Source organism: Henckelia pumila, chromosome 2 (assembly GCF_033568475.1).
Source record: "Henckelia pumila isolate YLH828 chromosome 2, ASM3356847v2, whole genome shotgun sequence".
NCBI lineage: Eukaryota > Viridiplantae > Streptophyta > Magnoliopsida > Lamiales > Gesneriaceae > Henckelia > Henckelia pumila.
Window position 1 is genome coordinate 108,965,436 of NC_133121.1, and position 139,931 is coordinate 109,105,366.

A 139,931-nucleotide genomic window follows, 5' to 3' on the forward strand; every position below is an offset into this window, starting at 1 on the left:
GGCACGTTTTGGTAAACTTGCTTATTTGCATATATAATCATTAAAAAAATCAAGTTGTTTCGTAGATCACTTGACTTCACCATCGTGGAATTTTATAATTTGAGGGTACGTTATTGGTGATCTTCGTGCCTCACAAAGTAAGGACAAATTGATAGGATCGTATAAAATTAATATTATGTGTCACTATGGACATTTTTTCGTGCATGTATCTTTCAATTCACTTCATTCATTTTCTCTTTTTACCAACCAAAAGATCATAAAATACTTACCGGCACTTGAAAATTTGCCTCTAACATATCGAACATATGAGGAATTTAACTCTATTTGGGTTAATATTTTATCGAATCTTTGTCTTTTGATTAAGAGGTAAGTTAGATCCTACCTATACAAACATTGCACGTAATATTTGATTCTTTTGACCGAAAAAAACTTTACCTTTGAAATAATAATAATTAAAATTTAAAAATTTCTGTGTCTTAACTATTGAGAGTGATGATAAATTAATGTCAGAATCTTCATACTTAATTGGTGGCCCATTTTTCCAAGTGACGAAGCCTGTTTCTTAAAAGAAGATCAGCTTCAGAATATTGAATTTTCAAATAATATTTACGGAAAAATATACACGTGGTTTTGAAAATCAATATTGAAAAAAAAATAATTTCATTATGTTTTCTTCATGTGAATCGATAGATGGATATTGAAACACATATAAAGACATTAATTGGAATTAACTAATATCCAAATATATATGTATATATAATTTTGTCCATCACTGCCACCGGTAACATTGAACTTCGGCCATGAAAAACTCATTTGACGTTTCATTGAATCTCATAAATGACACACATTAGACCAGCTGTGATGATATTAACCAAACACTATCATTATTTTTTGAAGGGAGTTTGCTACCAAACTTCTTAATTTGGGTATGTGATTTTATTTTTAGAAGTTGCAAACTCTTCATAATCACTTATTTTTAGAAGTTGCAAACACTACCTAACTGATAGTAGTGGGCCTGTGATCGGTTGACCATTTCCACAACGGGAAATTACCAATGAAAATAAAAATTAAGATAGTGTTTGGAAAAACTTATAAAAAACAATTGTCAGATTTTTATTTCTAAAAATTCTCCCAAACATTACTTAAATACCAAGTTTATGCATCTATTCACCAATACTATTGTAAATAAGACATACATATTTTTTTTAGATCATCGATATTTTGGGCTGGAATTTGATTGTTGCCAATCTGGGCCGGCCCAAAGTATTTAACATTATATGAAACTCCCGCCTGCTATCATTTTGGCGGGGAAACAATCAAAACTCAAAATTGGCGCATTTGTTGGGACTACGGTAGGATGTAAATGAGATGGACAGTTCGCGAATTATTTGGGTCTTGACTCGTTAAAAACTCGTTCAAGCTCATTTAATGAGGCCCGTTAAGTAAAATGAACCAAGATCGAATTTTACAATATTCGGCTCGTTAGCTCGTGAACATGCTCGTTAACAAGCTCGTAAATCATTTCTTAGACGAAAAAATAATAATATTGATATTTAATTTATAAATTTACACTTTACTTATGAAAAAAAATTGAAAAATTTATAAAAAGTAATTTATTAGAATAAAATTAAAAATTTTAATAATAATATTATATTTTTTAAATATATAATTTAGTTTTTAATTAATTTAATGAATATTTAAATTTATATTTTAAATATATTAAGCTCGTTTAGCTTCGATAAAAGAACGAATAAGCTCGTGAGCCATAAATATATTCGTTAAATAAGGTGTGAATAAATAAACTGAGGGTCTGGGCTGGTTTACAATCCCTAGACTACAGTTCTCTGAAATCTCAATTCTCAATCATCGACAAATCAAACGAGGGGAGAAAATTGGAGAGAAATCAGAGGGATGCAATCGAAGATCAGCACCTTCTTCAAATCCTCTCCTTCTCTCCGCCAGAAATCTCCCGACCGAGCTTCCCGTTCCGATCATTTAGTTAGCTTCGGCGCCGAAAATTTGTTCAAAGAGCCTGATATCACTGTCACATTCAAACGAAAGAACCCAGAGTCCAATGGGTACGTAATCAACATTGATATTTGTTGGGATCTAGTTAATGTGATGCAATGCATTTCGCAGTTTGATTCCTTTTGGATCTTGTTGGTTTGCTTGAATTATTTGAGTTACTGCGTTTTTGGGTTCATTTGTTGATTCATTATGATATGTTGGGGGAAAATTTGTTGGTATTTGAAGTAATTTTCGCCATTTTTTTCATATAGAAAAGCGCAATCGATTACTATCAGCAACTGTGAGTTGATTCCCTTGAAAAATGATGTGGCACGTAGGCCTTTCAGTTATTCTTGTGCTTATGAAGAAGTCTTATCCGCTTCAACTTCTTTATTATTACGCTATCATTAGTTATACCCTATTTTTGATACTGGTTGGCTATGCCAAATAATCCCTATGTAGCCTGTACTTAGTGGTATCTAATAAGGTATACCCATATAATAAAGCACGTGTGATCTTTAGCTAAATATATCTATATATACTAAACTATAAAGTTCACTGAGCTTGTTAGTATTTTCTTGGATTTGTAGTGAGAATAACCATGCATCGAATCTGAAGGCATCGAAGGAATGCGATTCCGAGGGGAAAATGAAAAAAATTGGGCTTGTGAAGTGTAAAAATGTCTTGAACAACAAGAGAAATTATGCTCAGCTATACTTGGAGATCGGGCAGTCTGATTTTCTGCTACATACATGCAAAATCTGTGGGTTCAGGTATTCTACTGGGGATGAAGGTGATGAGAAGGTTCACAAGACATTTCACAAGAATTACACTCATGGGATCCCTTTCAAGGTTGCAAGAAACTGTTTGCATGATCAATTATGTATCTACAATTCACATTAATGGTTTTATGGCTTGATTTAAATTATGTCATTTTTCATCATTTCAAGGGTTGGCGCAGTGAAAGGATTATTGATTCGCTTGAGAAAGGACGTGTAATTTTGGTGCAAGAGGGTGATCCTGTCGCACAGCAAAACAAGGTTGTCCAAGGCTAAACTTTTCGCTGATTGCATGACTTGTATTCGGTACAGTTTGATGTATATCAATATTCCACTTTTCAGGTTCAGGATGTTGTGCACATGATGGAGATGGAGCTTGGAGAGGGGTGGATACTTCATAAGCAGTGTAAGGTTGCAAGCTGATATCATACTCTTGATATATTTATCCCCATTATTTGTTTAGATTTTAGATTCTTTATCATTCCTGTATCTTACAGTTTTATTAGCTCCAAGTGTCAACTTTTCTGACTTACTCTCCTTATCAGTTATCAGGGATTGTTGGTTTGATTGTTTTGTATATCTGGTCCTTTGTCATTATAATTATATAACCGAAACCTGCTGTTAGTTTCTCTACACGATCTGTATAAAGTATATTGTTTCCTGTTGATTGAACTGGCAAAATTTGCGGAATTCACTTGTTTGCTGCAAGTTGCAACTGGGGAGATATTTTATGCATTGTTTGTGATAGCAGGTATATATGTTTGTTTCATCCCAACGTATATCAGGATGTCTAGTAGCTGAACCAATAAAGAAAGCTCACAAGATTGTCCCAAGCGCAGTAGATGAAAAGTACAATAACGTGCCTGCAAAAGAAGAAAGAAGTTCAGTTTCACTTCTGTTTGGAGGTGTTAATCTTCAGAGGGAAATCATGAGAAAATCTTCTGCTAAACGTTCTGAAGAAGGGAGCCTTGATGGAGTGATTGTATGTGAGAAGGATGCCGTGCCTGCTGCTTGTGGGATTAGAGCCATTTGGGTTGCTCCCTGTAACAGAAGAAAGCACATAGCCTCTTATCTGATTGATGCTGCAAGGTATGTCAGGACTGGTATATTTGAAAAAAAAAATGCTGGCTTTTAATTCTTTCCATCAAATGTTATCAGAGTTGGAGGCAAATGAAACAATCTGTTTGAGGTTTTGGAGCTGGTTTGTACTTGGGATCAAATTGAGTCAAAATATAGCTTGGAACAAAGCTCCAAAACAACAGTTCCACCCCAAACCCAATCTGTAATGATCACGGGAGTCAAATTCCCGTTCAAAATAGTTCTTTTCTCAAACTGAGCTCGAACAAATCAGATGAAATGTCAGCTGAAACACGAATAGAAAAATTGAAGTTATATTCAATTTGATTCATGCTGCCAAAATGACTCCAACAGTTGAAGCAGTGTAGGGTTGCGCCATTGATGTGCATACCATGAGAAATGTGGCAATGACGCTAGAATTCTTGTCTAAGTGAATCTATAGACATTTTATAAGTAAAATTTTGTTTGTTTGTTTGTTTTCTTTCTTGATTATTTCTAACAATGCCTCTCCCATCTGTATATCCTGCTTTCAGGAAAAGTTTCTGCACCGGCGTATATCTCGAGCAAATGCAATTGGCATTTTCTCAACCCACCTCACTTGGGAAAGCTTTCATATCCAGTTATACCAGGACCACTTCTTTCTTGGTGTATACGACAAGTAACAGCGAATAAGAGACGATTAAACAAGTGTAGAACTGTAGAAGTAGTAACGCCACACTCCGAATATATGATCTGTCCTATGCTTTCAGAAAGTTGCATCGTTTCATGATTCGTATAATTTGAAATAATTTCGATCTCTGAAGGGGTTAGAAGCATCCTACTGACTCTATCTATTTCACAGCAATATTATGAACGCGATCTGTTTGTTTTGTGGTAGTTTGAGAAGAGTATACGGTATAACCTTCTTGTTCCACTGCCGTCTTGCTACACTGCTAATTCCCAGGCCTTGAAGGGTCCCTTCATGTTATGAGTTATGAAGATAATTTTATTGGAAGTACTAATAAGAGTAACTGTAACTAAACGTAGTTAAGTTGCACATTTTTGTTTGAATATACACATCAGATATGCGTATATTTGTAATTAGAGGAGACGATTTCACAAACCTTCGTTTGTGAGATGAATCGATTTTACTCATATTTAAAATAATGTGTCTTAGAAGAGTTTGTCTTTTCGAAAATGAATATGATCATCTACAAATGTAAGGTGGTATGGTGAATCATTTGGTCTCGTCCAGTGTTCTAAAAAACTTGATTAAACTTCGTTTAAGCTTGAAACTTTTTCAAAACGATGCGATCGTGGATGGCTCACATGTTGATCAAGTGGCCAAGGATCCGTTGGAGTTGCCAAGAGAACCAGTTACGAGAAGTCGAGCTCAGAAGTTCAAGAAAGCACTTCAATCTTTGATGTTGAAGATACAAGTGGGAGTTGGATTTCTTGACAGTCAATTTGGAGGATGTTATAATCTTATTGAGGTCAAAGGAGGTCAAGAAAGTGAAGAAATTGAAGACCACACTCGAAGCCAAGGCGCGCCCGCGCCATTATTTTTCAAAGAAGCAGCGCGCCCGCGCTTACGAATGCCAAATTGACGAAGTTTTGCGAACTCTCGGCGCGCCCGCGCTGCCTTATCGCGCGCCCGCGTCGTTTCCTGCGCAACTGTGGTGCGCCCGCGCTACACCCTAGCGCGCCCGCCCCGACGTATTTTACACACACCGAAGGTGTTTGTGTGTGTGCGAGATATTATGCATATTTTGATATTTTATGTTATTTTTAAAGTCTTTTATTCCTACTAGAAAATTTTAGGAGATATCTTTTTGATTTATTGTGCGTTATCTTTCAATATTTTGGGTTGTAATATAAATACTACAATATTCATTATTAATAAATGGTTAAGATTTCTGATTATTGATTATTCAATACAAAATTCTTTCTAGAATTTTATCAAAGCTTTTGTTTTACCCAAAATCAAACTTATCAAACTTTTATAGCTTTGTGGCGTTTGTCAATCGATTTTCAATTGGGTTGTCAAAGACAGGTTTCTTTGAAGGTCTAATTGAATCTTTGGTTGTTTTCTATCGTGAATTCTCTGTTGCTAGTTACAGGTTCAACTAGAGGTTGAGATTCCAAAATCTGTTACTTGTTTCAAAGTCGGGACAAAATCTTTGAATTCTTTTGTTATAGAATTGAGATGCGATTCTGAAAGGCCCGTGTCCTGATTTAATATTTAATGATCAAACAACCAGGATTAATTAATGTACACAGCAAAAACGAGTTAAAAATTTGCGTTTTGGGCCTACAGAAAATTCGGCATGACCTATTCGTAAATAGGACCAAAAAAAACTGTACAATACAACCAATAATATATACTCGAAAATAGAGACACAACCCCAATTTACACACTTATAGCCGCACTGGCCTGGACTAAACACATGCAGAGCCGGCAAGGCTCGATCACACAAATAACAATCCAAAACAAAGTCCAAAAATATCGATACAGATACACAGGGCATCACCCCGGCAAATATAAAACTTGCCAAACTGATATATACATATATTTGGGAACTCGACTCCACGTTTGTCTCACTGGGTACCACTAGATGACGCTCCACCAGATGCATCAAATCCCCCTGGATAACCTGCTATGGAATCACAAACAACCACAACATAAAAAGAAAACAAGGGTCGGATCCCAGTACGATGAACTAGAAAAATTACGACAAATATAACTGACATGAATAAAATCAAGTACAATGCAATGAAATGTAATGTAATGCGTGACAGGTATCAATGGAATAAGGGATACCAAATGGAGTCCAAATAATCGTATCACAATAATCTCAGTGGCCACCCATGCCAGGAACGCAGCAGACCTCGAATCATCACTGCTAATCCATACACGTAGCATCGGAGGGTGACAGGAGCGACCCGTCCAGCCTCATGCTGTCATCAGGAGTGTCGTACATAGCATTGGAGGGCGACAGGAGCTACCTGTCCATGCCTCATGCTATCTCAAGAGTGCACTAAACAATGTCACTCGCTCCATGATGACTCAATACATCTCAAAAGATCAATATCAATAGCAATCAAAGGAGTCAAGACTCAACGTGCTATGTAAAATTGTAAATGAGTGAATGCAATCATATAATCCACATAAGCACATAAAGCATGTTATCACTCATTACAAAATACTTAATATCATTACATGCCATTATAGGCGTCGTAATTAAACAGCTCATGCGTACCTCAACCAACACTTAATTTACCACAGAAATATCTCAAGTATTTCTCGAATAATCCAATCCTGTGGAAAAATCATTTACTGAAACTAAGTCTAAAAATCAAACTAACATTTCCAAATATTCATATTTCATATTAAATCATCCTATCAATGTCTAAATCTCGATAAATGACTCTAAAATGTCGCAATACCCAAAGGTAAATAATCTGAAATTTTCCAGAAAATTGCTCATACATACTAAAAATCATATATACTAGTTCTAACACAACTAAGCAACCGTATAATGATTAAAACAACTATAAACGTCAAAAATCCCAACTTATATAAATCTGAATTTTCCAAAATTCTACAATTAAGTCTGGAAATTTCGTTCAATACCTCAAATCCACAAAAATGTTGTTCCTACATCCAAAACACAACAATTATCAATTATTTAAATCAAAATTCAACCAAAAATCATATAAGTTGAACTAAAAATCGGCTCACCCCAAAACAATCTCTGAAGTTGCGATTAAGGACTCAAAACTAAACTCAAATCGTCTCTAAAGCAAACACCACGAAGACTGGCGATGATGGCGACGGAAATCGGCCGGAAAACGTGAACAGGGGGCGGCGGGTTTCCGAGTATTGCGAGGAAATATTACAAAAGCGGTATCAAAAGATAGGTCTCGTCACGAGGATTCCGGAACTATATTTACTTTTGAAATCCGGCCAAAAACGAAGGAGATACGAGCATTTAAAGCGACGGAAAAAGTTTTGAAAAATAAAGGAAAAAGGCGACGCAGAGAGGAATCTGGAGGAGAGAGAAACGGTCTGACTATATATATCCATATCTATTTAATTAGATATGTATTGCTTTAATGTGTGTCTTATTTTTATTTATTCGGGATTAAATCTTGACCCGGTTCGAGTTATTTCAACTCATGTATGCTCGATAAATAAAATATGTAATTTAATATCGTCTAACCGATATTTATACATACATATTTTAACACACAAATTAATTAACATATTAAAATTGGGTCCTTACATTTCCCCCCCTCTAAAAAGAAGATTTCGTCCTCGAAATCAAACACATATCAAACTTATATACATAGTGTTCAAGCATCTACCACTGAGAGTACATAGGAAAATCAGAGTACATGGCATAAGTCACCACATTGTCAAACAAATGAGGTCATTCTTGACGCATTCTAGACTCCAATTCCCGCGTAGCTTCTTCTCTCCCATGTCTACTCCATTCCACCATAACCAAATGAATCGTCTTGTTCCTAAGTTGCTTTTCTTTACGATCAAGAACTTGCACTGGATATTCAACATAGCTAAGGGAACTATCCAACTCCACATCATCAACCCTCAAGATATGAGAAGGATCTGGTTCATACTTCCGCAACATAGATACGTGAAATACATCATGTATCGCAGACAAACTCCGCGGCAAGTTCAAACGATACGCCAAAATACCAATCTTCTCAACAATCTCGTACGGACCGATATAACGAGGATCTAATTTCCCTTTACGCCCAAATCTCATAGTACCACGAAATGGTGATACTTTCAAGAAAACAAAATCGCCAACCTGAAATTCTAAAGGTCTATGCCTGTTATTAGCATAGTTGGCTTGACGATCCTGGGCTGTTTTCATTCTTTTCCTGATCAGTTCAACTTTTTCTTTCATCTCTTGGATAAATTCTGGTCCCGACAATTGTCGTTCTCCTACTTCTTTCCAACATATCGGAGATCTACATTTTCTGCCATACAAGGCTTCAAATGGTGTCATCCCGATAGATACTTGATAACTATTATTGTAAGAGAATTCCACCAAAGCTAATGATTCTTGCCAACCACCACTGAAATCCATCACAACAGCTCGTAATAAATCTTCGAATGTCTGAATAGTTCTTTCAGATTGACCATCTGTCTGTGGATGATAGGCAGTACTCATGGCCAATTTAGAACCCAAAGCTGATTGCAAACTAGACCAAAACTTAGAAGTAAATCTGGGATCACGGTCTGATACTATAGTAACTGGAACACCATGCAATCGCACTATCTGATCAATGTACATTTTCGCCATTTTTGTATATGTCCAAGTACGATCATATGGAATAAAATGAGCAGATTTAGACAATCTATCCACAATAACCCAAATGGCATCACAACCACGATTAGATCTAGGTAGGTGTGTCACGAAATCCATAGTAATGTGTTCTCAATTCCACTGTGGTACTTCAAGACTAAGTAACATATCACCTGGTCTCATTCTTTCAGTTTTCACTTGTTGACACGTCAGGCACTTAGCCACAAAGTCAGAAATATCTTTCTTCATACCTTCCCACCACTAATGGGCTTTCAAAATATGATACATCTTTCTAATTCCATGATGTACACTATGTCGACTACAATGAGCTCCTCGTAGTATCTCTTCTTTTAAATCTATCAAATTCGGAACCACAAGTCTACCATTATAACGTAAACATCCATCAGAAGCAACAATGAATCTATCTGACTGACCGGATGGAGTTAATTCTTTCAAATTATGAATGTATGGATCAATCTTCTGCGCTGCTTTGATTCTCAAAATTATTCGTGGTTCAACTTGAATAGATGAAACTATGAAATGATTACCTTTAGCTCGATAAGTCCATCCTGAAGTTCCCAAATACTCATGAAGTTTAGAAATAGTTAAAGATGCCAACATCTTAGTATGAACTTTTCTGCTCAAAGCATCTGCAATTTGATTCACATTTCCTGGCTGGTATTGAATATCACAGTCAAAATCCTTAAGCAGTTCCAACCATCGACGTTGTCTCATATTCAAATCAGACTGTGTGAATAAATATTTCAGACTCTTATGATCGGAATAAATCACAAACTGTTCACCGTACAGATAATGATGCCATATTTTCAATGCATGCACAATGGCAGCCAATTCTAAATCATGAACTGGATAACGAGTCTCATGTGGTTTCAATTGACGAGATGCATACGCAATCACGCGTCCATTTTGCATCAAAGCACAACCCAGTCCATTCAAAGAATCATCTGTACAGACAACAAATCCACCTGAGCCTGAAGGTAATGCTAGTACTGGAGCCGTAGTCAATTTTTCTTTCAAAGTCTGAAAACTAGCTTCACATTCTTCAGTCCACACAAAACGTCGATCTTTTTGAGTCAATATCGTCATAGGTCTTTCTATGCCAGAAAATCCCTTAATAAAACGCCTGTAATATCCAGCCAAGCCCAAAAAGCTACGAATCTCAGAGACATTGGTTGGTCTATACCAATTAAGAACAGCTTTAACTTTACTAGGATCGACAGATACCCCTTGTGCTGATATCACATGTCCTAGAAATAATACTCTATCCAACCAAAACTCGCACTTAGAAAACTTAGCATATGTGATGTTCTGAGTGTCTGAAGTACTAAGGTCAAATGTTCTTTATGCTCCTTCCTTGACTTAGAATAAATCAAAATGTCATCAATAAACACGATAGCAAATCGATCTATGAATTCTCGAAACACGCGATTCATTAAATCCATGAAAACCGCTGGAGCATTAGTCAACCCGAAAGGCACAACTAAGAATTCATAATGTCCGTAACGCATTCGAAATGCTGTCTTGAGAACATCTTCCTCTCTAACTCTAAGTTGATGATATCCGGAACAAAGATCAATTTTAGAATACACAGATGTACCCTGCAACTGATCAAACAAGTCATCAATTTGTGGCAAAGGATACTTATTCTTCATAGTAGCCTGGTTCAATTGCCGATAATCGATGCACATTCTCATCGTTCCGTCTTTCTTTTTCACAAATAAAACTGGAGCACCCCAAGGTGACACACTTGGTCTAATATAACCTTTTTCCAGCAAATCTTGCAATTGCGTCTTAAGTTCTTTCAATTCTGCTGGAGCTAAATGATATGGGGCTCGAGAAATCGGACTTGTCCCCGGCATCAACTCAATGCTAAGATATATTTCCCTTTGAGGCGGAAAACCCGGAATCTCCTCAGGAAATACATTAGGAAAATCCTTGACGACAGGGATATCTGAAACTTTCAATATCTCCTCCTTCGTCGCATCAAGAGCATAAATCATAAATCCTTCATTTCCTATCGACAATAATCTAAACATTTCCATTGCCGATACTAATGGAATGCGAGATTGTGAATCAGTACCGTAAAAATTCCACTTATTGCCATAATACGGTCTAAATCTCACAATTCCATGAAAACAATCAACAGTAGCTCTATAATTCATCAGTGTATCCATACCCAAGATACAGTCAAAATCAGACATAGCTAGTTTGATTAGATTGGTTATCATGATCTTATACTCAAATCTAATCACACAACTCAAAACTATCTCATTAGACATCAAGAAAACACCAGCAAGAGTAGTAACAGACACAGTATCCAATAATGGCGTAAAAGAAATCTCATGCTCATCAGCAAATGTAACAGATAAAAATGAATGAGATGCTCCTGTTTCTATCAAGATACGTGCAGGATACTCAAAAATATAACAAATACCTGCAATAACTCCCCCAGGTGCATCTTGTGCCTGATCCTGAGTCATGGCATGCACTTGAACCTGCTGTGGACCTGGAAAACGCTGCTGACTCTGAGGAGATGGATACCTAGGCTGATGCGTTGGCTGTACCGGAACATAAGGCTGTGTAGGAGCAAATTGCGGTACATGAGTATATGGCCTGAATGAGGGTCTTCCAGGAAACTGGCCAAACTGTTGTGGCTGAAATTGTTGTCTTCCAGCATTTGGACATACTCTAGACGAATGTCCAGCCTGCCCACAAGTATAACAAGTTCCTGGAAATCCTGTACAATGTGCACTCAAATTATTACCACCACATCTATCACAGTACACCCTACCAGACGATCCAACTGAACTTCCACTACGACTACCACTAGAACTGGAGGAACTGGACTGTGGCTTCTTTTTAAATGGCTTCCCCTAGCTTTAAACCAAGGTCTTTTCGCTTGCTGAGAAGATTGAATAGGCTGATATGAAGGTAAACCCATTGGTGTCTGCGAACTGCTTCCAGCTCCTTGAGGAACAGATACTGGGATTGGTTATGGTTCACCCCTGAGTAAACTCGCTTCAATCTTCTTTGCCTTTTCTACTGCTTTCATATAAGTCGATGGAGTTACAGTAGTCACCAAAGTATGGATCGTTCGTGTAAGCCCCTTCAAAAAATGTGAAGGCTTTGTCCGATCATTCTTTGCAACATGTGGGACATAAGGCAAAAGAGCAGAAAACTGAGAAGCATAGTCAGCAACAGATTTATTGCCTTGCACCAACAGATTAAATTCATCTTCTTTAGCAGAATAGTATGATGGTGGTGCATATTCCTGTGCAAATTGAGTACGAAATACTTCCCATGTGATCTTTTCGCCAGAAGCAGAAAGTGTTTCTACTGTCGTTTCCCACCATAGTTGCGCTCGGTCTTTAAGTTGAAAAGGAACTAACTTCAATCGAATTTCATCAGGATACTCTAGTCCATTAAACATATTGTTGAGACTTTTCAACCAACTAGCAGCTTTCTCACTTCCTTCATTGCCAAAGAACTTTTGAGGACGTAACTCCTGAAATTGAGAAATTATTAATCGTATTCCTCCCATTTTCTCAGTCAATTGGGCTACTGGATCAGCCTCAGCCTGAATCGATTTTCCTTTGTCAGGATTTACCCGTGGCTGTTGTTCCACCTCTAATTCCACATCTCTCGGAGGCTGAACAGCTGGTCGACCACGTCTTTCCCTGACAATATCATCACGATTTCTAATATTTTCTGCTGCAGACTCTTCTACAACTTCCTTTCCTTTTCTACCACTTCCTCCTGGTGCCATTCTACAGGACACAAGGATTTAAATATAGGCAGAAAGATCTTAACAAATACAGTACTATTATACGAACTCAGAGTTCTAATAAGAATTCATAAACTAAGTTCTAAAGCCAAGAACTACTGGTTCTATCAGATAAATTCAAATAATCAACACAACAAGTAAGTCACGTAAGAACAAGTAGTCACACACATACGCAACCATGTTGTTAGTGTCTAAACTCGAGTGTCCTAGACTCTAATTCGAGCATATCCCAGTTTATGCTCTGATACCAAATGAAAGGGCCCGTATCCTGATTTAATATTTAATGATCAAACAACCTTGATTAATTAATGTACACAGCGAAAACGAGTTAAAATTTTCGTTTTGGGCCTACAGAAAATTCGACATGACCTATTCATAAATAGGACATCCCAAAAAAAAACTGTACAATACAACCAACAATATATACTCGAAAATAGAGACACAACCCCAATTTACACACTTATAGCCGCACTGGCCAGGACTAAACACATGCAGAGCCGACAAGGCTCGATCACACAAATAACAATCCAAAACAAAGTCCAAAACTATCGATACAGATACACAATGCATCACCCCGACAAATATAAAACTTTCCAAACTGATATATACATATATTTGGAAACTCAACTCCACGCTCGTCTCACTGGGTACAACTAGATGACGCTCCATCAGATGCGTCAAATCCCCATTGGATAACCTGCTATGGAATCACAAACAACCACAATATAAAAGAAAACAGGGGTCGGACCCCAGTACGACGAACTAGAAAAATTACGACAAATATAACTGACATGAATAAAATCAAGTACAATGCAATGAAATGCAATGTAATGCGTGACAGGTATCAATGGAATAAGGGATACCAAATGGAGTCCAAATAATTGTATCACAATAATCTCAGTGGCCACCCGTGCCAGTAACGCAGCAAACCTCGAATCATCACTGCTAATCCATACACGTAGCATCGGAGGGTGACAGGAGCGACCCGTTCAGCCTCATGCTGTCATCAGGAGTGTCGTACGTAGTATCGGAGGGCGACAGGAGCTACCTGTCCATGCCTCATGCTATCTCAGGAGTGCACTAAACAATGTCACTCGCTCCATGATGACTCAATAATCCACATAAGCACATAAAGTATGTTATCACTCATTACAAAATACTTAATATCATTATATGCCATTATAGGCGTCGTAATTAAACAGCTCATGCGTACCTCAACCAACACTTAATTTACCACAGAAATATCTCAAGTATTTCTCGAATAATCCAATCCCGTGGAAAAATCATTTACTGAAACTAAGTCTAAAAATCAAACTAACATTTTCAAATATTCATATTTCATATTAAATCATCCTATCAATGTCTAAATCTCGATAAATGACTCTAAAATGTCGCAATACCCAAAGGTAAATAATCTAAAATTTTCCAGAAAATTGCTCATACATACTAAATCATATATACTAGTTCTAACACAACTAAGCAACCGTATAATGATTAAAACAACTATAAACGTCAAAAATCCCAACTTATATAAATCTGAACTTTCCAAAATTCTACAATTAAGTCTGGAAATTTCGTTCAATACCTCAAATCCACAAAATTGTTGTTCCTACATCCAAAACACAACAATTATCAATTCTTTAAATCAAAATTCAACCAAAAATCATATAAGTTGAACTAAAAATCGGCTCACCCCAAAACAGTCTCTGAAGTTGCGATTAAGGACTCAAAACTAAACTCAAATCGTCTCTAAAGCAAACACCACGAAGACTGGCGATGATGGCGACAGAAATCGGCCGGAAAACGTGAACAGGGGGGCGGCGGGTTTCCGAGTATTGCGAGGAAATATTACAAAAGCGGTATCAAAAGATAGGTCTCGTCACGAGGATTCCGGAACTATATTTACTTTTAAAATCCGGCCAAAAACGAAGGAGATACGAGCATTTAAAGCGACGGGAAAAGTTTTGAAAAATAAAGGAAGAAGACGACGCAGAGAGGAATCTGGAGGAGAGAGAAACGGTCTGACTATATATATCCATATCTATTTAATTAGATATGTATTGCTTTAATGTGTGTCTTATTTTTATTCATTCGGGATTAAATCTTGACCCAGTTCGAGTTATTTCAACTCATGTGTGCTCGATAAATAAAATATGCAATTTAATATCGTCTAACCGATATTTATACATACATATTTTAACACACAAATTAATTAACATATTAAAATCGGGTCCTTACAGATTCGTTGTAGTCGTGTTGCCTTTCATACATAATATTCATATAAAAAACGCCTCGTTTCGGCTAAAAACGGTAAAAAAAACTTGTTTCGGCTAGAAAACGGTAAAAAATGGTCAAACACATGTTGATCATATTAAGTGTCATTAAATACGCTTAAGTGCAATTTTGTAAAATATCAAAATTGATTAATAACACAAAGAAATAACATGAATTATTAAATTTATTAGTAAGTAATTCTAGCAATGTAAAAAATGTAAAATTTTGGATAGTTAAGTGTAGCAATGATGAGTATATGTAGTACATATTGAATAATATTAATACTAATATTTTAAAATAGTCTAGTTAAATTGAGTTTGTATTTTATAACAATTGATATAAAATGAATGATATAATAAATTGAATTAGACTTTGGCAAAAAAAATCAATGCGTTCCAGTTAAATTTATTATATTTAGGCATTATTTACTCCATTAATTTGCGTTGGATATTTAAAATTTTAAAGCTCGTATTAATACCACATACGTTTGCTTACTTTCAAACTTTAATGTGATTCGCGTTTTTTAAACATATTATTAATTGATAATGAGCTTATTTTTATTATATTATTTTTTAGATATGTAGGAAACTATTAATTAATATAATTTTAATACTTTATGTTTTTAAGAACTTGAAATTTATTCATTTAATATTAAATTTATGGTAATTTTATCATTTTATTTATTATTTGAATTAATATAATTAAAATTTTAATAAAAATTAAAAAAGTTTTTTTGCATTTAAACTCGTAGTAATCTCATTTAAACTTGAAAAATTTGAAACTTGACATTCACGTTTTGATGTCTTTCACGTTTTTTAGAACTTTGGTTTCGTTATATGTATTTTATTTACGTATTATTTCTCAAATAATAAATAACGTGGGTTCAACTCTCCCATCCCTTGTCATATGCCGACTCCTTGGTTTTCCGCTTTCATGTTTATGCATAAAAATATTTGTAAGCTACTAATTAATTATTCGTAAAAACGAAGTTTCTTTATTTAGTAACATTTTGGTTGGGGGAATTTTACTACATTATTAAAAGAACCCAATTTTGAAAAGAGTCCGAAATTGGAAATCTCTTATTACATAAACAAAAATAATAAAAAGATAAAATTTGTGAAGATAATAACAATCAACAGGCAACAGCCCACACGCGTGCCTTGTGGCGGAGTCGTTGCTTGAAAACCAAGTTATCTCCGGGAAGGAAGTAATGGGCGAGTTGGCACCTGGCTGGCAGCCTTCGGCTAATTGACATTGCTTTCGATTACTCTTATTAAAAAGTCTTAATTTTTACGCTTCACGTCTAAAAAAATAGAATTTGAAATTGGTTAAATCCATTGAACCAAAATTACATTTTGGTGTTCCAAAAAAAGTTAAAATATATTTTGGAATTTGATAATATAAAATTTAGATAGATAATATTTTGTAAAAAAAAATATTAAGAAAACTTAAAATTTATAAGAAAAGTATATACATTTATTATTAAAATTAATTTTATTGTTTTATAAACTCAAATCCCGTGAAATCCGACCAATTTTGTCAAGATTTCATTAACTAAGTGAAATCCTATGAAATCTCATCAAATACCAATCCTGTTTTGAAATCTCATCTTGCCAAACACTAAAACGGTATTTTTAATTATAAATCCCACAAAATCCTATTTAATTCCCCCAATCCAAACATAGTGTAGGAATTATGTATATTAATGAAAAAGGAAAAGAAAAATACAAGGCCACATTGTGGTAATTGGAAAGACCCTAAATTTCTCTCTAAATTGCTCCATTAAACGATAGTGACATAAATTTCAATTGTATATGCAATATCCAATATATTGGCTCTGCAAATAAATTTAAATTATCAATTAATATTGTATTAATTGATAATTTAAATTTATTTGCAGAGCCAATTAATTAATATTGTAAAAAACATGTAAAGCGTGAGCAGAAGAATACCATTAGGCACATCTTGATGCAGAATATATAACATTAATTGATATTTATTTTTTGTTTTATCTAATTTTGACTCAAATTTAACAAAAAAATTGATGTTATTAGTCATTATTTTATTAAAAAAAATATATTAAAATATGTCCTTTATATATTATACTATTAAAAAAAAAACATTAGAAGTGAGTAGTGTGACGCAGCAAGCAAGCAGTTAACAGAAAGCTATATAAAGCGCATATTAGCGCAGCCTCTCATTTCGACGATCCCACTTTTTCCCCCCAACGTGTTCCATTTTTTCGTTTCGCAATCAGAGGCTTCTTCGTTCCACCCCAGCAGAATGATCTATAAATCTGTTCGGAAACCTGCAAAAATGGCCACCCACGACGCAGCAATCGAAACCCTAAGCGAGCGAGCCGCTCAGATGAGAGAATCCATGGAGAAAACGCAGGCTATCACCGATAACATGGTCACCATTCTCGGCTCCTTCGACCACCGCCTCTCTGCCCTAGAGACCGCCATGCGCCCCACTCAGGCACTTCTCTCGTTTTTTTTCCCCAAATTATTAAGTTGATGGAGCATGGCATTCAGATAAATAATAGCAATATTTATTTATTATTTTTGGCACATGAATGCATGAACGTTTGCCGGTGGGTATTTGTGATGTAATTCAACTTTTTTGCTTCAATGTTTAGCTGAGAACTCATTCCATAAGGAGGGCGCACGAGAACATCGACAAAACGCTCAAGGCCGCTGAGATTATTCTCAGTCAGTTTGATCTCTCACGCAAGGTCCTTTTTTTTTTTTTTAAATGTTTTCGTTTTTGATCATTTTGTTCCATCCTTTTTCATAATTTCATTTCGAATTTTTTTTTATTCACTTCACTGCTTAATCTGTTGGTAATTTCATTCTTATACAATTTGGGTTTAATTTTTGAAGGATGCAATGCATTGTCATTGTTGTTATTATTTCAAGTCGTACCAAGCAGTATTATATTGCTGTTTTTCATTTTCGTGTGTAGATCAATTTCTTTTTTCTTGCTTTTTTTCTTTTCTAATTGAGAGTGATTTTATTGCTTGGGTGGCCGGTAATTATATATATTTTTATTGATTTTGGTAGGCAATGGCCGTACGAATAGCTTGGAAAATATGGGAAGAATCCAAGTCTCTAAGTAATGGCATAGCTCCCAGCTGAATTCAGTGTAGCTCCCAGCTGGAGCGAAAATATATTACAGAAGAAATAGTCGACTTATTATGCAATATTGAAACCTAGATCCTCACTGTTCTAAAAGAAGATACGCTAACGCTGCCGGGAAAAAAGTGTTGAGTGAATAATAGTATGAAATTTCAATAGTCGTATTAATTTAAAATAGAAGTGTTGATAGGGTAAAGTATGATCATGCAGGGTTGCACCGAAGAAATCAAAATACTTTGACTGTATCTGGCAACCCTTTTTATAGATCATGCCCTCGAACAACTGATTGTTTAGTGTTAACATTACATATTTTAGAGCAGTATGTATACATTATAGGTTCCTTTTTACATTAAATTAGCATATAAAATATAATCTGCTATGATGTACACTTTGTGTTTCAAGTCTTTTTGAACTTTGGGAACCAAAGTTCTACTTTTTAGGTGCTGCACATACATATTAGCCCTAAATATGTGTGTGGCTTTCCACTTCCTTATCTCCATGAGTATTAACTTTCAGGCCGAGGCTAAAATACTGAGGGGTCCGCATGAGGATTTAGAAAGTTACCTAGAAGCAGTCGATCAGCTGAGGAGTATTACCCGTTTCTTCAGTAGCAACAAAAACCTTAAAAGTAGCATTGGAGTGATCAACCAAGCCAACACCTTACTTGGAAAGGCAATCTTCAAACTGGAAGAAGAGTTTCGACAACTTCTCACATCATACAGGTTCTCAAACCCTAAGCAATTATCTAACCGTTTATCTCTCCATTTTTTTAAACAAGAACAAGAAAAAAACCATCTGCTTCACATGCTCCGTTACTACATAATGTCCAAATTCCCATATTGGAGCTCTATTTAGTATCAATATGACTTTCTCATATGGCCAAACGGTAGTGTGCTAATTGATCATGCATGAAACTGTTTTTGACTTTGTTTGAGAGTATTCATACGATCTTTCTCGGTGTATGACATACTTATTTTGGTCAGTGATTCAGTTCGTAAATGGTTATTTTAGAGCCTCTCATAAACATTTTCCTTGCAAACCAAATCCTGCTATTCGTTCATCTAGTTTAGTGACATTAGCAAAAGACTGTATAATAAAACTTAATAAGAGTGCTAAAATAGTTCTGAAAGGGTTGTTGATGCGGAATGTAACCTACTTGCTCATAATTTCTGATCAGGACTGTTTTCTGGAAACAAAATTTCCTTCCTAGTCTTGAATAGATCTTTTTTGAACACAAGATCTCCTTGTTTTTACCTATGGATACTGTTACGTGCTTTTTCCCACTCAAGAGGAAACTTCACTCATCAATCCTCAGCTTGCACAAATGATGAAATCTTTTATACGTTACTTTGTGTATATTGTTGGATGCAATGTGTAAAAGAGGCTGAGATGCCTGTGCCATTTGCGTCGTCTTATGAACCAAAAGCGTGCAATGCCAATTAACTGTTTGAAACTGTTGCTTGTAGCAGTAGAATCAAAGAAAAATTTGCACATAATGCCACCCATGGAAAAACATCGTATGTCCTCTATGAACAACCTAAACCATGAATATTTTGCTTCTCATGGGATTTGAAATGATTCTGATTCAAGTCTCTTGTTTTCAGACCCCCTCTATGATTCAACTTTGTATTTTTTTGGCTGTTGCTAACATGATTGTTAAGTCCTAGCCTCAGTATGAGCTAAAATTATTAGTAATTTTTGTGGTGATATACGGTCTTGTGCACTTTCAGCAAACCTGTGGAACCTGACCGCCTTACAGATTGCCTGCCCAACTCCACAAAGCCATCCTCAGCAGCACACGGGCATGATGATTCCATTGGACCGAAATCATCTCCAGAGCATCAAAATAAAAGTTTGGAAAATGTTGTCCGTCCCCCTCCAGCTCTAATTCCACCTAGAATTATTCCTTTGCTACATGATATTGCCCAGCAAATGATTCAAGCCGGCCACCAACAACAACTACTCAGTATATACAGGTAATATTCTAGATTTTTCATCTGATTTGATTTGTTTCCGAGGACTCTATAATGCCATCTGTAGTTCGAAAACAGTGTCTCTTCCCAAAATGATGAGGAAAGTACAGAATCTTTGTGAAATCCCAAAAGCCTGTAACATGAACTCATTAACAATAACACTTTGTTGTTTGCCAAAATTATCACTGGGAAGAAAGTATATGACTTCGAATATCAGGAAGTAATTGATCGATTTTATTTTGTTTATGCATAATTACAGAATACAATTATGAGCAAATATTCTTTGTGGACCATGAATAATCCTGTAAAAATAGTTAAATATAGTTGCTTTACTTTAACATCCACCTTCCCATGGACCTAACAAAAAAAATGCAAATTTTCTGTATTTGAAAAACAATTCATTCCTGCGAGCAAAGTCAAATTGATTCAAAATAACTAGCTTAAGTTTCTACTTGCTTCTAGTAGAACCTTCGGAATCTTGAAATGTAAATATGTAATTAATGCAAGTGTCAGAATCAAACAAGAGGTGTGTATCATCTCTTTGGAAAGCAACATTTTCCTTCTCATTTAAAACTACTCTCATATTGAATCATCTTGTGAAGTGATTAGTGAATGTGTACACTAGTGTAAATGTGGTTTTTGCGAGTGATATATGTCTTTGATGACATTTGAAATATCTCTTTCCTAATCCCTCCGTGTGTGTGTGCACGCTCAGCTGTACCTTGATCTAATTGTTGTCTTGATCATTCTGTTTAGGGAAGCTCGAGCTTCAGCTATAGAACTAACTCTCAGAAAACTGGGTGTGGAAAGATTGGGTAAAGAGGATGTGCAGAAGATGCAATGGGAAGTTCTGGAGGCAAAAATTGGAAGTTGGATTAATTTTATGAGAGTTGTTGTAAGAATTTATACACAAACACTTGGCCTTCTAAATGCTATTTTAACATTTCACAAAAGAGTTGTTTCTTTTTTTTAAAACAGGTCAAAGTTTTATTTGCTGGTGAAAAGAAAATATGTGATGAGATATTTGAGGGTCACGATTCTCTTAGGGATCAGTGCTTTTCGGAAGTTACAGCTAACAGTGTAACAGTGCTCCTTAGTTTTGGAGAAGCTATTGCGAAGAGCAAACGATCGCCCGAAAAACTGTTTGTCCTCCTAGATATGTATGAGATAATGCACGAACTTCAGTCAGAGGTAGGACTTTGGAGGCTATCAGTTTTGAAAAGAATTTTAATTATGTGTTGAACTACTTCTTGTTATTCTGATTAATTGAATTTCCATGATTTCTATATTTCCCTTTGGAAAGCGGCCTTACTGTATGTGAGGACACTCAACATGTGGTGATGGGAGAGGGTTTACCCCTAGGAAAAAAGTTCAATTTTTTACATGTTATTTTCCTAAACATGCAAGGTTCGTCCACATAAATCTATGAATCAACCCCTTGACTCAGCATTTGATGATGGGGGAGGGGTTACCTCAAGGAATAAATATTTCAATTTTTATCTGTTAATTTCCTAAAATAATATACAAGTTTTGCCCCATGTAAATCTTCGAAATACACTGTTTGCAGGTTCAGTCCCTCTGCTATATTACAACTCTAATCTGCTAGCATTTAAAGTTTGAACTGAAATGATCTTTAAGACTAGGAATGATGGGGTAATGGATTGGATTAAATCATTACTTTTCTTTCTTTATTTATCTTACAGTTCCCTGTTTGTTATGTATTTGGCGCATCTACTTGAACCACTTTTTCCACCTCTTTCATATTACATGTGAACCACATTAAGTTGAATTCTTTTCAACTCTTTGCAACTTATCCTTCTGACCAGTATTTAATTGCATTTTCTCAAGCTTACTCTAATTGATTCTGAACACTCTTGCTTTGGGATTTTTTTTATCATGTCTGTCTTGGTGATTTTCTCTTCAAAACTATCGTTGAGCAATGATGCTTTGTCTTTTGTCTCGTCTCTCAGGACAATGTTGCTAAAAGCAGGCTGTGTCAGAAATTTCAATATTTGTTTTCAAATATGCATGTAGATTAGACCTATCTATTTTCCTTGTTTTCTATGGTGATATGGATTGGGCTTTTTGTGGTTGACAGATGGGTGCCATATTCAAGAGTAAATATTGTGGTGAAATGCGAGAAGCTGCCACAGTATTGACAAAACGTCTGGCTCAGACGGCACGGGAAACCTTTAGCGATTTTGAGGAAGCAGTTGAAAAAGATGCCACAAAAACTGCTGTTCTAGATGGAACAGTTCATCCTCTGACCAGCTATGTAATTAACTATGTGAAGTTTCTGTTTGAGTAAGTTTTTAAAGACGATTTAAAAAAGAAAAAATCAGAACACAATATGATGTCTTTACTTTAGCCAACGTAAATTTAACTGACTATTATTAAAACTTCACACACTTGCTCAAATCCAGTACCCTGGTCTTAAATCCCAAACGGCTCCATCACTTGTATTCTTGTTCTCAGCTATCAATCAACTCTAAAGCAACTCTTCGGAGAGTTTGGTGATGGTGATGTGGAAGAGCAGTTGGCGTCTATAACTACACGCATAATGCAGGCCCTTCAAAGTAACCTCGATGGCAAATCCAAACTATATAAAGATCCATCTCTAACTCAATTATTTCTCATGAACAATATTCACTATATTGTAAGATCTGTGCGCAGGTATGGGTTAGTTCCCACAAGATCCAAATATTCAGACTTCATAGAAAATAATCCATCCTCGGTGAAATTTTGTCTCAGGTCAGAAGCAAAAGATCTGTTAGGTGATGACTGGGTGCAAATAAATAGAAGAGTTGTCCAGCAGCATGCAAATCAGTACAAGAGGATCTCTTGGTCTAAGGTTTTGTATTCCTAACGAAAGTTTTAATGGGAGTTGTTTAGGACGAACATACAGACTCTTGATGCACTCTAATGCTAATTGTTTATGAGTGTTATTCTGCCCTTGTTTAATTCCTGGAGTTCTTTTAATACTCTCAGCACCATCGTGATTATTTTAACTACCTAGGCAATATATTCCGTCATGTTTGTAGCATTTTCTGATCCCTAGAAGCCGATACCTGCAGATTCTACAGTGCCTCTCCATTCAGGGAATGCAGAGCGGTGGGAGTGGTTCCTTTGGAGACGGTGGCAGCACAAGCGGTGTTTCCCGCGCGATGGTGAAAGACAGATTCAAAACTTTCAATATGCTCTTTGAGGAGCTTCATCAAAGACAGTCTCAATGGACAGTACCAGACAGCGAATTACGCGAGTCTTTGAGGCTCGCAGTTGCTGAGGTCCTACTTCCTGCATATAGATCCTTCATAAAACGTTTTGGGTACGATATTTTCATCATCATCCACCACAAATCCTATTTTGCAACTTATTTAGAAGAAAAAAAATAGGAATTGGATTTGGCCCTTCAACTATGCGATTAGAATAACAATCCTTTGGAAAATTTTCTTTCCTCAGGCCTTTAATCGAGGGTGGAAAGAATCCACAGAAGTACATCAGATACAGTCCAGAAGATCTCGAAAGAATGCTGGCCGAGTTTTTCGAAGGGAAGACGTGGAACGAACCGAGGCGATAGATAGCACTCATCCTTCTAGCTTTAGGTGTTATTCACTATCAAACTGATGGATTGGATCATATAGATATTAAGCACCTAGTTCAAGCTTGTAACATTTACTGCTCCAATTTATCTCTTATAAATAAAAGATCATACGTCTAATCTCTTTCGTTTCTTGAATCTTTAATTGTATTTCATTCAACTCAATAATATAATCCTCCATAACAGTAGGAGAACAAACTAAAATCGATATCCTAAATCTTCCTGTTTGAATTCAGTTTTCATATCTTATTTCATTGTCAAAGAATGAAAAGAAAGATATCTTTACAATAAATTCAAAATGATCCAATACACGTGTCACTTATAAGCTATAGAATTGGATAACTTTGTTTTCGTCAATGGTTCAAATTAATGGTTCCATGCATCTCAAATTTGACTCACCCTAAAAACCAGGCCAAGCCATTTATATACAGCTGACTCTCAATCCTACCACACCAATTATTCCGTTGACCACTTTGTTTCATTACCACCTTTTATCTACCCAACACAAACACCTGAAACAACATATTTTTATACAATAACCAGATAATTAAATCATCCCAAAATCTTGAAATCCAACAATCCTTTTGATCCCATCTCACACCAAGCTTCTTCTGCCTGTCTCCTTTTTCCATCCCTGCTTTGATCGGAAAATAACAGGGAGAAGAATCTCCAAAAGATGGCAGCCTCAGCGTCGATCGACCCAAAACAGAAAACGGTGATCGGATACCCTTCCATGGACAGATACCATCTCTCTTCACCTTACCCTCAAATGAACTCTGGCTATCCCGTCCCATTCCAGCCTCAGACCTTCCCATCATCATCTTCTTTTCACAATCAGGGGAGATATCCCAATCACGCAGCACGACATTTGCAGTCGTCTAACGGTTACTATTACCAACAACCATATTTGCCCATGATGCCTGATCAGGACAATAAAGGTGTTTCCTTTGGCCGTCTTATGCTAGTCTTGATGGTTGTACTCGTTGCTGGAATGTGCATGATGAGCCTAATCATGTGGTATCTCTTCGGCACCTGCATCCCCGAGTTCGAGGTCTCTTCTCTAAATGTTTCAAACTTCAGTGCCACAAATGCTTCTTTAGCAGGCAAATGGGATGCCAGAGTAGTGGTTTCGAATGCTAATGAAAATCTTGAAATCCATTTCGATCAAATCAGGTCGTCGATTTTCTATAGGCAGGCTATGATAGGAATATCTATGTCGTCGCAGCCTTTTAAGCTGCAGAAGCAACAAAGTTTGGGGCTTAACGTGAGTGTACCTGCAGAACCAGTTGAGGGAGAAAATAACCTTCAAAGGCTACTGCTGCCAAGCCTTGCCCAAGATCAGAAAAATGGGGTCATAGTCTTTAGCCTGAGAATGGCTTTAAATGCAAATTTTACATCCACTAATATAGTATACAGAAAGGAGGATCTCAGGGTGTACTGTGAAAATTTGCAAGTTAACTTTTCCTCGTCCGGCGAAGGGACTCTGACGCAGGGATCCGAGAGCGAGTGCTTGATTCGTATACGTGGAGAAGGAGTAAGCACATGAACTCCTATGACATAAAAAAAAGTCCTGTCTAATTTTGTCTTCTATGACTTAATTTGTAGTAACGAGTGTATGCTACTTATGTCTCGTGGAAACAGAGTGTTTGCTTCTTTGTTATTTTGGTATGTTTTTGGAAAATGGGGTGGCGGATGCGTTCTAATCGGTGTTTGTTACTATGATATGCAGGACGACTAATGGTTGCGGATACGTATCTTGCTCGGATCCCCCTGAAGCACAGGGGAGTTTGTTGAAGGAATTAAGCATGCAAGAGTACTCTTCATCTGCGATTTGATTCAATGCATGCATGCATTTTAGGATTCTTGAAATTTTAATATTGTTAATGTTGAAAATGTGCATATTCTGAGTTTTTAGCATGGGATTTGTCTTAGAATAATTAGAGCGGTACTGAAGCCAAGGATTTGTTTTCTTCTAGTACTCTTGCAGCTAAATATTCTTGCGTAGCAAAACCTGACTTGTAAATTGTAAACAAATATTGAATTTGTACATGTAGAGTTCAAGAAATAATTGTGTGCTTTACTCATTCTCAAATTTGAAAAATATCTTCATTTCTTTCAACCATTATTTATGCTCAACAATCTAAATTTAATTCACATTCTATATTGAAGGTATAAGAGTTTTTTTATTTATTTTTTGTTGATTATGTTCATCTATAGAGAGCTCTTTAATCCAACTTTTCTCTGATGTCATATCAACTATATCATAGTCCACACTTAGGCCCTGTTTGGATTTGGTAGACATTTTTTAAAAAAACACTTTATTAAATGAAAAGCACTTTAAAAAGTGCTTTTTTAGTCTGACTTTTGAAACCAAAGCGGGCCTTAGTTTTATGTGAATAGACAATTTGACCTTGAACTCTTTTTATATTCAAGGCCAATATCATCATGTTCTTATAGTTTTTGTCAATTTCATCTCATTTTTCCCTAATATTTGAAATTTATAATTTATAGATTCCACGCTTTCATTTAAAAGCTAATGACTTTTTGGAATTAATTAATATATCGGCCGTCTATGTCTTTTCTTAATAAAGTTTATTCCATAACCTAATTAACTACCCAAGATTCCTTATATATATATATATATATATATATATATATATATATATATATGAGCTTACAGAGTGTGATTAAAATAATATTTTCTTTAAAAAAATGGTAGGTAAAAGTTGAGAACATGGCCAAGTAAAATGTGAGCAATTATTACAATAATTTAATAAAAGTGGTTACAAATAAGACTTTAACTCTTTCCAATTATAGCATAATTATTATAGCTTGTTAAATGGGTCTTTAATATTGAAGAATTATTATTATGATGCATAATGTCGATTGCATTCAAGTCACTAACATTTTTTTAAAAAACATCAATCAAAGTTATATCGATCAATTTGTTAGCAAATTGTTGTTGCTTGTGTTTTACTTTCTACTATTCGACCAAGTAATCACTTAAAATTGGACATTCTCTACATATAAAAAGTAAAAACATTGGACCGTAAAGAAACATGTCACAAATTTGTTTCCTATCTCTCCTATTATTTTACCTTATTCAGAAATGTAAATTGAAAGATGCCTTTTTTTTTTAATACTAAAACAATTATATATACAAATACACAACACGTAATATCTAATAATACATGCTTGCTTGGTTCATCTTTACCAGTATCATCAGCCAATATATGGGGCAAAATAACATCATACAAAAAACACTCGATATATAATTAGGCTCCATTCATATAATATCGGCTTATATATATGTCAATTAACATCCCACACAACATTTATTCAAACACACCACAACCATGTCGCATAAAGTATGCCACTACCACCAAAAGAGCAAGTGGCGGAAACTCGCCGTCCGTTTTCTCTCCGGCCTCCTCATCTCCGCCTTCATAATCCTCGTCGTTGTCCTCATCGTTTGGGCCGTCCTCAAGCCCAAACCGCCGCGATTCGTCCTCCAAGACGCCACCATATTCGCCCTCAACGTCTCCGCCGCCCCGAACATCATCTCCACCAACATGCAGATCACCGTCCTCTCCCGCAACCCCAACTCGAAGATCGGCATCTACTACGACAGGATGGACGCGTACGCCGCTTACCGCGGCCAGCAGATCACTTTCTTCACGGCCATCCCGCCAGTGTATCAAGGCGGCAAGGACGTCGACGTCTGGTCCCCGTTCGTCTCCGGCAACGCCGTCCCGGTGGCGCCGTACAACGGCATCTCCCTCTGCCAGGACCAGGCCAACGGGTTGGTATCCGTGACGATCAAGCTCAACGGGCGGGTTCGATGGAGAGTGGGGAGTTTCGTTTCCGGAGGTTACCATTTGCATGTGAGCTGCCTCGCTTCTATCCCGCTCGGAAATAGCAATAACATTAATGGAGGAGCTTCCATGGCCATCAAGTACGAGCTTTCCCAGAGTTGCAGTGTTAGTGTTTGATCGAGTGAGTATATATATATTTCATTATGACATGCATCGATCTCTTTGTCAAAAAAAATTATATATTTATAAGGAATATCAAATCTGATTAATTAAATAGAATTATATTATCTTGACTCTTGAGAGTAATATTGTTTAATTAGAAGAGAAATTTTCATTTCTTCCTTCCTATTTCATTGTCACAGTGTTTATCTAACGGTTCATCCAAAGTGTGCAAATTTATCGATACATGTGAGTTTTATTGAATAAATATGGTCATATGGAGGATATCGTGTAGACGATCAAAGGGGTTATGCGGCGGAGCCACGTTAATGGCCGCCCCCCGACTACACGAATTTGTTTTAAAATTTTGTACATATAAATTTTTAATAATATTGTACTAATTTTATATTAGTTCGAATAGTTCAATTCAAAATATTAAAAAATTCAAAAGCCTAAACCTTTGGCCCAACATATAAAAAAATCATAACTCCGTTGTTGTGTTGTGAAAGTGACATTAATATTGGTAAATTATTGAGTAGAACGCAAAATGAATAAAATATATGAGAATGGAAGAAGTTAAATAATATTTGGAAAGCAACTATATGAAAGCAACTACCCTTACCTACCCTAATATATACATATAGTTTTTGGTGACGTTACACCATAAAACCTATTTGGGTTTATGTCACCGTTACCTAATATTTCTCCGTTCTAATTATATTGTTTATATTATTATTTTTTGTCTCAAATATATAGTCATATATTCTAATTATATTGTTTATATTATTTTTTTTTTGTCTCAAATATATAGTCATATACCATATTTAGTAATATTTTTTACATTTTTTTTTATTAATATAACCCTATTAATTACATCTTAAAAAGTGTACAATTATTTTTTAATATATTAAATAGGGATCACTGCTTTTGTTATTTCTTCCTTATCTCAATTTATTTGGAAGCCGGGAAATTTTTCTACTTGGCTGAATGACCTTGTATTAAATGACTTCTCTTTTCAAAAATTACAAGGGATTTGCTGTCAAAAAAAATTATGAATTATATATAAAATTTTCTTTTTACAATAACTTTTTTTTAATATTTATGGCCACACACGCCTTTGCTTGTTTCACTTCTCATTATACTTTATTGGGAATTGGATGAAAATGTAGCCTTGGGATGAGTAAGTCTAAAAAATAATGATAATTCTATAAAGTAATTGATGATTAGAAACAAGTACACCCGCTAAAATTAATTTAATCGGGATATCACCTGATGCAATACCGCAAATATTGGTGTGATAATTAATTAAGTACTGTGATTTTTTAAGGAAAACAATAACATAATAAATTATTCTTTTACGCGGAACACAAATACGTTTATTTTGTTTCCTTTTTTGAATATGAACACAAATATTTTAACACAAATAACTTTTTTCTTCTTCTTTTTTTGAATATGAACACAAATATTTTAAGTCGTATGAGAGAGGAGTTTGTTAGGAAATTTGAAAATTGTGGATAGGTAACGATTTCAGTGAGCAAGCTATGTTTTGGGGAAGGTGCTTCATATTTCACATGCCTCCTTGACTTTCTTTTTAATATATATACATGTAAATAAATTTGACCTAAACCATATATTATATATTCTAATGACTTGTTGCACGCCATGCTTACTCACATTGACTTTGTATTTTTTAATTAAAAATGATATCTATATCGTATAAATAGATAAGATAAATAAACGTTTTTATAAATTTAAAAGATGTTTTAAAGTAGATAAGGGTTTAGTACATTATACTAATTGGTCTAGTACCCCTCTTCCTTGGTATTGATAGATAGCGTGGACATTATATTTATATATATATATATATATATATATATATATATAAATTGGTTTATCAAATTATATTACTTGATAAAATTTTAAAAGTTCAAAATTTTTTGCTAAGAAAAGTTAAGATTTGTGATATTAGGAAACTACCAACCACTTTCGTGCTCAATTAATGATGAAACAACCGCGTCAACTTAAATTAAATTAAACTAATCTCTTATTTATAAATCAATCAAATCAAGCACGTAAATATTCCCTTATATTATCAATTTCATATGATTACAACTCTCTTAGATTACTTAATGAACAAAATATTTTTTGATGAGTTTCCAAAGCGATTAGCAGACTGACTGTATTTTCCTTAATCTAAATGGAAAAGCAATCAAATTTAATATTTACAAAATATTTATTTTAGGTAATTTAATTTGAATTTGTTCCCTTTGAGAAACGTGACCAATCAACTGTCGCGTTTTACCAATTCTCCCGTAGCCCAAGCCCACACGATCACCCCCCACGCGCAGATACATACACACACAATGCATATATAATATAGACGTTACAATGAAATCCCCCAATCCATCCACTGCATATTAAACTTCTTCCTTTTTCCCAAACCCTACAGATCTGTATCTCTTTGAATCCATCAAATGGGAGAAACCAAGCAGCCGCATCTCAATGGAGCATACTACGGCCCCTCGATTCCGCCGCCGTCGAAGTCCTACCACCGCCCCGGCCGCGGAGGTGGAGGCGGCGGGTGCTGCTGCAACCCCTTCAGTTGCTGCTGCAGCTGCATCATGAACTGTATATGCACCTGCATATTCCAGATCATATGCACGATTCTAGTAATCGTCGGCATTTTCATCTTCGTCTGCTGGCTGATTTTCCGGCCAAACACCGTCAAGTTCTACGCCACCGACGCCTCGCTCACGGAATTCAACCTCAACGGAAGCACGCTGCACTACAATCTCGCGCTTAACCTGACCATCCGTAACCCTAACAAGCGAATCGGGGTCTACTACGATCAGATCGAAGCACGCGCGTTCTACCAGGGGCAGAGATTCTCCACCGTGGAATTGACGCCTTTTTACCAGGATAAAAAGAGCACGAATTCTCTGAGCGCTGATTTCAAGGGGCAGAATCCGGTCACTCTCGGGAGTAAAGAGACCTCGAGTTACAACGACGACAAGGATTCCGGCGCATTCGGCATCGATGTGAAGCTTTACCTGAGGATCAGGTTGAAATTTTGGTTCGTGAAATCTACCAGGGTTAAGCCCAAGATTGACTGCGATTTGAGAATCCCTTTGAGCCCCAACGGAACAGCATCTGGGAATTACGCATCGAAGAGGTGTTCTTTTGATTGGCGCTGATTTCTTCAATAATTCAATTCGTTTGTTTTCATTTTTCATTCTCTGTATCATACATATTGTTCATGCGTGAATTCGTCAGTTTGTTCATCTTTCTCATGAAATTTTGCTATAATCTCTTACGAAATCTTTGCTGAATTTTAAAATTCATCATGTTTAATCGATAGATTAGATGGATATAGATATTATATTCGCAATCTACGCGTATCAACATTCAACTAACCTGTTGAAATGTGCCTACTAGATTGGCTTTGGTACTAAGCAAAGCTGTATCCTTCATTTAATTTCATAAGAATTATTTTAATATATTTTCTACATTTTAAAAATAGCTAAATGATTTGTTAATTTTAGTGTAATAACTTTAATGTTCTAAAAACATTATCCATAACTGATATATTTTTAAAAAGTAATACCTTGATTAGTAGTAAATTAATTTAGTAATCGTTATTATCCATTGCTTTGTCGCTTTTATTTGAACGTATATAGCAATTAGCATATAACCTCCGGCACTTCCCTCGCACGTGTGGAAATCTTTGAATCATCTTACATTTACTGAGTTTTATTTTATATTAGTTAAAGTTTATAAATTATCTTTAACTTTCAATGCAACATCTCATCCTTCGCTATAAAATCTATACAAAAAAAATGTTCCATTCAGAATTTCATTTTGTGATACATATCCGCAATGACTGATAAAAAATATTATTGTTTTATTTCTGAAGTATAATTTTTATTTTTTAATTCCAAAATATCACTTTTCTTTTAGTTATGTTAAGCAAAATATTAGTGCAAATAATGAGACATTGATTTATTATCCAATCATGTTTTGTTTAATTTTTGGCTCAAGTTTTAAAAAAAAATTTAGTGTTATGCATGATTATCTTAATTCTTATGTAAGTATATTGATTTATCGTCTTGATTATATATATTTTTCATTATCTCATAGACGAGCCAAGATCGTCGACCATATCAGAGACGATCTAGAGTTGAATTTACCTTTCCAAATTTATATTAGGAAAATCTTTCACTTTTTTTTTTTTTTTTTCCTTTTGCGGAATTCCCATCATATTAATCTTTCACTGGAAATATTGAATTCCATAAATCAGTCCAACCACAGAATTTACAACTAATTTTTTTTAAATTTTTGAACAAATTACACCACGGAGAACTAATTTTTTTTGAACAATTTATAACTAATTTTTTTGAACAATTTACAACTAATTTCAATCTAAAATGTCATGATCAGTAGTTAATCACCATTTGACTAATAAGATATTCACAAAAATACAAATAAAACTTTGTCACAAAAAATACAAAATAAAAGAAAATGATAAAAGAAATTACGCAAAAGACCCCACACGAGCGATGACTGCTCACCCGACGGATCACAAAATTGACGCCGTTTTACTCCCGCAGACCCCGCCGGTCTCCGTTGACCTACCGTTGACTGCCTCGTGAACAGGTGAAGCCGAGGGAGTGAAATACATGGGCGAATCATAGGGTGTCGAAAACGGCGTCGCATCAGTCCAATAGCGATCTTCGATCTCCGCCGCTTCCGCTGTCTCCTCCGCCGCCTCGAAACACTCCTGCAAGGTCACCCTGCTCCTACTGCCATCGTCGGCCTTCTTCACCTCCTCCGCGGAGGAACGGAGAGAAATCTCGGCGGTTGATTCCATATGTTCCCCCTCCTCTTCCTTGATGGTGAACAGAAACCTCGGCGGTCCAAACATGCCGTGAATCTTCAACAGGTCAACGTCGATGACCTCCATCTCCGGCCGCGGATTCGAACCGAGGCCATCGGCGGTATCTGGAGCGGTTATGGAGCTGGGGTGAGACCTTACGCAGAAAAAGTAGAGAAGCTCCTTGGAGGAGAAGGACGAGTCCGACGACGAATGCTGTGAGAAGTGGTCTCCGCCGCCACCGTGACGGCGGAATACTCGGCGTCGCCACAAGACGTAGATGAGCTGGGCGAGTAGCATCACCAGTGAGATCGCGAAGACTATAATCAGCACAATTCCCACCTTGCTCAGTCCGCCGCCGCCGCCGCTAGTCATTTTGCTGTGTGTTCTTGTTTAGCTATTGTTGACCAAATAATATATAGCGCAACTAATTAAACGGATAATTGGTGTGTCGTGGACTAAATAATGATTTTGTTTCAATATATTTTGTACGGTTAATTGCCACATTTAATTTTGATTGATAGTAGGATTTGGGGCTAATTCCATCAACCCGTGAAAAGTCGAAAAAGTATAAAACATTTTGTGTAAAATTAATAGAATATTAGATGCTGTGTTTTAAAAAAAATTAGCATAAAAATCTCTATCAAAAAATATAAATGTGTTCGAGTTTATATAACATATAATTGAAATGTGCTACATTTTTAGCCTATTAAAACTTCTTAGGGATTTTATGACTTTTAGATTTTTCACAGCGAAAATTAATGCAATTAGTCCTAAAATTTCGCATTGTATGAAAGTCGTAAGAGCGATGGATACATAAAATATCAAGTTATTTTTAGTATCTAATAGCAGTTAATATTTAATAATATATGTGTGATTGATTGAAAATTTTATGTATTAATTAATAAATGTTTATAGAGTTGAATACACTTTGAGGATTCGCTGATGTGAACATTTTGTAATATGGGCGATCACTAGATAAAAAATTTACATTGTGAAATCAAAGTTACCAAATTTTGTGATTGAAATGACATGAGATAATAGATGAATAAGATGCAAAGTGATTTGTAAAATATGAAATTGAGTGGTGAAAGATATTTATGGAATTATGAAAAGTTTCACCAACATGCCAAAAGATATTATTAGATGATTAATACATACGAAATTCAACTTTAAAACAGTGTTTACAAATTTTAAAAATAATTATGGATTTTTGTTTGCGGAAACTAGCTAATCAATAGTATTGATGTATATAAAATTTTGAATTTATATAGTAATGAAAGTCATTTTGAAATAAATAAAAATTAGGATTAAAACTATAAATTATAGCTATTATTTTACGGAGAAATGTCGCTTCCAAATAAGATTTTTGTGGGTATAGTTTGTCTAAAAGCCGATGAATTTTCATTTTTACTTTTAAATAAAGTAATTTTAAATACTACACTTGATATTTCAAGTTATATATATTATATATCGTAAGATATTTAAATATCACTTTAATTGTCATAAAGAAATAGATATCATTGTCAATGTCACACAATTTCATTTATATGGCATTCATCCTTCACTAATATCATGGGTTGAGAGGTATTTGTCATCAAACCTACATCTAATATCATATCGAGCCATTAGATATCATTGGGTTAACAAAAAATGAGAAAAACATGAGATGAGTAAAAATTTGTGTCTCATCCCATTTTCATCTCATGTACCAAACGGTAACTAAAACACCAACTTCGCTACTAAGAGTCAAAAACAATTACATCAGATAAAAGAGAAGGTGAGAGTAAGACGAAGCTCTCACGACTAGACATAGAACATGTCGCCCAATTTATCACATTTTTATTATTTTCACAATTGCATATTCTAGTAATATATACAAAATTGGATTAAAATTAAATAATTTCGAACCTTACATGAATTATCATATTCAGTCAATTAGAATTTCTTTTTAAAAGAAGCAAAATTTTACATGTAAATTAAGTTTTACAATTTGGAGTGGTTTCGAACGGTTGTGTCTGTTCGCAATAATAGAATGTGAAATCTTAGAACATATATTTAAATTAATTCGAAAACAATAACAATAGAGTGTTTTTTTTTTATATAAGAATAGAACTTGATAAAACAAGGGAACATTGCTTTTAAATTTCCAAACTCAAACTTTAATTGGTTTGACTTTTGAGCGTCTCTGTAGTGATAAAACGTTCCTATACTCAGGGATCCACGTTAAATTTTTTTGCACCATCTAGAATCACACGTCTTAGTAGAAAAATAGGTACAAATAATTGATATACATATATACTATAAATATATTAGTTTTTAGTACCAGCTATTTTATAATTGACACGAAAAAGTGTCATGTGTATAACAATATTTGACTTACATGTTACATTTCATATATCGAACGCTGATAGTTTAATCATGATTTTGTACTCAATTTGAGTCAATAGATATCATAAATACATAAATCAATTTGTTTATTAGGTAGTGTTTGAGAGAATTTTTAGAAAACATTTTCACTTTTTTTCAACAAAATTTTTAAATTTTGTTAAAAAAAAGCTGACAAGTGCTTTCTGGAAGTTTTCCAAATTAAATACTACCTTATTATCTTTGAATCTAAAGTTTATTAACTTAATACTCAAATTAGTATAGTAAGTGTTGGTGTTAATAAAGTACTATACTCAAAAACTTATTTTTTGAATTAATTCTGAAATAATCGGTACTTAAATGTCATATATTAGTACAATATTCTCAATTTTATACCAAATTTCATCCGTGAAAAGAACGTAGTTCTATATAATATAGATTTATAAATATTTACTCGAATAATAATCAAGATTTAAAATCAAAGTTAATAATTAGGGTACTCACAACAAAATAACATTTACACTGTGCATGGTATTCCAAATTTCAAAGAAAATTTGTATATTACAAAATTACAGTTATACAAATTATGTTGAGGCATCTAAATTAGCAAGCCAAATAACTCCATCACAATTCACAACCCCGTTTTAAAAATAATAATAATAAACTTTTTCACAGCATGTGAAATTAGGTCTTATCGATGCTTGAAATGTAGTTGGCCAATTTATAGTGAGAAGGACGTGAAAGCGTAAACCATGTGAGCAGTTGCATGTCAAGTTTGCAACTAAATCAATAGTAACCTAACATCATCCAAGCATTAATTACAGGGCACGAAACAACAAGAAACACCAGGTCTACCCTTAAATTGTCTAATAAATTCTAGAATTTTGTTCAATCCCCTTAGTTTCTTCAACGAATAAGCATATAAGTTCGAAATGATGACGGAACGCTTGTCGTTTTACCAAAAAATATACTTGCTGATAATTAATGATGCAACACAAATATTTTAAACCGTTAACCTAAATGTCATGCTTCAACCTTAACAATGATCCTCTCAACAATTATGGTCCTTGCAATAAATGAAAATCAAACATATGACTTATTATTTTGGGACCGAACACTTTTCGTTTTACCAAAATCTATAGCTTATGTTAACAATGCAATTCAGATATTTTAATTAACCACACATCAATCCAAATGTCATGGTTCGATCTATTTACCAGCAATGACATTTATCTATAGTTATTGTATTATTAAACATGAGAATATGTACTAACTAACTTTTGTATCATTGTATGTTAATTTATTTAATGTCAAATTTACCTTTATTTGATTTAATTTTTTATGAAATAAAATTTATATTTAGCATAAATTTATCAAAATCCTGTTTAATTCCTATATGAAACATATGTTTTACGTTTTTAAAATAAAGAAAATTTCGTTCCACTAACCCATGTAGAGCCTCTTTTTAAAATAATCGCATTTACTTGAAATTTTATAATATAGTATTGTATTATTTTAAAGTCCTAAAATATCCCTATTCTAGCATTTTCTCTATCTCAATATATCAATATGTGCCATTTTTGTGACAAAAGGAAACCGAAAAGTCTAGAAGTTTTCTAAACCCAAAAAAAAAAAAAAAGTTTAGAAAACTTGTGGAATTTGGGGTACATTACAAAATTTGTCTAGTTCGGGGCAGTGCATCGGGGGACACGAAGCATTAATCCTCGGGTATGAATCTCAATATTGATAACATGTTTAATTTAATAACTATTATATAACACGACACTTAAATCTTAATAATACGGTACCAGAAGATTGCATTTTTAATAATAATAATAATAGGATGTTGTTAAATTTATGCTAATATACTTTTTTTCCCCTTGAATATATAACAAATATTAAATCAAATAAAGGTAAATTTCACTTTGAATAAAAAACTGCTGAACCATGATATCAAAGTTTTAGTATATATTTTAAAGTTTAATAATACAATACGTCACCGTTTGGTTTGAAATATGATATAATTAATATATAGATAAGTAATATAATGTAATAAAAAATAAATAAGAAATGATAGTTAAAATAGTATTGGATTTGATTGATATATTATAGTTTGTGTGATTTGATTGATTAAATTTTATATAAAAATATTAAATGACTATTTTATCCTTTTAACAATAAATAAAATAAAAAATATATTATTTATAAGGGGTAATATAGTAATTTGAATTCAATGATTTGATTAATGTGAGATAAATAATTAATGATTTGATTGATGTAAAATAAATAGTTAATATATGTATAAATAATATGATGAAAAGAACGTAGGATGAGATGAGATGAGTTATACATATATTAGTAATATGGTGAATAGAACGGTGCCTAAGTCTAGATACATGGAAATTTTGTAGCAAACAAAAAACAACCAGAATAACTCAATTGGTAGGTTGGTATGTCCAAAAGTGATTTTATAATTATAACCATATTTCTACTAATTTAAATAACCCTGTATTTATTTATTTTCACTAATAAAAATTTAGATAAATAATAATTATTATTATTACATTTTACTAAAAAATAAATTTTAATTAAAATTTAATACATGAACAAGTCGCGTGTTAAAAATCGCTTGTACGTACTAATGATAGTTATCTTTATTATTCTGCAGGTTGTAATATAATATAATGAATTTACTGTTTTATGTTAAATTCATGGCCAAATATCACTCTAATTCAAAATAAACATTCATTATTTATTTATGTATTATTACTGACATTTTTAAATGTAATCAAAATATAGTCAGATTGAAAAAAAGCATCTGATGAAAAATATCTATATTAATTTTCTACACAAATATATTGGTTTTATAAAATTCTGAAATCGAAATAAATCAATAAACATTAGCTAGTAGTTATACAATTTTTTTTAAATAATCATTACTGGAAACTAATATTATATATATATATATATATATATATATATATATATATATATATATTTGAACATTAGTATACGAGTATATCGACTACACTTTTTGTGTAATAATCATAATCGAGTAGTTTAATACGTTGGAGTATAATATTTTATCATTAAACCCAACGGAATTCGGAGCCATTACATAAAGTTGCCTAATCTATAAATCAAACAGGGCCTCATATTTAAAATTCAACAACCACATCTTTTATCATGTAACATTATTTGATCTGCATAACAAGAAATTAAACTTTTTATAACATTTAAGAGCTTGAAGGCAACTATGAAAAACTCATCTTTATTGACGGCAATACCTGCTTATTTGACATGCCAATGTTTTGCTCACCCTCGATCACCACATTCACATGCGGGCCGTTTCATTATCCGTCGCGATATCTCGAGGGCACACCTTGGACAAGCCCTTTACTTGTTTGCCATATATATATATCCTCTTTACAATTGAAAGAATTATCCGATGTTGATTGGTATCATGTTTGGATTCACGTATAGTATATAGCTATATCCACCACTAGCTTTTGTGTTTTCGTGGGCGATTCTGTCATATCTTGGAAAGACCCAAGTCCCAAGCGACAAAGCACAGTCTCTTGTTCTTCCGCGGAAGCAGAGTATCGTGTCTTGGCTTCTAATATATAGCTAGTGAGCTTATAAGATTACGAGCATTACTCGAGCATCTTTCTCTTGATTCTTCGCAAACTTCTATCATCTATTGGGACAACCTTGCAGGGGTCGACGTTGCATATCTAATCCTATTTTTCATGAACGGACCAAGCACGTTGAAATCGACTGTCATTTTCTTTACAAGTATAAAATCAGTGATGTGACTATCAGATTAAGGTAGTGTTTGGGAGAGCTGCTTGTAGGAAGCACTTCTCAACTTTTTTTTTTTAACAAAAGTGCTTCCTACAAGCTTTCTCAAACACTACCTAAATCTCATTGGCTCTAAACAATAGCTCGCAAACATACGTACGTACCACAACGTTGCTCTTTCGACTTTATTTCCTATTTTGTCCAAGTTAGCAGTCAAGAACATTTACCCCCAACTTAAGGGGAAGTCTTAAGTTAATTATATATCATATCCAAGATATTCAAGTTACACGTAACAGAGTCGATAAGAATAAACGAGATATTTTTGGTTTTCCTCTGATCAAGAGCTTTCTGTTACCTTGTAATAGGTGTGGATGTTCTCGCAAGTTTTCATAGTTCGTATCGAAAAATATGAACAATTAATTATATATTTATATCGTTGTAATAAAATAAGATTGTAATATTGATAAATTATTATTATTAATTTTTTTAATGTGATATTTATGTCATGAGTGCCGACCCGGACCCTTGATGAATTATGAACTATTTCCAATTTGAAATTTATAAAATTTTCAACAAACCAATGATTCATATGCGCATTTATCATATTGACGTGGCATATACACGAGACCAAATCCCAACAACATATGTGACCTAAAGATTTTATTATATCGTCATCAAATAACTACAACAACAATAAATGAATATAATTATTTGAATATTCCAAAAGCAAATGGATTTATATAAATTGTTTTTTTCCCCCAACATATCAACATGTACATATCCATCATACATTAGGTCTATCAACGAAAATTGAAAAGAAAGAGAAGCACAAATTTAATACAAAAAACCATGACATAATTTTTTATGACGTAAAACTCGTAGATTGCTTTATTTATTTGGAAATTATGATGCAAAAAAAAGTTGAGAAATTAGGTGGAGTGGGTCAAATATATAATAAATCCGAAATCATGGGACTGAAGTGCAAAAGCGAGGAGAATTATTCATTTCATTTTCTCTCCACTTCCCTCCACACTATCCGAACCAAAAATTCCCTCCCTTTCCTAGTTTTCTACTTCCCCTAATACTTTCTTTCTCCCATAAAATTATCCAACATAAAACCCTCATTTCCCCTCTTCGCTCCAATTCCCAAAACCCTTCCAAAATCCCATCCACTCGTACTAATTCGTCCCATTTGATCGGACGAATATGGCCGGACCTGGAATTTCCACCCGTGACGCGGCGGCGACGCCTCCAGCCCCAGCCGCGGAGAACGGGCGGATCTTCCCGCTGCAGCAGACGCCGCCGACTGCGATCAGGAGACACCTCCCCTTCGCGTCTATGAAGCCTCCGTTCGCTCCGCCGGATGACTATCATCAATTCTCCACACCGGCGCGCGCCGCCGCCTCGGCAGGCTCTGCGGCTGATCAGCTACCGGATGCGGTTGTCGTCAAGTCTACCGTGGGTTTTCCATTTCCGTTGCTAATTTTTTCGTTTTAACTTTGTTCGTGTTGTCGGTTGTCAATTTTGGATGTTTTTTTCTGTGCTATTATTTTCTGAATATAATGTAATTAATTGAGCTTTATTGTTCGCGGGTTCTTTAAATAATTAAGGATGATGATAGCTTGATGAATTGTGAACTTCTGGGTGCTTAGATCTGTGAGTCTGACTCAAACAATAGTGAGTATTGATACTCTATTGATGAAATGGGAGTTCCCATTAATTTGAAAATCTCGTTGCTAAAATGTGTTAGCCGCTGTTGAATCCTATTGGATTGTTTTATCTTCCGTTATATGTTATGTATGCAAAAGTGAATCAATGAAAATATCCATTCCCGTCATTAACATGATTTACCACATCGTCGTAGTTGAGTCATCTTGATTATATGCCTTTTGAGGAGCTGATTCATAGTGTTCCATATTGGCGTTCAACAGCCTTTGAAGAGGAAGAATGTGAGTGGGAAAAACGAAGCGGAGTCTAATGAATGGACAACAAGTCCAGGATTTAGTGATATGACTAACAGTCCCTTCCGAACTCCTGTATCCGGTAAAGGAGGAAAGCCAAATGGTCGGTCAAAAGTTACCAAAAACAACAGATCTGTCCCTTCAACCCCCATTTCCAATGTTGGTGAGATACTTTTATAGTTTTGTGACAAATCAATTCAGAAGCATTATTATTGATTTCATCGTTCTTGAACAAAGCAAATTATCGACGTTGTTGATGTTCCAAATTTGTGTGCATATATCAATATATGGTCATTGCTCTGATGCCTTTACGTCTGCACCCCGCACAATTTGTTTGTTCATAATCCAAATAACAGTATTGTGACATCAATTTGCAGACGCTCCATCTCCTCTTACTCCTGCTAGCAGTTGCCGCTATGATAGCTCCTTGAGTAATTACATAACTCTGTATTGTGGTTTGAATATTGCACCATAGTTTCAAGAGATTAGTACTGACATCTGTGATGTTTCTTAGGTCTTCTGACAAAAAAGTTCATCAACTTAATAAAGCATGCAGAAGATGGTGAGCTTGATTTGAACAAAGCTGCTGACACTTTACAGGTGATCAAATGTTGATGTGTAAGACTGTAAGTATTCATGTTTTAGCGTGAATCAGATAATTCAAATGAAAATATGTGGTACAGGTTCAGAAGAGAAGGATATATGACATAACCAATGTCCTTGAAGGGATTGGTCTTATAGAAAAAAAGCTTAAAAACAGAATCCACTGGAAGTAAGGAAGAATTGCATCTAAAGATACATCTTGAGCTTTTAGATCTCGTATTATATCCTTGTAGGGAATGACACCGAGTAGTAGATCTGAATAAAAAATAAATATATTGCTTTCTAGGGGACTTGATAATTCGAAACCTGGAGAAGCGGAGGAGGACGCCGCTCTTTTGCAGGTATGTATATAAAGACTGGTTTTACGTAAAGTACTCTTGTTTGTTCTTTATGTCTTTCAAGTCTAAGCATTACCAAGCATGAACTAATTTGCACATGGTAATTTCATCTCATCAACATTTACTGGTGAGGCTTCTACTAGTTCTAGTAGATTCTTAGCATTAGCTATGTCATTTATCTTACTTACGTTTGCAGGCAGAAATTGAAAACCTTTCCATGGAAGAAAGAAGTTTGGATGAACGAACAAGGTAATGAAATCTGAATGTTGAGCAGCTATATGGCGCTGCTGTTGTCTATTATTATATGTGGCTTACTGCTCAATTTTCACAATGTTGCAGGCAAATGCAGGAAAAATTAAGATGCTTGAGCGAAGATGAACACAATCAAAAGTAATTGTCTGGATAGCTTTAAATTCTGTTATTCAACTTGACTTAAATGATTTCTAGTTTTCTAATGTTATTATTTCACTTTGGTTGTTTAGATGGCTTTTTGTAACCGAAGATGACATTAAAGGTTTACCCTGCTTCCAGGTTTCTCCTTTGTCCTCCCATGGTGCTTAGATGTTACTCTGTATATATAAATAAGATAACTTGGAAAATGATGGGTGCTAGATTTCTCTGTCAATGTTCTGAATTTGTTGAGTCGATTAAGTTTTTGTTTCTGTGGATTCCAGAGGGGTGACCAAATCTTTTTGATAACTGAGTTGTAAGTCGTTTGTCATCAATTGTCAACCATTGTCACAGAGAAAAGTTGTTTTCTCATTGTCGTTATTCGAGTTTAGTTTTTATTTCTTTGCTATTTTCTAGTTCCTTCTGTGAGTTTGGAGCATAAGATGTTCTTTGTTGTACTTTGATAGGAGTGTTGGTAATATATTTTTAATAGCATTTTGGTCTTGGTAGGTTCTTTGTACTAGGACAATTGAGTATGTCATTATTTTATGTCTCACTTTAAGTTCGAGTAAAATATAGAGGAATGTTCAGATACCTTTATTAACTGATGCATGTACTAGGATTGTTTCGGCATCTCTCCTGAATTTTAATTATAAAGTTTAATTGTGACAGAATGAAACCCTCATAGCAATCAAAGCTCCACATGGAACCACTTTGGAAGTTCCAGATCCTGATGAGGTATAGGTAGAATGGATCTTATACGAGCTTTGCTATGGTGCTTCTTGTCAATGGTTCAAACTATACCTTTGTCTTTAGGCTGTTGATTATCCCCAGAGAAGATATAGAATTATACTCAGAAGTACAATGGGTCCTATTGATGTTTACCTTGTCAGGTATCATCTTATGCTTAACTAGCCATGAAAATTAATGCAGTCTTCTACTTCTACCACCTCGTGTTACAAAACTTGTTCCTTTATCATTTGTCACTGTTCTGAAATATTTTCATTTTGGCTCAAGCCAATTCGAGGAAAAATTCGATGAGATGAATGGAGTTGAACAATCAACGAGCTTTCCTATTGCCTCTACTTCTGGCTCAAATGAAAATCTAGCAATGCAGAGGACCTGCTTGCCAAACAACTGCCAAGAAATTGAAGCCGCGGCACCAGAGAGTCAAGGATTTGATTCTATTTTTGCAGCTTCGCAAGAATTTGCTGGAGGAATGACAAAGATTGTCCCATCAAGCATCGGCGTAAGTGTTTCTTCGATGTTTAAATCTTACTTTGTTGAAGAAGTATGTACTTTACTAAATACCTGCCGGCAAATTAAACTTCAGGCACATCTTTTCTTACGTTCCTTTTTATTTGTTATTTTTTAATTCCGTGTTTGATGTTGACCTTATGTGTTGATTTGTAAGGTTTGTTCACTTTTACTCTGTTAGCCTCAGAAGTGACTGAAATCTGCCATCTACAATCAAAAATTTTGATGGATCTTTGTGGATTTTGATTGTTAGACCCCTGAGACTTGTGTATTTCCTATTTCGGTTAGATTTTTTTATATGTTACATGTTTCGGTAACTCATCTATCCTAATGTCATGTTCTTTTTTTTATAGGATGAAACAGACTATTGGCTTCTATCGGATGCAGATGTCAGCATCACAGACATGTGGAAGACAGATTGTATCGTTCTGTCCATGCTCTTTATAGTTTCCGTACTTATGATATCCAAACCACTTTTTTAATTCTTGATTTTCTGATACAGCGGGTATCGATTGGAATGGGATGGATATACTTCACGAGGAGTTGAATATAGATGCAACTGGTGCAACAACACAATTGAGCCAAGCATCATCATCTGGTACTGCGGATGTACCACCTGGGGTCAATTTGCCACCTAGATAGATGATTGGCTTTGTTTTATTCGTCCGGCCAACAGAATTGGGTCAAATTCAGATGATACAAGGCACATACCGTTTCATTCCGCATTGCTGATTCGCATCTACAGCCATTTGAAGGCATTTGGTCAATTGGCAATGGATTTTACTTGATGAACTGCAAAACAAGGAACAAATACATATTCCAGAGGCCTTTCTTATTATAGCTGAGAAGTTGCTTGCCCTTCTCTATGGTTCAGACAGCAAGGTGAATAAATTATTCATTTGTCAAGAATTCCATGTGACGTGGTAAATTGTTTGAAATGATACGCATTTACCATCTGGGTTCGAATTCTAGGAACCATAGGCCTCAGAAATAACATTTTTTTTGCAAAATGTTGGCACTTTTCTAAGCAGTCTATTGGTATATGATGATGCTGAATATCCCCAAGGATGGTTGAACAGTTTGAAACCAAATCAAAGCAAGGAAGTCTAGTGCTACATTCCTTACTCAGAATTTATATGTAAGTTCTTAAGATTCTAAGTTTTATTTCCCCCTTTTCTTCAATTTTAGGATTACATGTGTAATTTTGTGTAAGATCTTGTTCTGTTATCTCTCAACAAAATTAGTGCAAGCACCTAATTTTAAAAGATTTTTCATGCTATAGTTTCAATCATGGGTGAAAACAATTGAATCGAATATAGCATTTGCTATTTTTCGTATACGAATTGAGGTGGAGTCTTACTAGAAATGGCAATAATTTACTCAAAGCATCAAACTCGTACAAAAACAACTTGTTCATTCTCAGACATTACAAGATAACAAAAAGATACATCAAAGGCAACTCTATTATTATTATTATTAATATTATTTCATCAATAAGAATTTTTAAGCATGAAATTTTGAATCTCCTCCAAAACTTTGCAGCCCACTTCTGAAAAAGGCTCATTCACGAAGAACCCATGCTGCATCCCTTGATATTCTACGTAGTCAACTTCTTTTCCCATCTCTTTCAATTTCTTAGCGTAATTGTCTATTCTGTCCTTCATCACTTCTCCTCCTCCCACTAAAACCAATATTGGGTCGAGCTTTATGCAATCAAGGCTTGGGCTTTCTGGCCCAAATGGGTTGGCCCATGGATGGTCTGATGTGTTTCCTTCTGGCACCGACAGCCTCCAAAATCTAATCTTAGGAATTTTTAAACAATTATTATTGGACATCAAAAGTATCCAACTTCATCAATATAATATTTGATATGTCACGTAATAATAAAATAAAACATGGCAATTATTCAGTTAAGACCTTAAAATAACACCGTAAAAAAAGTTTAATTAAATATATATATTAAAAAGTAATTCAAATAAATTTTTTTCTCACACACCCCAGTGGTCCACATTCTAGTGATAGACATTAAAAAGTCCAACGTCAAATTGACTTTGCTTCCATACATTAATCTATAAAACTATGACACGAAAATAATTGACTAATTTAATTGAATCGAATTAGGATAAACTTTATCCAAATCCAATCAATTTAAAATAACATATCTTATCTCCTAATCTTTTTGGCTACTTGTCAACGGGTTAGCCACAACGGACAACACTACCTTTAACAATAAATGCCAAGAGTTTCAATTATTAAATTATTATTTTAACTTTTCATGCGTATATTAATTAACTCGATTAATTTTTGGCCCTTATATTGTGATGAACCTACATGATTCAAAATTATGATTTTAAGTATTATAAATTTTAATTATGTTTTCGTAAAAACACATTTAGAATGCCAAAGTCGATTCTATAAAGGTTTATTTTCTCTCGATCTAGTGTCGTGTAACAATATTTAAATAGATATACTATACAACGGCTTGATTAAATAAATTCCATTAGAAAATGTTATTTATTTATTTATATTTCTTTTATATAATATATATGGGTCTAATATTCAGAAGATGCATCAAATCTAGGGACAGCGAAACATAACGCCCCCATAAATGTGGAGTCATCCTTAGCAGTGGTGTCATTTGCATTTTGCGGTATAAAAGATTTTATGGATTGGGACTTTTCGAATTTTATTATTCAAACTTTAATTATACATTATTATATATATTATCTTACTATATTATTATCGGTGGACCTTTCCTTTTCAAAGTCTTTATCCTTTATTTTATCAAATGAAATAACAATAATATATAAAGGATCGACCACAAAGTCCATGTGTGGCTGTCAGCTAAAAACGTGCCACACAATTTTAATTTCTGTCTCCCTAATGTTTTTTAAGATTGTAATATCAGAACTTTGTTTCTACACATTAAAGCGTTCAAGATTAACATTTTTTTTAATGGAGAAGTATATTTTTTGTCTTGTTATTTGTATTTTTTTTATTTTTGGTTTTGTTAACTGTTAATTTATATTTTCAGTCATTTAACATGCATGTTTTTTTTTAATTTTTGGTCCTGTTACGGTGAATTTTCATTTGTATTTCTATAACTTGTATATTGTTTTAATTTTTGGTCTTTTAACTTGTAGTTCTTTTTATTTGTATTTTTAATGTTTTTTATCGGTCATGAAAAGATCGAAAATAAAAAAAAATACAAGTTAAATGATAAAAAATGAAAACAATATACAAGTTATAGGACTATAAATGAAATTCACATTAACATGATAAAAAATGGATAAAAAAAAGACCAAAAATCAAAGAAAATACAAGTTAAATGATAAAAAATGAAAAAAATATACAAGTTATAGGACTATAAATGAAATTCACATTAACATGATAAAAAATGAATAAAAAAAACATGTAAGTTACATGACTGAATATACAAATTCACCATTAACAGTATCAAAAATGAAAAAAAAAAAAAGCAAATTATTGAACTAAAAATGTTGTTATCTCTTTTTATTTTTATTTTAAATTTGGAAATTTTTTTTGTTATAATTGAGTTTTCGATCATAAGATTTTGGTGCAACAGATGAACTATAAACCATCGATTTCAAAATCAGAGTTTCATTATATTAAAAATACGATTTAATATGTGTCTATAAACTCGTACTAAAAATTCATTTGAGTTCACTAAGAAGCAAAAAACCTAGAACAAATACTTGCAAGGGTGTATGTATGTATGTATATTCCCAGAAGTGAGATTGTCCAATCAAATAAAAGCTAGATACTAAGATAAGATTGGAGGAAAAAGGTCACAATAACCTAATAGTGTGTACTGTGGAATATAATTCACAAACAGACTAAGCACATGTGTGATGTAACATGAGCCCTACACAATCAATTATATCAACAAAAATATCACAAATTTTATGTTACGTGTAATTAATTTGTTCAAAGTACACAACAAAATCCACCAACATATTCAAAAAATTAAAATATTTAGCCAGATTATATGTAATATAATATTAATGAATTATTTCGTGATATTTTATTATTTTAGCCATATTTATACACAAAATAATAATAATAATAAAATGGCATGCGCATGGATTCAGCTAACTTTCTCGATGGGATACCAATATCTGTCTTGAAGCTCAAATCCCTCAAACCTTTAGACTGTCTTTGTCATGATAAAGTTGATATCAAAAAAAGATTCTAAGATCCAAATTTCCATCACTTATAGTCCCCACCCACTTTGATCATCAGCCACCACACAAATTAAACTCACTATTGATTTTATGTATATATGTTGGACCAATATCCTTTTAAAATATGACTAAGATCTCTGTATATTCGTGAGATAAGTCGACGTGATCTATATTTTAGTGTCTTTGTATATTCGTGAGATAAGTCGACGTGATCTATATTTTAGTGTAAAATAATAATTTTAATATTTATCGGATCAAAGATCTATCTTACAAAATTGATTCATGAAACGATCTTATACGAGTTTTGTTCGTGAGATAAGTCGACGTGATCTATATTTTAGTGTAAAATAATAATTTTAATATTTATCGGATCAAAGATCTATCTTACAAAATTGATTCATGAAACGATCTTATACGAGTTTTGCGCAAAACTATTGCAGCAACAATACCATTTGCCAATTGTTCACATGAAAATTTTTAGATTTAGGGTTTATTTCTTAATTAATCCTTATGGTGGACATTTTTGACACAAACTATAAAAACTCATGTCAAATGGTTTCATAAATGAATTTTGTGAGTTGAATTTTTTTTATTTGATCCGATTCATAAAAAATATTATTTTTATAATCGGATTGATCTGTCTTAGTCTTAAGGATATAAATCATTGAGACTGAATAAAAAGAAACATATATACTCTTAATTAATTAATTAATTAAGCCCTTCTTTTATTCGAACGAGTTATGTCCAAGAATTTTGTTATGGATATATTGTAATTTTAATTTTTATGTATGATCTACGGTTAGGTAACAGGATAAAACTTTTAGGTGTACTAATATTATAATGTGTGGGGTAAGTGTGCACGTGCAATGCAATTGATCGAAAGGGGCACCAAAATGTTTCATAGTCTCTCATCATATATCATATCTATTGAATGTTATTTGACTTAAATTGCTCATGTGTACGTATTATATAAGGTATATAGTCCAATAATTAAGCAGTACTCTATATAATTACTTTTACAAGAAATTTATTTAATTTTTTAGTTGCATAAGGCCATCTCCAATCTATTACACTATTTTGGTGTAACACTAACTTTAAAATAGTATAATTCTTGCGCCAAATTCAAAACTCATCTCCAACCCATTAACTTTAAATTTTAAACTAAAAATAATATTATCAAAATATTCTTTATTATTTTATTCTCAACAACTAATTTATTTCACAAAATATATATTTTTAAACACAATAATTAAAATATCAATAATATCTAAAATAATATTTTCTACGTAGAATTTAATTAATTAAAAATTTTAATTACATATATTTTCAGAATAATTTTAAATTTTTTAAAATATTGTATTTTATTTATTTAAATATTTAAAATTATTATTTAATTTATTAATTTTAATTTTATTTATTCAAATAATCAAAGAAAAAATTAGAAAAAAAAAAAACAAAACAAAAAAACCAAAAAGAAAAAAAAGAAAAAGATAGTGTCAAAGCTACAGTGTTGCACCAATATGGTACAACAATGTATTTATGCTCCAACTTGACGTTGAAAATAGCGCTGGATGGAAGGAATACGCCAAAATGGTGTAGCATTGGAGATGTCCTAAGATTTCCGCGATTCAAATTATTATGAATTATTATTCGATTTCGAAATCATATAATTTTTTTTTTTAAAAAAATAAAAATTAAGGCGCAGTTTTAGCTTAGCTCATTCCCATGCAAATGAAATAACACGTAAAGCCTAATAAAATGACCTGTCGAGAATCTCCAAATTCAAGAATGCCTCCGGCGGCCCTTCGTCCTCCGACTTGGTTCTCACCGTACCTCCGAAGAACGGAGCCATCATAACGTATCCCCGAACCCGAACCGGAGCCAACTCCGGCGACCCGCGCCGGAGCTTCACCGCCACATGGTGGGCCAGGTTCCCACCCGACGAATCGCCCATCACGAAAACCCTATCGAAGTCAACCCCTCCATTCGCAAACCATTCATCCCCACCACCGCCGCCACCGTTCGATAGAACCGCCTGGTTCCGGAGCCACTCGACGGAGCTCAAAGCATCGTACACGGCGGCGGGGAGCCTGTGCTCCGGCGCCAACCTGTAGTCAGGAGCCACCACAAGAGCCTGCAGAACCGAGGAGAGGCGGAGGCAGCAGCTGTGGCAGTTGGGCCACGTCCTGGAGCAAACGCAAAATCCGCCGCCGTGGAAAAAGAAGACGACGGGTAGCTTGGCCGTGGAGGGTGACCGGGGTTTGTACAGGCGGAGATGGAGGTCATGTTTTTCGTCGAATAAACAGTCTTTCCAGACGGCGGAGCCGTCGTCTTGAACTTTCATCGGTAAGTTAACGTCCGACGAACGGGAAATGGAGCCGTCGCTGTATACCAGGACGATTCCAAGGCAGTCTTCGACTATACGAGGAAGAGACCCCATAATTTCTCTCTCTACTGTAATTTTTTCCTTTGCTTTGCATAAACAAAACTACCAGTTCAACCCATATAAATAGGCCGAAGAACTCATCATAATTTACTTTTATGTCATGAATAAGTTGGTTATTATCTTTAAGGTAAAATGTTTTTTTATGGTCAAATAAGTTGTTTATTTTTTCGTTTTGTTCATTAATATTTTAAAGTTTGGTTTTGATATATTGATTTTTAATTTTCAATGACTTTGGTCCAATTGCTTACGTGACATCTAGACATGTCGGCATTTTCTGGCGTCATGCCATCATTTTTCGATGTCACGTCAGTATTTTTCGGTGTCACGTTGGAGCAAAATATTCGAAAACTAAAATTTACTATACCAAAACCAAAATTTGAAAAGTTAATGAACCAAAACAAAAAAAAATGGATAAGTTAATAGACCAAAAAAAATATTTTATTTATTTTCAATCGTGATTTAATTTCGTTTTGCTGTTGATGTTACGTCAAATATTATAGCGAAAAATTATAATATCACGTTAAAAATATATGACATTATGATCAAAATCAATTTATTATACTAAGATCAAACTTGGATTATTGACGGGACCATTCATAACCTTATTTGGTCACACTGGTACACTACAAAGTTTGACGCGGTGATATTCATAGAATAAAAATTTTAAAAATATATATATGGTGAAGAGTGAAGAGTGAAGACTACTGTAATATAAGCGAAGAGAGAAATTAAATTTTCTTAGACTGCACAATCCTAATTTTTAGTATTTTAAAATAAGCACATATATATATATATATATATATATATATATATATATAATATGATAGAAAATGTTTATTTGTAAAATCAATTTTTATATTTTTTGCTATCGTTACAAAGTCTCATACTATGTATATTTACCAAATACATATCATAAATACTCTTTTGTTTTTTTTTTTAAAAAAAATATTAATCCATCATCAACCAAACCCTGATTTTTCGTTGACCAACATGGTTAACAATTAAATGCAATGACTACGAAAAAAGTATTGAATAGGATTATAGGAATACATTTTAAAAAAAATGATATTTTTATATAATTTAAAAAAATTACACAGAAATCAATTAATTAGACAGGTTGTACTTGTCCATTTCAATTTCTAGTTTGAATGGTGATTGAATAACAGTAACCAATAAAATAAAATTTGGACGTGCATGATACAACCCATGCTGCCTCGGTTAATATATATATTTTTTACCAAAAAAATATTTATATTTAATTAAAAAAAGAAAGTAAATTAAGGTCATTGCATGTTTCTTGAACACTATTTGCACTCAAAGCACATGCTTTTGCCACAAGAAGTTAATAACATAGATATGTTGGATTATAAATTTATATAAATAAATACATTAACCCTTAATTTAATTTAAAGCCATTTTGGCGTTTAGCTAGGGTTTTGAATAAGTCAAGTCAATTTGGGTCGCTCGCATTTCCTGTTTGATAAATGCATAAAAAATTTAATCCCTTGTCTTGTTCACAAGTTTCCAACGTAATGACACAATTTATTATAAACTAGACTGGTGAAATTATATGGAATTCATTAGATCAATTGATACATATACATAAATATATATACTTTGCTATTTGGAGTTTTGATTTGTTTTATATTATGAATTTATGAGTCCTATCGCTATAATTACAAAGATGCGAGATAAAAAAAAGGAAAAAAACTGATTTTTTGAGTTATCAAATTTCAGTCTTAATTCATTATTTTTGTTCTTTCTTGGAAATTTAGTCGTTTATCTACGTGACACTTATATATGTTGACGTGACATCGATATTGTTCTAAAAAATATGAAAATAAACTAAAATTATCAGAAATAAATTAAATTTGGTCATCGTTTCTTATTGTGTTTTGTCTGTTCTTATTGTTCTTGATGGAATGTTTGTTCTTATTGTTGGTAACATATATATTTCAATTTATTAGCTATTTTGACCAAATAACCGATATATTATGTAACATTCGCTTATTAGAAGCTTCACTTGAAATTCACGTATTGCTGCACCGTGCATATAAGTACAGTTTGCTGTTATTAATATTCGACCTCACATGCAAAATCATATTGTCAATATTGATGACTCTAGGATTGATATTTTGCTCTATATTAAATGGAAAATATATACATTATTATATTATTAGAGCTAAATTTGGGACATCAAATATAAAACTTAGCCGCCTTAATTGAAAATATATTGAGTAGATTTTGTAATCAACACGTCATTATCCAGATTTTAATGCAGATGGAATTCATCTTCGGTTTCTTCTCCCGTTTCAATCAATTTAGTGGCGGCTTCTTCTTATATATTTAGGTAATATTTGCAATCTCTAAATACAATGATTACAGATTTTTTGTTCACTCTACGACAGGATAATACCTCACAGTTAATCTAATGGTTTACATGAAGACATATAAGCTTTTAAGTGCCCTCAAGGGGGTGTCCAAGTTGGTGGAGTAGGTGAACTCTTGGTCATAGGTCAGGAATTCGATTCCCCCTGCCAACATCTTCTTGGACTAGCCTGTCACACAGAGCTTGCCTAGTGTGGTTTATCTGACTAGCATAGTTTGCATGCTATTATGTTAGTCCGGGGGTTTACCCAGAGCACACCAAAAGATAGCGACTACGGATTCCCACGTCACAAAAAAAAAAGAAGATAAGCTTTTACGCATAGTTCCACACGTTAGCTCACATAAAAATATATACATATATTTGGTTCAACTTGAACATTTTTAGACTAAAACTGGGGAAATAATCACACCCTATCATGAAATAAATCGTCCATTCGGAGAACTATGGTCTATGCATATCGGGGGAGGTATGACATAGTAACATACAACTATCACCCGACCCATATTGTTTATTTTTATTTATTTTTCTCTTTTAACTAAATAGGAAAAGGCTAAATTTATAAGAGAATTTAATTATTCTAGTCTCTAGACCAATCCATTGTTGTAATTTTAAAAATAGCCTTCTTTGCTATATGTTTTACAATATAGTCTTGTATATTTGTAAATTAAAATCCTAAAATGCATTTTTTTTCTACCCTTCTCTCAATCTAAATTCAATACTACTACGTGCTTCCAAAAACAAAAACAAATTCAATACTACTACGTCTTAAAATTTAAGATCTCATTTCAAAATTAAATAAAATTTTTCGAACTTAAAAATGACTGAATTTTATGTTACCATATCAAATGACAATGGTTCAATTATTATTGTGTCCATTAAAATTATATTTTGTTAACCAATAAATTATTATTAGGAGTACTATGAGTCAAAGTAAATCGCTATGATTTGTATTTTTTTTTGGGTTTTGTATTTTGCACACATTTGATAGTATATATATATATAGATATAATATCTGAAAAATAAATTTAGTTTATACTAGAGCTCCTAGATTCATTTAATTACAGTCTTATTTATTTGACAAATCAACTCAATCCATCTATTCAAAATATAATTTAATTTTTTTAAAAAAAAATTGAAGTGTAGTTTTTCGGGATTATGGTATTTTAGTTTAATGATAAAAATCAATCAATGCTAATTCTATCTAAGGTGGAAAAGATTTCCATTTCCCAGGAAAAAAACGATCATGTCTAAAATTTATTTTTCTAAAAATGAGATACAATATAATTGTACATGTCCTAAAAATGATATTATCAATTTCCAAAATGTGATGATGGAAAAACACGAAATTATTACAGACAAACATGGGGAGGAATGAGTTTTCCTGGATTCATTATATTGTTGGGATCTAAAGCAACTTTGATCTTCTTCATAGTCTGTAAAGCCTCCATTCCAAGTTCTTTTTCCAGATACTGACACAAGAATTGGCACTATTATTTACACGTAGTAAAAGAAGAGACAATCTTGGCTGTGTGTTCAAGAATTGGAGTAGAAGAAAGTTCGAATCATAATACCTTCATTTTCCCCGTGCCAACGCCATGTTCCCCGGTGCATGTTCCTGCTCACCATACAATTACAAGACATATTATCCTAGCTCATCATTGTCAATAACACCGGTATTGTAGGATAGCAAATTACTTGGATTTACTTTAATAATCCAATACCTTCCATGGCTAAAGCTGTATGAACCATGAAGTGGTTTAATCTCTCAGCTTCCCTTCGTTGTTCGTCGTTATCGGGATCAAATAACACCACAGTGTGGAAGTTCCCATCACCAGCATGAGCGATAACCGTGCTGTACTTGCAGAGATGTAGAGTTGGACTAAATCCTAAATAAATGATTAAATATCGCTAGCCATTAGCAAAAGGTGTCTGTGTTCACTCAGCAAGTACTTACCATACTAAAGAAGAAGAATCTAGCTCCTTTTTGGATGTTGATATTAATTCTGCAAGGTGTGACAGCGGAACACAAACATCCTGCAAGGGTGGGTGCCAGAACATAAAGTTTTAACTCCAAAACGAATTATGAAAAAGTTTGCAAGCTATTTCCTGTTTGTTTTATATAATCTGTAACAAATAGAGAGAGTATTTGCAAGATTTACGGAAAGTTTGCTTAGAAAAATATATATATATTTTTTAAGATGAAAAATATATTCTGATCTCCATTAAATGTAAACAGTGCAGCTGCCAGGTCATTACCTATGAAAAGCATAAGAGGGTCCATATGAACTACACAGGAACACAGCAAAATGAGAAATCAAACATGTTCTACCATGGGTTTTCACTCCACTGCACTTGCACAATCAGAGTGATATTCAGAGTGATATTCGAGGAGACTGATGAAAAATTGAGCTTGGTTTGAAGCACTTGATTTTAAGTCGAGATTTGAAAGTAAGTTTCAGACAACTAGAATTGCCATCAATCCTCGCATGTCTCGTATTCCATTCCCATGTTGAGAACCATAAGCAGACAATATTATCATGGCCAGGGCAGAAAAAAACTGAACAAGATTCAAAACTGACTCAACACATGGCTACAAACATCATAATTGCATCATGCCCATCAAAAAATTATTTCAAGGGAAATCTAAAATGGGTTTCAAAATTGGCTGACTAGTGCAAATAAGGAATCATGCACGTGATAAATTTCCAAACTAAGAAAAAATACTGACTGTTATCATTGCTTCAAAAGTTGGTTCCATGGCAAAGCAAGCCCAGAGTGCTTCCTTTCTTATCTGCATGGTAAAGATTGTGAACAGTAATAATAAATTACAAACGATATCAGTGTTCAATTCAAATCTAACTTCCAAAAGAATGGCATTTGGAGGCATACTGGCATACCGTATAGATTGACAACATAAAGAATGAAGGAAGATAAACCAAGAAATATTCCAGTACATCAATGCAACATATCTAACCACAAACCTTCCAAAGTTCCTTTTTGGCTTCAGGATCCTCTGCAAAAATAAAATCAGAACCATTGTGTTCTGAAGCTATCTTTTGAACTATTAGTGTTTGTTCACGAGAGTATGCTTCTGTCAGTAAGGACAACAAAAACTACATTAGCAATCACAGAGATAGACTGATTCAACAGCAGATATGCGAAGTCTGCACATGTAGACAAGAGGATGACCTTAGCAAGAAAAAAATGTGAGCCTAATTTTAAGCAATCTAATTGGTTGTTAGTTTCAGGGGAAATATTTTACATGACTGGCAAGGTTAACCTAACAAGCTTCACAGTTACTAAAATGCCCATGCGAGAGCAGGCAACAAGTTCACTCTAGTCCATTGCCAACACAGCAACTGGGCAGGGGGCAGGGGGCAGTGACCGGAGCAGCATATTTAAAATTTTCTCAAGGAAACATTTAAAAGTATGACAAATCCAAGTAAAACCAAAATTAATTGTACAATAAATGATATTTTACCAGTGCCAATAAATTCAAATAGCAGAGTTGGGACTTCAGGTAAAGTTTTTCCATTAGCAACATTGATTGCCCTCACTTGAACTTCATCCAAAAGCTCCACCCTTGATACCTAATGATAATACTTGGAAATGTTAGAGAAATCAAAAGTGTGAGGATCTTCCTTATTGTTTTAAATTTTAATTGTAGTTATCCTTACTGATTCGTGTTGAATAGCAAACATAAAACCTAACAATTTCCTCCTCCCATGAAAGTTTAAATAGATGATCAAATCCATCAATCAAAATATTTTATCAGTAAGAGATGTGGTTATCAAACCACAAAATGTGAGTATGCATTATGCTATTGTGTGCTGCAACTGTTCCATGCCCTAACCCTCTATAACTATCATCATAACATTTACATATAAAGCTGAGAGCACTAGATGGGCTGAAAGAAAAAAAAAACAATAATGGACAACATACAGTGCTAAGAGTACAGCACAGAATGAATTTGGTAGAAGAAATAAATTATCAAGCATAATTGGCATAAAAAATTAACGTAAAAATCATGGTTTAACTTGTGTATAGAAAAGATGGCATGGTGTAGATAGCAGATATTGTATAATATGCTTTCTTACCTGTATACCAGACAGCATGGTGGCAATAGCAACATCTGCTGCATCTTTAACGGTAGGAAAGTTACACATCGCAACCTACCCACGTTGTTGACAAAAAAAAAAATCAACGATCATGTAGATACCAAATGTAACTAGTTTCTGCCGATAATGTCTTTCTCGTCATAGATATAGTGATGAAGGTGTGCAAAATGAAGAATGGATCAAGAAAATCCAAGAGATAAGTGATGGAGCTGTAAAAGTCACAAACTCAAACTGACATAAAGGGGATCTGATAGTCCAAACAAAAGTATCAGACTAAAGCCTAAAGGTATCTTGGTCATACTAAGAACTCCTAAGTTTGCATAAATCCTACCTGCGGAACTGTTAACCCCGTGAATTTTCACCCCATGAGATTATCAACCTGGTAAACATCAATAATTACTATATTATCCAGTTATCTTTATGTCGAAACACGTTATATTCCCGAGTTTTCAACCGACATGCATGATTTTTCTTTAGAACCTAAGCCAAAATAAGGCATAAAGATATCACTAAATGACTAAATAATGCCATGATTATCACAAGAAGGGAACTAAAAGAATCATCATGCAATTAATAAGAGAGAAACGCCATCATGAAGGGCTACAGAACTACCACCGAGTGTTGAGGAATCTTCTGCAGGCGCAATGTAACTTCAGTTATAACACCCAAGGTTCCTTCACTCCCAATCATGAGACGAGTTAAATCATACCTATACAATAGAACACTGTAAGCTGAGAGCACTACAGAATCCACATAAAAGGCAAAATTTCTAAAGGGATGTGCCACATATAAAGTTCTCTTTCTTTCTTTCCTTCCGCACCCCCCCCCCCAAACAAGAGACCAATACAACATAAAGTCGCAGATTAAATTAATGGGACTAGGATTGTCACTTCGAAATGTCACTGCGCTTGGACAAGCAGAGGTATGTGCAGGCAGGAAGCATCGACCATCTAAAATAGAGAAACACAATAAAAGAAACTAAGCCTAAGAGCCAGGGCTGTCAAACAAAATTATTTGTTCCTCTCAGTTAAACACGAAAGAATTTGTCATAATAATTAGCTATATCTACGCCTTTCTATTCTAAAAGAAATTTAATAAAACATAAGTGTTACCCACTAAAGCTACAATAGGAAAAAAGAAGTAAAAATGTAAATGGGTCATGTGTGTGCTGACAACATTTGTCAGTTCACAAGGAATAGTGGATAGACAAGTACAGACTAGAAAAAAAAAAAAAAAAAAAGGAAACACACCCAGCAGCGCTCTTCCTGGCACGGGAACCTGTCTTGACAATATCTCCATTGGCTAGAACAACCTGCGAGGAAAGAAGCTTTAGGACAGTGATGTTGCTGACCATGATAAATTTATTAAGTTTGTCACTAACCTTAAGGTTGATGACATTATCACGCATAGTCCCATATCTACATGCTAGGAAAACCATGATAAGCTCAATTAAGCATGTAACAAAATTACAGTACCAATAAAACTTGGGTAAAAGCATTAACTAGATAACCATTCATAAAAAATTGCATACTTCACGTGGTGGTAACTCATGCATAAAACTGCCAAAAACATGCATATATTAGATAATTACAGTAATTGGTTAACATGCATTCAGATTTCAAGATTGTGAATATTAAACCCTCAGCAGGCATGGTGCCGGTGATAAATGATATCCGACTTAAGAGATTGAAATAGAGCAACTACCTCACAGCTAGAGAGCCAGAGCATCGTGTAGCACACATTCCCCCAATTGTTGCCCCTGGTCCTGCGAATCAAATGGTTTCAGTTACATAACATATCAACATGAAGAATGATAAATGTCATTCTAGACCAGAAAAAGCAAAGCTGAAAAATAATATCCTCTTAAACTCCATTGGGGAACTCAATCTTAATCAGTTATATGGTTGGCATGATAAGATGATGTGCACATGCAAAACATAGGAAATACCACACAGGTACAATTTTTCTTAGATTCAAAATGTATGGCTCATAAAGATCATCTATATATTAATGCATAACCCAAATTAAATAAAATATTTAGAACTGGTTCCTTAAAATTATTAGAGAGGAACGAAGCCGGCATAACAATGTGCATTATAATTGAAAGCCTTCACTATTTATGAGAAACATAAATACATAAGACTCTGGTTACTAAGCATTGCTCATTTCATTAAACACGGCTTATTCTATAGCGTAAAAAGCTCAACTAAACATGAAATTCTGTTAAAAACATAAAAAGCATAAGCATAGCAAGACAAAAACAAAAAGGAAACTCACCAGGATCCAGAGGAAAGAATAAACCATAAGGCTCCAAGTATTCATTAAGCTCCATCCAGCCAATCCCAGGTTCAACAACCACATCCATGTCCTTAACATTCAATGTTTTGACACGCTGCATACCAAATAGCTTGGGAGGTCACCAAAAGTGCAACTTCCAATAGTTGTTGCAGTTAATATTGAGACCAGTGGCAGGAAGAAGAAAGAAGCTATAATTGAAATTCAAATCTACTCATACTTTCATCAGGGACATGTCAATGCAGACACCACCATTAGGGGACAAGGTATGGCCCTCAATTGATGTTGCACCACCATAGGGCACAATGGGAACCTGCTAACAACATATTTTGCAGAGATCTGGTCATGACTTGTTCCAGTATCAATAAGTCCACTTCCAAATTTCAATTGTTCAAATTACAGTAAAATCTTCAGTGCAGTTTGAAAGCAAACCAATCACTCTAAAAACAAGGGTATTATGCCTGCAATATTGTCATATCATATAAAAAAAGCTCCAACCTTGTGCTTGTTGCAGGATTTAAGTATTTTAGACACCTCCTCTTCAGACCTGAATAATAAAAATTACAGATATAAACATAAACACCATGTATCCAAGTCCCCCACCTTGGAAAAGGAAACTGCAAACATTAGAAGTACAAAAAAATTCTGGGAGTAAACGAATCATCCTCACCTTGGAAAAACAACCACATCAGGGATATTCACTGCTTTGTGAAAGCTATTCTGTGGCTTCCCATGGAAATATCTCTCATCATAATCCAAACTCAAATTGTCCTGATCATGTTTGTCAGATAGCAAATTACTGGTCTCATAACAAAACTTTGCAAAAATATAGTTAACGGTTCACAGTGAGAATGCAAGACATGATTTTTAGAGTAAAAAGATAGAAATATATCAGAAATTTAAAAAAAGCACAAAACTTTAGTAGTGAAGTTAAGAGTGAGCACCAAACGATGCTACCACCTTACAAATGGCCTTCAATTCGTCGATAAGCTCTGGTGGTACCGTTTTATGCAAACCTTTCACCAAATATTCTGTGCTTTCTTTACCACCAAAGCTCTTACCTCTAAACCACAAAAGAAAAACTTCAACAACAAACACTAGCACAAAATTTCAAAGCACCAACCGTTGCCTTGCCCCTAACCGAAAAAAGATACATGAATATGCTTACGTTCGATCGAGATTGGGAGCATCAGAGAATGATGCACAGTCATTGTATTGTGATTGAAGAGCAAGAGAACCCGCAGAGACGGCGAGGGCCATTGGAAGCAAGGAGGTGATCCACGAGTTCGGTGCATCCGAGGTAACACTCTTGGCTAGAGTTGTGTGGATAAAGGAGTGCCTGAATTTGGTGAAAATTGGTCTAGACTGAGACCGCAGGCGACAGAACCACGAAGGGAACGCCATGGCACGTCGGTGCGGCGGCGGATATTGGCACGACACAGTGATGAGTGGGGTCAACTGAGAGACCGGAAGAGCCTTTGTTAGCTGAATTCAGTGTTAATTGCATTTTCCCCCCACAAAAAATGTAAATGTTGAGTAAACTCCCACTGACCCGACGATAACTATTTTGAAATAACTCCAAAAAATAAAAAATCCCTTTAGACTATTTTTTTAAAATTATATATAATCTTCTAATACTTGTATCTATCTTCCAAAATTTTATAGATTTTTATTTATTAAGATTTGTACTACGGCAATAGTATATACTTTTCTTTCTCATGAATCAGAAAAAAACATGTAATTATATGAGCTTTCAACAAAATATTTGTTAATATTTTTTGAGATTTCAAAACTTTTAAAATATATATGTGGAAATTGTGAATTTTGAAAAATCTTAGGAACAAAAAGGGTGCTTTCATTAATGGGCGGCACAAAATTTTTTGTGAAGATAACCTTAGTTTTTTGAAAATCTTAGACATAAATTATCATTAATAAAATATTAAAATTTATTTAAAACTCTATACCATTAACCAACAACCCATGTTTCAATTAAATTAGTTCATCTTTGTTGTTACTCCAACCAAAATCTTCATCAATCAATCAATCGAACAGAAAATGAATATTTGAATGATGGTGAAATTATTTATATTAAAAATATTACATGTTGTATCATGTCGAATATAGTTAGTACTAATTATTTTCAAAAAAATTTAAGTCGTAATAGACATTGTTAGTTAGATTTGAAATTAAAAATATTATTTATATTTTTTTTATTATATTTTAAATTTTGTTATCGATGATTATATATATATATAATGACGGGGCTACATGGTCCCGAAAGGGTGTGACCACTTTCCTCAAATTATAAAATTTGTTAGTATTATATATATGATAAATTTATTTGTGCGACCGCTCCTTTGATTTTTTTTTTTTAAAAAACTTAGTACTATATATATAATATATTTTAGAATGTTGATTTAATTTTATATTGATTATAAGGATGATCTTTGATGAATAAGATAAGAATAAATTTATTTTAGATTATAATAGATTTGACATTATGCTTTGTATTGGCTCAAATTTGTTTTTGGCAAACGAAATATCTTTTATGCTTGAATGTGACATGGAAAATTTGATTCAGTTTACTCATTTTTATCCACCTGATTTCTTCTTGATGGATTTAATGCATCTTGAGTATCAACTTCATAACTTTATTTTTTACATGCGAAGTAACAATCAGTTCTCTAAGGCTGCGGGAATTAGCGAGCATGCTAAAATGATGTTCCAATCGAATAAAGATCGATTATATCATTTGGTATATTTACTTTTAAAATCAACAGTGTTATTATTTGTTGCAAATAATCAAAGTATCACCTCGTAATCGGTTGGAAGATGATGTGTTAGATGATGGTTTGATACAATATATTGAGCGTGATGTGTTTGATACAGTTGATATTGAAACTATTATTCAATATTTTAAAACTATGAAATTTCGAAGTGTGTTATTGTAAAAACATATGAAGTTAATATATATGACTTTTTATTATACACTTTGTGTTGTAATAATTTTTTTAATTTATTGAATTCGCCCCTCCTGGTTGAAAATCCTAGATACGCCACTGCATGTATATATATACATATATTTGTGTGTTCTCCTTTTTATATTTTTGTCATCCCTCAATAAAATTCATAGATCCACCTCTACTTTCATTTGTGCATGCCTTAAATTTGTATTTTTAAGAAACGTGCAAACTATTTTTCTCTCTCTTTTTTACTAGCAAAATAGTTAATTTTGGCTCTTGCTATTATAAGAGAATGGATTAATGAAATACTGGTTGTAAATTTTTTTTTTTTTTTGGGCAGCTGGAATCTCGTAAAAAATAATCTCTATTAATAAGTATGGACTGTAATAATTGCTATATCATTATAATATATATAGTTTTTGTTTAAAATCATTATAATCTAGTTATCAACAATTTAATTGAACCAATGGTGTACATTGCATGCATTAACATGGATGCGACAATGAATGCAAGAAAACAGCTTTTTTTTTTTTTTTTTTTAATTTTAACTAATAAATAAAATAATGATAATAATTATGACATTACTTATATATATACGTACATTAAGATGCTGGAACTTGGAAGGTGTAAATAAATTAAATTTGGTGGATTTTGTGTCAATTTATTTAAATTGAATTACCCAAAATATGTCTACTGCAACAATTATTCTACCTATTGATAGTCAACAAAATAATAATACATTAATTAAAATTACCAAAATGTCAAGCTTTCAAATACTCACGTAACTCTATTACAAAAATTATTATATTATAATTAATAATAAATATTCACACTATAATACATATATACAAAAATAACCATATCATTCCGACTAGTTATAAACAATATTCTTACAATACCTTGAAAGCCCTTGTGATTCTAATGCATTCTCAACCATTTATAATAATTTAAATATTATTATCGATTTAATTTTTTTAAAAAAGAACTGATGAATAATTACGTGACATGTGCTGATGTGCTTTAAGACCTATATATATATATATATATATATATATTACTTAATATCATGCTATGTTATAAAAATGATCATATATATCACCTAGAACTTAAGAATATTTTTAAAAAAATTGTTATGAAAAACAAGACTAGTGCATGGCCGATCGCGATAAGTGGAGGGGGCAAATAAAAGGGCGAGCTGAGATGAGGTCGCGGTGAGATGGTGGCCATAGCCAAGGCTCAACTGCCGACGTTGAGGATTAGATTGAGCCGAGATGGTCATGACCAATCGAGGCGGAGTCGCTACGAGCAACGTTGTAGTCGAGAATGAATATAATTCGAAAGCCAACTGCCCATTGATTGAGATCAAGCTCATGAGGTGGTGATCCAGACCAAACTGATATTGAGGCTAATAACCTAAGTTGATAAGTTAGATCTTAACTATACAGTTATTGTCTTCACATACATTTAACAGTTGATATTTATCAATAAATATGGGGTTTGTTATTTTTTAGTGGAATTCGCGTGTATTGATAAATGATCATACTTAGATGTATAGTACAGGAAATCCTTGGTAAAGAGACTATCATAAATTTATATATATATATATATGTATCTATACAACAAAAATTTGCAGAAATATAATGGAAATTAATTAAGATCAACAAGCTTCAAATCAACTCATTAGCAGGTTTCATGCACCGCCAGCTAGCTGTTACGTACAGTCAACCAATAGGCCTGGTTGCCAATGGAGCCACCTCCGCCAACGGCGTCGACTGAGGCGTGGGAACCGGCGACGTACGGCAAACGGGGCAAGTAGGGTGGCGGCGCAGCCATGGATCGACGCACTTCAAATGGAAGAGGTGGCCGCACTCCGGCAGTATCCTAAGCATGTCCGTGTTCTTGTAATCCGCCAAACATATGGAGCAGCACGCCGCCGTCGTGTCCTTGTGGTTCACCTTCGCGTCGGAATACAGAACCTTCGGGTACCCATTCAGCGTGGCGTCGTCCAGCCCCATCTCCACCACCCAGTGCCGGAGATCATCGGACGGCGCCGCCGCTTCCTGAGGATCCCGAGACGACGTCGTTGGAAACGTCGAGGTCGTGTTGTTCCTGGTGCAGTAGTAGGAGGCCAAGGTTATGGTCGTGATGAGCAGGAGGATCCCGACGGAGACTCCGATGCCGTATCCGAAGCCGCCGATGCTATCGGAGCCCTGGAAGTCGCCGGAGGTGCTATTCATGGTGGATGTGATGAAGAGATTTGAAACGGTCGGCCATCACAGGAGGTGTTATGAGGGGGGCTGTAGCTGTAATATATAGAAAGTCAACAGATGTGACATATGAGATGGGATCGATTGCATACTTGGGGAAAACTTTATCGAGGGAAGTCGTATTTTATACTTGTACATGGCAACGTGCCATTGTTTGTTAAATGAGCAATGTCACATGTACAATAAATTTTGTACAATAAATCTTACAATATAATGCAAAAATTAAATATATTAAAATCTCATAATAAATTAAATATAAAATTTTGCGATAAAATAGCAAATCTCATGATATAATTGTTGTAAATATCATTGTACACGAATATTTGTTGTACGTTTAGCATTATCCTTGTTAAATTGTTTCAAAACATCCGGTGGTAATGTACACCGCAATCTTTTTTCGACGTGGATCGAGTAAACTTTTGAATTATGTAATACTTGTATAATACTCAATAGACTCATTTAAAGAGATGTTTGTGGGAGAAATCGATTTCTGATCATTGATCAAACAATCACATATTTTATCAATTTAAACTCTTATTAAAAACGTACGTGTCACTATTTCATATGCCTCTATATAAATTTTCTCTTCTTTTATTTAATTTTGAAGTAAATAAATGAATAAATACTATGATCACTTTTAATGTCTCGACATAGATATCATCGGCATGTAATAAAAAACATATATCATTCAATGGTGTAAAATAGTCGTGTCCGATGCAAAATTTATTTTAAACTAACATATTTTCATCAGAAAGCTAACATGTATACGCTTACGTTGACTTTTTTACATTGAAATGGAAATAATATTATATGTACCATAAAAATTCATTTTAATTAGAATCTTTCAACGCAATTTGTCTTATTCACCCGACCCCTTTTTTATATTATTATAATAATAATAAAATAATAAAAATAATAATAATAATAACAACAATATATATAATAAATAAACAAATATAAATACGTAATACCAATGGGAGAGTATTAAATACAACCCTCATTTTCAACTCTATGGGTCAAACTTGCATATAAATTGCACGATCTAGGTCGCAATTGTTTACAAAAGCATTTGAATACTACAATGAAACAACTAGTATGTAAGGTTTGGTTGATTTAATAATGTATACGCATTAATTAATTACAAAATGGTAGAGCCACTAGCTATTTATTTATTCTAAAATTTATTAATTACAAAATCTATCTGCTAAATTTTTTTTGCACGCTTAGCCAAATATTACATTGTTGCCGTCGCCCTTCCTATCATTTTTTTTAATTTTAAAATTTTTATTCGTGGATTGCAAATGGGAAAGAAAGACGTATAATTTTCCCCTGATTTCTTTTATTTTTATTTTTAAAACAACCTCAGACATATAATTTTATCATTTTTGCATATTTTTTTTGGTTTCGCTAAATATAAAATCTTCTCCACCTTATATATATATATATATATATATATTATTAATATATGCACACAAAAATTCACATGCATAAATAATTTAAATTATATCTAAAAATAAATTAATAAATTTTAAATTGACAAATAAATATGAATGATGATAGTTTTTTTTAAAAAAAGAATATGAAATATTAATAGTTATGAGTGATAAATAACATTTTTTTATAAAGATAAATAACAAATTTATTAAAATATGAAAATAGTTTTTCTCTATCTATTAAAATGATTAACTTAATTACTTTCAAGATTTAGTGTATTAAAAAATAATATATATTACTATCTTATTATATTAATTCTTTAGAATATAAAGATCATAAAGAAAAAAAAATGTATTCCAGCAAAAAAACAAGAAGAAGAGAAGAATTAAGGACTTTCCGGAATTAAATTGATTTAGAAGGTGTCAATTGAAATTTTGAAGAATTGAAGGGGCAAACAGGAATTAAACTAAAAAAAAAAAAGCAGCACAATTTTATTTTTTACAGCGAAGCTCTCCCTTGAACCCTCTTTCTCCGAGGGATTCAACCAAAAATGGCGATTTCAAGATCCTCGTGGAGCTTACTCGTAGCGATATTAAGCTTAATCTGGTTGGGAGAATCGAGAAGTGATACAAACAACGTGTACTCGCCTTGCGCCGACGCGTCGGTTCAGAGATCCGACGGGTTTACTTTTGGAATCGCGTTTGCGGACAGATCCGTCTTCTTTGTCAACGTCTCCGTTCAGCTTTCTCCGTGCGATCACCGCCTCTCGCTGTCTAACTCACAGCTCGCCGCCTTCCGTCCCAAAGTCGACGAGATCTCCCTCCTTACTATCAATACCTCCAACTTCATGCCGGTACGATTGCAGTTTCTGAAATAGAAAATGCATGCTTTATTGCTTTATTGATTGGCGGAGTGATGTAGTATGTGCAGGCTCTTGATCTTGTTCTGTTTGTGGATTTGGAGTGTGTCGTTTTGGCTTTAATTTCACTTTATTTGATTGTGAAAAGGTGTCAATTTTGTTACTGTGGAAGATGATAATGGTTTTTGATTATCTTTTTTTCAATTGAAACTGTCATTCACCAATTCTGCCTGGGAGATGTAATCTATCTGCAAGGTTCAGGGGAAATGGTGAGGCTGAATGCCTACAAATATGTCCTAGCTTGTGCTTGATTGAAAGCCAGAATACTTTGATCTTGTCAGTTACGACCAATTGGTCAGAAAAAAATTGGTCTTTTGGTCAGTGAAAGGATTTGAAGCGCAAAGAACACGGATTTAGAGCTTATATCAGAATTTTAGCTCTCGTTTGGGAGCTTATGAAATACCAACCTTTCATCTCTATCGCACAGACAGTTAGAAAAATGAAGAAGATGATATGGGAATAGTGAATACGAGAAGATTTCACTTCATCTTGAAACAAATAATTACTATCGTCCATGTTTATAGACTCCTAATTATTGATAGCTGACTAAGGATTTTTTACGAGGTTGTCACAGATTAAGAAACAAATATTCTCTTGTAAGGAACACAAATCTATCCATTAAATCTTGCTGAGCTGTGCGCCCGGTTGTTGTATGGACTGATTTCATGGACTGTGACTGAAGTTGTCTTGGGCTTGAGAATATTTTCTTAATTGGTATTGGATCTTTATCTCAGACTTCTCTTTCTTTATCTGATTATTTCGTTTTTCTTTTTTGAGAAAATTGCTTAGGAAGATGACAGCAATCAGGGGAGGTACTAGTGGTGATATTAGCTTAGAACTTTATGTATTTAATGATTATTGCTATCTAAGTTTGCAACAGCGCAAAGGAGTTTATACCTGATTGTATTTAGCCTTTAATGAAATACCAAGCTTTCATCTCTATTGCACAGATTTCTTTTTACCTTATTTCTTTCTTTCTTTCTCTATATTTTTTTTAAAGTAATTTTCCAAGAAAGATAACTGGGGTCAGAAAAGGTATTTGTGGTGATGGTAGCTTAGCACTTTAGATATTTAAGGATATCTAAGTTTACAGCTGTGCAAAGGAGTTTATGCCTGATCGTATCTTGCCTATAGGCTATAAGGGTGGGCTGCAGGCTGCAGGCTGCAGGCTGCTAGTGGTCAGTTTTCTCATAAAACTGAGTAGAGTACATGGGTTGAGTGTGTCCACTATGTCATACATCTGTATGTTATGAGGCACTGATGGACCATGCTATTTCAAAACTAGTTATTGACAGCCATTCATATATTATCAATATTTAACCAGGACGTACTTTTTGCTTTGAGTTCGCTGTACGATATTCCGTGTTATATATAGGTAATGAAGAGAGCGAACACAGACATTACAATTTCACACTCACGTCTTTTTGGCATACAAGAAGGAACATGCATACTCTAACTCCTGTCTTGTTTATGATAATGGTTTTAAAACATAGCCAAGAAGAAGGCTTTTGAAGCTGTTTGAGTATTTCCTTTTTTTCTTATTTGGCCTCATTCCTATGTGGGATGTGCATGTCTGTGTTTTCCTCAAGATGTTTAACCATGAAACTGGTATATTCTGTCAAATGAGGGCGATTCATAGACGAAGACAAAGGAAAGACATGAGTTTGGTTTATTCAACATTTTAATACCCAGTGGATAGTTAACGTTGCAATAGGAATCCAATGTTTGTGTTTATTAGCGCCCAGTGGATAGTTAACATCGCAATAGGAATCCTATGTTTGTGTTTATTAGCGCCTAGTGGATAGTTAACGTCGCAATAGGAATCCAATGTTTGTGTTTATTTGCCCCTCCATCAAATGTTTTATATATTTGTTAATCTGTGGAGTGTATCTGGTGGCTGAATTTTGTGATACTGTAATCCTCGTTATCTTTCATTTGCGGTCATTACTTACAAAATTTTGATTTATAATTCCTAGGATTCCGTTGGAGGCTATATGGTGGCATTTGCTGGTCGAAAATATGCTGCAAGGTCAATCCCCGCTTTTGTCGCGAATAGCACCTACATTGTGACTAGTTTTACTCTGGTAAGAAGTTAATCAATGCCAAGTCAATTTTACCAAGAATTATTATGTATTCATGTTACCTGCGTGATCTTCATAATGATGCAGGTTCTTGAATTCAAAAAAGGGAGGCTGGAAAACTTGTTCTGGAAAAGAGATGGCTGTGCTTCATGCACGGGTCAATCCAGCTTCGTCTGCCTCAACAATCAAGATTGTGCCATAAAATCTGGCGATTGTAAAAACCGAGGGGGGCCTGTGGACTGTAGCCTTGCCATACAACTAGCATTCTCTGGCACAGACAAGCACGAAGCAGTCTTCAATTCGTGGTATGAGGTTAGCAACCTTCGACAATATTCCCTCGTCAACCTTTATTCCAGTCTCAGGGACTCCCTCACCAGCCAATACAACAGATTCATCTAGAAGTTTGTGTGGTATTTGATTCATCGGTGTTGTAATTTTTTTCGCTGCTTATGCTTGTCATCTTGAGATCCAAATCGCTGTTATATATATATATTTTCTTTGATGTCGCCTGTTTTTTGTAAATTTACTAGACACTGATCATCCATCTCATTGTTTGGAAAGTTGTCTTGACATCCCATTCAAATATTTATTATGTATCTTTTTTCTCGTAGTGGTATTTCTTAATTTTGTGGATACGCACAAATGCAATTTGGGTTGAAATATAATTGTCGTGGTAAATGAAGTGGTGTGCCTAAATTGCTCTTTTTTTTAATAATAAATTCTCATTACATTTCACAAGAAATATTTAAATATAATTTCATAACTTTGAAAATTCAAAAATTTAAATCAAATTTTACAATCTCATTAATTCATTTCTTAATACACAAATGCAAGTCGAATTTGCAAATTGCTTGCAATTTCTCAACTTTTTTTTTGAACGGCCTTGAATTTCTCATTGTTTTATATAATAACTTTTATTTTTCATTTTTTAAATTATTCTTAGCTCATTTTATTTTAAGATGACATTCTTTATGTAAATTATCAATTCAAAATAAATAATCTAAATTAAATTTATTTATATTTTGATATTTGTATACTATATATAACACACGTATCGCGTGTGCATTATTGTAGTTATTATTATAATTATAAATAATTAAAGGATAGAATTTTGGTTATGAAGAGAAGTGCAATTAAGAGTAATTTGGGTGGCCATTTTGAAATAAAAAATTTCCAGTCAAAGCTGTGCTGCCCGTTGGTAAAACTGTATAAATTCTCTACTACCATTGAAACAATTGACGAACAGAATATACGTAACTACTTTCTCTCTCCCTAAAAACAGAAAACCAGAATTTTTCCCGAAGCAAATCCGATCGACAAATTCATACGGCAGATTCATCGAGCTAGAGAATAATCTAGGGTTTCGAATTCCGTATCCCAGCTCCACCTTACCTCTGAAATATACTACTTCCCTCGTTTTTTCTTCAACTTCAATCTCCAGGGAGAGAGATTGTTGTCCATTTCAGATCAGGATTCCCGGGAAAATTCCACCACCTGCTTCCATTTCTGAGCGGCAAGAGGAAGAGAAGATGCATGCATTCGTGCATGTGCCATGTATTGGTATTGGAATTGTGTGGGATTAATCGTACGTTTTAATGAGGAGGAAAAAAAAAAACTCCTGAGGTTTTCAAAGTTATGCAATTTCTTGATTCTTTTGTTTTTTGTTTTTGTAGGGATTAATATTTTGATCTGAAACTTTTGATTCCAAATTGAGGTTGTCAAGAAGAAAGGGGAGATTTTGGATGCATAACGGGAATGAAACTTATGGGTATATACAGAGGAAGGTGTTAGAGCTTTATATTAAGACCTGCGGAAGATTCTGTAGTTTTATGTGAAAATTTAATTTTTTTTGTTGAATTTGAATCACTTGGGTTTGAGGTTTTCTGGATGTGTGTTGGCATATGGAGTCTAAGAGCTCGCCCCCCTCAGCCAGCCGGGTTAAATGTTGCGACTGCGATTGTGGCTGTTCGGTGATGAACAGGTCTCTTTCAGGGACCTATCTCCGTTCTGTGAAGCGCAAGTATGATGATTTCGAGGAAGAAACCCAGTTCAAGATCCCAGGGTTCGTTATACCGCAAAATGCACGTGTGGAGATAGGAAATGAATGTGCGGCACTGCGCGAAACGGTCAGCAGCCAGCAGGTTACCATTCAGGACCTAATTTCAGAGTTGGAGGAGGAGAGGAATGCTTCATCTTCAGCTGCCAATGAGGCCATGTCTATGATTCTGAGGTTGCAGCGGGAAAAGGCAGAGATTCAGATGGAGGCAAGACAATTTAAAAGGTATGCAGAGGAGAAAATGGCCCATGATCAGCAGGAGACATTGGCCGTGGAGGAATTGTTGTATAAGAGGGAGCAAACCATCCAGTCACTTACGTGTGAGGTGCAGGCTTATAGACACAGGATGATGAGTTATGGTCTCACAGAAGCTGAGGCGGATGGAGAGAAGGGTATGAGCAGAAATAATAGCATGATTGAGAACCTAGACGGGCAACTTGAGTTTCCTCCTTACGAGATTTATCCTCCTCTGAAGTGCTATTCCCAGGCTTATGTGAATGGCAATGATGAAGCCGGTGACATTGAGAAATATGCCTTTGGAGAAACTCCACGTTCTCGAGATCAATTAAAGGACTTGGAGTACAGAATCAATCAATTGGAGAAAAGTCCTAGGACCGTTCAACCTGATGGGGACTATAGTAGCACAAAGAATGTGTTTGAAAAGGTAATAGTTGGCCAATCTCCTAGGCGGCCTAGGCATCTCAGAAAGTTCTCAACTGACAGCTCTAATTCACTTTTTATGACGGGTAAAGAAATAGGCCCTGATTTTACCACTGACTCTCCAAATTACGTCAGTAGTTTAAAGAAGTTGGAATTTTCTCGCATCGATGAAACTTCTAATTTAAGGAAAGTGGATAATGAATCAGAAATTGGTGATGACATGAGTGACAGGGTTTACACAATTGATTCTGTTCATCAGGAGGCTTCATTGAATGGCGTCATGGGCCTAAAGGCTTCTGTTGCACTTTGTGATGACTTTATGATGACTCCAAGGGAGTCACCTAGCTATTCTCGCATTAGAGATATAGAGATTCAGAAGCTGTATGCGAGACTTCATGCTCTTGAGGCTGATAGAGAATCGATGAGGCAGGCCATTATTTCTATGGGCACTGATAAAGCACAGATGGTATTGCTGAAGGAGATAGCTCAGAACCTGTGTAAAGAAATGTCGCCTGGAAAAAGCATGCCAGCCAGGAAACCATCCGTGGTTGAGAGTTTCTCCTTCATGTCAATATTTAAGGTGATGGTGATGAATTGTGTACTATTTATATTTTATTTGATCAAATTTAGTTTAAATCAATCTGATTTTCCTCAATTATGTTTCTTTTATTGGCTTTGTCCCTCTAAATTTGTTCTTGTTCAATTTGCAGCTGTCTCTTTTTATTTGTGTTGTTATGTTATTGTAATGCCACCAATCATCATAATGCAAAACCTTTCAAGCCCGCACTGTGATCATATTTTTCTAATGTCAGGGCTGGAACATTCCCAATGGACCTGTTACTGAATATGAATATGTAGGAAGAAATTAGTACTTACTAGTGGGCATCAAAAATTTTCTAGACACCACAGGTAGCATGTTCGTACCGTTTAGGATTGTTACCTTCACTATGGTTCTGTTAATAAAATATGGTAACATGGGCCATATTTGGTACTTACTAGTGCTGGTCTGCTTTTGAGTTCATGATAATTGATTTCAGAGTCAGCGATACAGTTGGTGAAGACGATAGTGCCCGAATCTGAGTTTCTTCCAAGTATAAAATATGTTTTCCACTTCAGAGTGTTAAAATTCCAATTTGTTATGTGGCCAGCATTATAATCTAAAATTCTAAGCAGCACAAGCGTATACCTAGAGGATCCGTTTTTTCTCTCTATAGGATTCTGTACGCATTATTGAGAAAGCTGCTATTTTTTCGTATTCTCCATACTTTTAAGTCTACTCATTGAGTTTTACTCGTCCTGGATCGATCATATTACATAACTTTTAGCTTTCCGATTTCTCTCATCTTTTGAGTTATTTAATGTCTTATATCTCCTTATGTGATTCCAATCAATGTGTATTCACCATGGAACCTGTTGAGATGTTCACCGTGCATATTGCATCTGTTTTGGCTATTAAACAAGGTACCTGTTCAGTTTAGTGGGTATGTTAAAATATTTTTCTGAACCAATTTTAATTCTTTAAATCTTCAATTGCTATTTCCCGGGATTGTGCAAAAGAAAAGAAAATTGCCATGTTGTATAAATTTCAGCATGACTGTTGCTGCATGCATATATCACTCGAAGAACATTCTTATATCTCAACAGCTGACAATATTTTCTCCTGTTTCTCGTTCAGTGGGTAACATCTTTTGTTTTCTGGAGAAGAAAAGCACACAAATGCAGGTGAGTACTTGTCAGTTGATCGCTATACATATCAATGCATTGTGTCTACTTGATTACATTTCCCTTTCATATTAAAATTTGATATTTTTTTGGTTGAATATTTTGATATATCAAATACTTATGGTAAAAAATAAAATTTAATTAGCAGGGCTAGGAAACAAGAAGGGTGAGAAATAGTGAAATACAAGTCGTGCTATACAAATACCTTGGTATAATTGTATTATATGTCGTGCGCCAAAGAAGGTGTCACTGGTTTTCTGTGTGTACTCAATTGTATTTCCGCTTAATTAAGATTCTTAGAGACCGAATATTACTCTTACCATTCTCGTGTTTCTACATTAACAGCATTATCAGAGAAATAGCAGCACTTGCTAAATTGATTATTGTTGGTTCAGGTACATGTTTGGATTATCAGCCAATAATGCAGGTTTGCTTATGCTTTTAGAGCGAGGACCTCGTGGGAGGCAGTGGAAACCTGTATCACGTATACGTTTGTGAGATGGATACCCTATACTTTGTCCTCGTTTAGTCGACAATATCAGCACAAGACTCATTCAAATACCTCGAATTTTTTTTTCCTGTGATCACAATTCTTTATGTCTTCTTCATTGTCATGGAATCTGATTCGATTAATTTGTTCATAATGTTCATTCAATTCTAACCTTGTAGGAAAATTGATTAGTTCATTTGGATTTGTTGTCTTCAGTTAGTCTCAAGTTCATTCATGGTTTGTTAATAACTTAATATTGCTTTTCTTCCGTCTCTTTTATTATTTTTTAGAGAAAGGGGGGCTAATGATCAAAGCTCAAAACAGAATCATCTGAATTCCAATATATACAGCAAGATTTTAACCCACGAAAAATGTTTCCCAAACTCAAGAATTGCCATATTTTTCCCCCACTAACCCGAATTTCGATTAAAAACATACATTAACTTAATGATGCATGCCTGCATTGCGAAACATTCAAAAACATACACAAGAAACATGAACATGAAAAGTCAGAACTCTTCAAGCAAGCAATTCACTGGTACTAAATCAATGTTTCAGGCATGTCGTGAGACAAAAATAATCACTTAATAACAAGATTTCATCACTATTGATCGACGAAGTTTCCAACACAGTACTTAAATACGAGCAACAAAATTTAAAGTTCAAAGCTTGGTGCAAGAATCAAATGGTCCCTATATTGAACAAAAGCTGCATAAATTGAAGTTTCTCAAACAGCTTCAATTCGAAAATGTGATTAGGAGAAGACAATGCCTGCACAAACATTGTTGATTCTTGAATGCAGAAGAAATCAGTCCAACTTCGAAGGGAGAGGAGTGGAGGGGCATGAATCGATTAAATTTTCAAAGGCCAATTAGTTTTGGGATTTGGGTGAATTTGAGCAGTTTAAGGAAAAGATGTAACATCAAGGATTTGCTTTAAATAGTCAATAAGTTATGCGACGAATTGCATAAGATATATGAGATTTATCAGTACTTTTTTATTTTGATGAGATGTTTGTAAGAACGTCTCGTTCAGCATAGATATTTACCGATATTTTTTTAACACTTGAGATTAATAGGTGTCATTTGAAGTTAAGTATAAGATAAATAATGTAAAGATAAGTAATATATTTTAATAAAAAGTAAATAATAAATGATAGTTAATATAGTATTTGATTTGATTGATAAATTATAGTATGTTTGATTTGATTGATTAAATTTTATATAAAAATAGTAAATTATCATTTTGATCTTTTAACAATTAATAAAATATGGATATTATTATTTATAAACGGTAATGTAGTAATTTAAATTTAATGATTTGATTGATGTAGGATAAATAATCAATGATTTGATTGATGTAAGATATATAATTAATTGATTTATAAATAATATGACAAAAAAAAAACGTGAAATGAGATGAGATAAGTTATTGATTAATAATATGGCAAATCAAAATGTAAATCCATTATTTTGGCCGTCAAAAAGATTAGGGGCTGAACCAAGAAACTCGTAAAATATTGGGACCAAACGAACATTTAAACAGAGAAAGAGGGTCTTTTGGGAAACAGTACCTTTCGTACCCATATTCTATTTCCACGGGGTTTCTGCTCACAAAAATTCCCTTGCCAAAACGTCCTCCGGCGGCGCAAATATCCCTCCGTCCGCCATTGCCAATGTTAAAAAATGCTTAGCCAGAGAAATTTGTTGATGAAGAAGAAATCGAAGAAAAGAAAACAATCCCGCGAATCCTTTTCCTCCAAGCAACATTTCAGCACCCGAAAACAGAAACTTGCTTCCAAAAATCGATACTCGGTGTCGGAAACAGTAACCCAGATAGTGTCGGAAGATGAAGACCATGAAAAGGTAGAAGAAGCAGGGGAGGAGTGTAAATTTAACTTGAAAAGCTCAGCACCATCGCACTCACATGGTGTCCAACCATTGGGTAATCTTTACTTCAGCGCTACATCCATTAATTCGAGAAACACCGGTCTTGGAAATCTTCAGACGCTCACAGATGAGCTTATTCTTGAAATTCTTGAACTTTTGAGTGGGACTCAATTAGGGGTTTTATCAACTGTGAGCAAATCTTTTTATGTTTTCTGCAACCATGAGCCCCTTTGGAGGAATCTTGTGTTGGAAAGTTGTAAAGGTGGATTCTTGTACAAGGGTTCTTGGAGAAACACCTGTCTTGGCCAATTCAAGTGTTCGTATAACATGGTCAGTTCTGGAATTAAAGTTAGGGATTTTTATTCTGATTACTTGTTTCAAAGTTGGCTCTGTGCTAATCTTGAGATGAAGCCTGAGTGGCTTGAAAGGGATAATATAGCAAGGAGGAAGGGAATTTCTGTTGAGGAGTTTGTGTTGAACTTTGAGGAGCCGAATAAGCCGGTGTTATTGGAGGGTTGCTTGGATAACTGGCCTGCATTGAAGAAATGGGATAGAGAATATATGCTTAAAGTGTGTGAAGATGTAAAATTCTCAGCTGGGCCGGTGGAGATGAAGCTCGATGACTACTTCAGGTACTCAGATCAGGTGAGGGAAGAAAGGCCATTGTACCTTTTTGATCCAAAATTTGCTGAAAAAGTTCCGCAATTGGGTATGGATTATGATGCTCCAGCTTACTTTAATGAGGACTTATTCAGTGTTTTGAGAGATGAGAGACCAGATTATAGATGGATTATTATCGGACCAGCGGGATCTGGATCATCATTCCATATCGACCCTAATTCGACGTCTGCTTGGAATGCGGTGATCAAAGGATCCAAAAAATGGGTATTGTTCCCTCCTGATGTGGTGCCACCAGGGGTTCATCCAAGCCCAGACGGTGCTGAGGTGGCATGCCCAGTTTCTATAATCGAGTGGTTTATGAACTTCTACGATGATACCAAGAACTGGAAAAAGAGACCCATCGAGTGTGTTTGCAAGGCAGGAGAAGTAGTCTTTGTGCCAAATGGGTGGTGGCATTTAGTCATTAACCTTGAAGATTCTATTGCTATAACTCAAAATTTTGTTGGCAGGTATGTCACTTTTATTTCTGTTATTTTATAATTATGTTCTGATTTTCTTTTTCCTAACCTGGATCCATCTCATGATTAACAATCCATCTCCTAGTATTTTTCGGGAACTGAATTAAGAGTATGTTTTTAATCACTAACAATGTGCACAGATATAGCCCAGTAATAACAAATTACCAACTTTATTGGCTTCTTGTAATAGATAGAATAAACTATAAAGGGTGAAGACCATTCTCTGATTCAAGGTCCCGAGTTTTATATATTAGGTGGAAATGGATAATTAGCAGTTGTGTGTGTGTGTGTCTCATCGGTATAGCTATTTTAGAACCTTTAAGGAATCAATTAAAAGCTCACTCTCCATGTCCGTCTCTGGACAGCAACACTTAATATTCCTTGAACAAGTGGATAGAAATTTGATGATGCATTTTTTTATTTAGCTGGAACTGTCTTTAGGTTGTTGTTGCTATTGATGGCTAATGATAGTCAAGAGGTGCTCGAGGATGAGACTCTAGAGATAATGTAATGATATGGGAAAACTTGAAAATTTATGTTGGTTATCTTATAGTTTACATGTATGATGCATGGTTTTGCAGAAGAATTGAAGTTCTGTTGGTATTTTCTTCTTGCAGGAGGAATATATTGAATGTTTTGGATTTTCTAAAGAGGCCTAATGCATGTGCTCTAGTGTCCGGAACAAGAGATAGGGTGAATTTGCACGAAAAGTTTAAGAGCGCTATTGAGTCACATCTGCCCGGAACCTTGGATAAATTGAGATTGAAAGCAGAAGAGAAAAGCAATCAGGAGAAGGAACTCTCTTTCTGGGAGTCGGCAACCGATTCCAGGGCAGGTGCCTTCAAGTTTTCCTTTTAAAAACACATAATGAGGCAGCCTCCAAGACAATGTTAAGGGTGATACTTCTTTATCTGATTTTAGTCTCATATTTTTGCAACCATAGAAGAATTGAGTAACAATTTTGAAATTTGAGTTTTATTTTGCATTATCAAATAATAGTTTATGCAAAAGAGTTGACATGATTGATTTAATCAAACTGTTCTTATTTTTCTTCCTTTTTTGTTCCCTGCATGGCCTCTGTATTTGATCAAGTGATATTGTGTTGGGACTTCTCTGTATTTCTGCACGCTGCAGTGAAGTTTCCATGAGTTTGCACCTTCCACTTGTATAAATTTTGCAGAAACTCCATTATTGCTTGAATGTTTTGATTGCGGTTGATTTCATAGGAACCCGGAATTTTTTTGCATGAACTAATATGCCACTTTTTAAATCATTTCCCTCCACATATCGAGATATAACAACATTCATTGGCAAAAAGAACCCAAAAAACAATTTGGTACACAACAAATTCTATGATTAGATCTCATGAGATTATTTTCTGTGAGATAAATGAGTCGAGTTAGTCTGTTTCACGAATTAATTATTTATATATTAATCAACCCTATCAAAAATATCGAGAAAACGACATTTAACACAAAATATTTGAATAAAATTATTTAGTTATAGTTTTTCGTAAAATAACAATAGTTTTGATGTAAAAAAAACTAAAAATAGAAAAGAAAAAACTTGTAGAACGTATCAAAAGGGAGAAATGAAAACTATTTTTGATAAGTTCGTGAGACTATATTTACCATTATCCCATTCCATTCGATTAATGAATAAGGTAATTTGGTACTTACGTTTAATAACACCATTTCCACACTTCTCCAATTAATCTTATAAGTTTCCAAAAATGTTATTTAAGTATGCAAACGTAAATGTTTCTTTCATACGTAAGTGTAATTACCAAATATACTGTTCTCCAATTAAAATATGATTTAACTGAAAAATAATTTTTTTTAAAAAAATACAATCCCATTTTTTTTTTTTGTATAAATGGCATGAGAAATATGGAAGCTTTGCCACCCACCAATCACCATACATGCATTCATTTACGTGGAATAATATCTCCTGTCCGACTTCATCTTTCACTTTTTGAGAATCCAAATCCAAAACCAATCATACGAATCGATCCATTGATGTGTTTCGGCCGAGTTGATTCGACAACTCACTTCTCACATTCCTCAATTTTCTCACTTCTTCCTCCATTCATTTTTCTGTTTTAATCCATGTTTCCTTACCCTTATAATAAAATAAACGCGTTCATTTGCATCCCCAGATTCTTACAATCTTTGATGATATTCTTTTGTTGTTCGTAAATCATTCGGCAGGCTTTGAAGTTGCGTTCGTTTACGGTACTGCAAATTATTGGGTTTCTCGTTCAAGATTAATATCGTGTTGTATTGCTTCAGAAATATTTTGCTTTTTCTGGCTTCAATTTAGGTTCCATTCATAAAAAAGATTGAGATTTTCGGGGTTATTTCTCCGTTACATAGTCAAGATCGTCTTTTGGGGTTGAATTGTTCGAGGGTTTTTAGATTAAGGTTGTCTTGATCTGATATTGATGCTTGAAACCTCTGTGGCTACAATGCTGTGAACGAGATCAACGAGGGTATGTTTGGATTCAAGAGGGTTAGGTATTATTTGAGGCTATCCAGCATTTGATGGGGAACACATGTGTAGGTCCAAACTTGGGCAAAAATGGCTTCTTACAATCCGTGACAGCTGCGGTTTGGAAAACTCGGCAGCCGGAGACCCTTCCGCCTCCGAATCAAGAACAGGAAGCCGGCAGTACTAAAAACAAGAATGGCAATATAAACAGTGACAGCTCAGTGAGTCCAGAGATCAAAATATCTGATTCCAGTCAGGCTTCTGTACAAAGCATCCCACCAACGCCTGTTAAAATTGCGGCTGAGGAAGCCTACTTCGCGGATCCCCAAGATCTGGTTAAGCCAGAGGTGAAGGGCGGTGCAAGTACTGACAATGCCAGTAACAAGCCGAAAGATGAGACAAAACATAATAAGCCTAGTCATATCAAGAGAGTGTCGAGTGTAGGACTGCAAGTTGAATCAGTTTTACAACGAAAAACAGAAAATCTAAAAGAGATATATAGTTTAGGGAAGAAGTTAGGACAAGGGCAATTTGGAACTACATATTTATGCGTGGAGAAGGGAACTAACAAAGAGTTTGCTTGCAAATCCATTCCAAAGAGGAAGTTAACTACAGAGGAGGATGTGGAGGATGTTAGGAGAGAGATTCAGATAATGCACCACTTGGCTGGACACCCTAATGTAATATCTATTGTAGGAGCGTATGAGGACGCCATGGCTGTTCATGTTGTAATGGAGCTTTGTGCGGGAGGAGAACTATTTGACAGGATCATACAAAGGGGCCATTATACAGAAAGAAAGGCCGCGGAGCTTGCTAGGATAATAGTTGGTGTTGTAGAAGCGTGTCATTCCTTGGGGGTTATGCATAGAGACTTGAAACCTGAGAATTTTCTTTTCGTGAATGAGCAAGAGGAGTCACCTCTTAAGACCATTGACTTTGGGCTTTCAATGTTCTTCAAACCTGGTACTCATGCATGGAACTTTGATCTAGTTTTGGTTTGTTTAATGAGATATATGTCTTTAAGAGTTTCAAGTATTTCTGCAATTGACCTCACAGAATTGGCCATTATTGTGATTGTGTGAATTAAATGAGGATGGAATTTTGTAGAATCTTATCATTAACCTTTGTTATTAATTTTACATGATCTTGGATGATTTAGAGCAGAAATGCATGAATCTTCAAGATTAGCTAGAATCTCTCTCTGTGTAGACCTATTTTTTGTATTCTGGTCTTGCTTTCTCAGTCCTGATTAGGTTTGAAATTATAATCTGTCAGGTGAAACATTTTCTGATGTGGTTGGAAGCCCGTACTATGTAGCCCCTGAGGTGTTAAGGAAGCACTATGGCCCAGAATGTGATGTCTGGAGCGCAGGAGTTATCATTTACATTTTGTTGTGTGGAGTTCCACCTTTTTGGGATGGCAAGCAATTTTTTCTCCATATTCTTGTTTTCTCACTTCATGCATATCCTATTATGCTTGAATCTAGCAGTTATCTGATTCTATGCTTGAAATCTTGTGTTTTGGATCAGAATCGGAACAAGGAATATTCGAGCAGGTTCTTAAAGGGGACCTTGACTTTGTATCAGAACCTTGGCCTAGTATATCTGAAAGTGCAAAAGATCTAGTCAGAAAAATGCTTGTGAGAGATCCTAAGAAGCGGCTCACAGCTCATCAAGTTCTTTGTGAGTATACTGCATGTACATTTATGAATAGCCTTATTTTATCGTACCTCCTAGTTACTACTGCTGTCCTTTAGAGAAAATGCAGTATCATAGAAGGCCTGAAGGATTAATTAAGAGTTGACCTAGATATGCTTAAAAAATTGTTGATGGTGTTGATAAGGCTTATCGTTCTGAAGGAAAATGCATGCAATAGAATAGAAACTTGCATGAGTTTCAATCGAGCATTTTTAGCATTAGTAGCGCTTCTGTTCGATTTTTAAAAGAATTATTGTACTAACTACTTCCTGATAGGCATATATCTGGAGGAAGATTTGATAGACATGTGAGCTGTAGTCTTTTGACTGCTTAAGGATGAAAGGATTCAAACTGTCAATGAATTTTATAAACACAATACATTTATGCAGGCCATCCATGGATACAAGTTAATAGTGAAACTCCAAATAAACCTCTTGATTCAGCTGTTCTCTCTCGTCTGAAGCAATTTTCTGCCATGAATAAACTCAAGAAGATAGCCATCAGGGTATTTTATTGCAGTTTTTTCGTTGTTTTACAACCCACCTGTAGCAAAAAAAAAAATGAACGTGTTGAATTTACCAGACATCATTCACAGAAAATTTGCAAGTGTTTTTCATCCTAAAAGAGAGCAAAAAATATGGTAGACACATTTTTCTACTTTTTACAAATCGACTCTCTCATCAATAGGTTATAGCTGAAAGTCTCTCAGAGGAGGAGATTGCTGGGCTAAAGGAAATGTTTAAAATGATAGATGTAGATAACAGTGGACAGATCACCCTCGAAGAACTGAAAAACGGTTTGGAAAGAGTTGGTGCCGATCTGAAAGAGACCGAAATAGTTAGCCTGATGCAAGCTGTAAGTAAAGATTATTTATCTTTGAGAAATTTCATTCTTTAATCATTACAAATAATCCTAAAGAATGAATATTTGAAGTATGACTAACCCAGATGACTTCCTGAACAAGGGATATGACATCAAGAAAATTTCTGCCAGTCAGCATCCTAACACATTTTATTTCCTTGATAATTCAGGCTGATATTGACAATAGTGGAACCATAGACTATGGAGAATTTGTGGCAGCAATGCTGAATTTAAACAAAGTTCAGAGAGAAGATCACTTGTTTGCGGCTTTTTCATATTTTGACAAAGATGGTAGTGGTTATATCACACGGGACGAGCTCCAACTGGCTTGTGAGCAATTTGGCCTAGGAGATGTTCACCTAGAAGAAATAATACGCGAAGTTGATCAGGATAATGTATATTATTTTCTTAAATATGAACTTTAGCATTTGGAAGAAAAGATTGTCTTACCAGTTTTACACATTTTTCAGGATGGTCGGATTGACTACAGTGAATTCGTGGCCATGATGGAAGACACTGGTTTTGGAAAGAAGGGACTCAAAACAGTTTAAAGATGGGGCTAAAGGGCACTTGTAAGTCAAATAATCCTCGAAACATTCATGTTCGTTACTTGTGTAAAATTTGCTTTTGATATGAAAAGGGAAAATTTGATGCACTTTGTTGTAAAGATCGGGTTGGAATTTAGATCAGGAACATGAGCATTACCCAGTCCTTTTAGTTTGAACATTTTTATTTTTCATTTTTGTTCTTTGCAGAGGTGGTTTTTTTGTAATGAAATTGTTGGTCTGCAATTCCATTTAGTTTTCTTAATGTATAAGATCTGAGCCATGTAACTGATTATGACAATCACCGACTCTTGTCTGGTTGTTAGACAGTGTAATATACTATTCCGTCTAAAAAATTTTAAGATAATGTATTTTTTGGAGGATAAAAACTTTCATTAGTAGAAAAAATAATTAAAATTCTCTCTTTTTCCGGGAGATGAGTTGTCCCTGTTACGTGCTTGTGTTTACCCCATTGAACGGGTTTGTTTTCAGTTGCTCTTCACAGCTTTTAAAGCTTATCAAGAAGGGCATCCTACGGTAAGATTGATTGGATATTATTCAACCTTGTACTTTGTTTACTCTCATTTCAGATTATTGGAAATTGTTACTGGCCATAAAACAGTAAATATAACTTGACATTTTGACTTTCTCCGAATCTAATAGCAGATTAAGGATGATAGAGAATTTATATTGTAATTATAGACAAGATGGACAGGTCATATAAACGGCCACCATCGACACGCCCCTTCGTAATCACCATGCCTCCAGAACTTCCGAGCACACAGATATCCCTTAGTGGTCATAGTGGTTGTCAAGCTCATCCATGTGCACCGCACCCTATGCCTACATGTCGAACCTCTCATGCAAGTGTCCTTAACCAACCAAGTAATCGAAGAAGAGCAACATCAAGAACTGCATTTTTCTTCTCAAATCCTATGAGAATCACAGAGGACACAAATTTGTTTATATAGAATAGAGAAGTATGCTTTTGACAAATTCAACTCCAGTAAATGCTTCCAATCCATCTTACCTACATCAGCTGCTACTCGATGTGCACACATTACTCCAGAAAAAGCTACGGCTATAACACCTTGACCCGGAAAGCAACTATCACCCACACAATACAGACCCTTTACAGCCTATAAGCTCCACAACAAGAAAAAATAAATTTTACATACTACTGTTCCCTTTGAGGAGGTGGAAAGAACGAAAGGATAATTTGCTTACAGTTGTGTTAAATGGCATTCCTAACAATCCCTTTGGAATACCACGAGGCATTGGACCATATGTGCCACTATCGCGAGCCAGGTATCGCCTATGTGTCTTTGGTGTCCCTACCTGTCATATTTGGAAGCAACATCTCATGTTAAAAAACTAAAGTCTCCAGATTTCCGACAAGATCTTGAATGAAAATCAAGTGTACCATTCATCTGGGCTCTCGAAAACAAAACTTGATAAGTACATCGATTTGGAGAGAATATTTCCATACCTCTATAAAAACAATAGATGACTTGAGCCCCGGGAACAATTTTTCCTCAAGCCTGCTTATTATTTTTTCAGACACAAGTTCCTTCTTTGTCTCATAGGCTTTCCGAGATATGCCCTGAGACAAAATGGTTAACCAGTTATATTTCACTGGTAAAGCGAACACATTAAATTAAATTAACTATATGAAATGGATGAAGCTTTTAATAGTGTTAGGTTTAGTAAATAATACCTCCCAGTCTTCTATGGAAGAAGTTGTAAAAATGTGAAGAATGTGGTTTCCTTCTGGAGCCAACGATGAATCAAGAATGGTTGGAATGCTCAAAAATATACTTCCATAAGGTTCTTCCAAATTTTTCCAATCATCCTACAAATCCAATATCATGATCGAGATAAAAAAAATAACAAAGAAGTAACTCCCCTTTCAGAGCTCTGAAATCAAGATTTTACCTCAAGTACAAAATGGTGGCAATCAGTATTTGGTGGCAAAACATCAGCTTTAACTCCCATGTGTATAGACAAAAACGATGGAGCTTTAACATATGATCTTTGAAATCTTTTTTCTTCTTCCGGCAAATCTTCCGTTTTTAATAGCTTGCCTGTTAAAACAAATTCACAGTAACATGATTCTGTGTAAAATAGTCAAACACAAAAGCAAGCACTACAAGAAATGGTCAAACCGAGTTAATGGGAACAAACCAAATGTATCCCATCTTGTAGCATTCGATATTATGGTCTTTGCAAAGAATCGCCTCCCATCTGATAGATTCACCCCCACCTGCAAGAAACGAGAACGAGATATCTTTCCAAGCTACAGATCTTAAAACGCAAAACACAGTAACAAATGACTCGGGAGCTGTTACACTCACAGTTTTTCCATTTTCGACCATAATATTTGTTACATTAGCCTTGTACAGTATCTCACTCCCCTGATTAACCAAGCCTTTTGCTAACGATTTAGCGATTTCTCCAACTCCTCCAACTGGATAGTTGATTCCCCCGAAATGTCTGTCACACAAAACCTATATGACAACATTAAGAAATCAGGGAGTGAAGAGAAACGATATGGACCAAAAAGTGATAAACTAGATTACCATGGCTGCATTGATCATTGGTGTCTGCATAGCATTAACAGTGCTGACTATGAAACACTGCAAAAATTACAAAATCCCAGTTGGATGATAACGGACAAAATGCTATTGTTTAGGCAGACCAACAACTCTACAATATAGAGCATTGGCAAATATAAAAAAAGAAGTAAAGGATACCTCTGCATCAATAAAGGACAGCAACTCGGGATCCTTGATGTACTTTCGAGCTATGTTACCGGCATTCTGGGGCAGATAGTAAGCTGAGATGAATACCAAAAGCATGTTCCACATAAGATGTAATATGAACAATGCAGCTCATGGCTTAAATTTTAACAACGTAAATAAAACGAAAATGGAATGACTTAAAGAAGTCCAGCTTTTCCTTGATTTGTTCAATGCAATCTGGTAAAATTGTAAATATTCTATAACCACCCCCATACAGTTTGAACTGATGATTAGAAGTAATATAACTTAACTGTTCCCCTGAAAGACACGAAGTGAAAAGACAAGGACAACAAGTATTTTACCTAGAGTCAAGCACTCAAGTGGCTTCTTAAAAAATTGTCCAAACAGGTAGACAGGCTCCTCCAGGGATTTCAATTCCAGTGAATTTAAAGCATTGAAAATCTACCCAATAGATGTTCAAGCTATCAAGGTGAGTTGTAACATAACCAAGAGTGGGCAGAAATCACCTTAAGCAAAACAAACCTTCCAGCAGTCACCATAGAATTTAAGAATTCCCTCTTTCTCATGGGGAAATTTACTGACAAGTTCCGCAATAAATTCATCATATTCTTTGTGTACTTGGATGGAAAGGCTGTTGGGTAAATGATAGTGAACAGTTGTAGGATCAGGTATCACTTGCATCTTACATCCAACTGCTGCCAGTGCTTGAGTAATCAAGTTAAGATTTCCCTGAAAAAGATATAATATATATATACATATATATACTATGCTCAAGCAGAGTTTAATTCCAAGAACAGTTGCCATACCTTAGAACAGATTGCAGAAATCTGCAATCTGTTCTAAGGACATCAAACTTCAACTCAACCCAATCTATTCCAAGAACATATTTGAATTCCAAGAATAATTGTCATCCCATAGAACAGATAGAAACGACAAGGACAGTAATTTCAATTCAACTCGACAATTGTAATTGGATCTGAAGCTGCATAGGAAATACTGCTGTAGCATATTTCTATCAAAGACAAGTTCTCACACTTCAATCTTGTCAACCACCAAATAGGACAAGAATCATGATCTCACAGTTAAATATCGTGATGGCGTTAAATTTTACCAACAATTTCTGCGGTTTTAAGACTTTTTTGTTTTTTTCCAAATATCATTGCCCACAAATTTATGTCTCCCTTTTCATTATATGTAGGTTTATATCTTATGTCTCAATCTCACATCCGGCAGTAACTTTCCACCAGATACCATAAGAAAAGCCATGCCAAATCCATTGCATCGCATTTTTCATTCGAAAAAAAGCATGTGAAAAGTAACCTGCATTTCTATATTTGGGTGTTCACATCTTCCGGAAGTTTTAGACACAGGATTTCATCTGTCTTAGCCAAATAAGTATGTTTAAGCAGGCTGCTACCTTTAACGCAAACAAGAAATATTCTGTAATTGTTTTGCATGAAAGTGGACATAAGGTGTTGCCAATACAGTCGCATTCTGAGTGCCAGATAAAATTCTCACTAACTATATGATTTGAAAATCTTGAAGTTCAATCTGTAATGCATTCTAGCCTCCAGTCAAGGATAAAGCTGAAAGGCGAACTACTTACAAGTTACAACATCAACCACAATCTTGTCAACATTTGGATTTGTATATTAGAGTGGATGATTACCACTCAGATTCTTAGACTATATTGAAGTGATCTTCCACATAAACGGGCCAACCTTAGGTAATTAAGCATAGAACTAAATTATCCAAGAAAAAACCATCTCGAGACCGTTGAATGAGGAGAACGTTAACATATATCTTAAATTCTTAATAAACTAACCTTATCACTGAAACCAAACATCACTGATGAACCAACATCAAAAGTGAATCCATCCCTCTGGTAAAACCCAGAGCTTCCCCCAGGAATCACGTACTTCTCCAGAACCAAGACTTTGGCACCTTTCACAGCCAGCTGGGTAGCTGCCACCAACCCACCAATTCCAGAACCTATAACAATGGCATCATAGAAAGAAACATTTGCATCACCAGCAACACAACCCACACCTTCCAATGTTTTATCTACGTCTACTACTGATTTTAACCGAAAAAGGTCGAATCTTTCTCTCTGTTTATCCATCCCACCCCCAAATTTCAACTCAAGAAGCTGGTGGCCATAGCCTTTCTGGGTCTTCGACGAGTTGAAACGGAATACATTCTGGCTTAGGTTTCTTGGTTTTTGGTTGCCAAAACGGAAAGGATTGCTCTTGCTGCTTGGGCTGAACCGGTGAGAAGTCGAAAACCCAAATTCTGAGATATCCATAGACTTGCCAGAGCTCAGACCGATTCCATTTCTTGAAATTACGAGGTTAGTGGGAGCTTAGGTTCTGTCACTTACATAGCCTACTATTAGGTAACCGTAGCCATGAACTAAAAAATTCTAACTTTTTTGTGGGCTCTATTATGAGACATCATTTATATCACAAAATAAAATTTTTATAACTTTTTTCTACAATTCTAAACCCAACAACTAATTTTTTTGAGGGTCTCGTTAATCAATTCTATATATATTATTTAATTTTAATTTATTAACTAATTTAAATTTATTTTTATAATAAACTAAAATTAATTTTAATAAAATAATGCTAAATACGTAAAATGATGATTAATTATATTTTGATATTTTTTATTTAACATTTCAAAATCTTTAACATTTTAATTAAAAAAATTATATTAAAAAATTAATAATTAATTGCATGGGGCATGGGGTGCGTGGAAACGCATCACAACCACAACCAGAATTCAATTTTTAAAAAGAAAAAAAAAATTTAATAAAAAATTGGATGCTGAAGCTGGCGTCCTAAATAGGACGCCAGCTTCAGCTTGGAAATTAGAACCTGCAGGCTGCTCGCAATTTTTTTTAAAAAAATAAACTTGGCGTTACGGGCACCCTTATTAGGCAGGTTTTTGACTTTTTGCGAGAGAATAATGAACAATATTTTGGCTCAAGTTGCTGTAAACTGATATATCCTATACCATATTCCATCGTCTCCCACTGAGAACAAACAAGAAGACAGTGATTTGAGTTGGAATTAAATTCTTAAATCACCAATTGAATACATGCAACATTTGTTGAGAATATTTCATGTAATAGCTCGAGCTGCTCTTGCTCTATATTTTTTTTTTGTTTTTTTTTTAATTATCGTAAATAGGAAAAAAAATGTCATCAAAATTTATATGATTTCTAATTGGAGCACACGGCAACTGGTATTGATACCCTGGTAAGCCAGGAGTGTCAGAGCTGTATTAAAGCAGACTAGGAGCTTCAGGATCCCGGGAGACCAGATCTGCATGACTTAGACAAAGTCCATGTCTCAAGGGCATGATCCCCACGACTGCCATAATCCCGAGCCTTCCGGCTTCATCGTGCGTCACAGGTAAACGTGGGTAACTCCTGCACCCACGATCCAGATCGTGGCCACTACCCTGGAAATGCGGAGTGACTCTCTCACTCCAAGGCCTATAAATACCTGACCACAGGCATTTGTAGAGGTATGTTCATCTAAGATCCCAAAGCACTATACACATTTTTCCTAAAAGCCTACTCTATTTCTAAGTCTGACTTAAGCATCGGAGTGGCCCCGCCGGAAAACCTTCCGGCGCCCCATTAACGTGCTTTCATTCTTTTTCCTTGTGTGCAGATCATCCCGATCCAGGAGGGACAAACCATATTTTACACCTACTAGTCCGGTCATCACGTCAGGCCCACTTCACTACCCTGACAACCCGGGCTCCGGTTTGATAAACCATCATCATTGGCGTCGTCTGTGGGAAGCTTGTTCTATAGACGTAGATATGGCTTCTCATGAGCAAACATCACTTGGAGACCACCAGCAAGGCCGGAACATTACCATTCCTATGAAGCAATTCGAATCATATGTTCAGGATATGATACGGAAGTCGTTGATAGCTGCAAAGCAACCACAATCAAAGGACATAACAGTGGAGGAAGAAAGGAACCGGGGTAATCCAAACCCTAATGCCCAAGTTAAAGAAGGAGAAGAAGAAGAAAGCTCTTGGATGCACTCAATACAGCCTTCCATGGCGGATGAGTTGCATGAACTTAGGAGGAAAGTACAGAAGTTGGAAGAAGGGGGTTCCAAAATGGCTTGGCCTATCAAGATTTCGGGTTGCCCTTTTTCGCAGGAGGTGATAGAGGAACCCTTGCCATTAAATTACAAGTCGGCAAAAATCCGGGAGTATGATGGGAGCACGGACCCAGAGGAGCACCTGGCTCGATTTGAGAATGTAGCTATGTTACATTGCTATGGGGATAAGATCAAGTGCAAAGTCTTCTTAACCACTTTGGTGGATTCTGCCCAAAGATGGTTTGAGAAGTTGGAGCCCCAAAGTGTTCAATCCTTTGCAAAATTCAAGCAAGTGTTTTTGCAGCACTTCGACAGTAGCAAGAGGTATAGGAAAACTGCCTATAGCCTATTTGAAGCAAAACAGTCAGGAGAGGAGTCTCTACGAACCTATATCAAAAGGTTCAACAAGATCGCTTTGGAAGTCCCGACCTGTGCCCAGGAGACCAAGATCATGGCCTTCACTCAAGGTCTTCGGGAAGGGGAATTTTTCAAATCACTAGTGAAGAAAGCACCCCGGACTTTCAAAGATTTGCTGGCTCGGGCTGAAAAATACATTAACATGGAGGAAGCTCAGAGGCAGAAGAAGGAGGTAACCCGGCGGGAGGGAGGCCGGGAACAAGGAAGAAGTAGAGAAAGCCATGATCCCATGGGGCGGTTATCCCGGTATGCTCCGCACTGAGGGACCCAAGATAGGGCTGTTCACGTGTGTGAAGAAGGAGTTGCGACCGAGACCCCTGTTTCTAGGGAGAAGTTCTGGAAGTACTGTGCGCTTCATCAGGAGTGCACTCATGACACCAGTGAATGCCAAACTCTGCAGCAGAGACATCAGCTACCTTATGTTAGAGATGGTAAGCCGGTTCCGAAAAGGCCCCGAAGTGTGCCTTGGCTTCGGGGGTCACAGACACTGGTTTCTCCCCGGGATGTCACCAGCTCTCGGGAAAAAGGGAAACAAGAAATGGATCATGCAAAAAAAGACAAGACATCAGGAGATGGGCCAGCCAAAGGTATCATTAACATGATATCAGGAGGATCTACTGACGGAGATTCGAACCGGGCTAGGAAGGCCTGGAGTCGGAGGGAAAGTTTAGGGGTGGAGGAAGGGCGACAGGGTTCAGGGCCAATCATCACATTTGGATCCCAAGACCTGGAAGGAGTAAACTTACCACATAATGACGCCTTGCTTATACAAGCTCGGATCGCCAATTATGATGTTCGAAGGGTGTTTGTCGACTCGGGAAGCTCAGTAAACGTCCTTTTTCAAGAAGCATTTGAGCAGATGGATCTGCATGGGTATGAGTTGAGACCGGTAAAAACTGCCTTATATGGTTTTGCAGGGCACACCGTTCAACCCCAAGGGGAAATGTTGTTGCCCATAACCTTAGGGTCAGGAGATGAGAAGAGGACGGTCATGACAAGATTCACATTAGTAGAAGCACCCTCTTCTTATAATGTCATCTTGGGGAGGCCGGCTATGAATTCTTTCAAAGCCGTGGCCTCAGCTTACCATCAAAAGATCAAATTCCCAGTGGGGGATAAGGTCGGAGAAGTCCGAGGAGATCAACCTTCTTCCCGAAAATGCTATGCCGAGACAGTGAAGGTAGATTACAAGAGGGCAAGACAGAGCGGGAAGGAAGGAGCCCAGGGGGGAAGAGAAGTCTGTTCTGTGGAGGAGTCTAAAGGTGAGTATGAAGAGGTGGAGCTGGAGCTTGGGCAAACAGGGAAGTCTGTTAAAATAGCCCGGGACTTAGAAGTAAGGTTGGCTGAAACATTGAAAGGTTGCCTCATTCAGAATAAGGATGTGTTCGCCTGGACTCAGGGCAATTTGATGGGAGTTTCATCTCATGTTGCAGAGCACAAACTCAACATCATCTCTGGAGCCCGGCCTGTATTACAAAAGAAGAGGCATTTCGGGGCTGAGAAGGATAAAGTGATAGCGGAACAGGTTCAAGAGCTACTGCAGGCCGGACACATCAAAGAAGTAAAATTTCCTACTTGGTTGTCCAACGTAGTGCTGGTACCAAAAGCTACTGGGAAGTGGCGGATGTGTGTGGATTTCCGGGATTTAAATAAAGCCTGCCCCAAGGATTGTTATCCTTTACCCCGGATTGACCAATTGGTGGATTCCACATCCGGGTGTGAATTGCTGAGCTTCATGGATGCATACCAGGGCTACTATCAAATTCCTTTAGCCCTGGAAGATCAAGACAAAGTCAGTTTTATCACCTCGGGAGGTACTTTCTGTTACGTGGTTATGCCATTTGGTCTAAAAAATGCAGGGGCTACGTATCAGCAGATGATGGACAGAGTGTTCCGGGAATAGGTGGGTCGAAACGTGGAGGTATATGTGGATGATATATTGGTGAAGTCCAGGACCCGGGATTGTTTTATACCCAACCTGGAGGAAACTTTTGCCACAGTTCGGCGGTATGGGATCAAGTTGAATCCGGCCAAGTGTATGTTTGGGGTGAAAAGTGGCAAGTTACTGGGGTTCATGGTAACTGAACGTGGGATAGAAGTCAACCCAGAAAAAGTGAAGCTGTTGCGGGAAATGCCTTCGCCAACATCTATCAAGGAGGTACAGCGATTGACCAGCCGAATTACAGCCCTGGCTCGGTTTATAGCTCGATCGGCTTACCGCAGCTATCATTTTTTCCAAGTGTTGCGGAAAGCCCAGAGGTTTGGCTGGACTGAGCAGTGCGAGCAGGCCTTTCAGGAGTTGAAGGAGCATCTGGCTAGCTTGCCTATCTTGGTTAAGCCAGAGCCAGGGGAAATATTGTGGATATATCTGTCTACTACTGAGAAGGCGGTCAGCACTGTTTTAATAAAAGAGGAAAAGGGAGATCAAAGGCCTGTGTACTACGTCAGTCATGCTTTGAAGGGGGCGGAAGTTAGATATACGGAGATTGAGAAGATGGCCCTGGCTCTGGTAATAACAGCCCGGAAATTGAGACCTTATTTCTTGTCTCACCCGGTAACTGTTCTTACTAATAGCCTCCTAGGGCGAATCATGACTCATCCGGATGCCTCGGGGAGGCTCGTAAAATGTTCGGTGGAGTTGGGAGAATATGACATTGAATACCAGCCGCGTAAAGCCATCAAAGCCCAGGCTTTATCCGATTTTTTGACAGAGGTGGCCACTTTTGGCCAAGAGGAAGTATGGAGGGTTTTTGTAGATGGAGCCAGTGGTGTTGGAGGCAGTGGTGTAGGGGTCATCCTGATCTCACCTACCCAGGAGAAAATCGAGATAGCCGTAAAGCTGGATTTCCAGGCCTCCAACAACGAAGCTGAATATGAGGTTGTGATAGCTGGGATGCAACGGGCTCGGGAAGTCGGGGTAAGTCATATTATAATATATTCTGACTCACAGTTGGTTGTTCAGCAAGTAAAGAAGACCTTCTGTACCCGAGAGGAGAAATTGATAAAATATTGTAAGATAATTGAAGAACTCGGGGCCAGTTTCACTACTTGGAGTATAGAGCAGATACCCCGAGAAGAAAATAGGAAAGCAGACGCCTTGGCTAAAAGAGCGGTCACTGGGGAAAATGATGGTAAAGAATCCCTGGTACAGAGGGAAATGGTGGCTGCCATAGAAGCCCGGGAGCCGGTCCTCCGAGAAGATACATGGATGGCCCCGATGGTCAAGTACCTTACCCATGGGGATCTCCCGGAAGACAGAGGACAAGCCCGGGTCATACAAAGACAGGTAGCCAGATTTGCTATTTTAGGAGGAAGGCTTTATAGGCGTTCCTATCAGGGCCCTTTGCTCAAATGCTTGGGGGAAGGGGAAACAGAATATGTCTTGCGGGAAGTGCACGAGGGATGTTGTGGAAACCATGGAGGGTCTATGAGTCTGGTCCTAAGGGTATTGTTGTCCGGATACTGGTGGCCCACTTTGTAGGCTGATGCATCTAAAATTGCCCGGTCTTGTGAAGGATGTCAGAGGTTCGGCAATATACAGCATAGCCCGACAAGTAGCTTGAATCCTGTATGGGCATCATGCCCCTTTGACCAATAGGGTCTGGACATAGTAGGACCTTTTCCACAAGCCCGGGCACAGAAGAAGTTCTTGCTGATAGCCGTTGATTATTTTTCCAAGTGGGTGGAGGCAGAGCCTTTGGCAAAAATAACAGAAGCCGAAGTGATGAAGTTTTTGTGGAAGAACATAGTGTGCCGGTTTGGGCTCCCAAGGAAGTTGGTTTCGGATAATGGTAGGCAGTTTCAAGGGCAGAAATTGGCAGATTGGTGTGCCGAGATAAACATTAAGCAGGCCTTCACCTCGGTCACCTATCCTCAAAGTAATGGTCAAACAGAGGTGACCAACCGTACTATTGTTCGATCTTTACAGGCTCGGTTGCATGGAATGGGGAAAGACTGGGTTGAGGAGATCCCAAGTGTGTTGTGGGCCTATCGAACCACTCCTCATACGGCTACACAGGAATCACCTTTTAGCCTGGTATATGGTTCGGAGGCTATTCTGCCAGTAGAGATTGGACAACCTTCAGCTCGGATTAGGGCATATGAGGATACGGAAGAAGGAGTCCCGGGCACAAGAATTGGATCTCATTGAAGAGCGAAGGGAGAAAGCAGCTCGCAGAATGGAGGCCTATAGAGCTCGGGTGATGAGAGTCTATAATCGAAAAGTCAAACTTTGGGAATTACAGGAAGGAGAGTTGGTATTGAAGAGAGTTAATCCAGCGGGGGAAGTGGGGAAGCTAGATGCCCGATGGGAGGGGTCATACAAGCTTATCAGAAAGGTCGGTTCTAATACTTGGTACCTACAGGATAGTCAGGGACGCCCCCTCAAACGACCATGGAATGCTTTACATTTGAAGAAATATTTTATGTAGTGTTTTGTATTCGATGTTTATTAATGAAGGAGTTTATTCATTAAAGAAGGTTTTCTATTATCTAAGCCCGGAAGGTTCCAGACCCCGGCACCCATCTTAAGCCCAAGACATATATAAGCCCTTGGCATTATATAAGCCCGGGAGGTTCCAGGCCCCGGCACCCATCTTAAGCCCAAGACATATATAAGCCCTTGACATTATATAAGCCCGGGAGGTTCCAGGCCCCGGCACCCATCTTAAGCCCAAGGAATTATATAAGCCCTTGGCATTATATAAGCCCGGGAGGTTCCAGGCCCCGGCACCCATCTTAAGCCCAAGGCATATATAAACCCTTGGAATTATATAAGCCCGGGAGGTTCCAGGCCCCGGCACCCATCTTAAGCCCAAGGCATATATAAGCCCGGGAGGTTCTAGGCCCCGGCACCCATCTTAAGCCCAAGGCATATATAAGCCCTTGGCATTATATAAGCCCGGGAGGTTCCAGGCCCCAGCACCCATCTTAAGCCCAAGGTATATATAAGCCCTTGGCATTATATAAGCCCGGGAGGTTCCAGGCTCCGGCACCCATCTTAAGCCCAAGACATATATAAGCCCTTGACATTATATAAGCCCGGGAGGTTCCAGGCTCCGGCACCCATCTTAAGCCCAAGGCATATATACGCCCTTGACATTATATAAGCCCGGGAGGTTCCAGGCCCCGGCACCCATCTTAAGCCCAAGACATATATAAACCCTTGGCATTATATAAGCACGGGAGGTTCCAGGCCCCGACACCCATCTTAAGCCCAAGACATATATAACCCCTTGGCATTATATAAGCCCGGGAGGTTCTAGGACCCGACACCCATCTTAAGCCCAAGGCATTATATAAGCCCGGGAGGTTCCAGGCCCCGGCACCCATTTTTAGCCCAAGGCATATATAAGTCTGGGAGGTTCCAGGTCCTGGAACCCAGTGAAACCCAAAGAAAGACAAGCTTTGTTCTGTTATGGTGGGGAAGGATTCAAATATTCAATACATCACACAATGAAGAAGTTGTGAATAGCATTAATAATAAAGGATTACAAGAGGTGGGGCTCTTACGGCCCAATTACAAAAAATATTTCAAACTGCGGGGTTATCAGAAGGGCTCCCGTCTTCCGTTGTCAGAGCTCCTTTAGTCGGGGCCGTCTCTGCATCTTCAGCTCCTTTGGCACTAGGAAGAGAGTCAATGGCCTTGTCCAAATCCGGGAAATCCATTTTATCAGAAGGCCACAGGCCGACCTCTTCAAATTGATCTCGGCACTTGTAAAAGCCGATCTGGAAAAAGGAGTATGACTTGTCCACTACTGCTTCTTGGAATTCGGCAGATGAAAGGAAAGAGGCCTTCAGCTCTTCTTCTGATTTCAGGCGGCTTTCCAGTGCGGACACAGCCTTCTCAGCCTTGTCCTTCGCAAGAGCCGCCTCAGTTTGAGCTTCTGTAGCTTGGCTCTCTGCCACGATCAGAGCATCTCGGGTTTGCCCCAGATCGGTCTCAGCACGTTCAAGATTCACTTGAGCAGAGTGAAGAGCTTTTTCAGCCGTCCCTAAAGCAGATTGGAGGCTGAACACCACTTGATCATGAGTCTGCCTCATCATCAACAACTCTTGCTCCAGTCTTTTATTTTCCTCCGCAGCAGCACGGGACCTCTCAGCCTCCACATGTGCCCGATCTGTTTCGATCCGACCAAATCAGGTTGCATCTTCGTAGCTGTCCACCAGCATATGCAGTCCCTGAAAGCATAGGTGTCAGAAAGGAAAAGCGGAATACCCTTAAACTTAGAAATAGAAAACTTATGGATAGAATACGGTTGGTGCCTTCAAAATATTTAGCATTGGGGCCCCGGTGGTAGAGATGGTTTTGCTCCGCAGGAGTCAGGAGGTCTTTTAGTAACCTCAATCCTCAACCAGAGGCGCCGGCCTGGATTATACTTTCCTTGGCACCTGGAGGTCTTGAGCCCGGCGCGGCCTGGTAAAATGGGGCCAAGGGCTGGAAGGAGGGGGAAAGGGGAGCCACCTCTTCCGGATCACTGAGAATGACCATTTCTGGCTCCTCTATAGCCTTCCTCTTCCGCGTCAACGGAGAGGAAGGACCCGCAGTAAAAAGGGCCTGATCATTCGCCACCCCGGTCTCCACAGGTGGGACCAGAAAGGGATCAACAGAGGGTGAAGGAGCGGAGGCTACGGGGATGGTAGCAGCAGTAACAATCTCCTGACCTTGAGCTTGCTGGGCCCTGCGTTCCTCCGCCAATTGAAGGATTCTGGCTTTCCTAGCCGCATCCGCAGCCCGGACACCTTCTTTCTCTTGGGCAGCTGCCTTCTCGGCTGCTCGTTTTTGAGCGAAAGCCTGCTTCATTAGTAGGGATTTTTTCTTCTTCGGGGCTGGTTCGGCTGTACAAAACATCAAGGGAGAAAGTTGGAATATTAGAAACAACATGTAAGAGAAGCAAGTACATGATAACGGTAAAGCATACCAGAGACCGGGGCCGAGTCATCATACTCATCAATAATCCGGTCTACCGGATCACCTACCCGGGGACCCAACCCGTAATCATTCAAACTTTTCTCCTCCAGGAGAGGGGTTGAAGGAAACTTCTGGTTTTCCACTAGCTCTTGAGATCGGAGATAGGGTTCTTCCAGTTTATAATTCTTAGGGAGTTCGGGCTGAAGAGGAAGGGTTGTCAAGAATTGGGTAGGTCTGGTTCGGGCGCCAGGAAGCTGAACATAAAAGAACCTTTCTTTCCATCCCTTCCAAGAGGAAGGGGTGTCATCTAGAAAGCGGGCATTTTGCCGGGCATTCAAAGATAAGGTCATTTCAGTGAAACGGCAGACATAATAATAGTGAAAGACGAGAGGGGTGATGGCCAAATTGTTTGCTTTGAAAAGGACGTAAGTGGCAGCCATCATGCGAAAAGCATTTGGATGAAATTGGTTCAGAGAAACCTTGTAAAAAGCAGCAATTTTATAGTAGAAAGGATGAACAGGGAAACGAAGCCCGTTCTTGAGCTGTTCCCTGAAGAAGGTATAAAACCCCTCGGGCGGCTGGTCAGCCCGGCCCAGGGGCCCGGGAATAAGAATAGAATACGCAGGAGGGATGTTACCCAAAACTCGAAGCTCCTCTATGGATTCTGGGCGTAGGGTACTGGTAAATTGGGAGAACCAGGGACCTTCAGGGTTTGGTTTGGGTAAAGGAAGAAGAGGGTTAGATGCAGAAGCTTTAGCTTTGCCTTTATCCTTAGAAGTACCAGTTTGGGCCTTCTTTGGACGAGAGGAGGAAGGGGCTAATCTCGGTTGGACACCGGAAGTGATAGGGGGTGGAGAATCATGGCGTAGGGCCGCGGACTCTACACTAGCAGAGCCACGAGCATTGGCACCAGATGTAGAAGAGGTAGATTCCGACATTTTTTGGGAAGACGACAAGGTAAAAGAAGGGGACACTGAGTATAAGGTAGAGTAAAAACTTACAGAAGAAGGATGGAGCACGAACAAGGGCTGTAAGAAATAAGCTTCAAATGCAGAATCGCCGGACCCGGAGAAACTTAGAAGCAGGGAAGGAATGCGTGAACAGAGAAAGTAAAAAATGAAGGAAGGGGTTTAGTATTTATAGGTGAAGAACTTACATCCAGGCCGTAGATTTAAAGATGATCGGAGGGTAAGGATGAGCTTGGGAAGTTGAACCGGGAAGCGTAATGATCATGCGGGCAGTTGAAAGGACAAGTAACGTCCACTGACACCTGCCCGTCACTTCAAATTCTAGGGCTGACGTCAGCCCTATAGCATTTAACAAAATTTCACAATTTGTTTAAAGCCCCACGGAATGGTGATACCCCGGGAAGTCAGGGGTATCAGGGCTAAGAAGACGCAGAAGCATCAGGGATGCTAGTCAGGGCAGTGAACAGAGCTATACCGAGTCAGGGGTGTCAGGGCTGTATTAAAGCAAGGGTAGCAGGGCTGTTAGTCAGGACAACGAGTAAGACTCTAGCCCGACTATTTTTGGAAGGAGTAGTGATACCCTGGTAAGCCAGGGCTGGCAGGGCCATGAAAGGCCAGGGGTGTCAGGGCTGTATTAAAGCAAGGGTAGCAGGGCTGTTAGTCAGGACATCGAGTAAGACTCTAGCCCGACTATTTTTGGGAGGAGTAGTGATACCCTGGTAAGCCAGGGGTGTCAGGGCTGTATTAAAGCAGGCTAGGAGCTTCAGGATCCCGGGAGACCAGATCTGCATGACTTAGACAAAGCCCATGTCTCAAGGGCATGATCCCCACGACTGCCATAATCCCGAGCCTTCCGGCTCCATCGTGCTTCACAGGTAAACGTGGGTAACTCCTGCACCCACGATCCAGATCGTGGCCACTACCCTGGAAATGCGGAGTGACTCTCTCACTCCAAGGCCTATAAATACCTGACCACAGGCATTTGTAGAGGTATGTTCATCTAAAATCCCAAAGCACTATACACATTTTTTCTAAAAGCCCATTCTATTTCTAAGTCTGACTTAAGCATCGGAGTGGCCCCGCCGGAAAACCTTCCGGTGCCCCACTAACGTGCTTTCATTCTTTTTCCTTGTGTGCAGATCATCCCGATCCAGGAGGGACAAACCACATTTTACACCTACTAGCTCGGTCATCACGTCAGGCCCACTTCACTATCCTGACAACCCGGGCCTCGATTTGATAAACCATTATCAGGTATTATTTTAACATATTGTACGGAATATTTTTTTTAATAAAATAATGATATTGTCGTTTCATTTTCACCCCTTTAATGTATTAATTAATTAATTCTCGTTGCTAATTGAAGAGTAAGAATATTTCGCATATTTCAGTGGGGTAGCATAGACTGAACGGGCAATGCTGTTTGGGTAGGGTAGCATAGATTGAACGGATTTTGGATTATGTTTTTAAATGACTGTTAAATCTTTTTCAATGATTTTTTATTATAGTTTTGTTTTTGCGTTTAGATCAGCAGGTCAAATTACTCATGTCTCGATGATTATGGAAGCTGTTTTTATGACTGATGGAAGGATGAGGTTCTACTTTGATTTCTAGTGTAATCATCCCATTCCCGGATATGTTATTTAAACAAAAAATTCTCGTTGGCTCATATTTTGCATTACCCACCCGTTCATGATTGGGTTAACCCAACCCTATCCGAAATGTGCACCACAAAGAAATGACAATTGTATAATAATAAGATGACAAATAAATATAAATAACATATAATTAAAAAAATTTGCCAAACTTACACGTAGTCTTTTTGACATTGGAGACGTGTCGGGTTTCTTGGGGACCTAACTCTCTTTTATATATATTAGATTAGATTAGATTAGATATTAGGATTATATGAGAATCATATTTGTGATTCATCAAGTAAGGGAATCTTTGAAATCAATAAAAAAAAATTAATGGTTAGATTTTGGTTTAAAAAAATTATTTTTGTGTGTTTTTTAAATTTAGATTATGTGTTAGCTTATAATTAATTTAATTGAAATTCAAAAGTGATTCTAATAAGAAGGTCATTGCTAAAATCATTCTAAGCAATTATTTATCAAACACTACTCAACTTTGATTTTTAAATTTTCACCTTTGTTTCAAAAAACGACCAACTTTTAATTTTTCTTAACTTTTTTGTAATATATAAATTAATAACTTCTACAAAATCACAATCTATTGTAAATACTCACTAAATAATACTTCCTATTTTAATTTTAAAAATTTAAAGGGGCCTCCGCTTTTGTAATTGCAAATTTTTGAAAAGATGGCCGATGAAAGAAATTTGTATGGAGGCAAGGTGTAAATGTATTATTGCGACGTCGATTTTATTTATTTTTTTAATCAGAAAACCTTCATAATTTATATTTGTATTATTCTAAAAGAAAAAGATTTGGGGCCTAATTGCACGAATCTGTGGAAAAAAGAAAAAGAGTTGGCCCAAATATATTTACATTTACTTTACAATATAAAAAAAAAAAGAAAAAAGTTAAAACTTCCAATAAAGTGAGGCCAATTGCCCGAAAAACAGTTCCACGCCACCATATTTCACTCTCCCATTGTTTCACTCTCCTTGCGAATATTCCAATTTCGTCACCTTTCTTCCTAGCTCGCTGTTCTTCCACCCCCGACACCGCTGCCGCGGCAATTTCTCAGGTACATCGGAACACCCTTTTCCTCTGTCTACGGACACTGACGTATATTTTTATTTGTTGAGCGACGGTGGGTGAGGTTTGGGTCTGTGTGCCCGCATGTGGGATCGAATCGTTAGATCTCTTTAGCGAGATATTCTGCCTCTTTTCTTTAAAAAATGGAATTTTGTGTTATGGATTTTGCTCTATGAACCGATGATAAGACGGGCTTGTTTTGAATGTGATTATCTTAAGGTTTGTACATGTGATATTCTTTTTCCCCTCGGTGGGTGGATTGTGTTGTTTTGATTTGCTAAAAGTTCAAATCTTGTCTTTGCCAATATCTTGTTTACAAGAAAGGTGTGGTTTTTTTATTTCATTTATAATGATATATATTTTGCTCTCTCTTGATGAATAAATTTGTTGGATTTCAATTTTTTTATGGAATTTGAACGAAGTAATTTGGAATTTGCTTTTGAGTCTTAGTACTATTCCATTTATTCTACTGGACGTCGTGTAACAGGGGAAAATTTTTGATTTGGTGGTAGAGGTGTACGTTTTACTTGATCTGAAATTGATCTTCCTAGAGCCTAGTCTCAGTAGTTTGCCTCAAATAGTTTCACGTTTTTTAAATATATAGCTTGATGTATTTGCAAACTTATATCACATCTGTTGAGAGCATGCAAAATAGATGTACGTGATGCAGTGAAGGTGGAATTTTTTTTATCTTTTTATATCTTGCATCAGTTATCAGAGTGTTATATGTGATGGATCGGGGCGGTTAGATCAAGTGATGTGTTCTGATTGTGAATTACAATGCAGTTTTTCTGATCACCATATTAGCATTTTGTACTGTTAAATCTTCTACAATAGTGCGGATTCTCTTATTCTTTACGACTAAATGTTTTGCGATCTTCATTTTTCTATTTGCTTCATTAGTTATTAGTTATAGTTATATTGTTGAATCATGTGATTTGTCTGTGACCACCCTGTTATTTTTGGAGTCTTGTCTATTTTCACAAATTGTTTGAATGGAGAAGAGATTGTAAAAGTTAAGTCCTATTTCATAAATTTAGCATAAACTTATCAAGTAAGTTCCTGTGTCTCAGTTCATTGTCGTAAATGTATAGAATGTGTAATTTGTATGCCTTTTAACTATATTATTGTTAAGAAGGAGGAAATGTTGTTTAAAAATGAGTGGTGATGAAATTATTATTTTATTACTTTATCCCCTCATAGTTCCCTATTTATTTACTTGAACCTAACCTTAGGACAAGCATGGACAGGCTTTCTGGTGCTGCACGCCTCTTGATTGTCTCGGATCTCGACCATACGATGGTAAGTTTTTGCTTTTGCTATCCAGTTTTATGCGGATTGAACTAATGAGAGACTGTAAACTTCAGGTTGACCATCATGATCCTGAGAATCTCTCTCTTCTTAGATTCAATGCCTTGTGGGAATCCAAGTATCGTCAAAATTCCTTGTTGGTATTTTCAACTGGGAGGTCACCCACACTATACAAGGAGCTAAGGAAAGAGAAGCCGATGCTAACTCCTGATATCACAATATTGTCTGTTGGAACAGAAATAACATATGGAAACTCTATGGTACCAGATGAAGGCTGGGTTGAATTCTTAAATCATAAATGGGACAGAAACATAGTATCTGAAGAAACTAAAAAAATTTCTGAACTTAAACTTCAGGTATTGACATAGATACATTGTACATATTTATATAATTATATGAATTGAATATACCATATTGTTTGTAATTGCATGGATTCTATACGGTCTATCTGAAATATTTTGTGTCCGTGCAGTCAGAAACAGAGCAACGGCTACACAAAGTAAGCTTTTATGTTCATCAGGACAAGGCTCAGGAGATTATGAATGCTCTTTCAACGCGCTTGAAAGAACGTGGGGTATGATAATTATTTCCCAATTATGTGTTGCCATGCCAAGTTCAACTATATTGTTATATTTATGCAAAATCTTGTTATTGTATGCCACTGGAGATGAAATAGAAGTGATGTATAGTCAGCATTATTTGTTTTGGCTTAGTCCCTTACCTCTCGGCTCTTTGATTTCCAGTTGGATGTCAAAATAATTTACAGCGGGGGAATAGACCTCGACATATTGCCACAAGGTGCTGGCAAAGGGCAGGCACTTGCTTATCTGCTTCAAAAATTCAAGGCTGAGGGAAAAATGCCTGACAATACACTTGCTTGTGGCGACTCTGGAAATGATGCTGAACTCTTTAGCATTCCAGACGTACATGGTGTCATGGTCAGTGTTTCACAAAATATCTGCTACAATTTGCTTCCCCATGATGGAATCTCAAGATGATGGCAATTAGTTCCTGAAAGCTATTTTTTTTAACTTTTACAGGTCAGTAATGCACAGGAAGAATTATTGCAGTGGCATGCTGCCAATGAAAAGGGTAATCCTAAAATTATACATGCAACGGAGAGATGTGCAGCTGGTATTATACAAGCTATTGGTCATTTTAACCTTGGTCCAAGTACATCTCCTAGAGATGTTACAGATCTGTCCGACTCTAAGATGGAGAACTTTGATCCTGCTTATGAAGTTGTGAAATTTTACATGTTTTATGAGAGATGGAGACGTGCTGAAGTTCAAAGTTCGGAGCTGTATTTGGCAAATCTGAAAGCAGTTTGTGTATGTTGTTTCTATGTAACTCTTATCTTTATGCACACATTGCATGCATGCTTTGGGGTTGCTGTTAATCTGTTCTCAGTGTGAAGAATCTGAAGATCAAAATTTTCTAGATTCTCTGCTGCATGAAGTCTGGGAGCGTGATAATTATATTTATTTGTGTAGGTTCTTTTGCTATTCACTCTGTTGATGAGCTTTTTATTCATTATCATTTAAATGTTGACAACTGCTATACGTTTGACGTTTGAGACCTGAACTGACTTTGGTTCTTATTCTTGGCCAGAATAAGCTCGGGATAGATAAGCATGTCAAAGATATTTGTTATCTTTGTTAAGTGAACCTGATGTTGTTGGTTTGTTATATCAAGCCGGAACCACCTGTTAAAGTGGACAAGTCACGACACATTTTCATTTTATATTCTATAACCCAAGACATGCCAATTTGTCCATAGATGGTTTGCTTGCAAGTTTCAGTTTGAAAAATTATGCTGTCAAGTGTTTGGCCCAAATGTACATTATCAACTGGAAGGATGCACTCTCTGTACCCAGATCTATGGTTTTTTTATTTTCCTCGGTTTATTTGAATTTGAACTTAAACTCTGCAGCAGCCAGCTCGAACAAAATTGAGAAACACTCCATTAATGTGTTTATAATCTGCTTCACCTCATAAATATGACGGTTTCATTGTCTTTTCCTGCATTGACGGTCTGTATTGCTGTCCTACTAACAAAAAAGGTGTTGGAGCTTATTTCTGTAAATTTCCTGGTAAGTGTAGCTATTGAGCTTCACTATCTGCTTTCTTTTGCAGTCACCATCCGGGATTTTTATTCATCCATCTGGCATCGAGCAATCTCTTCATGACTGTGTAAACTTGCTTAAAACATGTTATGGTGACAAACAAGGGACAGAGTTCCGGGTTTGGGTGGATCAAGTTTTACCCTTACAGATTGGTTCAGACTCATGGCTAGTGAAATTCAAGAAATGGGAGAAACTTGGTAAGTCCCGATTTCCCTACTTGCTGGCATTTTACTTGAGCATCCTCCGAAGAAGTTTAGTAGTAGAATCTGATTCATCTCATGCCTTTCTCGATTTGACTGAGCATATGAGCTGGTTGCATTGTGCAGGCGATGAGCGAAAATGCTGTCTCACCACTGTTTTGTTAAGCTCTAAGGTACAAGATTCTGAATTACATTTTGTGCTGAATCGGATCCATTTCTTTGCGCTAATCCTTTTACATGCGCGATTGTTTTACGCATAGGATACAAGTGTTCCACGAGGGCTTACTTGGACGCATGTCCACCAGACATGGTTTGATGGGGAAGGGCGAAAAGGTCATCCGGACTGGCTATTCTAGGCTGCATTTTAGGATTAGTGCTATTACTTTCTCCAAGTATTAATAATTCACAGATGCCATTCAACCTCAGAAACATGATGGCTTCTATTTTTACTTGTACTGTTAATAATTCACATATGCCAGTCAATTTCTCCACATTCATGTGAGAGGACTTAGAAAAAATGCCAATAAATTATATAACGATTTCAGTTTACTAAATTTGTGTTTATATAAAATATAGTGGGAATAAAAAAACTCTGAGTCACAAGTCACTTCATTTTTAGCAGCTTTTGTAATGGTTATGATACCGTGTTAATTTGTTTACGTTTGATAGGCTTGGAATATTATAGTAGAAGACCAATGAGTTCGACCAAAAGTTGTGAGATGATTTTGAACATCAATACTTCCATAAATTTTGCATGAATTCAGGGATTGATACGTGAACCGCATATACATGCATGGCCGCGAATAACTAATATCTGTCAAATTCTCACTGTACAAAAGTGGCAATGCGATTGCATGCATGAAGAAAATTTTTTAAGATGATTTACTTGGCTTAATAATAATAAGATGGAGTTATTAATTCAAGGATAAATTATTTTAAAATCTCTATTCTCAAATATTTCTCTCTCTTAACTCTCTAAACTCATTTTTCTTTCTTTCCACTCCTTAGTGGTCCCAATTTGATTTAATTATATAATTAGTAATTAATCATTTGTACGTGACATTGTTTTACCTATCGAATCAATTCAGGCCATGAATGACTATCGGTTACGCAAGGTTTTCAGCCCATATACTCTGGATTAAGGTCCAACATGCTTCCGTATAATGAATTAAACTTAAATATTTTTTTTGACCATAATGTCGTCGGAAGATACCTGCCGAGTTTTATGAAGTTCTCCTCATACTCCAACCATGCAGTCACAACACATGGTTTCCGCGCAAGCTTCTTCAACGACACCAGCGCAACTTTAATTCGTTTTCTACCTTAAGGCGTAGGATATATAAGACTCTATCCTCCTCACATGCCTGCATTATTTTTGTTGGAGCATCTTTTGCTTTTGTTGTGGTCTCTTGGGAAAACACGTCTTTGGTGGTCCCTGACCAACTTTTTTTGTCTTGGAAAATTTTTTTCGATCCGCCGGGGTCTGAATAATTTTCAAATTCAGGCTCCTTTTGGTTTGGACACTTCAGGTAGATAACCTCTGACCATCTTCCCATATGAGTTATGTTGCAAAATTTCCGGCGCGTTTCTTTACTTCCTGGTAGTTTGCTGTTCCACAAAAGGTTCTCCTTCTTTTCGAAGAGTTCTTCCACAAATCCCGTAGTTTTTCCTGTCATTGTATTTAACGGGAAAGATCCATTGTTAGCTTGATAAATCTTTGATTATTTGAATCAGGCCTCCTAAGTTTGATGAAATATAAGGCCTCGTGTGATCATTTCCCTGTTGGTTCTGGAGCTGTACTGAGAAATATAATTCTAAGACATCTCATCTGGATAAATGATCGTTATTTGCCCATGTTTTTTGAAATGCTTCATGAATCCACTTTGATAATTGTTAAATTTCCGGAAAGTTTGGTGATGTTGTAGAAACCGAGCCCAGAGCTCCAAATTCATACTATAGCTTTACATCCTTAGAATTAACATTATTTTTTTAGCCAAATCCTTGGGTATTTTCCAACAATGTCAACCCTACAAGTATTCAGGTTGATTTATCTTCTTGTATTCAACCTATTTTTGTTGATATACCTGAAATGGAGAAATATCAGCCTGATTAGTATCAATCTTAGATTTGTCTTTGTCAATGTTAGGTATAAGATTGATCTCTTACTCTTTTACCTCAGAGACGGAGGGTTGATTTGATGATTCTTGGTCATCAATTGTTTCTTGATCCAATCCATCAAAAGTTGATGATGAATTAGCACTTGTATCCTGGGTATTAGAATCCCCAATGGCTTAATGTTCTACAACCAATAGTTGACTTTTTGTTCTTGTAAAACAGTGGTTTTAATATTTCTTATTTTTGAGAAACCAGTTGTTTCTCGATGACTCGAAAAATCGGCCCTTGTATTTGTGGAGACCCCGGGTTCGATCAATAACACGAGAAACAACGACAAAATCGGGAATTTTTTTGTTTTTTTATATATAGGGTCGACCCAGCAGCGCAGGGGCGGCGCGGCCCCGCCCCTCGGGCGGGGCAATTGCGCTGCTCCGGCGCCAAGCCTTTTTTTTTTTATAAAAAATTTGCTCAAAATGCTCAAAACTCGGAATGGCTCAAATCTCGAGGTACGACACACCCTACATGTTAGAGTAGGTGCCCATAAGGCCAACTGTTGGCAGGACATTATTGACTCTATGTACAAACAATCTTTATTTAATACAATTTATCTTCTATATATGGCAATCTTTATCTCCATACCCATGTAAACTGCATTGATAAAGACCTTGAATATACTATAGTGCATGAAAGATGAGATATCATTGGATGATAGTCATGAAACACATCTTTATTCTACTGTATATTCTAAACATAGTTCATAGTCGATTAAGCCGCCCAAAAGAAGGATAAGGGTCGCTTGAGATTGAGACTATCATCTGTGATGTGGAGTACCATGTTTCATTGGTAATGGACATAGGATGTCAGAAGCATACAGGTGGTGACACATAGGATGTGTTCATTGAACAACCCTCGTAGGACTTTCCAAGTGGTTATCAGTTTTCGAGTAGATGAAGTCCTGATTATGGTTGTACACCATTAGTTCTTATGACCCGGGACAATACTAGGTTATGTGTACTAATACTGCACTTTGATCAGTTTACTGGCTCCAGGAGAGCACCACAGTGGCATGGTTGGGTGTAGCTATGACATACATTGGAGTCAGTGGTTGTAGTCGGAGATTCACCACACATTTATGAAATGTGGATATCCTATATGATCTGAGGAAATGATAGTGTATTCAGTCTCTGGCCAGAGCATGATATATGTTTTAGGGAAATGGTTTTTCTAGTTGCATATACGATATCACTATGCATTATCCAAGAAGATATAATATAGTTATCGAATCATAGGTAATTCTCGATATACCAATAGTTGTCGATTCGATCGGGATATATGAGATGAAGGGACTGTACTGTACGTTAACCATAATCGAATGGTTCTTGTAGGCACTATCAGTGATACCTAGGGAATCATGGGGCGGTGCTACTTGATGCTCTTACCATGATTCGATGGGTTAAATCATAAATGAGTTCTGACATTTTATTATCAAGGAGTTGATACATAAAATGGGGCTAATAAGGGTAAGCCCACATAAAGGAAAATCTTCTGAATCACAAAGAGTTGTGAACCCATGGCTAGCTGTATCCCTGAACCATTGAGGGTCGCACAAGTACTGGTCTCCCTGTTCCCGTTGAGATAATAAAGTCAAAGAGTTGAATTTATGATAAACAAATTTGACTGGATCGATAGATAAACTTATAAATAATTTATAAGAGCTTATAGAAATGTTGAGAGCAAAGTAATGGGTGCATGATTTATAAACTTATAAGAGTATAAGTACATCATGAAAAAATAATTAAAATGTTTAATTAATTTTTTCCGAGTTGGACTTGGATTTAAGGACACATACAATATATATAAATGCATATATATATAGATATATATATATATATATATACACGATATATATATATATGGATATATATAATATATATTTATGAATGTGAGACCTTATGTTTATAATAATAATATATATATATTATATGTATATATCATATTGTTATAATTTTTTTTAAAGAAAATTTATTGGGTGTCGGCCAACTAATGTGGGACCTTATGTTTATAATAATATATATATTTATATATATATCATATTGTTATAATTTTTTTTTAAAAAAAATTGATTGTGTGTGGCCAACTTGGCCGACACTCAATTTACATTGCATTAGATGCAATATGGGTATGATTGCATAAGATACAATAATAGAGAGATGCAGAGCATCAAATGCTCTTGAATGCGAAGGAAATTTTTTCTCTTTGCTCGAAGCTCTCTTCCTTTCAGTCTTCTCATTTGTTAGTTTTTCTCAACGAAAAAAAAATTTCTTCTCCTTCTCAAGTGCGTTTTAGAAGAGGAACATGAAATCTAGTCGTGAACCTGATTTGAAGAAAGGAGAAAAATCCAGTTGATTATTCGTAGAGATATACAACAAGAGCTATTTTCGATTTTTCGAAATAGTTGGAGTCCAGTGAATTTGTTCATCGAATGTATAACTGCATAAACTCCCTAAGAATAATTTATTAACCAAACGAGTGTCCAAAATTATTTTGAACGTCAAAATAAAAATTTTAAACTTCCGCTATGTCTTGGGCACGAGAGATCCAGTATCCCAACACTACAATCACAATGTGTGCAAAATATCATGAAATGAGATACAATTATGCCACATGCTCAAAATACAAATGTTCAACAATAAAATATGACATCTCTATACAAGTTCGAATACGACTCGGTTGCTAAACCCGGAGCACCACTCTACTCTCAATTCCAAGCTCTCGAGGTCCTCTAAAACTCGACCCTGAACCACCCGTTGCAACGTACATACACAAACAAAGCAACAACTAGAAAAACCGGTAAATATAAAACTTAGTATGAATGACAGCAAATAATAAACATATCATGCATTTCAAAACAATGATATCAATTCATTTTAAAATCTCAATTGAATGATGCTCATGAAATGCATGCTCAATAATATGAGGGTTATCAAATCTTTGGCTCAAATCTGAGGCTCTGCTATAAGGATCCCGAAGGAAAAAGAAAACGCAACATCACCACCTACCCAACCGCTTGGGGTGGCTATTGAGTTTCTCAATCCCGAGACTTTGGCACTACTATATTGAGTGTGCTAACTATAGGAGTTGGTCTGCAACCTACGTCACACAAATATAGACCCAAAACGTTCGCTGCTATCAAGGTAAATCTGCCATCAAATCTCAAAGAATCGGGCTCAATATGAATGAGATGATGCAATTCAATCAACAAAAGCTCATGCTCTGAATGATTATCTCGATCTAGATATCATATCATTCGATTCATTTAAAAATAGCATGAATGCAAATATCGACAATCATTGAGTAAAATCAATGCATATTCTTCATGCTATAACATAAAAACTCGTGAATCAAAGCATATAAACAAATAAGCACATAAGCATGTAATGTGTATGGTTTGTGGGCTAGAGAAATCATCCGTCTCGAGGATTCAATCTCAACTATGCAATGTCTGCTCATACCTCGATATTTTCGAATTCTGGAAAGCTCAACTCCTGAAAAATACGATTTCAATAATTTATAACGAGTCCATTCGATCAAACTCGGAATTCTAATTTCGAATATCATTAACTCTGCTAAAACCAAACCGAAGACATAACGGTTAAAAATCGGACATCTCCAAAAATTCTCATCATCAATAATATATCTATATCAACACAATTCAACACAATTCCAACATCAATTTTCAAAATCATTCTTCCCAATTTTTGGAACTTTTTGAAAATGCTTCCAAAAATCATAAACATACTCAAACGATGGTATTTTCTCAATCCGTCTTAGATGTACCATCTCTATTAATTCAAGAACATATTTATACATTCAAATCTCGAATCTAACATAACCCAAAATTTGGACTTGATAGAATCTTACCAAACTTACGTATAATGTAGTCATCGACACCGAGATTCCAAATATGTGATTAGATCGAAAATCTAACGGTCAGATGAAGTCGGATCGGAGCTTGAAAACAAGGAAATGGCTATGGCTTCTTGCTTCTCTCCTCCCGGTAGTGATGAAAATGGATGTACAATACATACATGCATATAATATGTATAAATCATTGTCCAAAAAGTAGTCACTTTCAGAATTTGCGTTTAGTCCCTGGTCAAACTTTCAAACTTCAATTCAGTCCCTTAATTTCTGAAATTAGGAAAATAAATCCAAAATTCCGTGATTTCTTGAATTAAATATTTTCTGGGCATTACAATTCCTCCCCTCTAAGAAAATATTTCGTCCTCGAAATCAAATCTGATATCAATACTGACGAAGACTAAAAGACTGAATTAAGTACTGAAAAGAATCTGACCTCAAACAAACAACTCTGGATATTTCTGTCTCATATCCTGCTCCAACTTCCAAGTTGCTTCTTCAACACCATGTCTACTCCACTGTACTTTAACTAACTGAATCGACTTGTTTCTGAGATGCTTATCTTTTCTGTCTAGAATCTGAATCGGTCGCTCAAAGTCTCATCCAGTTCTGCCTCATCTGACTAGAGTACATGGGAAGGATATGGATGATACTTTCTCAACATAAACACGTGAAAAACATCATGAATACCTGATAGAGATGGGGGAAGAGCTAATCTGTAAGCTAGATCACCAACTTTGTCTAGAATTTCATACGACCCAATATACCTCGATGAAAACTTACCCCTTTTTCCAAATCTCACTGTACACCTGAAAGGAGATATCTTCAAGAATACACGGTCACCTTTCTTAAAACTCAAGGGTCTGCATTTAACATTAGCATATTTGGCATGTATGTCTTGCGCTGTTCTCATTCTAGACTGAATCAATTTAACCTTATCTACCATTTCTCTGATCATTTCTGGCCCAATCATTGGCGCCTCTGAAACATCATCCCAAAACAAAGGAGATCTGTATTTTCTACCATACAACGCTTCAAGGAGCCATCTCAATGCTCGCCTGATAGCTGTTATTGTAGAAAAACTCGACAAGTAGCAAAGAATCTTGCCAGCTGGTACCAAAATCTAGTACCACAACTCTCAACATTTCCTCTAAAGCTGGATAGTCCGCTCTGACTGTCCGTCAATCTGAGGATGATAAGTTGTACTCAAATGCAAACGAGTACCAAGAGCCTATTGCAAACTGTGCCAAAAGTGAGAAGTAAATCTAGGGTCTCGATCTGAAACGATTGATTTAGGCACGCCGTGCAATCGCACAACATCTCTGACATAAATACTGGTCATCTGATCATGTCTATATGTCATCTGATATAGGATAAAGCAAGAAGATTTCGTCAACCTGTCAACTACAACCCAGATTGCATCGCACCCTCTCGATGATCTTGGTAGTTTTGTGACCAAATCCATGATAATGTGATCCCATTTCCATTATAGAACTGCTAAACTGTGCAATAGACCACCCGATCGCTTTCTTTCTGCTTTCACTTGCTGACAGTTTAGGCATTTAGACACAAATATTGTCACATCTGCTTTCATTCTCTTCCACCAGAACTGATTCCTCAAATCATTGTACATTTTTCTGCCACCTGGATGGATACTGAATTTACTGCAATGTGTCTCTCGCAAAATCTATTGTCTCAAATTTGAAACATCTGGCACAACAATACGCTTATTCACAAATAAAACTCCATCCTCACTAACCTGATACTCTGACTGATGTCCATATCTGGATTTCTCTACCGAACTCTGAATATTTTTGTGCTTCTTTAATTCTTACAAATAATTCTGGTTCATCTTGGATCGCAAAAATTCTGATCGACTGAACATCTGTTTCAAAATTCAAACCAGAAACATAACAATCCTCTATCAATTTAGACATACCCATCATAGACAAAGATAATGCACATACTTTTCTATTCAGGGCATCGAAAAATGCATTAGACTTCCATTGATAATATTTAATCTCACATTCATAATCTTTCAACAAGTCTAACCAATGCCTCTGTCTCATGTTCAACTCAGCCTGAGAAAACAGATAGTTCAAGCTCCTATGATCAGAATATATCTCAAAGGTCTCACCGTACAAATAGTGACGCCAAATCTTCAAAGCAAAGGCAATGGCTGTCAACTCAAGATCATGTACGAGATATCGGGTCTCATGTGGCTTCAACTGTCTCGAAGCATAAGCTATCACATGACCTCTCTGCATCAACACGCAACCCAAACCTCTATGAGATGCATCAGAATAAACTATAAAACCACCCGTTGTTGTATATTTTTCGCTCGCAAGTGCACGATTGTCAAGTTTTAATATAGAGTAAGTAGAGTGTCATTCCCATAAGGAGTATGCTTGAAAATTATATCAGTCATTGTAATTAAAATAGGATAAACTTTATTTAGATAATTAAATAGAGAATTTTTCTTTCAAATTTAAATAATTAATAAACTAGCAAGACAATCACACAATTTAGAGGATTATCAATGAGAGAAAAATGTCTAGAGGATTTGATTTCACTTGGTTTCAACAACGAGTACTTCTTAATAATTTATGTTCATGAATTCCTTCCATTTAATAGCCAATAACACTTAATTTTTTTTATTTCCCTCTCCCAAGAAACAAATAAAATGTATCAATTAAGATTCGATTCCAATATCCTTATTAAAAATCTAAGCTCAATGATATGTGATAAACTATGTTCTTCAAAAAGCTCTGTTAAATTTATACACTCTCCCGAGCTATATAATAATTAACAATGTATTTTCTAATAATCCTATTCAACATCCTCTCTCCCGAGCGACGATTTCAAATAAATATAACAATTCAATTTATGGCCAGTAAATTGAAAGACGAACAATTCTAGAAAACATAATTAAATTAATTGAATTCAATCACATAAAATCAAAAAGTCGTAGAAGTAGTCCACACCAAGCTACATCATCTTCTAGACTTAGAAAATTAGTTCATACTCAAAATAGCGCAAAAACAAATCATGTTTTTGAAACTAAACATCAATTTAGAAATTTATGAAGATAAAAGATAGAAGAACACATCCGAAAGATGTTGCTCTGTCCCCCGGTTGCGTTTTCTTTTTCGTCTTTGTTTGTTGTTGTTCTTCTTCTTCAGTTGCTATGCTTCAGATTTTTGCTCTTCTTCCGCCCTTGATCTCTCTCTCTTTTGTGCTTGTGATCTCATTTATGTGGTTGCCTCCCTTCATGTGCTCTTAAAAGTCCCTTTTATATGTTCTCTAAAGCCCGACAGTCGAAATCCCAAAGATTGAGTGTTTCAATTTCCAAACTTTTGATTTTTCCCAAAAATAATAGCAGCGCAATTGATCTTCAATTCTAGCGCTTCAAAACACTCTTTTTTTCTTCCAGACTCAGCGCTACTGCGCTTAGAGTATAGCACCCCTGCGCTTGTGCTTCGCATCTCCAACATTTTCACCAAGCGCTATTGCGCTTCAGCACAACACTATTGCGCTTAACCAATTCCCCATTGCGCTATTGCGCTTAGACTCAAGTGATATTGCGCTTACTATGCTTCCTCTGCTTCTGCTGTGTTTTTTTTTCTCTTCTGTTTTCTTCTTTTCTTCTCTTTTTTCACCAACTCATGTATTTCCATACATCTAACAAAAAAAACAACACCACCACATAATTCTGATCGATACATCACAAAATTCTCATTAAATCATATGAAATACAAGTGCATAAAATACACTTATCAAATTCCCCTGAACTTAGTATTTTCTAGTCCCGAGCAAAAATAGACAGGCCAGCTATGCCAACACCAAGTGCAGACCTCTGTATTTTGAGACAGGGGAATATGTTTTTTTACGAGTTTTACCTTTTCGAAAGGTGATGAGATTTGGTCTCAAAGGAAAATTAGCTCTGAGATTCATTGGTCCGTTCGAGATCTTGGAGAAGGTCGGAGATGTGGCTTATTGTTTGGTGTTACCACCCTATATTTCCAGTATTAATAACGTGTTTCACGTGTCGCTACTTCGGCAGTACGTTGTAGATGAGTCACACATTCAGCATTTGACAAAAGTTCAGCTAGAGCCTGACTTATCATACGTGGAAAGACCGCACAGAATTCATGACAGGAAGGACAAGGTACTTCGGAATAAGCGCATTCCTCTAGTCATGGTTCAGTGGCAGCGTCGAGGCACTGAGGAGGCGACTTGAGAACTTGAGAGTCGTATGCGTTCCGAACATCCGGAGTTGTTCTGATTTTCACTATAATTGTTTCAGCAGTTCTCTTGTAATGTAAAACTGCAGTATTGTAATATCAGTTATATCAATAATATTTTGTTTTGTATCCTAACTCTAATTTCGAGGACGAAATTTCTTAAGTGGGGAAGAATGTAGTAGCTCGTATCCAAATACAGTTCATCATGTGTTTAATTATTCTTAAACTACTAAAACATGATTAAGGGATCTTTGAATGAATCTAAGGAGTTGAAAAATAGATTCAAGACAACCGAAAATTGTCCAGTAGAGCCTTGAGCTTTGGGTAGATCGGAAGTCCCGAACAAGGTTCGGAAGCTCCGAAGCGATCAGACGCTCCGAACTCAGATCGGAAGCTCCGATCGTCACCAGGGCCAGCTGTCGGAAATTAATGAGTCAGCAATGACTTCAGGGAGATCGAAAGCTCCAAAATGAGATCGAAAGTTCCGATCGGACTGCCGGAAACTAGCCATTGATTGACACGTGGTTGGAGGAGGACGACCGGAAGCAAGGGATTGGATGCTCCGATCGCTGTCTATAAATAGAGATACCGATCTCATTTCCATTTGCACCTTTCAAACTTTCCTTTCTCCTTTATAGCTAGTCTTTTAGGGCTTTTGGGGGGTTTCTAGGCGTCCTATTGAAGGATCGGGTATAGCAAAACACTACGGGAGCAGTAGCGAATCAATGCCTAAGTTTTGAGACAGTCGTCATGTAGTAACCCAGATTCTGTATTAAGATAATAATATGATAATCATGATTAAGATTTGGTAATTAATCAATTCAAGGGATGGAACGAACTTCAGAAGTAAGAATTGGACATCATAAGTTTGGACGGGAATGGACGGTCCAAACTCAGATCGGACGGTCTGAACCACGTGTATCGTGGGCTCCGAAGTGGTTTGTTTATGTTAGGAGGCAAGGCACGTTTGGACGATCCAAACCAGGATCGGACGATCCGAACTCCAGCGGCCAGCAATGCTAGATGACTAATGATGGTTTTTGACAAGTGTTGCGCATGCACGAGATCGGACGATCCGATCCCAGTTCGGACGGTCCGATATTGGCGTGTCACACATGCATGCAAGGAGCCAGTTCGGAGGCTCCGAACCCCAGTTTGGAGGATCCGAACTCTGGCAAGTTTTGCCTATAAATAGGGTCATTCGGGTGAGATTTTAAGTACGATTTCAACGAATTCCTTCTTCAGTCTATAGTAAGAGATATACAGAGGGCTCTATCGGTAATATTGAAGTTCTGAAATAACAAAGGCGTTGTTATAGTCATTCAGGACTAGCGACTCCAAAGAGCTAACTACAGACGGAGGTATGGTCCGAGAATCTATTTAAGTTTTGGGAGTATTTATTAGCTTAGTTAAGGCTTATAGAACTTGTGTAGTGATACGGGGAATTTTGAATATAGGCTTGGAACCTAGGATCCTACTAGACTCGAACTAGCCTAGAGGTACGCACACATCGACTGAGATGGCCAGCGAGTATACATGTTTATATGTTGCGTTTCTGTGGAATTATTATATGGCATGATGTATGGTTTACTGCTTTCCATATTCATATATCATGTGCATATACATGCTGAGCCTATTTCTTTGTTATACGTGTATATAGTCTATCACTAGGAGTACCGCGACGGCGGGGACATGTATGTCTAACTACTCTAGTGTACTAGACGAGTGTGGTTGTACCCATAGGTTTGATCCGAGCGGTCACGGCACTCATTGGCGCCGGTTATTAGCATGACTTTCAGATTACTTATTACCTATCATCACGGTTTGCATGCATCATATACATATGTTTACTCATGTTTATGTACTGGGCGTTAGCGCTCACGTCCTCGTACTGTTATCTTGGACACCCCATTCCACGGGGCAGGTCGCAGGATGGACGGAGCTGGGAGTTCGAGGCAGGACTAGGGAGAGCCAGAGCTTTCAGGGGTGTTATTATACAACAGGATTTGTTTAGCTGTATAATGTTTTAGACTTGTTTATTTAAATCTTTCGATATGGTTATATCATTACTGAGTTAGTTAAGTAAGTCTGGACTTGTTGAACTAAGCTTTGATGTGTAAATTATGGATTGATATGTAAATTATGGGTTATGTTTTCACGCGTTTTACTCTGCCAGTTAGTAGGTGATTCAATGCAGAGTCACTACATTTGTGGTATCAGAGCATGATTAATCATTTTGGTAAATTAGACTCTTTGGGATTAGTACTTGGTTTTTAGACTAATCATGAGTAAGTATTGTGCATTTGGAATTTAAATGTGCGAATCTTTTTCAGATTATGGCTGAGAGAGATAACGAGAGCCATGGTAGTGTTGGCCAGTCAAGAGGTCATCATCATCGTCATCATCGCCATGAGGATAAACGTAACTACACTATCAACAAATTTCTGCAAGTAGTACCGAAACCCTTGATGGGAGGTGAGAATCCTGAAGAAGCCAGGAATTCGATGGCTAGGGTCGATAATGCTTTTCGAGCTTTCGGGTGTACTGAGGAGCAGAAACTGGAGATTCTTGGATTTGTTCTCGATAGACGAGCACGCTTGTGGTGGGAGGCCAAGGCTGCTCAGGCACGTACTAAGAGAGGACGTGTGACATGGGAGGATTTCTGTCTGCAATTTCAGAAACTTTATTTTCCTCCAGCTGTTCGTCAGGCACGATCTATGGAGTTGCTTACGCTGAGACAGGGATCTATGACGATTCATGAATATCAGCAGCGATTCATTGATCTGTTACCCTACAGTCCTCATATCAATGAGAGTGATGCGTCCAAGTATGATATATTTCTGTAGGGCCTCAATCAGGATATCTATTCACAGGTGGTTGTCTGTGACGATCCTACATCTTATGAGACTTTGGTGAATCGGTGCTGTCAAGTGGAGAACAACAATAAGCGGGCACAGCTGATGATGTCTGGACATCCGTGTGGATCTCTTGGGCCTAGAGCTCAATCTGTTGTACCATCAGGTTCTACGACTTCTTCTACTACTTCTTCTTCTTCTGGATCTCGTGGTTCACGAGGTATGTTCCGTTTTGGAAAAAAGAAGAAAGATGATCGATGTACGCACTGTGGCAAAAGCATCCTACGGCATCATGTCGGAAGTCATCTGGTGCTTGTTTTATCTGTGGCGAGCAGGGGCATCTGCGGAGAGATTGTCCTACTCGTGTGGGAGCTGCTAGTGGATCGGGATCTCAGGCAGTTGGATTTAAGGCTTCTATTTATCCACATCAGCCGCCAGCACCACCTAGTTCTTCCAGTTTTTGCTCACAAACTCAGGGGAAGGTATTTGCTCTTTCGCAGGAGCAGGATATGGAGGGAAGCGATCGCATGTTGGTAGGTACCTTTTTGTTATGTGGTATTCCTGCACTTGTTTTAATTGATACTGGAGCATCGCATTCCTTTATTTCTAGCCGTTTTGTTAAGAAACATAGATTGCCTTATGTATCATTAGACCTGAATTTAGTTGTATCTACTCCGTTGGAGCAGGAGATAATAACTAAGCGTCTAGTGATGGGTTGCCTTCTAGAGTTTGAGGGTCATGTGTTGTCTGCTAATCTGATGATTTTAGAGATGGCAGATTTTGATTGTATTTTGGGAATAGATATACTGACTTCGTATCATGCTACTGTGGATTTTTATCAGCGTCTGGTATAGTTTCATCCGGATGAGGGTGATAGCTGGTACTTCTATGGTGAGGGAGCACGACCACCGATGCCACTTGTATCGGCTCTGAAGGCATGTCATGTCTTAGAGTCAGGTGGGAAGGGCTACCTCATATATGCAGTTGATATGTCCATGAGTAGTACATGTATTGATCATTTACCTGTGGTCAGTGAGTTTCTTGATGTATTCCCTGACGAGATTCCTGGTTTTCCTTCGGTGCGAGAGGTTGAATTTGGTATTGACTTAGTACCAGGAACAACGCCTATATCCCGAGCACCTTATCGTCTGGCTCCGTCAGAGATGAGGGAATTGAGATAGCAGTTGCAGGATCTGCTTGACAAGGGATATATTCGTCCGAGTGTTTCTCCGTGGGGAGCACCTGTATTATTTGTCAAGAAGAAGGATGTATCGATGTGATTGTGTATTGACCGCGTTAATCGGTGTGAATAAATTCAACTGGCAAGCGTACCAGGTCAAGTAATAATATAGTGGACAAAGGTCCAAGTGTCGAACCCACAGGGACTGTATAAAAATGATTACCAAAATATATTTATTTCTACTTAATCTAGACTAATTAAAAAGGATGATTTCATATTTTATAAAAATTAATAAAATTGCAATAAAGATCAAATTAATTAAAACGCAGCTGGAAACTTTGGATTAACTTAAATTTGGAAAAGTTCGATCAAGGACTCACGTAGGTACCAGACAATTCATGTAACAAGCAGTAAATCTAAGATATCAGACTTAATCGTAATTCACGGGAATTTTTCTAATTTGTTCGAAGGACTATTTCTAGAACAATCAACCTATTCAAATATTGATGAACTAATCTTTCGTAATTCTAATCAAATTTGAATGCATAAATTGCTGTGAAAATTCAGTAAAAACCTAAACCGCATAATGAAACCGAATTCTATTTCTAGTCAGTTTTACACTATGTTGATTATCGAAGTGATCAAAATCGAGACCTCCTCTGTCGACTTGGAATCGATTAACAAGCAAACAAATAACTGGCCAAGAAATTTGTAAGACAAATATAAATTCGATAATTAATAAATTCAAATCAAGTCTAAAAATCCCAAATAAACAAACGAGTTTTATACATAAATTGTCTGGCCCAATCACCTGGCCTTGATCGAAAAAGAAAAACTACTCACAATTCATAATTCAAAACCAAGTTTTAATCATGAATTGATAAAAGAAAAATAAAAGAAAAGAGAAAAGAATTCTTCTCCCAAGCGTGTAGCCGTCTCTGCCTCCGTCTCCAACTCAGAAAAATTGTGGAACCCTTGTAAAATAATAAAAACTCCTATTTATAGTGTTTGGAAAGCCTTAAAAATTAATTTCCTAGTTGAAATATAATTTTCGGAATTTTCTGGCCCGTCAACACGCGCGCGTGCGCCTTGGAGTCCTCGCGCGCGCGCTTCATTAAAATACAGAGACTCAGGTTTCCTCTCTCGCGCGCGCGAGATAAAAGCTCGCCCGCGCGTTCTTCTCAAAATTCTCTGGAAATTTCTCTTGCGCGCGCGCGAGATAATTCCCTTGCGCGCACGCGCTCTATTCTTGCTGAACATGCCCGATAGCTTCCTCCTCAGCGCGATTGCTCAACTTCTTAGCGCGTTAGCGCCCCTTGAGGCGCTAAACTCCCACCAACAGTGCAACTTTTTCCTGCTCCGAGCGACGATTTTGAAAAATTCATATCTTAAGATCTAGCCGTCGGATTGACCTGAAACTTGGACTGAAGCTTTAAAACATCTTGAACTTTAATCTGACCGGTGAAGATCGGATTTGGATCTCTCAAAAATTAAATATGATTTTTATGTCAAGGCTGCTCTGTTATTCGCTCTTCAAAAATCCAATTTCCTACAAAATTAACCGGGGAAGTGAAATACATACACATGAACTAAAACACATAAAAAACACATAAAAATAATATGAACTCACACAAAATATAAATACAACTAACACAAACTAACGCATACAAAATGAACTTATCAACACCCCCATACTTAACTTTTGCTCGCCCTCGAGCAAGACATGCAAAAACAAAATGCAAACAAAAACATGAGTAAGGATGATTCATAAATGTGCAAAGTCTCCGAGAAGTTCAATCACAAAACCAAAAACACAGACATGCTCTCAACTTTTCATAATACACCTTCGGTTTAACGTGAACGTGTGTGTGTGAAATGTCATTCCAATTTCATGCAACTTAGATCGAATTCCGTCTCAAATCTGCTTAGCAACGTATGACAATTCAGTGCAAGTTTCACTCTTCAAGTGCTCATTCCTTCCAACAACCTCTAGACTAAACTCACCTCCCTTGAGATAATAAATTACACACCTCCGGATTTTGCATCCGGTATTGCTTTAGCCCCAATAATTACCCGCTGACTTAGCTACAACTGGATAGGATATGAAAAATCATTCTATTTTTTCTTTCTAATCCCCTCGTCTATAGCCCGGATGGAACATCAATCCCATTTAATCCGCATACTTAGCCTTAAATTTAATTTTTATTATAGGATTTTAATCCTTTCAAGGCCCGGATGGAATTGTATAAAACTCTTTTTTTTTCTAGGTGCGCCCAAGATCATAAGTGTAAACTAGAGCCTCATCAAAATTCATAGAACACAATCAAGATCCACAAATCACCTATTGCCGTGCAATGGTCAAACAGACAGAAACTTCATCAAATCTTTCGCTACACTCCACTGGTCTAACAAAAGTGCTTATAAATATTCACAGTTCAACCTACAGTTTCTCATGTCAAGTCAAGAGCAAAAATTTTTTTTCAAATTTTTTTTTTTTTCAACATAACTTCATCATCATTGGCTATCATGACTCATCCTACTCATGCAATACAACATAAACACAAAACATAATGAAATGCATGAATACAAACTATATGCAATAGACTATACCAAATGAATGCAAACACCAACACAAACAAAACTAATCTACCCCCCATACTTATCCAAAGCATTGCCCTTAATGCTTAGAACAATAAACAAAATGCAAGACAAACAAAAACACAATGAAAACAACAATAACACTCCCCTGGTTTTCGATGCATCCTCTTCCTTCTTGACAAAATCCTCTGGGACGGTATCAGCAGTCTAGATTATCGGCGAGCACGACCAACTGGCATGGGAAAGAAACAATAACCAAATAAAAACAAAAATAAAAACCAAAAACATAATAATAAAAAAAACACTGGGTTGCCTCCCAGCCAGCGCTAAATTTATAGTCTATAGCCCGACTATACTCGAATCAGTCCTGCACTTGCATGCTACATCATTAAAGAACTTGTGCAAGGGATTAATTCCTGTAGACAACTGCACCTGCAGACATGCATCAACATCATGCATCTCATCAACCAAACGAATAACAGAACAAGATTTCAAAATTGGGCTCTCAGTAGCCGACTTAGACATAGTAAAAACTACTTGTTCATCGTTCAATCTTAGAACCAACTCTCCCTTCTCAACATCAACTAAGGCTCTACTAGCAGCAAGAAAAGGACGCCCTAAAATCAGTGGAACCTCACAGTCCTCATCCATGTCAAGAATAACAAAATCTACAGGGTATATAAAGTGTTCTATCTTGACTAGGACATTCTCTACGATCCCTCTCGGATATTTAATAGAACCATCAGCAAATTTAAGAGAGATAGCAGCAGGTTCTATATTTTCAACTCCTAATTTTCGAGCAATAGAATAAGGCATTAAATTAATGCTCGACCCAAGATCACACAACACATTCTCAAAAGACAAACTTCCAATATGACAGGGTATAGAAAAACTCCCTGGATCCTGAGATTTTGTTGGAAGCTTCTTTTGCAACACCGCCGAGCACTCCTCCTTCATTGTGACTTGCGTAAGATCATTCAGCTTCTTTTTATTTTTCAGCAAATCATTCATAAACTTTGCATATCTCGGCATCTGAGCTAAAGCATCTGCAAAAGGTATGTTAATATGCAATTTCTTGAAAATTTCAAGAAACTTTTTAAATTGAGACTCAAATAATATTTGCTTAGCTCTAAGGGGGAAAGGTAAAGTAGATAAATTAACATTTTCATTAACTTCAAATTTTGAACTCTTACCTTTCTTACTTGCCTTGGAGGAATTTTCAACCCGCACATCTTCCATAACTTCTGAACTTTTCGGCCTCTCTATGGTCTCTTCTTCGTCCATCTGCTGCTCCTCAGACTGTGCTCGAGTCACGACCATAATAGCATTCACGCCTCTTGGATTTGGTTCAGTGTTGCTAGGCAACGCTCCAGTAGGACGAGTAGAGAGTTGGGTTGCGATTTGACTCATCTGATTTTTCAACCTCTGCATCATAGCTTCTTGATTTTGTAAACGAGCCTCAGTACCCGCCACATATTTCATCATTATTTCCTCGAAGCTCGGCTTCTTCTCCTCTTGCTTGGACTGCCAGTTCTGATTATAAGTGTTGTTGTAGGAGTTGTACGGCTGCCGTCCTTGATTTCCCATAAAATTTACAGCATCAACTTCAAACAACTGCTGATCTTCTTTCAGATTCCCTTGTGCTGGCGCTGTTTTCATGAGTGCCACTTGATGTGTTAGAGAGTCGATCTTAGCGTTCAGGGCCATCAAAGCATCGACCTCCAGAATTCCAGCCTTCTTTTCCTTCTTTACATCCGGCCATCCAATGTTACTCTCTGCCATATTGCCTATGATCTCCCACGCATCAGCTGGCGTTTTCCTGAATAGACATCCATTGGCAGCAGCATCCAGCATAGATCGAACCGACTGATCGGCTCCGTTGTAGAACGTCTGGGTCTGCTGGCTTTGAGTAAGATTATGTTGAGGACATGTCCTCAACATCTTTTTGAACCTAGTCCACGCCGCATGTAGAGATTCTCCCTCCTTTTGCTTGAAAGATATAATATCAGAGAATAACTTAGCCATCTTCGTAGGAGGGAAATATTTCTTTAAGAATTCTTGGACAAGTCCCGTCCAAGTAGTAATAGAACCAGTCGGCAGGTCATCGAGCCACTCCAAGGCTTCGCACTGTAATGAGAAGGGGAATAACCGCAGTCTCACTGCATCAGAGGTTACCCCATTGACTTTGAAGGTGTCGCAGATCGACAGGAATCGCTCCAGATGAGCGTAAGGATATTCAGTAGAAGTGCCTCCAAACCGTGCTTGAAGTTGGATCATCTGAATAGTGGAGGGTTTAAGCTCAAAGCTGTTCGCCTCAACAGCGGGGCGAACGATGCTGGATCCATAACCTTCAACCGGAGGCCTAATAAGATCCCAAACAGTGCGGTTGTCAACTTCGTCAGCCATCTCTTCCTCAGACTCAGAATCAAGCTCCAAATTAAGATATTTCCTAGCTCTCCGAATCCTGCTAAGTGTGCGTTCTATCTCCAAATCGAGTGGTAGAAGATTTTTGAATAGTCTAGATCGACGCATGCACTAGAAGATGAGTACCTGACAACACAAATAAAAAAAAAATTCAGAAAGCAAATAAATAAAAAAAAAAATAGTCTAATCTCAAGAGAAATAAAACTTTTGATATCAAACAGTCCCCGGCAACGGCGCCAAAAACTTGACCGCGTTAATCGGTGTGAATAAATTCAACTGGCAAGCGTATCAGGTCAAGTAATAATATAGTGGACAAAGGTCCAAGTGTCGAACCCACAGGGACTGTATAAAAATGATTACCAAAATATATTTATTTCTACTTAATCTAGACTAATTAAAAAGGATGATTTCATATTTTATAAAAATTAATAAAATTGCAATAAAGATCAAATTAATTAAAACGCAGCTGGAAACTTTGGATTAACTTAAATTTGGAAAAGTTCGATCAAGGACTCACGTAGGTACCAGACAATTCATGTAACAAGCAGTAAATCTAAGATATCAGACTTAATCGTAATTCACGGGAATTTTCCTAATTTGTTCGAAGGACTATTTCTAGAACAATCAACCTATTTAAATATTGATGAACTAATCTTTCGTAATTCTAATCAAATTTGAATGCATAAATTGCTGTGAAAATTCAGTAAAAACCTAAACTGCATAATGAAACCGAATTCTATTTTTAGTCAGTTTTACACTATGTTGATTATCGAAGTGATCAAAATCGAGACCTCCTCTGTCGACTTGGAATCGATTAACAAGCAAACAAATAACTGGCCAAGAAATTTGTAAGACAAATATAAATTCGATAATTAATAAATTCAAATCAAGTCTAAAAATCCCAAATAAACAAACGAGTTTTATACATAAATTGTCTGGCCCAATCACCTGGCCTTGATCGAAAAAGAAAAACTACTCACAATTCATAATTCAAAACCAAGTTTTAATCATGAATTGATAAAAGAAAAATAAAAGAAAAGAGAAAAGAATTCTTCTCCCAAGCGTGTAGCCGTCTCTGCCTCCGTCTCCAACTCAGAAAAATTGTGGAACCCTTGTAAAATAATAAAAACTCCTATTTATAGTGTTTGGAAAGCCTTAAAAATTAATTTCCTAGTTGAAATATAATTTTCGGAATTTTCTGGCCCGTCAACACGCGCACGTGCGCCTTGGAGTCCTCGCGCGCGCGCTTCATTAAAATACAGAGACTCAGGTTTCCTCTCTCGCGCGCGCGAGATAAAAGCTCTCTCGCGCGTTCTTCTCAAAATTCTCTGGAAATTCCTCTTGCGCGCGCGCGAGATAATTCCCTCGCGCGCGCGCGCTCTATTCTTGCTGAACATGCCCGATAGCTTCCTCCTCAGCGCGATTGCTCACCTTCTTAGCGCGTTAGCGCCCCTTGAGGCGCTAAACTCCCACCAACAGCGCAACTTTTTCCTGCTCCGAGCGACGATTTTGAAAAATTCATATCTTAAGATCTAGCCGTCAGATTGACCTGAAACTTGTACTGCAGCTTCAAAACATCTTGAACTTTAATCTGACCGGTGAAGATCGGATTTGGATCTCTCAAAAATTAAATATGATTTTTATGTCAAGGCTGCTCTGTTATTCGCTCTTCAAAAATCCAATTTCCTACAAAATTAACCGGGGAAGTGAAATACATACACATGAACTAAAACACATAAAAAACACATAAAAATAATATGAACTCACACAAAATATAAATACAACTAACACAAACTAACGCATACAAAATGAACTTATCATGTATTGATTACAGACAGCTGAATCGTGTCACCATCAAGAATAAGTATCCTTTGCCACGAATTGATGATCTGTTTGATCAATTACAGGGCACTTCTGTTTATTCAAAGATAGATCTTAGATCAAGATACCATCAGATGCGGGTACGAGACTCAGATATTGCTACGACTGCTTTTAGAACCAGATATGGACATTATGAATTTCTGGTAATGCCATTTGGTTTGACGAATGCACCGGCTTTAAGAATCTGATGAATCAGGTATTTCGAGAATATCTGGATAGATTTGTCATCATCTTCATTGATGATATTCTTGTCTATTCTCACGACAAGGATGGACATGCACATCATCTGAGGATTGTATTGCAGACGTTACGGGAAAAGCAGCTTTATGCGAAACTCAGCAAGTGTGAGTTTTGGCTTGATCGGGTAGTATTTCTCGGTCATGTGATTTCTAGTGAAGGAATATCTGTAGATCCAAGAAGGATCGGGGCAGTGCTGAACTGGTCTCGCCCGACGACGGTTGCTGAGATTCGAAGCTTCTTGGGTCTAGCTGGTTATTACCGTCGGTTCATCGAGAATTTTGCACAGTTGGCCAGGCCTTTGACACAGCTTACGGAAAGATGTTGCCTTCATATGGTCCTCGGAGTATGAGGAGTCATTTCACGAGCTGCGTAGACGTCTTACTACTGCACCTGTGCTAGCTTTACCTTCTGGATCAGGAGGTTATATTGTTTACACTGATGCCTCTGGTCAGGGGTTAGGATGTGTTTTGACACAGCGTGGACATGTTATTGCCTATGCTTCTAGGCAACTGAAGACGCATGAGGTGAATTATCCAGTGCATGATCTCGAGTTAGCCGCCATTATATTTGTGCTCAAGATTTGGAGACACTATCTATATGGCGAGAAGTTTGAGATATTCACGGATCACAAGAGTCTGAAATATTTATTCACTCAGGCGGAGTTGAATATGCGACAGAGACGCTGGATGGACTTACTGAAAGATTATGACTGCGAGATTAAGTATCATCCAGGTTCTGCCAATCTTACTGCTGATGCCTTGAGTCGGCAGGTAAAAATTTCTGCACTTCAGACTAGTGATTTATCTTATATGAGTCAGGAGTGTTGTTCTCTCAGTTTCACACTCAAGCACAGGAAAGGGGCTAATAAAATTCGTTTGAATACGATTTTATCTGAGCCAACATTATACACTAGGATCAGGGAAGCTCAGATATCTGATGTTAAGACTCAGCGTTTGACACGTCTAACCAATGGAGTTAATACATCTGGATTTCATTACCAATCAGATATCACTCGATTTTCATTCATTCAAATCATATCAATTGATTATATCATCTATTCCAATTTATAGGCCAAGAACCCTTAATTGTTATTTACTGCCTCTCCCGAGCGCCGATTAAATGTTATAATTCTAATGCGAATATCGATATCCCTATTAGAAATCAAATAACAAAACAATTTAATCAAGTTCTATGGTTCTCTTTGAATGACCTCAAAGGAACTTGTAGGCCTCTCGACATCTACAAAAATCCTAGGTTGTGTTTTTCTATGATCCTATTCAAAATCTCATCTTCCGAGTGTCAGATTTTAAATAAATTTAACATTCAATAAATTTAACATTCAATTATGGTTGCGGAAACTCTTTCCACATCTCAAGCTTGGGTCGACCCAAGCATGAGTAAGCTTGGGTCGACCCAAGCGTGGAAAATCTTGGGTCGACCCAAGAGCTAACCCAAGGGAATGTTTGGGTTGACCCAAGTTTGGGTCTACCCAAGAGTTTTTATATTTGGTCGACCGAGAGCTTTTTCATCCAAACATGAGAAATGTTGGATAGATCTATGTTTGGGTCTATCCAATATTTTTTGTGTTTGAATCGATCGAGAACAAAAGCTGGGTTAAAAAAAAGTAAGATTTTTAACTTTAAAATTTAATAAATTTTTTTTAATAACTTAATCGAGGGTATATACGTAAATTAAAGATTGAATACTTTTTTTAAATATGTTAGATTTCAATCCCTTTTTCCTAAATTTCCCATTCCTCCGGTATCCTCCCCATGGTTCGCAGTAACGGTCGCGGAGATAGTCACGGACACCAGCGTTCCAGTTACAATATCATTTTACGGAACGGATTAAAAAAAATAAAAAAATAAATATATAGAAAAAATATAGATTATATTAATAAAAATGATGATAATAAAAGTATAAAATACATTCCCTAAAAAAGTATAAAATACAAGGATTATTAAAAATTAATAAATCAACATATAATATCTTCCAAAATCCATAATATATGAAACTTTATCATATATGTATATATATATTAGTTTTAAATAAACCTATACATACAAATAAATCAATGATTTTAAATATTTTTTTAAGATGATTTTAAATAAAATTTAGTTGGGTAAAACTTGTGAAAGTAATTTACTGTAATACTATAACCGAAAACTAAAAAAATTGAAATAAAATATAATTATTTTTATGTTTTATTATATAAAATATAATATTATATATACATTAAAAATAAAAAAAATTATTTTCATATTTTATGTTTATATACATGAAATAAGCAAATTATTTTCTAATTAATAACTCATATTTTATATATTATAATATGACATAAAATATAAAATAAAATAACCAAAAAAAAAAAAAAGTTCACAGGCCCAGCCCATTTCTCCCTCTCACCTCACCGTCTCTCCCGTTTCCTCCACACAGACACACACACATACGGACACAGAGCCAGGCAAAAAACCAGAAACCAGGCAGACGTTCTTCTCCGATTTCTTCATAAAAACGGATCCGTTCCACCGTTCCGATACCATTTCACGGTTAAATCCCCGTTTTTTCCCTTTAAAACGCCGACCCAAGATAACTATCTTCAAGCTCCGGAACAACGTAAAGGTGGAGAGCGATCCGGTTCCGTCCGGCCGTTTCGATACCGTATGATCCTCCCTCCCTTAATCTGAAGGGACCGATCGCCCTGTGAAGAATATGTTCTTTCTACAATCACTTTCACCTACATGGCTGCCTATGACTGTAATTCACAGGTTCTTGTACTTAATTTTCAGCGTACCAGCATACCCTAGGGTTCTTAACTTGATTAGTTGTGTAGGATTTAAAAGGAGTCTTTGTGGCTCCTTCGACATGTTTTCGATTTTCACATAGGTCGACCTAATTTTTTTTTTTTTAATATTTATAATAACAAAGCTTTCTTTGTGTATCCTATATATCTCAGTCCCATATCTTTTTGTAGTTTGTGTTTGGGGAATAAAAGGTCTTGACCCAGTTTCCATTCCCAGGACTTTCACTGCCGCGTTATTCTGTATTTCTATTTCCGTGTTATTGATGCTATTTAGCCTTTGCTAGATATCGACCACTTGAATCGACAATGAAGGCGCTTCTAGCTATAAAAGGCTGGTTTACAAGTTATTTAGTGGAGCGAAGAGTTGCAGTTCCTGAAATTAAGGACAATGAAGTATTGATCAAGGTTTGGGCTGTTGGTGTCAATAGAGATGATATGGTTGATGTGGCTACAGGTGCCAACTGTTTCTGTCCAAATGCTCGGGAATAATTGAAGCTGTTGGAGGAAATGTCAATTGTTGGAAAGTTGGAGAAAGGGTAATCACCATCTCCCCTAGGATATGTGTTATAGAATGATAGATCTAGTTTTTCCCCTGCCTTTTTTCTTCTTTCCCCCTCTTATGCTGACTGATGGAGGAAACATTAATTTTTTAAACCAAGCATGAAAATTTTGCAATGCATAGTATAAAATTGTGAATTTCAGGTTTGTGCCATTCTAGAGAGAGGAGGGTACGCAGAGCAAGTTGCCGTACCCGCGGACTTTCTTCTTCCATTACCTGATGATATTGATTTAGATGATGCTGGCAGGCTTACCTTATGCTTCGTGCTGCATATGGTTAGCTTTATTTAAAATGCAGTCACCCAAGACACTTAAAGATAAAACAATACTGGTGAGAACCACGATTTAAGAGCACTTCTATTTTAAAAAAAGTGAGAAAGTGGTTTGAATCCATATTTTTGTTTTGCCACTTGTTCATACCTAAGTGTGATGAGAATCAACTCATGTTTGTAAAATTTTTGGTTTTTAATCATTGCTGAAATGCTCTACAAGTTTTCGCAATTTGTACTTGTTTGTGATATCGGAGTTTTTTTAAGTATATTTTCTCGTCTTTTGTTTGTAAATTATCAAAGTCATAAACTAATTCAGAGTTGTTCTATAAAATTTAGATTTGTGAATGCTCTGACGGGATCGGCCCACTGGCAATACAGTATGCAAAGTACATGGGCTTAAAAGTTATTGCCTCCATAGGTGACATTGTGTTTTTAGGCCTATTCTCGTTTGTGACAATTTAGGGTTAATACATTAACTAGTCCCTATAGTTTGGGTCCATTCCTGGTTCAGGCCCTCAATATATCAATTTCCTGGTTTAGTCCTTGAAGTTTTGAAAGTTAACTGTTCAAACACGTGAATCTCACATGTTGTATTCTTGACTAGAATTTGAGTCAGAATAAAGCACATGAAATTCACATGTTTGAATGGATAATTGTTGACGGTCAAATTAACATTGACGACTATTTTGGACCCACCATAAAGATTTTAGGGAATGAATCGGCAAAAGAATATATTGGCGAACTGGACCCAAACTATGTGGACCATTTGGTGTGTTGTCCCAACAATTTATGATATCTGTATTATTGTCGCATATGCTCATTCTTATTGATGGTTTTTTTAGGAAATAGCGACAACTTAATGATTGATGACTATTATGGTGCTGACTTTTGTGTTGATCACTCGTCGAGAAACTTTGTATTCGAGGTTCTGCAGAAATGTCGTCGAGGTAATGTTGCACCTATGTTTTTAATCTTTTACATTTGATGCTTGGCATGAAATGTTTTTACCTTTTTCTCCCCGAGCAGAGTTTTTTGAGCACCATGATGTGGTAGGCCATAGCTGCTGCGTTGATTGTTTAAACAAATCATTAGATCTCATGTTTTTTTTGAATGAAATACAAAATGTTCCATGTCACCTTAATCGTTAGAGATTCATAACTTAATTAAGTCATGTGTTGGAGATACAAATGGAGTTTAATCAACCAAATGCTTCTATACAAGCGGTAATCGTGCCGACACTCTGTTATTTGAGTAGCTTGTTAATTTGTGCTTCATAATAGTATTTGTACACTTCCATATTGAAATTGATTCGCCCGCCCAACGTGTTGTCATGAGCAAGTTCTTTGTTTTTCTTTTTCACCAGGTTGTTAATATTCTTTTCAGGTGTTGATTTTGTTCTTGATTGCGGAGCTTCCAATCTTGAGACACACATTAACTGCTGCAATTACGGGTATAAGGTTGCAATTGTGGATTTGGGTGGAGAGGGTGGAGAGAAGAAGAGTATTAGCATAAATTTCTTTACGCTGGGAATTATGCAAGGTGAAATTAAAGGTAAAAATGATTAAACTTCTTTATACTAGTGTGTTTTGTTGGCCTAGACGTCATCCCCAATATTTTTTTAATGTACGCTTATTGTTATTGATATCAATTTTTGGCAGTTATCAATCTACGATCTAAAGATTTTCAGTACAAAGCTTCCGTGATTGCCGGACTTAAATCTGATTTGTGGCCTGCTGTTCTTCAGAAAAAAGTTGTTCCTAAAACCGATTTCTGTTTTCCAGTGAGTGAAGTTCGACAAGCTTTGGATCGTATAAAGAAAAATGATTGTGTTGGGAAGATTACCGTGCGTATGGATTTCGAGAAGTCCGGGGGCCATCATAAAATGCAATAAATATATTCACACCTTAGATCAGATCATGCAAGTAACTTATTTATGTGTATCAATATGCTAGTGAATCGATACTCTTCGTCTTCTTGTAAATACTCTTGCTTGTAAATTAGGTACTACTTAATTATTGGGTTCTAATTAGTTGCAGGTGCTTTTATCGATGAAGTGAACTGCATTGTTTTTTAAATTTTAACTAGTATTCCGGAGCACATGTACGCCGCCGGGCTGTTACAACTTACAAGTGTTATTTCAAGTATTCTATAGCATGTATTCTATAGCATGTGCATGCGATGGAATTACAAATAGTTATAATTCTATAGCATGTGCATGAGGTGTTCGCATCTTCCGGAAGTTTTAGACACAGGATTTCATCTGTCTTAGCCAAATAAGTATGTTTAAGCAGGCCGCCACCTTTAATGCAAACAAGAAATATTCTGTAATTGTGTTGCATGAAAGTGGACGTAAGGTATTGCCAATACAGTCGCATTGTGAGTGCCAGATAAAATTCTCAATATCTATATGATTTGAAAATCTTGAAGTTCAATCTGTAATGCATTCTAGCCTCCAGTCAAGGATAAAGCTGAAAGGCGAACTACTTACAAGTTACAACATCAACCACAATCTTGTCAACATTTGGATTTGTATATTAGAGTGGATGATTACTACTCAGATTCTTAGACTATAATGAAGTGATCTTCCACATAAACGGGCCAACCTTAGGTAATTAAGCATAGAACTAAATTATCCAAGAAAAAACCATCTCGAGACCGTTGAATGAGTAGAACGTTAATATATATCTTAATAAACTAACCTTATCACTGAAACCAAACATCACCGATGAACCAACATCAATAGCAAGGGCGGAGCCACGTTTTGAACCACCTGGGCTGTAGCCCGGGTGACCAAATAATTTTTTTTAAAAAATTAGGTATTAAAATTGGGCTAATTTGATTTCAGCCCTGATGACCCAATAAAAAAATTAAAAAGCCCATGCTTTTGTGTCCAACTGGTTTTTTTGTTTTTGGGATAAAAGTGGGCTGGTCTTACCTTTTCCTTCCTCTAGTCAAACAACGTTATAATAAAAATCAGAAGGGGTCACGTTTTCGATAATCAGGGCCCTGCAAGTATTGAGTGTTCATCTGGATTCCGGATGAAGATGGTATCAGCAGGGCCCCCTTCGTCAAAATTTTATAGTAGATTGAACGATGTTGATGATCAATATCATATAACCCTAACCCTAGATTTACTAATTCTGTTGCTACTTGCTACAAGGATGGGTTTTTTAGGAGTGGTGAACCAGGGAAAAGCGTTGCTCGGATTTCGAACGAAGAAACAGATGATGCTGCTGGTGTGGAAAGATTGTGGAGGCGTTTGCTAGAACAATTTCCGAGAGTCGCGCTAAAAAGGCGAGGAATTTGTCCTCCCCGAAGCACGAAAGTTGAGTAGGAGCTAGATCATGAGTAGTTTTGAAGATATCGATATCTTTTGCGGTCAACATTTGAGTAGTGCTAAAAATGAACTTGGAGGAGTTAAGACTTTGAGTTGCTTGTAGGGATTGCTATTATTTTGTGAAAATTGGTCGAGCGAATGTATTTGTTTCTCATCAAAAAATCTAGCCCGGGTAGATTTCAAATTCTGGCTCCGCCATTGAATTCAAAAGTGAATCCATTCCTCTGGTAAAACCCAGAGCTTCCCCCAGGAATCACGTACTTCTCCAGAACCAAGACTTTGGCACCTTTCACAGCCAGCTGGGTAGCTGCCACCAACCCACCAATTCCAGAACCTATAGCAATGGCATCATAGAAAGAAACATTTGCATCACCAGCAACACTACCCACACCTTCCACTGTTTTATCTACGTTTACTACTGATTTTAACAGAAAAAGATCGAATATTTCTCTCTGTTTATCAATCCCACCCCCAAATTTCAACTCAAGAAGCTGGTGGCCATAACATTTCTGGGTCTTCGACGAGTTAAAACGGAATACATTCTGGCTTAGGTTTCTTGGTTTTTGGTTGCCAAAACGGAAAGGATTGCTCTTGCTGCTTGTGCTATTAACTCAACACAATCTACCACAATAGTTAGCTTAATTGTAGTTATTAATCTGTTAATGAATTAGTTAGTTTACCTAATGACTCATTGTAATTTTCTTCCTCGCTCGCTGTTCTTCCACCCCCGACACCGCTGCCGCGGCTATTTCTCAGGTACATCGGAACGCCCTTTTCCTCTGTCTACGAATACTGACGTATATTTTTATTTGTTGAGCGACGGTATGTGAGGTCTGGGTCTGTGTGCCCGCATGTGGGATCGAATCGTTAGATCTCTTTAGCGAGATATTCTGCCCCTTTTCTTTAAAAAATGGAATCTTGTGTTATGGCTTTTGCTCTATGAACCGATGATAAGACGGGCTTGTTTTGAATGTGAATATCTTAAGGTTTGTACATGTGATATTCTTTTTCCCTCGGTGGGTGGATTGTGTTGTTTTGATTTGCTAAAAGTTCAAACATTGGCTTTGCTAATATCTTGTTTACAAGAAAGGTGTGGTTCGTTTTCTTTTCATTTATGATAAACAATTTGCTCTCTCTTGGTTGATAAATTTGTTGGATTTCAATTTTTTACGGATTTTGATCGAAGTAAATTGGAATTTGCTTTTGAATCTTAGTACTATTCCATTTATTCTACTGGATGTTGTGTATCGGAGGGAAATTTTTTATTTGGTGGTAAGAGTTGTACGTTTTACTTGATCTGAAATTGATCTTCCTAGACCATAGTCTCAGTATTTTGCCCAAATAGTTTGACATTTTTGAAATATAGCTTGATGTCTTTGCAAACTTATATCACATCAGTTAAGAGCATGCAAAATAGATGTACGTGACACAGTGGTGTATATCTTGCATCAGTTATCTGAGTGTTATATGTGATGGATCAGGGCGGTTAGATCAAGTGATGTGTTCTGATTGTGAATTACAATGCAGTTTTTCTGATCACCATATTAGCATTTTGCTCTGTTGAATCTTCTACAATAGTGCGGATTCTCTTATTCTTTAAGACTAAATGTTTTGCGATCTTCATTTTTCTATTTGCTTCATTAGTTATTAGTTATAGTTATATTGTTGAATCATGTGATTTGTCTGTGACCACCCTGTTATTTTTGGAGTCTGTATATTTTCACAAATTGTTTGAATGGAGAAGAGATTGTAAAAGTTAAGTCCTATTTCCTAAATTTAGCATAAACTTATCAAGTCCGTTCCTGTGTCTCAGTTCAGTGTCGTAAAATGTATAGAATGTGTAATTTGTATGCCTTTTAACTATATTATTGTTAAGAAGGAGGAAATGTTGTTTAAAATGAGTGGTGATGAAATTATTATTTATTTACTTTATCCCCTCATAGTTGCCTATTTATTTACAGATTGAACCTAACCTTAGGACAAGCATGGACAGGCTTTCTGGTGCTGCACGTCTCATGATTGTCTCGGATCTCGACCATACAATGGTAAGTTTTTGCTTTTGCTTCCAGTTTTATGCGGATTGAACTAACGAGAGACTGTAAACTTCAGGTTGACCATCATGATCCTGAGAATCTCTCTCTTCTTAGATTCAATGCCTTGTGGGAATCCAAGTATCGCCAAAATTCCTTGTTGGTATTTTCAACTGGGAGGTCACCCACACTATACAAGGAGCTAAGGAAAGAGAAGCCGATGCTAACTCCTGATATCACAATATTATCTGTTGGAATGCCTTGTGGGAATCCAAGTATCGCCAAAATTCCTTGTTGGTATTTTCAACTGGGAGGTCACCCACACTATACAAGGAGCTAAGGAAAGAGAAGCCGATGCTAACTCCTGATATCACAATATTATCTGTTGGAACAGAAATAACATATGGAAACTCTATGGTACCAGATGAAGGCTGGGTTGATTTCTTAAATCATAAATGGGACAGAAACATAGTATCTGAAGAAACTAAAAAATTTTCTGAACTTAAACTTCAGGTATTGACATAGATACATCGTACATATTTATATAATTATATATATGTATGAATCGAATATACCATATTGTTTGTAATTGCATGGATTCTATACGGTCTATCTGAAATATTTTGTGTCCGTGCAGTCAGAAACAGAACAACGGCTACACAAAGTAAGCTTTTATGTTCAGAAGGACAAGGCTCAGGAGATTATGAATGCTCTTTCAACGCGCTTGAAAGAACACGGGGTATGATAATTATTTCCCATTTATGTGTTGCCATACCACTGGAGATGAAATAGAAGTGATGTATAGTCAGCATTCTTTGTTTTGGCTTAGTCCCTTACCTCTCGGCTCTTTGATTTCCAGTTGGATGTCAAAATAATTTACAGCGGGGGAATAGACCTCGACATACTGCCACAAGGTGCTGGCAAAGGGCAGGCACTTGCTTATTTGCTTCAAAAATTCAAGGCTGAGGGAAAAAATGCCTGACAATACACTTGCTTGTGGCGACTCTGGAAATGATGCTGAACTCTTTAGCATTCCAGACGTACATGGTGTCATGGTCAGTGTTACACAAAATATTTGCTACAATTTACTTTCCCATGATGGAATCTCTAGATGATGGCAATTAGTTTCTGAAAGCTATTTTTTTTAAAAAAAACTTTTACAGGTCAGTAATGCACAGGATGAATTATTGCAGTGGCATGTTGACAATGCAAAGGGTAATCCTAAAATTATACATGCAACGGAGAGATGTGCAGCTGGTATTATACAAGCTATTGGTCATTTTAACCTTGGTCCAAGTACATCTCCTAGAGATGTTACAGATCTGTCCGACTCTAAGATGGAGAACTTTGATCCTGCTTATGAAGTTGTGAAATTTTACATGTTTTATGAGAGATGGAGACGTGCTGAAGTTCAAAGTTCGGAGCTGTATTTGGCAAATCTGAAAGCAGTTTGTGTATGTTGTTTCTATGTAACTCTTATCTTTATGCACACATTGCTTGCATGCTTTGGGTTGCTGTTAATCTGTTCTCAGTGTGTGTGAAAATCAAAATTTGCTAGATTCTCTGCTGCATGAAGTCTTGGAGCATGATAATTATATTTGTTTGTGTAGGTTCTTTTGTTATGCACACTGGTGATGAGCTTTTTATTCATTATCATTTAAATGTTGACAACTGCTATACGTTTGAGACCTGAACTGAGTTTGGTTCTTATTCTTGGCCAGAATAAGCTCGGGATAGATATGCATATAAAAGATATTTGTTATCTTTGTTAAGTGAACCTGATGTTGTTGGTTTGTTATATCAAGCCGGAACCACCTGTTAAAGTGGACAAGTCACAGCACATTTTCATTTTATCCTATAACCCAAGACATGCCAATTTGTCCATAGATGGTTTGTTTTACAAGTTTCAGTTTGAAAAATTATGATGTCAAGTGTTTGGCCCAAATGTACATTATCAACTGGAAGGATGCACTCTCTGTACCCAGATCTATGGTTTTTTATTTTCCTCGGTTATTTGAATTTGAACTTAAACTCTGCAGCAGCCAGCTCGAACAAAATTGAGAAAAACTCCATTAATGTGTTTATAATCTGCTTCACCTCCTAAATATGATGGTTTCGTTGTTTTTTTTCCCGCTTTGACGGTTTGTATTGCTGTCCTACTAACAAAAACGGTGTTGGAGCTTACTTCTGTAAATTTCCTGGTAAGTATAGCTATTGAGCTTCACTATCTGCTTTCTTTTGCAGTCACCATCGGGGATTTTTATTCATCCATCTGGCATCGAGCAATCTCTTCATGACTCTGTAAAATCACTTAAAACATGTTTCGGTGACAAACAAGGGACAAAGTTCTGGGTTTGGGTGGATCAGGTTTTAGCCTTACAGATTGGTTCAGACTCATGGCTGGTGAAATTCAAGAAATGGGAGCAACATGGGAGCAACTTGGTAAGTCCCGATTTCTCTACTTGCTGGCATTTTACTTGAGCATCCTTCGAAGAAGTTTAGTAGTAGAAACAGATGGCATCTCTGACTCATCTCATGCCTTTCTTGATTTGACTGAGTGTATGAGCTGGTTGCATTGTGCAGGCGACGAGGGAAAATGCTGTCTCACCACTGTTTTGTTAAGCTCTAAGGTACAAGATTCTGAATCAATTTTTGTGCTGAATCGGATCCATTTTCTTTGCGCTAATTGTTTTACGTGTGCGATTGTTTTACGCACAGGATACTAGTGTTCCACGAGGGCTTACTTGGATGCATGTCCACCAGACATGGTTTGATGGGGAAGGGCAAAAGGCTCATCCAGACTGACTATTCTAGGCTGCATTTTAGGATTAGTGCTATTTTATCCAAGTATTAATAATTCACAGATGCCATTCAACCTCAGAAACATGATGGCTTCTATTTTTACGTGTACTGTTAATATTCATATATGCCAGTCAATTTCTCTTCACATTCATGTGAGAGGACTTAGAAAAAATGCCAATAAATTATATAACGATTTCAGTTTACTAAATTTCGGTATCAAATTTGATTTAATTATGTAATTAGTAACGTATGTGATATTGTTTACGTATCGAACCAGTCCAGGTCATGAAGGACTATCGGTCACGCAAGGTTTTCTGACGATATACTTTGGATTAAGGTCTAACATGCGTCCGTATAACGAATTAAACTTAAATATTTTTTTGACCATAATGTCGTCGGAAGATACCTGTTGAGTTTTACGAAGGTCTTCTCACACTCCAACCACGCAGTCGCAACACCTAACACAACTTTAATTCGTTTTCAGCGTAGGGTATATAAGACTATTCTTCTCACATCCTGCATTATTTTTGTTGGGGCATCTTTTGCTTTTGCAGTGGTCCTTTAGGAAAACACTTTGGTGGACTTTGATCAACTTTTCTTGTCTCGGAAAAATCTTTTCGATCCGTTCGGGTCCTTTAGGAAAACACTTTGGTGGACTTTGATCAACTTTTCTTGTCTTGGAAAAATCTTTTCGATCCGTTCAGGGTCTGAAACATTTTCCAAATTCAGACTCTTTTTGGTTTGGGCACTTCGGGCAGATAACCTTTGACCATCTTTTCATATAAGTCATGTTGCAAAATTTTCTGCGAGTTTTTTTATTCCCTTTATTCGTTGGTAGCTTGCTGTTCCACAAAAGGTTCTTCTTCTTTTCGAAGAGTTTTTCCGCAAATCCCGTAGTTTTTCCCGTCATTGTATTTAACGGTAAAGATCCATTGGTAGTTTGATAAATTTTTGATTATTTGAATCAGGTCTCCTAAGTTTGATGAAATATAAGGCCTCGTATGATCCTTTTCCTGTTGGTTCTGGAGCTGTATTGAAGAAATATAATTCTAGTGGTTCTGGCGGATAAATGATCGTTATTTGCCCGTATTTCTTAAAATGCTTCCTGAATCCATTTTGATAATTGTTAAATTACCACTGCACCTAACTGGTTTAGTTGACGACTGGTATTGGCTGACCTAAAAATCTCATGCATGTTTCAATCTCATTAGTTGAAATGCCCCGGCCTTATGTTTTGTTTTTCGCTATGAAGTTCAAAACTATATCCTGTTTAAAGTTAGTTCTACTGATATTTCCTGTCTTTGTTAAAATATCTCTCCCTCTTACACCCATGCCCTTCTCATGTTTTGTCCATTGACATTGCATCTGTTTGTCCATGATTTTTCTTTTTCTTTTGTAAATCCTTCGATTAAGATTATCATTGAGCGTTAATTGGCAGTTTTTTCTTTCATAGAAAGCATATGTCATTCATTGGGTACATCTAGATCGATACTCATCTGTTAAAGAGGCTTATGAAGATGGAATCAAAAGGTTTGAAGTATTAGTTTCGAAAATGCAAGACGTTGATCCGTGAGTTCCGTGTTCTATCCCTTCATCTTGAGGTGGTCAACAATATTTGTTTTCTATTTTTTTTTTTCACTTTAGCCCAAAGCTATCTCCAGGTCGTGTTGATTTTCGTACTCATGACATTGGATTATCTTTAAGCAAGAGAAACATGATGAGCGAGGAATACATGAAGGCTGCTTTACAAGCAAAGGAACATATTTTTGCTGGGGATATCTTCCAGATTGTCTTGAGTCAGCGGTTTGAAAGACGAACTTTTGCAGACCCATTTGAGGTGTACAGGGCTTTGAGAGTTGTGAATCCAAGCCCATACATGGCTTACTTGCAGGTTTTTCGTTTTACATGACTGGAAAGTACTAAATGTTTCTTTAAAATTTGTTTGATGAATGTGTAAAAAAAACATTATTCTTTTTCTTCTTTCAGGCCCGGGGTTGCATTTTAGTGGCTTCAAGTCCAGAAATATTGGCACGGGTAAAGAAGGTGAATCAGTTTCTTTCTCATTGTCCAATTTTCATCAATCTGAGATTCTCCTCAAACTGGGTATCTCATTGCATGCCTGGTATAGCAGAACCTTGTGTATTTTGTGGACACGCACCAAATAGATTTATCATAACTTCTTGATGGACAGAGAAAGATTATTAACCGCCCCCTGATCGGGACAGCTAGGAGAGGAAAAAGTATCCACGAGGATGAGATGCTAGAAATAAAGCTGCTAAAAGATGAAAAGCAATGTGCAGAACATAGAATGCTGGTAGATCTTGGCAGAAATGATGTTGGAAAGGTTTTTTCAAACTCATTATATCCTTTGGGCATTTTTTTTCATGATGCATACGTTGGGGACAAGGGATACAAAACCTACCACCTCTTTTTAAATAATACATGTCTTTCCATCAAACCAAGAGTCAATTGCCCTTAGTACATAATTTTATAATGTAACAAAGGTACCGATGTGACTAGTGGCGCCGATGCAGATCCCAGAGCTGGGTGGAGATGGGCCTGCTCACCATGGTGATTAAGATCAATAGGCTATTTAATTGTCAAATGCCAACTATTGAACACAAAAGGAAAGGGTTAAATTGTGATCTCGGAAAGCACAAACAGAATATCCATTGTCAATATTTATTCTTGCTTTGAAGATCAAGCTAATGCAAACCAGAACTGAGAATGTAAATGACACAAATTAGGATCGATTGGCTTTTACTATTAATCCTAAAACTGTCATTCTTGTAGTAGAACAAAGACACGTAATTGTATCAAACAAGAGTTTATTATATACCAGTTGTCTTTGCTTCTTTTGACTGCTCATAGTTGCCGAGCTTTTTTCTGCTTGACCAAATCAGTTGTGAACTTGTGCCCCAACACTTAGATTT

The 139,931-nt window shown here is 36.4% G+C and overlaps 19 protein-coding genes and 1 pseudogene across 24 annotated transcripts; 15 read left to right on the forward strand and 5 right to left on the reverse strand.

Annotated features, from left to right (window-relative positions):
- Nucleotides 1-1,821: 1,821 nt before the first annotated feature.
- LOC140882896 (protein CHROMOSOME TRANSMISSION FIDELITY 7) lies at nt 1,822-5,651 on the forward strand. Of its 2 annotated transcripts, none has more exons than XM_073289140.1 (6): nt 1,822-2,078; nt 2,598-2,859; nt 2,958-3,047; nt 3,129-3,197; nt 3,538-3,875; nt 4,397-5,651. In XM_073289140.1, exons 1-6 carry the CDS (start codon nt 1,912-1,914, stop codon nt 4,533-4,535), a joined length of 1,065 nt encoding a protein of 354 aa, XP_073145241.1. In that variant the 5' UTR covers nt 1,822-1,911; the 3' UTR covers nt 4,536-5,651. The 2 variants fall into 2 exon arrangements, with proteins under 2 accessions (XP_073145241.1, XP_073145242.1); XM_073289141.1 differs by lacking the exon at nt 4,397-5,651 and adding an exon at nt 3,945-4,385.
- An 11,782-nt stretch (nt 5,652-17,433) lies between these two features.
- LOC140882765 (exocyst complex component EXO70A1-like) lies at nt 17,434-24,071 on the forward strand. Its single transcript, XM_073288956.1, has 11 exons — nt 17,434-17,735; nt 17,896-17,991; nt 18,911-19,116; nt 20,125-20,370; nt 21,124-21,262; nt 21,346-21,558; nt 22,466-22,671; nt 22,843-23,040; nt 23,119-23,218; nt 23,442-23,692; nt 23,827-24,071. Exons 1-11 carry the CDS (start codon nt 17,541-17,543, stop codon nt 23,942-23,944), a joined length of 1,968 nt encoding a protein of 655 aa, XP_073145057.1. The 5' UTR covers nt 17,434-17,540; the 3' UTR covers nt 23,945-24,071.
- A 412-nt stretch (nt 24,072-24,483) lies between these two features.
- Nucleotides 24,484-26,023, forward strand: LOC140885244 (uncharacterized). The gene is made up of 2 exons (XM_073292190.1): nt 24,484-25,499; nt 25,695-26,023. The coding sequence occupies exons 1-2, from the start codon at nt 24,642-24,644 to the stop codon at nt 25,701-25,703; spliced, it is 867 nt and encodes a 288-aa protein (XP_073148291.1). The 5' UTR covers nt 24,484-24,641; the 3' UTR covers nt 25,704-26,023.
- Nucleotides 26,024-27,202: 1,179 nt separating this feature from the next.
- Nucleotides 27,203-28,076, forward strand: LOC140884774 (NDR1/HIN1-like protein 1). Its single transcript, XM_073291621.1, has one exon. The coding sequence runs from the start codon at nt 27,322-27,324 to the stop codon at nt 27,955-27,957; it is 636 nt and encodes a 211-aa protein (XP_073147722.1). The 5' UTR covers nt 27,203-27,321; the 3' UTR covers nt 27,958-28,076.
- Nucleotides 28,077-30,326: 2,250 nt separating this feature from the next.
- Nucleotides 30,327-31,464, forward strand: LOC140883789 (NDR1/HIN1-like protein 10). The gene has a single exon (XM_073290375.1). The coding sequence runs from the start codon at nt 30,414-30,416 to the stop codon at nt 31,131-31,133; it is 720 nt and encodes a 239-aa protein (XP_073146476.1). The 5' UTR covers nt 30,327-30,413; the 3' UTR covers nt 31,134-31,464.
- Nucleotides 31,465-32,297: 833 nt separating this feature from the next.
- Nucleotides 32,298-33,242, reverse strand: LOC140884943 (uncharacterized). Its single transcript, XM_073291852.1, has one exon. The coding sequence runs from the start codon at nt 33,182-33,184 to the stop codon at nt 32,516-32,518; it is 669 nt and encodes a 222-aa protein (XP_073147953.1). The 5' UTR covers nt 33,185-33,242; the 3' UTR covers nt 32,298-32,515.
- A 6,785-nt stretch (nt 33,243-40,027) lies between these two features.
- On the forward strand, nt 40,028-44,770 carry LOC140881156 (transcription factor E2FA-like). 2 transcript variants are annotated; one of them, XR_012149846.1, is made up of 15 exons: nt 40,028-40,435; nt 40,909-41,101; nt 41,316-41,369; nt 41,453-41,538; nt 41,622-41,710; nt 41,828-41,882; nt 42,076-42,128; nt 42,219-42,269; nt 42,362-42,410; nt 42,942-43,007; nt 43,086-43,162; nt 43,287-43,518; nt 43,880-43,946; nt 44,029-44,408; nt 44,558-44,770. XR_012149846.1 is itself a non-coding variant. In XM_073286226.1 (14 exons), exons 1-14 carry the CDS (start codon nt 40,184-40,186, stop codon nt 44,166-44,168), a joined length of 1,464 nt encoding a protein of 487 aa, XP_073142327.1. In that variant the 5' UTR covers nt 40,028-40,183; the 3' UTR covers nt 44,169-44,770. The 2 variants fall into 2 exon arrangements, 1 of the variants encoding a protein (XP_073142327.1); XM_073286226.1 differs by having other exon boundaries at nt 44,029-44,770.
- Nucleotides 44,771-44,882: 112 nt separating this feature from the next.
- On the reverse strand, nt 44,883-50,223 carry LOC140882341 (strigolactones hydrolase CXE15). Its single transcript, XM_073288290.1, has 2 exons — nt 49,495-50,223; nt 44,883-45,323 (listed from the first exon to the last, which is right to left on the reverse strand). Exons 1-2 carry the CDS (start codon nt 50,169-50,171, stop codon nt 45,017-45,019), a joined length of 984 nt encoding a protein of 327 aa, XP_073144391.1. The 5' UTR covers nt 50,172-50,223; the 3' UTR covers nt 44,883-45,016.
- Nucleotides 50,224-53,810: 3,587 nt separating this feature from the next.
- On the reverse strand, nt 53,811-60,415 carry LOC140880115 (D-lactate dehydrogenase [cytochrome], mitochondrial). The gene is made up of 18 exons (XM_073284237.1): nt 60,148-60,415; nt 59,940-60,042; nt 59,650-59,750; nt 59,478-59,526; nt 59,200-59,292; nt 58,962-59,076; nt 58,389-58,449; nt 58,066-58,102; nt 57,935-57,996; nt 57,297-57,393; nt 56,664-56,738; nt 56,048-56,156; nt 55,548-55,657; nt 55,295-55,357; nt 54,521-54,600; nt 54,288-54,418; nt 54,138-54,181; nt 53,811-54,035 (listed from the first exon to the last, which is right to left on the reverse strand). Exons 1-18 carry the CDS (start codon nt 60,381-60,383, stop codon nt 53,916-53,918), a joined length of 1,686 nt encoding a protein of 561 aa, XP_073140338.1. The 5' UTR covers nt 60,384-60,415; the 3' UTR covers nt 53,811-53,915.
- A 3,032-nt stretch (nt 60,416-63,447) lies between these two features.
- LOC140885111 (RING-H2 finger protein ATL70-like) lies at nt 63,448-64,259 on the reverse strand. Its single transcript, XM_073292044.1, has one exon. The coding sequence runs from the start codon at nt 64,177-64,179 to the stop codon at nt 63,664-63,666; it is 516 nt and encodes a 171-aa protein (XP_073148145.1). The 5' UTR covers nt 64,180-64,259; the 3' UTR covers nt 63,448-63,663.
- Nucleotides 64,260-66,141: 1,882 nt separating this feature from the next.
- LOC140882662 (uncharacterized) lies at nt 66,142-69,145 on the forward strand. The gene is made up of 3 exons (XM_073288794.1): nt 66,142-66,496; nt 68,539-68,646; nt 68,731-69,145. Exons 1-3 carry the CDS (start codon nt 66,194-66,196, stop codon nt 69,040-69,042), a joined length of 723 nt encoding a protein of 240 aa, XP_073144895.1. The 5' UTR covers nt 66,142-66,193; the 3' UTR covers nt 69,043-69,145.
- Nucleotides 69,146-69,902: 757 nt separating this feature from the next.
- On the forward strand, nt 69,903-73,802 carry LOC140881798 (myosin-binding protein 7). Its single transcript, XM_073287387.1, has 4 exons — nt 69,903-70,203; nt 70,317-71,939; nt 73,035-73,081; nt 73,477-73,802. Exons 2-4 carry the CDS (start codon nt 70,545-70,547, stop codon nt 73,577-73,579), a joined length of 1,545 nt encoding a protein of 514 aa, XP_073143488.1. The 5' UTR covers nt 69,903-70,203; nt 70,317-70,544; the 3' UTR covers nt 73,580-73,802.
- A 1,377-nt stretch (nt 73,803-75,179) lies between these two features.
- On the forward strand, nt 75,180-77,748 carry LOC140882917 (arginine-specific demethylase JMJ22). Its single transcript, XM_073289180.1, has 2 exons — nt 75,180-76,590; nt 77,217-77,748. Exons 1-2 carry the CDS (start codon nt 75,257-75,259, stop codon nt 77,455-77,457), a joined length of 1,575 nt encoding a protein of 524 aa, XP_073145281.1. The 5' UTR covers nt 75,180-75,256; the 3' UTR covers nt 77,458-77,748.
- A 797-nt stretch (nt 77,749-78,545) lies between these two features.
- LOC140882621 (calcium-dependent protein kinase 20) lies at nt 78,546-82,246 on the forward strand. Of its 2 annotated transcripts, XM_073288733.1 has the most exons (8): nt 78,546-78,833; nt 78,922-80,052; nt 80,365-80,508; nt 80,619-80,771; nt 81,176-81,291; nt 81,474-81,641; nt 81,818-82,042; nt 82,118-82,246. In XM_073288733.1, exons 2-8 carry the CDS (start codon nt 79,143-79,145, stop codon nt 82,196-82,198), a joined length of 1,797 nt encoding a protein of 598 aa, XP_073144834.1. In that variant the 5' UTR covers nt 78,546-78,833; nt 78,922-79,142; the 3' UTR covers nt 82,199-82,246. The 2 variants fall into 2 exon arrangements, with proteins under 2 accessions (XP_073144834.1, XP_073144833.1); XM_073288732.1 differs by having other exon boundaries at nt 78,546-80,052.
- Nucleotides 82,247-82,744: 498 nt separating this feature from the next.
- On the reverse strand, nt 82,745-87,373 carry LOC140879276 (prolycopene isomerase, chloroplastic-like). The gene is made up of 13 exons (XM_073282953.1): nt 86,780-87,373; nt 85,477-85,683; nt 85,296-85,395; nt 84,946-85,028; nt 84,772-84,828; nt 84,547-84,699; nt 84,377-84,455; nt 84,128-84,276; nt 83,910-84,044; nt 83,682-83,795; nt 83,420-83,530; nt 83,223-83,331; nt 82,745-83,125 (listed from the first exon to the last, which is right to left on the reverse strand). Exons 1-13 carry the CDS (start codon nt 87,257-87,259, stop codon nt 83,052-83,054), a joined length of 1,851 nt encoding a protein of 616 aa, XP_073139054.1. The 5' UTR covers nt 87,260-87,373; the 3' UTR covers nt 82,745-83,051.
- Nucleotides 87,374-88,791: 1,418 nt separating this feature from the next.
- LOC140878132 (uncharacterized) lies at nt 88,792-93,651 on the forward strand. Its single transcript, XM_073281743.1, has 5 exons — nt 88,792-89,747; nt 89,829-91,127; nt 91,361-91,422; nt 91,502-92,946; nt 93,100-93,651. The coding sequence occupies exons 1-5, from the start codon at nt 88,792-88,794 to the stop codon at nt 93,649-93,651; spliced, it is 4,314 nt and encodes a 1,437-aa protein (XP_073137844.1).
- A 6,305-nt stretch (nt 93,652-99,956) lies between these two features.
- LOC140882306 (sucrose-phosphatase 2-like) lies at nt 99,957-104,339 on the forward strand. 2 transcript variants are annotated; one of them, XM_073288241.1, is made up of 9 exons: nt 99,957-100,091; nt 101,338-101,404; nt 101,470-101,769; nt 101,886-101,987; nt 102,157-102,351; nt 102,454-102,744; nt 103,549-103,735; nt 103,865-103,911; nt 103,999-104,339. In XM_073288241.1, exons 2-9 carry the CDS (start codon nt 101,345-101,347, stop codon nt 104,092-104,094), a joined length of 1,278 nt encoding a protein of 425 aa, XP_073144342.1. In that variant the 5' UTR covers nt 99,957-100,091; nt 101,338-101,344; the 3' UTR covers nt 104,095-104,339. The 2 variants fall into 2 exon arrangements, with proteins under 2 accessions (XP_073144342.1, XP_073144343.1); XM_073288242.1 differs by having other exon boundaries at nt 99,989-100,091; nt 101,353-101,404.
- Nucleotides 104,340-127,593: 23,254 nt separating this feature from the next.
- Nucleotides 127,594-130,882, forward strand: LOC140882425 (uncharacterized). 2 transcript variants are annotated; one of them, XM_073288420.1, is made up of 7 exons: nt 127,594-127,964; nt 128,284-128,535; nt 128,702-128,888; nt 129,166-129,247; nt 129,672-129,776; nt 130,213-130,380; nt 130,488-130,882. In XM_073288420.1, the coding sequence occupies exons 3-7, from the start codon at nt 128,793-128,795 to the stop codon at nt 130,718-130,720; spliced, it is 684 nt and encodes a 227-aa protein (XP_073144521.1). In that variant the 5' UTR covers nt 127,594-127,964; nt 128,284-128,535; nt 128,702-128,792; the 3' UTR covers nt 130,721-130,882. The 2 variants fall into 2 exon arrangements, with proteins under 2 accessions (XP_073144521.1, XP_073144523.1); XM_073288422.1 differs by lacking the exon at nt 128,702-128,888.
- Nucleotides 130,883-131,802: 920 nt separating this feature from the next.
- LOC140882308 (sucrose-phosphatase 2-like) lies at nt 131,803-137,143 on the forward strand (annotated as a pseudogene).
- LOC140878133 (anthranilate synthase alpha subunit 2, chloroplastic-like) lies at nt 137,061-139,625 on the forward strand. The gene is made up of 8 exons (XM_073281744.1): nt 137,061-137,150; nt 137,837-137,909; nt 137,967-138,028; nt 138,452-138,567; nt 138,643-138,889; nt 138,985-139,041; nt 139,190-139,342; nt 139,533-139,625. Exons 1-8 carry the CDS (start codon nt 137,061-137,063, stop codon nt 139,575-139,577), a joined length of 843 nt encoding a protein of 280 aa, XP_073137845.1. The 3' UTR covers nt 139,578-139,625.
- The last annotated feature ends 306 nt before the right edge of the window (nt 139,626-139,931 follow it).

Bases quoted from the DNA above. Each gene is read 5' to 3' on its own strand.
- LOC140883789 (XM_073290375.1), top strand. From the start codon at position 30,414: ATGGGAGAAACCAAGCAGCCGCATCTCAATGGAGCATACTACGGCCCC.
- LOC140882917 (XM_073289180.1), top strand. From the start codon at position 75,257: ATGCTTAGCCAGAGAAATTTGTTGATGAAGAAGAAATCGAAGAAAAGA. The intron at 76,591-77,216 runs GTATGTCACTTT...TTCTTCTTGCAG, and splicing joins ACTCAAAATTTTGTTGGCAG to GAGGAATATATTGAATGTTT.
- LOC140882306 (XM_073288241.1), top strand. From the start codon at position 101,345: ATGGACAGGCTTTCTGGTGCTGCACGCCTCTTGATTGTCTCGGATCTC. The intron at 101,405-101,469 runs GTAAGTTTTTGC...TGTAAACTTCAG, and splicing joins CGGATCTCGACCATACGATG to GTTGACCATCATGATCCTGA. The intron at 103,736-103,864 runs GTAAGTCCCGAT...TGCATTGTGCAG, and splicing joins CAAGAAATGGGAGAAACTTG to GCGATGAGCGAAAATGCTGT.
- LOC140882341 (XM_073288290.1), bottom strand. From the start codon at position 50,171: ATGGGGTCTCTTCCTCGTATAGTCGAAGACTGCCTTGGAATCGTCCTG. The intron at 45,324-49,494 runs GTCATTTTATTA...TCCTAAGATTAG, and splicing joins AATTTGGAGATTCTCGACAG to ATTTTGGAGGCTGTCGGTGC.
- LOC140881156 (XM_073286226.1), top strand. From the start codon at position 40,184: ATGGCCGGACCTGGAATTTCCACCCGTGACGCGGCGGCGACGCCTCCA. The intron at 41,102-41,315 runs GTGAGATACTTT...ATCAATTTGCAG, and splicing joins AACCCCCATTTCCAATGTTG to ACGCTCCATCTCCTCTTACT. The intron at 41,539-41,621 runs GTGATCAAATGT...TATGTGGTACAG, and splicing joins AAGCTGCTGACACTTTACAG to GTTCAGAAGAGAAGGATATA.
- LOC140878133 (XM_073281744.1), top strand. From the start codon at position 137,061: ATGCCATTCAACCTCAGAAACATGATGGCTTCTATTTTTACGTGTACT. The intron at 137,910-137,966 runs GTATTTAACGGT...TATTTGAATCAG, and splicing joins CCGTAGTTTTTCCCGTCATT to GTCTCCTAAGTTTGATGAAA. The intron at 138,568-138,642 runs GTGAGTTCCGTG...TTTTCACTTTAG, and splicing joins AAAATGCAAGACGTTGATCC to CCCAAAGCTATCTCCAGGTC.
- LOC140884774 (XM_073291621.1), top strand. From the start codon at position 27,322: ATGTCGCATAAAGTATGCCACTACCACCAAAAGAGCAAGTGGCGGAAA.
- LOC140879276 (XM_073282953.1), bottom strand. From the start codon at position 87,259: ATGGATATCTCAGAATTTGGGTTTTCGACTTCTCACCGGTTCAGCCCA. The intron at 85,396-85,476 runs GTTTGTTTTGCT...TCTATTGGGTAG, and splicing joins TCTATGGTGACTGCTGGAAG to ATTTTCAATGCTTTAAATTC. The intron at 84,045-84,127 runs GTAAAATCTTGA...TTGGATTTGTAG, and splicing joins GCCACCATTTTGTACTTGAG to GATGATTGGAAAAATTTGGA.
- LOC140885244 (XM_073292190.1), top strand. From the start codon at position 24,642: ATGGCAGCCTCAGCGTCGATCGACCCAAAACAGAAAACGGTGATCGGA.
- LOC140884943 (XM_073291852.1), bottom strand. From the start codon at position 33,184: ATGACTAGCGGCGGCGGCGGCGGACTGAGCAAGGTGGGAATTGTGCTG.
- LOC140881798 (XM_073287387.1), top strand. From the start codon at position 70,545: ATGGAGTCTAAGAGCTCGCCCCCCTCAGCCAGCCGGGTTAAATGTTGC. The intron at 71,940-73,034 runs GTGATGGTGATG...TTTCTCGTTCAG, and splicing joins CCTTCATGTCAATATTTAAG to TGGGTAACATCTTTTGTTTT. The intron at 73,082-73,476 runs GTGAGTACTTGT...TTGTTGGTTCAG, and splicing joins AGAAAAGCACACAAATGCAG to GTACATGTTTGGATTATCAG.
- LOC140880115 (XM_073284237.1), bottom strand. From the start codon at position 60,383: ATGGCGTTCCCTTCGTGGTTCTGTCGCCTGCGGTCTCAGTCTAGACCA. The intron at 59,527-59,649 runs GTGAGGATGATT...TTTATTATTCAG, and splicing joins GATGTGGTTGTTTTTCCAAG to GTCTGAAGAGGAGGTGTCTA. The intron at 54,601-55,294 runs GTCAGTATTTTT...CCACCCTTGCAG, and splicing joins CTTTTGAAGCAATGATAACA to GATGTTTGTGTTCCGCTGTC.
- LOC140885111 (XM_073292044.1), bottom strand. From the start codon at position 64,179: ATGAATAGCACCTCCGGCGACTTCCAGGGCTCCGATAGCATCGGCGGC.
- LOC140882896 (XM_073289140.1), top strand. From the start codon at position 1,912: ATGCAATCGAAGATCAGCACCTTCTTCAAATCCTCTCCTTCTCTCCGC. The intron at 3,048-3,128 runs GTTGTCCAAGGC...TCCACTTTTCAG, and splicing joins CTGTCGCACAGCAAAACAAG to GTTCAGGATGTTGTGCACAT. The intron at 3,876-4,396 runs GTATGTCAGGAC...TCCTGCTTTCAG, and splicing joins TATCTGATTGATGCTGCAAG to GAAAAGTTTCTGCACCGGCG.
- LOC140878132 (XM_073281743.1), top strand. From the start codon at position 88,792: ATGGCTTCTCATGAGCAAACATCACTTGGAGACCACCAGCAAGGCCGG. The intron at 91,128-91,360 runs GTGTGTGGATTT...TAAAAAATGCAG, and splicing joins GCTACTGGGAAGTGGCGGAT to GGGCTACGTATCAGCAGATG. The intron at 92,947-93,099 runs GTATTGTTGTCC...TTTGACCAATAG, and splicing joins CTATGAGTCTGGTCCTAAGG to GGTCTGGACATAGTAGGACC.
- LOC140882425 (XM_073288420.1), top strand. From the start codon at position 128,793: ATGATGCTGGCAGGCTTACCTTATGCTTCGTGCTGCATATGGTTAGCT. The intron at 129,248-129,671 runs GTGACATTGTGT...TGGTTTTTTTAG, and splicing joins AAAAGTTATTGCCTCCATAG to GAAATAGCGACAACTTAATG. The intron at 130,381-130,487 runs GTAAAAATGATT...AATTTTTGGCAG, and splicing joins TATGCAAGGTGAAATTAAAG to TTATCAATCTACGATCTAAA.
- LOC140882662 (XM_073288794.1), top strand. From the start codon at position 66,194: ATGGCGATTTCAAGATCCTCGTGGAGCTTACTCGTAGCGATATTAAGC. The intron at 66,497-68,538 runs GTACGATTGCAG...TATAATTCCTAG, and splicing joins ATACCTCCAACTTCATGCCG to GATTCCGTTGGAGGCTATAT. The intron at 68,647-68,730 runs GTAAGAAGTTAA...ATAATGATGCAG, and splicing joins TTGTGACTAGTTTTACTCTG to GTTCTTGAATTCAAAAAAGG.
- LOC140882765 (XM_073288956.1), top strand. From the start codon at position 17,541: ATGATCTATAAATCTGTTCGGAAACCTGCAAAAATGGCCACCCACGAC. The intron at 17,736-17,895 runs GCACTTCTCTCG...TTCAATGTTTAG, and splicing joins CCGCCATGCGCCCCACTCAG to CTGAGAACTCATTCCATAAG. The intron at 23,693-23,826 runs GTACGATATTTT...TTCTTTCCTCAG, and splicing joins TCCTTCATAAAACGTTTTGG to GCCTTTAATCGAGGGTGGAA.
- LOC140882621 (XM_073288732.1), top strand. From the start codon at position 79,143: ATGGGGAACACATGTGTAGGTCCAAACTTGGGCAAAAATGGCTTCTTA. The intron at 80,053-80,364 runs GTACTCATGCAT...ATAATCTGTCAG, and splicing joins TTCAATGTTCTTCAAACCTG to GTGAAACATTTTCTGATGTG. The intron at 80,509-80,618 runs GCAAGCAATTTT...GTTTTGGATCAG, and splicing joins AGTTCCACCTTTTTGGGATG to AATCGGAACAAGGAATATTC.